Here is a 106,465-nt window from a genome sequence, read left to right as displayed (position 1 = left end):
CCCCCTTCTTCAGGACCAACCAACTCATATTGTTTCATAAGTCCAAAATTTCATTGCCTCTGTTGCCAGCTTGTATCCCTTTCTCTCGTTAAAGATATACTCAATAAATTTTCCCATATTTTCCAAAAATCTATTTGTTTTATATTCCCTTTTTAATTTTAATATTCCAAGTCAGCTTGTCATTAATAGCTATGCTAAATTGCCCTGTACCATTCTTCTAATCGAATTTCCTTTTTTTCTTTCCAGTTTTTTGCTATTAGCAATTTTGCTGCTGTTATCAAGTTAGAAACCAATTCTTTCTCCTCTTATGAGGGAATTGTATTGTCATGCATAAGTAATAATGCAGATTTAGGTGTATTTCTATTTTTATTATTGCTCTTATTTCTTTAAATATCATTTCTCTCCCCCATCACCCCAAAAAACCTTCAATAATTAGACTACTGTGTCCAGCAATTTCTTTCCTTTATTACAGGTCCTAATGATAGGGGTATGAAGACAATTATCCCCCTTTTCACTTGTAGCTTAATGCACACAACTTCTGCTTTGTTCCAGAGGTTCCCCAACCTTACGGAGGATATGTATATAAGTGGTTGGGATTGACAGATAAAACCAGACATAAGAGGAATCAAAGAAAATAATCTTTCTGCCTTCTTCCAATAAAGTTCTGCACTCTAAACCACATGTGCCAAACTCAAGGCCTGCAGGCCAAAATCAGCCCACCATGCCACTTTATGTGGTCCTCGAGATGCTAGACTGCAACTCCTGTGTTCCTCATCATTAGACAACATGGCTACAGCAGATAGGGGTTGTGATATAGTAACATCTGGAAGCCTGGAGTTTGTTCCGTTTAGTCAGGATAGTGGGGTTTGAATTTCAATACAAGGGTTGTGGAGATGCCGTCTATGTTTAAAGTGTCCTTTAACCCTTTAACCTTTCCCCAACTTCTGAGCTACAAATGCTAGTGAATTATAATTCCTATTATCTCCAGTCTGCATGGTAAGAGTTTTTTTCAATAACATCTGGAGACCCAAACTAGGTAAAAACTAAAGAGCACTGACCACTATGTCAAAGTATATGTTTAGTTAGCCATCTGTATCCACAGATTCTCTGTCCATGGATTCAACAGCCCTTTGAAGGCAACCATAAGGCTGATGTGGCCCTCATGAAAATGAGTTTGACACCTCAGCTCTAAGTTACACACCGGAGTTATTTTAAATTCCATGTTTTGGACGTAAAGTGTTTAGCTACACAAATGATGTCTCACTATTAGGCACTGAACTGAAAAAATAATAATCGCTTGCTAGGTTAATACAATCACTACATAGCCTTCCATTCTAATGGCATCTAAGCAGCAAAGCAACAGTATATACATTTCATGTTAGAGCTAGAAACAACATTAATAATTGCGTCCTGCACAAATTCATCTTGAAGTTGGTTTTAGTAAACTCAACTGGATTACCCTCTGAACAGGCCCATGAATGCATTGTAAATATGTTCCATTGCTAAAAGTTTATAGAACTTGGGAAATACAGATTACATAATGAACATGTATATTTTATGCAGGATCTGTTTATACAATTCTGGACAAAGAGGAATGATTCATCAGACTTTTTTGTATTATTTGTCAAGTTTGTCATAGACTTTTGTATCTTTTAGACAGCTTTTTGGGTTCGAAAATGTAAAATTAATCAACTTTCATTAAAATTCAAACAGAATGAACTTTTTATCAATCCCTTTGAGAAGATGGTTTTCAACGTCAAAGAGAAGAAAGGTCCTCTTGTGGTTGGTGGCTTCATGTTCCTGGAGTAGTGAAGTGGTGAATGCAGTTCCACAAAGCAGCATTTGAAACATTTGATCTACCTACACAGACTCAGAAAGTTGAAGGTCTTTTGCAAATGTCACCTAACTACTTTACAAATTCAGAAGAGATGCTCCCTCATTGAAAGATGTCTCTTTTCCTCACATATGAATCTTGTATTTAGTGTGTTTTGTTTTATGACTCCTCAATGAAAGGAAAACATTGGTTTAATGTAAAAAAAAACATCTGATTTCTGAAATGTATGTGATAAAATCCCATTGTATCCACAAATTGTAGTCCATTCACAGGGAGTTGAACAGAGACAATAGTGTCTTGGCACACTACACATATAATAACTATAGTTAATACCCAGCTTCAGGAGGACTTATTCCATTGTTTGAAATCGGAGCCCCCAGATGGCGTAGTGGACTGACTTGAAGGTTGGGTTGCTGACCTGAAAGCTGCCAGGTTCGAATCCCACCTGGGGAGAGTGCGGTTGAGCTCCCTCTATCAGCTCCAGCTCCATGCGGGGACATGAGAGAAGCCTCCCACAAGGATGGTAAAAACATCAAAAACATCTGGGCGTCCCCTGGGCAACGTCCTTGCAGACGGCCAATTCTCTCACTCCAGAAGCGACTCAAGTTGCTCCTGACACGGAAAAAAAAAATTGTTTGAAATATTTTTATATTTTAATCTATTGTATTTTAACTTCATGTTGAGCCTTGGGTAGAGGTGGGTAAGAAATAAAATGTGCTAGCATTATTATATCAGCAGCAGCAGCACATCAGCCAGAATCCCAATCTCTGGCAAAAACTCCCTCTACCATTCATATGGTTAACATCTACCCATCTTGGCTTCAGGTAACATCTCTACTTTGTTCACCAGCCTCAGCTCATTACCATACCCACAGGGTTTGCATTACTATGGGTATCCACACACTAATTCTGCCTATAAAGGTCCTAAGCACTACACCTATTACCAGATCCAGGCTGAGGGGAAACAGCAGGCCACATCACCTGCACAATGGTGTTATGGTAAAATAAATTTATTTTTTCACCTGCACTCCAATATTCACTTGCTTGACATTGGAAAATCATGATCTTCTTTCTGCGTTCAGCCAAATGATCTGATCTCCTCTGATCTCCTCCATAGACATGGAGGTAATGTGTACAGAGTTTGAGTGTTGGCCTAGGATACTGACAGACAAGGGTTCAAATTCCTGCACGGCCATGGAAACCCACCTGATGGCTTTGGGCAAGTCACATTCTCCCAGCTTCAGAAAGCAAGAGTGCAAATATCCACATACATACAAATTCTGACTTGATGTTTCCTGAGACCGACAGTTTTGGGATCCTTTCTCCCTCCCCTCCCCCATACACTCATATCTACATCCAACCCAAATGTAATAAAATCCCTCCCACATTTCTGAATTCCCTTCCAATTAATTGTCTCTTCAACTCCTTGTTTTGCTGTTCCACTTAAATACCCTGAAACTAATGAACCGAGAAGTCTTTTTAAAAGTGTATTTTGATGTAGTGCTCATCAAAACAATCATTCTCAGCTTTAGGATACAGTAGGCACATCCAACAGGCTAAAATCCAAAGTGCTTCCCTTATTTTTGCCAACACCTGCAATGTGCTTTATTGGAAACTGTAAAGCTACAAGAAATAGCAATTAGTGCTTCATCCTTCCAACGCAATAATCACCCTAGTCTCACAAAGGACCCTTGATGATCCCACATTTTTGAAACAAAAGCAACAGCTTTTGTGAAGGGAAAGAATAATTTAGTGATTTATGAGCATTGAGAAGACAAAATGATACAAATTCATCTTCCAGGCAGTTATCACAGTATGTATCTCTATTGAACTACAGGCACTTTCATGTTTTAGATACATTTTATAAAACACTAGCTGTGCCCGGCCACGCGTTGCTGTGGCGAAGTATGGTGGTATGGGAAATAAAGTATTGAAGAATTGGTGGTAGTTAAGGTAAAGGGTCCCCTGGGCTGAGTGGGTTGCTAGGAGACCAAGTGAGCGGAGCTTAGCCTTCTAACTGGTAGCAATTGGATAAAAACAATTATTCCTCTTCCCCTAATTAGGACTTTATTTTTCTTTTATTTTTGTTGTATCAACCTAGAGGCATAGATGAGGGGTTGTGATGCCAATTTTCGAGGTTGTGGGGTGTTTACTTTTGTTGTTTTGTCCGCTGCCGTGATGCCATCACTCTTTTATATATATAGATTTCTATAGATAAAAACAGGGGATGTAGTCCACCCATGTAATAATATGTCCCTATGAGTGTTCCAAAAAGGATATTCAAATTAGGGCTAGTCACAGAAGCAAACATTTTCTTAAAGAGTCAAGTATTTAACATATTAACTTATCACAATATACATGACATACTTTTTGTTTTATTATCCACTGAAAATTGAAGTTGATTGACTTTTAAGATGAAATCAATGAAACTGAACTCAAAATTGTCATTAGCAACCCCAAACTACAATTCCCAAGATTCAATAGCATTGAGCCATGGCAGTGAAAGTGGTATCAAACTGCATTGCCTCTAGATGCACTCTTAGTTCCTCCCTCAGTAGAGAAGGAAAAGGGGAGGAGGCGGAAGATCCAGAGAGAACTTCTTAATCCTAAATTAGACACACATGGACTCTTATATGGAAAGAGAGACAAGAAGTTCTCATTCCAGCTTTTGCCACCAGATATAATTGTGCAATAAAAATAAACGCTGCCACCTCCACAATGGCATTCATGGTTTCCTCAAATAATTGACAATGTACGACTGTAGAATAATTGGCAATTCCTGACAGTAGTTGAACAGCAAACTAAAAATAGACATTTATTATTCAGAAGTGTATACACCTGATGACGATGATGGGGGGCAAAAAGCAGAGGGCAGCTTTCAAGAAAAGAAAAGAAAAGTTCCATGTCTACTCCAACTGCGATGATGTTCAGCCCAACATAACCCTTGACATAACACTATTAAAATATCTCTGTCCTTGCAAGCTAATGGTGTGAACCACATCGGATAAACCGACCTGGCATTATCCATCAGCTTGCGAAGAAGTGGTAGGAAACTTGGTTTGTTCCTTCTCAGGAGCAATCGTTCTAAAACTGATGGGGTAAAGCCAGCACAGTCTAGCTTTTCCATCAACCAGAAGGTGATAGGATCTCAAGACAGCTCCATAAGGACTAAGCTTGTTCAGTGGATGTGAAATGCTGATTTGTTGGGAAGGAAAAGATGGAATATTTTGGAAAAGAGTATCACTAGCCAGCAAGAAAAAGCTCACCTGAACAAATACATTATACATTACAACACAGGTGCCAACTGTATATGTAATGCTAATTAAAAAGTAATTATGAGTCCAGACAACAGCACTTGCTATTACACACACATGGAGGCATAAGTGGATAAAAAGACTATCACCAGTCAATACCAATGGCCAATTACTATTCTGCTATTACTACTGCCTATGTGATTATGTAATTAAGTTAATTAAGACTTTGTAATTAAGTTAATTAAGCCCCAGTGGCAAAGTGTGTTAAAGCACTGAGCTGCTGAACTTGCAGACCGAAAGGTCCCAGGTTCAAACCCCAGGAGCGGCGTGAGCAGCCGCTGTTAGCTCCAGCTTCTGCCAACCTAGCAGTTCGAAAACATGCCAAGGTGAGTAGATCAATAGGTACTGCTCCGGCGGGAAGGTAGCGGCACTCCATTCAGTCATGCCGGCCACATGACCTTGGAAGTGTCTACAGACAACGCCGGCTCTTCGGCTTAGAAATGGAGATGAGCACCAACCCCCAGAGTCAGACATGACTGGACTTAACATCAGGGGAAACCTTTATCTTAATATTTAGCCACAAATGTTTTACATAGAAATGAAAATGACAGCAAGATATTTGGAAAATCAGAACTCCGAGATGTAAGACATTAAAAATGTCCATTCTATATCCGATCATGTACCCTTCCCTATTCCTCATATCTCTGCAATAAAAATTATATGGAGAAAAATCAGGACTTTATGGTCAAGTTGGGAGTTGTTACTGACATGAAATGTGTATTGTTGAGCTCAAGAGAAGTAATAATACCATTCTATCCTGCTTTGGTGAGTCCTTATCTGGAACACTGTGTCCAGTTCTGGGCAGCACATTTCAAGAAGGAGATGGACAAGCTGGAACGTGTCCAGAGAGAGGCAACCAAAATGGTCAAAGGTCTAGAAGCCAAGCCTAATGGGAGCAGCTGAGGGAGCTGGGCATGTCTAGCTTGGAGAAGAAAAGGCTTAGAGGGGACATGACAGTCATGTTTAAATATCTGAAAAATAGTTGTATTGGGGACAAGGCAAGCTTTTTTCCTGCTGCTCTAACCCACAGCTTCTTGAACTTTGTCAACTTGTGATTCCTGGTCTCCCAATAAATATTTATGTGACCCCGGATACATAGATATATAAAATAGGAATACAAATCCAACTTTTCCAAAAATATCGGCTGGTTAAATTCATGGATATGGAGGGCCAACTTTACCACAGCAATAAAAGTTAGTACACGTCCTAAGTACATAAAAACCAAACCTCGTAAGTTAAATACAGTGGGCCCTCAATACGCACTGGGGTTTGCTTCCAGAACCCTCTGTGGATACCAAAACCCATGGATACTTAAATCCCATGGTATATAAGGTTGTAGTAAAATGGTGTTGCTTATATACAATGGCAAAGTCAAAGTATATTAATATTTCAACCTGTAGATTTTGGAATTTAAACATTTGGAAGAACTTTCCGATGGTCAGAGCTGTTCAACAGTAGAACATGCTACCTGGGAGTGTTGTAGAGTCTCCTTTCCTGGAGGTTTTAAAACAGAGGCTGATGGCCATCTGTCAGGAGTGATTTGATTGGGTGTTCCTGCATAGCAGAATGAAGCTGGACAGGATGGCCCTTGTGGTCTCTTCCAAATCTATGATTCTATATTTTAGAGCATGAAACAGGTCGCAGATGGTCTGAGATGGATATTGCAATATGCTTTAGAAGAAGTAATGCACAGAACCTATGTCATCAAAGTCAAGCAATAAACTTAAATATTTCTCTGAAACAGACATATACAATATAGCCCGTTTCAGCTAAGAGCGTTTCTACTGTCATGCCACAAGTAAGCTTTAGCTATTGTTTGGTGCTCATGTCATGGATAGCAGTATGACTTGCTGACTCTGGCTTTTCCCACTGGAAAGAAGACAAAGGCCCCATCTAAACTGTCTGATTTGATAACCTGGATTATATGGCAATGTAGACCCAGCCAAATTGGAAAATATATAACTTTTTCAGCCCAGAAGTACACCAAGGCAAAGCAAAGAGAGGAGCAGAAGTGAGAATCCATCTTTGTCAGGAATTATTCCACCCCTGAAGTCAGAGGCCCTGCTGCGGTTGTTGTTGTCATAGAATCATAAAGTTGGAAGAGACTACTGCTACTTGTAATGTATCATGTACATTGATGGTATGTTCAGAGAGAGATGGAAGATCCTATGTGGAGGCTTTTAAACAAGCTGGATGGCCATCTGTCAGGGAGTACGGTACTTTGTGCTTTTTCTGCATGGCAGGGGTTGGACTGGATGGCCCATGAGGTCTCTTCTGACTCTATGATTCTACACAGCCACATAATCCAAATTGCCTGATTCGAACTGGGTTATTATGAAGGCCCTTCCACTCAGCCAGAATAACAAGGCAGAAAATCTCACAATATCTGCTTTGAACTGGGTTATCTGAGTCCACACTGCCATATATTCCAGTTCAAAGCAGATACTGTGAGATTTTATTCAGCTGTATGGAAGGGGTCTCAGTCTAATGTAAAGGTTTAAGTCGAGTCATGTTCGACTCTGGGCCAACCAAGGGCAAGATGGATGCATGGTATCCTTGAAGTGACTAGCTTGAACTTGTAAAGTGAAGGTAAAGGTTTCCAGTCATGTCTGACTCTAGGGGTTGGTGCTCATCTCCATTTCTAAGACGAAGAGCCGGCGTTGTCCGTAGACACCTCCAAGGTCATGTGGCCGGCAAGACTCCATGGAACGCCGTTACCTCCCCGCTGGAGCGGTACCTATTGATCTACTCACATTTGCATGATTTCGAACTGCTAGGTTGGCAGAAGCTGGAGCTGACAGTGGGAGCTCACTCTGCTCCTCGGATTCAAACCGTTGTCCGTAGACACCTCCAAGGTCATGTGGCCGGCAAGACTGCATGGGGCGCCGTTACTTTCCCACTGGAGCGGTACCTATTGATCTACTCACATTTGCATGTTTTCGAACTGCTAGGTTGGCAGAAGCTGGAGCTGGCAGTGGGAGCTCGCTCCGCTCCTCGGATTCAAACCTCCGAACTTTTGGTCAGCAAATTCAGCAGCTCAGCGGTTTAACCCACTGCACCACCTGTAGTCTTAGTCTACACTGGCATATAATCCAGTGGAATGCAGAACATCTGCATTCAGAAATTGGATTATATGGCAGTGGAGACGGGGCCTGAGACGCTTCACTTCATTGTATGGACAGAGGTGCATCTCCAATGCAGAATGAATGCAGTTTGATCCCGCTTGGAATGCTGGGAGGAGTAGTTTGGCAGAGAGGGCGAAAGGCCTTGTGAAACTGCAAATCCCAGGACTCCAGAGGATTGAGCCACGGCGGGGGCCAAGCCGCATGTAGACGCGACCTCGAAGTAAGCAACAGGCAGCGCAAGGCCAGCCACATCCTCTCCCACTGCTGCCGCCGCCGCCGCCTCCTCTCTGCGGGCGAAAAGGAGGTGGTGGGTAAAGAGGAGCAGCCCCCTCCGCCCAGCCCAGAACGGAGCGCTTTCCGAGGCCGTTTGGCTCCAATCTCTTCCCGTTCCTTACTGCCACACTGCCATTCTCCAGCCTTTGCCTTCTGGCGCTGTGGAAGTCGACGCCCGACGCCGGAGCTGGGCAGGGCAGGGCAGGGCAGGGACGGCGCGAGGCCCAGAGAGGTAAACGGTCCGGCGCGCGCGAGGCAGAAGGGGAGGGAGGGGGGGAAGGAGCGCCCGCATCCAACGGGCCCGGCAGTCCTTGGCGCGGAGGCCTAGTCGGGGAGCTGCCGCCTCTTCCGCCCTAGCTGAGCGGGGAGCCAGCCAGCCACACACAGCGGCCTGGATGAGAAAGAGGAGCCTAAGCGGGAGCCAACGTCGCTGCCTCTCAGAAGGAAGGCGGAGGAAAGGAGGGGGCAGGTTTTTCGGGGCCTTCCCCGCGAACCGCATCCGAAAGAGGCAGTGCTGCTCTTCTGCGGCCCCGTCTACACATCTATCAATTTCTATCAATCTACTTCCCTCCCTGTCTATTTCTATCAATCCATTTCTCTCTACCAATCTACCTACCTATCTATCTGTATTTATTATTTATTTTATTTATTACATCATTTCTACCCCACCCTTCTCACCCCGAAGGGGACTCAGGGCGGCTTACAACATCAACATATTTATTTATTTATTTATTTAATAATAATAATAATAAACTTTATTTATACCCCGTCACCATCTCCCCAACGGGGACTCGGGGCGGCTTACATGGGGCCATGCCCAGAACAATACAATATAACAGACTATAAAAAAAAAACAACAAATCATAACACATTGAACAATACAATAAATGATAATATACATTACAACGCAAAATCAGAAGAACAATAAAAACAAGGGCGGGCCACATGAACACTAAGTTAAAATTCGGGGTGAGAAAAGAAATAAGAATAAAAACCACAAAGAACAGGGTCATAAAATAGTGGTGCAATCTGGAGGATAGATATTGGAAGAGAGCAACAGAGAAGATGTATGTAGTAATTACTCTCCAAAAGCACAATGGAAGAGCCATGTTTTCAGGTCTTTCTTAAAGGCTACTAACAGTATTTGTATTCCGCCCTTCTCACCCCGAAGGGGACTCAGGGCGGATCACATTATGTACATATAGGGCAAACATTCAATGCCCATAAACACATCGAACCGAGACAGACAGACAGACACAGAGTCAATTTAACCTTCTGAGGGGATGTTCGATTCTGGCCACAGGGGGGAGCAGCTGCTTCATCATCCACTCTGATGGCACTTCCTCATTCCAATGTTGTAAATTAGTTAAACTTGCCTCCCCACTTTTATAAGTGGTACCTTATTTCCTACTTGATAGATGCAACTATCTTTTGGGTTGCTAGGTCAGCAACAAGCAGGGGCTATATTTTATTTTTTAATTGACGGGTGCTCACCCCGCCACTGGCTGGCCTCGAACTCATGACCTCATGATCAGAGTGATTTATTGCAGCAGCTGTTTACCAGCCTACGCCACATTAAAACAATTATATATCACATTTAAAAATCCATTTAGATTAAAAATTACATTAAAATTGAGAGCTTACAGTAAAAAACCTACATAGTTATACATATATTTATCTATTTCTATTGATCTACCTACATATCGATCTACCTATCTATATATCTATTTTTATCTATCTTCCTACCTACCTACCCACCTACCTATTGGTCTATCTATTTATTTCTGTCTATCAGTTTTTTAACACACTGTGCCCTGGTGGCACAGTGTGTTAAAGCGCTGAGCTGCTGAATTTGCTGACCAAAAGGTTTCAGGTTCAAATCCCAGGAGCGGAATGAGTGCCCGCTGTTAGCCCCAGCTCCTGCCAACCTAGCAGTTCGAAAACATGCAAATGTGAGTAGACCAATAGGTACCTCTCCGGTGGGAAGGTAACGGCGTTCCATGCAGTCATGCCGTCCACATGACGTTGGAGGTGTCTATGAACAACGCTGGCTCTTCAGCTTTGAAATGGAGATGAGCACCAACCCCCCAGAGTCGGTCACAACTGGACTTAACCTCAGGGGAAACCTTTACCTTTACCTATCAGTTTCTATCTACCAATTTATTTCTGTCTATCTGTTTCTATCTATCTATTTCTATCTACCTACTCATTTATTTCTATCAATCTATCTACCGGTCAGCCTACCTACTTATCTACCTATTTATATTTATTTATTTATCTATCTATCTATTTATTTATCTATTTATTTATTTATTAGTAACATTTATATCCCACTCTTCTCACCCCGAAGGGGACTCAGGGTGGCTTACAAGCCATATGTATATACAATATATTATATTATTCACTAGCTGTGCCCGGCCACGCGTTGCTGTGGCTTATCTGGTGGTGTTGGTGAGAAATTGTTGAGGTAGTGGTGGTATTGAATGTCTGTTGCATGGTTGCCTTTATGTTTAGTATGCACACTGAAGTGGATTATATGGCAGTGTGGAGTCAAGATAATCCAGTTCAAAGCAGATAATATAAGATTCTAAATAGGTTATATAACTGTGTGGAAGGGCCTTGAGTCTACACTGCCATATAATCCAGTTAAAATCTGATAATCTGTGGAAGAGGCCTAAGTGAGGCCTAACTGTGCCTGTCCCCTGGGCTGAGTAGGTTGCTAGGAGACCAAGTGGGCCTTCAAACTGGCAGCAATTGGATAAAAACTATTATTCCTCTCCCTGTAATTAGGACTTTATTTTTCTTTTCTTTTTGTTGTATCAACCTAGAGCCATGAATGATGGGTTGTGTTACCAAATTTCGAGGTTGGGGGGCCTGTAGTTTTGTTGTTTTGTCCGCTGCCCTGATGCCATCACTCTTTTATATATATAGATATAGCACAATATAAGCATTATATATTACTATATTGTACTATAAAACTATATTGTAATGTTATTGGTAATGTTACGTATAATATAAATATACCATTATAATAGTGTATTATTATTATATTGTATTACATTATAATATTATTAATATTATATGCATATACAATATATTATATTATTAGTATAGCATAATATGATGATTATATATTATTATATTGTTATAGTGACATTGTATGGAATCTATCTATATCTGTTTCTGTCTATCGATCTACCTGTTGATTTACCAACCTATTGATATGCCTATTTATCTATTTCTGTCGATCTACCTACCTATATATTTACATATCGATCTACCTATCTATATCTATTTTTGTCCATCTTCCTATCTACTTATCTACCTATCTACCTACCAATATACCGTATCTATTTCTATATATCAATTTCTGTCTACCTATCTATTTCTATCTATATTTCTGTCTATCTATTTTTATCTATTTCTATCTATATTTCTGTCTATCTATTTTTATCTATTTCTATCTGTCTACCTACCTATCTACCTATTTATTTACCAACCTATCAATCTACCTGTTTATCTATTTCTATCTATTTCTATTGATCTTTTTACCAATCTACCAACATACCTATATGCCTATATATCAGTCTATCTTTGTATATATATATTTCTACCTACCTATTGATCTACTTACCTATTTCTATCAGTTTCTGTCTACCTATATTTCAGTCTACCTATCTATTTCTATCTATCTATTTCTACCTACTTACCTATCTATTTCTACCTACCTAACAACCTGCTTTTTTCCTCTTCAGAAAAGTCATATAATTCAGTGTCTGAATGCAGATTAATTGCAGTCATATGACAGTGTGGACTCATATACAGTAGAGTCTCACTTATCCAAGATATACGGGCCGGCCGAACATTGGATAAACGAAAATCTTGGATAATAAGGAGGGATTAAGAAAAAAAACCTATTAAACATAAAATTACATTATGATTTTTCAAATTAAGCACCAAAATATCATGTTTTACAAGAAATTGACAGAAAAAGCAGTTCAATACACAGTAATGTTATGTAGTAATTACTGTATTTACGAATTTAGCACCAAAACATTGCAACATTTACTACAAAAACAATGACTACTAAAAGGCAGACTGCCTTGGATAATACAGAACCTTGGATAAGTGAAGCTTGGATAAGTGAGACTACTGTAATCTAGTTCAAAGCTGTGTTCTGAAACTGGATTACCTGTATATGGCAGTATAGATCCAGTCAGAGTCTCAAATCATCTTAACAGTGTTAAAAAAATGAAATGAGATGAAATGAAATGTAAATAAAATGTACAATTGAAAACTCAAAATATATAAACATTAAAATAGAATTTTAATAGGATTATTAAAATCAATAGTTCACTATTTTAATATATTAATATATATATATATATATATATATATATATATATATTCCAATCAGCACCCACTGCCCAAGGCCACCTCTACACTGCCATATAATCCAATTTCCGAATCCAGATTATCTGCTTTGAAGTTGATTATGTGGCAGTGTAAACCTATATAATCCAGTTCAATGCAGTTCAACTGCCTTCTGGAACTGCATAACATGGCTGTGTGGATCCAGCCTGAGTGACCTGAGGCATTTCACATGTTCTCAGGTCCCTTCTACACTACCCTATTGTCCAATCTTTTGGATCTTTTTATGCCCATATGAATGAATTGTTTATTGTACTAGCCATAGGCCATGACATCAATAATATACAACCTTTATGGGGTGAGCAGAGTGGATCCCAAAAAGGGCTGCTCAGTTGTGGATACAGCTGCCAAACTACTCAACTGCCTCAGACTTTGAGAAAGAATGACTGAATCCATATCTACTGCCCATGTACCAGTCTGTGACTAGGGGCTTCCAGATTCCATGGTCCTATTCCCGTTGCCACTCACTGATCGCCATGGGACTTTTGTTGGTTTTGTTTTATTTTTCTTGGAAAACACCTGTGCATGAATTTGATTTATGTATGGAGATCAGTGCACAGCCAATCAACACACAGTCTTCACAGAAGGAAGTGCACATCTACTGGTATGATTAACTTGACAACAATAATAATAATCAAGTGCCTGGATATAAAATGGCAAAATCAAGATTTGCTTTGAGGGCAAGGTGTTGTGTGTGTCTGTTTATGCATGCATGTGTGCTGTGAATGGTTGAATCCATGTATCTAAAATCCACAATTACAGAGAGCTGACTCTATTCTTTATAGAACTATTCTTAACTCCAGTGCAAACATGCAGTACAGGCAGTCCCTGATTTACAGACACCTGACTTACAAATGACTCATAGTTAAGAACGGGGGTGAGACCACAGAAAGTGAGAGAAATCTACCCCTAGGAAGGGAAATTCACTCCTGAAAAAGTTATGGGGAAAAGGCGTCTCCATTGAAGGTTTATCACCAGACCTTGTTTCCACAACAAGCCAAATTTTTCAAAATTCAATTATTATAGGGACCGAAAGTAAGGTGAAATCTTCTGAACGTGGGAACAGACAGTAAAACAAACACCACAGGGTTGTTAACCCTTCCCTATGCTACCTAAAGCTTGGCTGCATGCATGTTGCTCCACATTTGTGGTTGGACTTTTGCAGATTTGATTATTCATAGATTTGATTTACATGTTATTTTCTAGGAATCTCTAGATCCCCCAGTGTGATTCTATGGTCAATTTTTCTATAGTCATGCTGGAGGACCTCGAGATTTCTAGAGAGAACATCTCTCCTAAGAATTTCAAGTTCCTCCAAGGTATTCTCTCGGATAAAAAAATAGTAATTTCTTCATTCATGATTTTTCACCTTCACATTGGTTCTATGTTCTTAACCCCAGTAAAGGGCTGACTGTAGATCTGTTGGCCACAGCTAATACACACGTTCAGCAAATTTCAGTCAGTCTTTTCTAGATAGTCTTAAGATTAATGGGAATATCATCTGCATTTGAGATAACCTTGGGATTCTTTCTTTCTCAGTGACAGAAGAGATGAAAAATACAATATAGAAGGAAAATAACTGCTGTTTTTTGTTTCTGACAGATACATAGCCCAAGAAACCAGAATTAAGATGAACAGTCAAGGACAGGTTGCCATGCTTCGTTGCTGGAAATGTCAAAAATATATTGCTAATTTTGAAAGTCTTATGAAGGAACAGACAACACATTTATTTGAAGTAAGTAAAACAATAAATAAAGAGGAGGTCTTCTAGGCTATTACAGGCAGTCCCCAAGTTACGAACAAGATAGGCTCTGTCGGTTTGTTTTTAAGTTGCATTTGTTTGTAAGTCGGAACAGGTACATTTTTAAATGTGCCTCCACCAACCCTCTCCCTCTCCCTCCCTCTCTCTCTCTCTCTGTGTTCCCTCACTACTTCGCGGTTTGCTTTTTGCGGATTCGCTGTTACGCAGTTTTTCAATAAATTCTAAAAGAATATTATAAATGATAAAAAAATTACAATTTACAGCCTAAGGAAGAGAGGAAGAAAAAGCCAAAGGGAGAGAATAGGAGCCCAAGTGGCAACGGAAGGAGAAAGGGGGAGATTTATCAACACAGGATTGGTTGATAAAGACTTAAAATAGCGTATAACTACTAAAATAATGTATAAATATATAGCGTCCCTGCTTTGTGGATTTTCACTTGTTGTGGGCGGTCCTGGAACCAATAATAATAATAATAATAATAATAATAATATTTATTTATTTATTTGACCAGTCATATGACCATTTCAAAATACAACATAAATAAACACAAGGCAAAAAGGAGGAGAGGGCAGCAACTGGCCTTCTGTGTAGAGTCTGGGAATTTGGTCTGGGAGTTGCTTGAGCCAGGCATAGACCTACAAAATTTGATTTCTGATCCTTTGATTGTCGCATAAGGAGGGGTAGATCAAAATCAGGCTTGGGAGAGAGAGACTTATGGCGTCTATAAAGCGAGATTTGGTCCTATTATAACGTTAAAGTCTCCTCCCAAAATGACAGAAGCATTTGGGTTCTGCATTATGAGATCACCAACATACATTTCCAAATCGGATCACTGGGCTCTGATCTGTGGTTTCCTCTTCAGTGGGGGCGTATATACATTAACTACCAGCAGCATGTGATGTTGGAATTGGGTCAACTCTGCCATTGCACTCTTTTTGGATGGAGGTAGGGGCCTAGTGCACACAAGTGATGAAGTGGAAACCAGGATCCCTATTCCTCTTTAGCTCTCCCGCACTTTGCCCCTGGCTCAGCCTTCACCATATATGAATGGAATCCACTTAATGTCAGTTCATCCACGGTCCATGTTTCCTGGATTAGTAAAATGTGGTGACGAGCGAGATAGTCTGTGAAACAGGAGTCTCTAATAGAAGCATGCCAACCAGCTACATTCCTTAATAGAATCGTGATGTTGTGCTTTGAACTTGATTGTCATTCCTCGAAAGGAGTATGGACTTTGACTTTGGCTTCAGTTACCCTTCATCTCTCCATCAGACACCTATCTCTATATAAGGATGACGGGGCTTGTGCTTCTAATCTGGGTCGTTGGGGAATAGAAGCTCCCGGAGTGGCAAGTTGTGAGTTACTGATAGGAATGTGTCCCATTTCTTTTGTAGGGGTTGCTGCGCCACTCTTGTCAAGTGAGAAGGGAGGTGAGGAGAACTGATTTCTCTGTGAAATGAACTCTTTCAGCATTGGGGAAGATTCAGTCAGGGTTATTGTATTGCTTTGATGTGACTTGTATTGTTCCTTAGTGTCTGGGATTCTGAGGATCTCTGCAAGGGCACTGTCATCGCTGTTGAAGATACTCTTGTTACGATTTCCTGTTGTCTTTCTGCAGCTATTTTCTATGAGTGAGGGGCTCAACAAGGCAGCCATAGGGTTCTCCTGTTGGGTCTCCATTTCGTCATCTACTGTAAATGATTGAGTGATCATATTTTGGAACTGGCCTATTTTGTTTTCCAGTTTATTGTTATTGTTATTCTGTTTGAGTATTAGAATTAGGTGTCTTGTTAGAGTTAATTGAGTTGTGAACTTGAAATTGGTGTTGTCTAGATGGAGGATCATACACTCTACCAGATATAAGTTCTCGAATCCATGGGTCACGAAAGACTCTAGTAATAGCAATGGAGTGTCTGTTCCAAAGGAAGTCCTTCAGGTGTAAGAGGTGGCTGGGGATTGAGGAATTACCAAAAATGAGAAGAACCTGTTTCTCATTAGGGCAGTTTGGTAAAAAAAATGATGGTCTTGGACGTCGATTGCTCCATGCTGGAGCTATAATGAATGGAACAGAGACATTTTTATGGTCTTTTTGTTTCTCCATCTGCTGTGGTCCCGGTGTTGAAATTGAAGCACAATCTGGTTTTTTTGGAGGACCCGCCTACATCTTTTCTCAGCTAATGGATCACAGTGATTAACAGCTGCTGCTAAGGAGGGTTCAGCGTGTCTCGGCAAGCTTTTGTTAACCCCTTGTTTGCCCTGAGAGGGAGGCTGCCAAAGGGATTCTTGAGTATCCCTTTTCCAAAATATGTGGGACCAGAAGTGTTTGGGATCTGGGGTTGCAGTTTGGGGCTTTTTTTTCCAGATTTGCATAAAAGTACATAATGAGATAACTTAGAGATGGGGCCCAAGTCTAAACTTACTGTGTTTCATATACTGTGTTTCTGGTGCTTCCCTGCCACAGTAGAAATAACCCTGAGAGGATGGTAATATTCCAGCCGTGAAAATGGCCAGAAGTGAATGATTAAACAGCCTGGTCTTCTGATTTCCCAATCAAAACCAATTGCGGGTTTTTGAACCAAACCTCATTTTCCTGCTCTTGAGGAAGCCCTACTTTTGAGGAGCTGAGGAGCCTATGACTGCTACCTAGTGGGTTATTGTAGTTCTGCAGGCCACATTCAGATCTTAAAATTAATCTACTTTTAAAATAAAATAACTACGCAATACACTTTAGTATCTATTCTATGTTTCAGGTGTCTAGCTTTCAGACAGACCTATGCTTAAGGAGCCAACATTTATTTTCTTTGTATTATTTTTCACCTGATGACTTGAAGAGAAACAGCTGGCCTTTTAAAACTTGTTAATAAGTTTTAAAATTTGGAATTTAATTTTGAACAGTATGTGTATATGTAATAACCTTGATGGTGAAACAGATGTACATGATCAAGATGTGAGAATTTAATTGTGTTGCATATCCAGGAGAGTCTCACTTATCCAACATAAATGGGCCGGCAGAATGCTGGATAAGTGAATATGTTGGATAATAAGGAGGGATTAAGGAAAAGCCTATTAAATATCAAATTAGGTTAAGCACCAAAACATCATGCTTAACAACAAATTTGACAGAAAAAGTAGTTCAATACGCAGTAATGCTACATAGTAATTACTGTGTTTACGAATTTAGTACCAAAACATCACAATGTATTGAAAACATTGACTACAAAAACATTGACTACTAAAAGACAGACTGCATTGGATAATCCAGAATGCTGGATAGCGAATGGTGGATAAGTGAGACTCTACTGTATATGAAAATGTTTTTATATATATATTTCTAAGTATAACTTACCAGTAGCTGCATTGTAAAATATTGTTTTCTTGATCTGCATGGATTTTGGCTTTGTTTAAAACTTGAGATTTCAAGTTGAAACATAAAATTTTCATTAGAGTGCATTTTGTAAAGCAAAGACTATTTCAAAGTTGTGTTGTGGTATAGAAATTTTATAAATTAAATATGGATTTCTTATTTTGTTTACTTTCTTTTGTTAGGTGCATAATAAAAAGGCAAAACATAATTAAAATATGTCAGAATAAAATTAACATGTTTGGATTTTAATTGAACAGCAACCTTGTTCTTCAGCTACCTCTCAGGACACCTGCAATGTTTGGCACATGAACGTAGACGCTCTTCCAGACTGGATGACTTGCATAATAGAAAAGGTAGGTTGTTTAGTACAGTTTTTTAATTAAAAACAAAGTCACTGTAATGTCCAACAAGATTTGGGTGCTTACGTTTTAGAAATAAAGTCAACATGCCTTTGGAATAACCATGTAGAATATGTGCTTATGTGGTTAGAATTGAGTGATGGCAAATGGGTTCTTCTTATCTTTTGATTTTTTTATTAATATTTTTCCAGGCAGGAACATAGGAAGGGATAGGAATGTTAAGATTAGTGTTAGTCTGTAGTAAAAAGTCAATGTATCTTCTATATAAAAGAGGGGTCTTATTGTCCTTTTATTTTTAAACCTAATAATCCTGTCTTCGTTTACCATCGTCTTGTATTTGATCATGTTTCAAGTTACTTATCTTCTTTTTCACCTTAAAAGTTCTTCTTGATTGTTCCTGCTAAATTGTATCTTTTTAAACTCTTATTTAGCTGTGTTTATTGTCAAACTAATCTTAGAAAATCATTAGTTAGTAAATTAGGGAGGTTTTTTGAGATTTTTAAAATTATTTTCAAAATTATTGTAAATAGTGCTACATAAAATTATGCAAACATTCAAAACATTTTCCATTGGTAACACATGTTTACATTATTGCCCCTCTTTCTTTCTGTTATGTATCCAGGATTTACTATATATCATTATCATTCATCTCCTTTTTTTTCACTGCACAGCCTTTCTGTTAACCAATATCTCTTATATGAGGGCTTTGTCCATATTATTTTAAATATATATATAACAATAATCATGTTCTAAATCAAAAAGTTTTAAAATCTCAGTCTTCTTGATCTCTTATTGAGCTTTTCTTTTCCTTTTCTCTTCCAACCGATCCCAAAGTTTTTAGTTCAGTTACTCGTAGTCTTTAGGAATTCTCCTTTCTTTAACATCTGCTTTTGGAAATTCCTGTGCTAGCCATTCAAGAATATGATCTCTCTTGTTCTTCTTTAAAGTCACTTTAAAGTTTCTTGAGCTTTTTATTTCCTGTGTTGCATTCAGCATTTACTTCAGAGGTCTGAACCACCTGTGCCCCCTTGCCTGATTCGTATATTTCAACTCCTTTCATAGAGATTCGATCTGGCATCTTTTGGCTCCAAATCTCTTCTGTAGTATATCGCAACTTAATTTGAAGCTTCTCTACTTTAAAAGCGGGTGTTAAGGAAAGGAGAATTCCTAAAGACGTCTTCTTGTTCCAGCGGTATGTATTGTCGCTTGATTTCTGTCTGGGCTTAGTATTGCAGAATCAAAGTTGAAAGGGACCAAAAGCACCATCTAGTCCAGCCTGCCTGCACCATGCAAGAATACATATACAACTGAAGCTCTGCTGAAAAAATGGCCATTAAACTGCTGCTTTAAAACTTTCAAAGGAGAGTCCACCATCCTTCAAAGAAGTCTGTTTTGCTGTCAAACAGTTCTTACAACAGTCAAGAAATTCTATTCAAGTTTAGGTGGAATCCCTTTTCTTGTAATTTGAACCTATTGGTTCTTGTTCTAGTCTTCTCTTCTTCTGGGAATAGGCAGGGGCTGTTCCATCCTGTTGTCCTCCTGTCTTCACTTTTTCTTTGCCAAAATGTATAGTACAAAGAAATACTAAATTGGCAAAAATCAGGAATTATTGAAACAGTTTTTGTCCCAGGTGTTTTTTGTTTCTATGTGTTGAGGGAGTTAACTGTTCATGGTAAATTACTGAAATTTGGGGATATTCTTCTAAACTGTGCAGGTGTCAATGCTCTAAATGCATACATGTGTAAGTTTTGTTTTGTATCAATCCTATAACCAAACATGTCTCCAGGAGATAAATATATCCCATCCTAGTTCATGGGGTTTAAAGCATTTTGAATTGTTTATAATAAATCTATTATTTTGAAATATATTGTGACAGCTAGTCTTCTAGGGGAGTTCATTCCTCATAGATTGTAGAATACAAAATTGTTTGAAGGCTGCTCCAAATGCCCTATTAGAGCATGTAGTAGTTAATGTAAATCTACAGTTAGAGTACTTACAATGTAAAGGAACATTTTGAAGTACTTAGGCTAAATGGCTATTAACAGATAGTTTTCAAATATTCGTATTCTCCAGCAATTTTAAAAATTACTAAATTTAATTTTTTTAGTCATAAAATGCTTTAATGTTTTCCTGTTATGTGGTAAAATAACATTTCTATTATGAATTCTTATTTCCTGCATTACAAAGAAGGCTTTTTTTCCTCCTCATTATCCATAGGCACAATGGACAACAGGAAAACTGAACTGCCCATTCTGTGGGGACCGTCTGGGGAGCTTCAACTTCGTCAATAATATGAAATGCTCCTGTGGCCAGTTTACAAATATCCATCTTTGCAAGAAGCGAACTGATTTCCAGATAATTTCTTCAGTTTTATCACCAATATCACAACTGAAGCACTTGTCACTTTGTACAGTTCAGTGTGATTTTAACATGGAAATGCAACAGATTATGAAAGGTGGAACTTTTAGAGCTAAAAATCAAGGACATTCATATAGGGTGAAAACTAATGATAACATGGGAAGATTAATGGAAGCACTTTGCCTAGAAGCGAAAGCAACTAACATTGAGATGAATAGCAAAAAAATACACTTCAAAGTGTCTCATCCGAAAACAAATCATTCAGTTTCACTGGCTGTGAATGACAGATACCCTGTAAAAGCTTTTCATAGAAAATCAAAAAGTTTGGACTTGAACTTCAGAGGGAGGCTTGTCTTGCTCCCTGCTTTATGTGGGACGTCTGCAACCAAGAAATCTCTATTTTCCAGGCAACACGAAAGTCAGCCTTCTAACTCAAAGGATTGTTCACAATTAATGTCCCACAGAACACATAATTATTTTCCTTTCTCACTTAAATCAAATACTGGTGAACATACTTTTTCAGTTACTTCCTACAGTGTATTAGCACAAGAGGAGACTGGATTCAATCCTCATTTAGCAGTTTCCAAAAACCACATTGAGAACTCTGCCAGTGATCAGCAGCTGTTCTTGTCTTCATCAGAAACGGAGAGGACTACAGAAGAAGATTCTGTGGAGGGGTACATCACATCTCTTGGTCTTTTTCAGCCCTTGAAAACTATTGAACAAAAGTTGAACAAGAGAAAAAGAAATCGATTAAACAGTTTGAGGAAAAAACAAAGGAGGCAAGAAGGGTGGTTGCAAAAGCAGGTACATATTTTGAAATTGTATTACATAAAGACATGTTGCTATTAGCAAAGCAACTTTTGAATGCATCCTATGATACTTGATAATTTCTGAAGATGCTGTTAAGGCTTCTAAACAAAGACAAAGTGTGGTGCCCGAGTTGCTGGTCTGCTTTGGTTTTCCATATGTTCAACACTTCTGTTTCTGTAGTACAGCAGACTCTAAGGTGACACTGTTACTGTAACAATGGTACATTCATTCCAATATTGCATTAAGCATGAGCCATGATTTTCAAACTTGAGCTATGGTGTTTATATTAAAATTTCTTGATTGACTGAAAACCATGGTTTGCCAGTTTGGACATCATGACAGTCCACAACTAGGCAAGCTTGGATGCAATGCCTCAATGAAATCATTAGCTCAAAGATTGCAGTCTTCCCTAGCTGTGAAGAATGCTAGACATTTTAATCAGAAATCGTACAAGGAATGTTCGTATGCATCTTTTAAAAAAATATTGTGTTTCTCCTGAGAAACAGAGCAGTGTTTTGCAACCTTCAGATATTTTCACCAAAGCTATAGTCAGCATGATTCTGGATTGGTCATGGTCATGGATTCTGGGTGTTGGTTGAAATCATTCATATAAAGCATGCATAAAACACTTCAGTCCAAAGTTTTAGTAGCAGTTCATTCTTTTTTCTTTCTATAAAGCAAGCAGGAAAGACTTGCTCTTTTCTTCAGTTTGCATTATGTAGTCTTAAGAATAATTTTATTCTTTTATATGAAATCACAGCTTCCTGTAGCATACTCTTCCATAAACAAATACTGTGTGCTCTTGTGCTGTCCTCCAATCTTGTAGTTACATTAAAGTAGACATGTAACACCCAACCAATTCCTTTAAACTTTTTTGTTTTAAAATCCTATTAGAGTAATAAGATTTTTGCCTGCCAACAAAAGGACAGCAAAGCAGGGGTCATCTGAATCTCTCTGGAAAGCGAGTTCCTAGGGGCAGCCAACATGAAGACTTTCTCTTCTCCACCAACTGTACTTGAGACTGATTGAAAGGCTCTCCTGATGCTCTCATGGCCCACAGGGTCATACAGGGAGATATGATCTGCCAGATAGCATGGACTTTTAAAGATCATAGCCAGCACTGTTTCTGTTTCACAGATGTATAGGTGCTTTTTTTGTCCTGACCCATCATACATTCTTAAAGTATATTTCAGCCTTTTGTACGACAGAAAAATAATATCTGCTGTTTAGGGAACGATAACAGTACCAAGGTGGCTACACTTTGTATTCAGGCCCTTTTTTCTTATTCTACCTGATAGTCATGTGTGTGCTGCAAGTTAGAACTTGAAGTTTGCTTTTCAAATTCTTTTTCTGCTCACTTAACACAAACAAGCCAGATGGATAAGCTGATGCTATCCCAGGGGAAACAAAAAAGGGGGTGGGGTGTCATAATGATTCAGGGATGCCTCTGTCTTTCAGTTCCTCCCAGGTATTCCATTTTATTAGTTCTTGTTGAGCTTCACATTCTAAAATATGTTTCAGTTGCTAGTGTGTATGTTGTTTTCATTCCCTTTAAATATAAAAAGGAAGTTTCTAAACTGTATTTTCGTATTATTTAAAGTAAATGCAATGTTATAATACTCTTCTCTCAAACAAAAGGATGTATTACCAAGTATTAACACAGAATGCCCCTGTGAATATTGTGTGACATACTAAAACACTAGAATTCAAATTGGCTGCAATTTCTGAACTGCGGTTATAGTTTTGCTACTAATATTAAAAGGAGATGCCCCAGTAAGCATGTAATATAAAAGTGTGATTCTTTTTTAACAGAAGGGGGCACCAGATTTCCTCTAGCTACACAATAATGCAGCACTGTAAACATTTTTATGAATGAACATGGCATGGCACAGTGTGTTTTATTATTCCCTTTTATATTTATACTCAAAGTGGTTCTCAGTTACATAAGTAATTTTCCAGTATAACTAAGGCAGGAAAATACAAATACAAAAGGAGGGAAAATAATAGTCATTGCTATAATCATAAGTTCCTATAAAGGTTGATCAATGTCCAAGTCTAAGTTTCCTTGCAAGTATTGTCTATATAACATTCCTTCTAATGTTGCAAACACTTTTAGATTTTTTATCCATTGTACCACAGGTAGAGGAAAATTGTCTCTCCAGCAATAAAAGATAAATCTTTTAGCAGTTAAAAGTGTCTAAAATCAACGTCCAATGTCCATGTATTAATTTCCAAGAACTAGATAATAGAATAACTTCATTGTAATTGTATACTGTACAACAAAATTAAATGCTATCACCAATCACCCATCCTTCCACATTCTAATCGCTATTTCATAACCCCTAATGCCAAATCAGTGTAAAACTACAGAGTTCAGTATTGTCATAGCTCTAGGATAAAAGCTATCTCTCAGCCTATTTGTCCTTGTTTTTATCATCCTACACCATCTACCAAATAGTAACAAAAAGAATGTCTGGGGTAAGATGGATCCTTAAGAATATTTTGAGCTTTCTTAAGGCAGCAGGAATTATACAGTTCTTCCTAAGAGGGGAGAGGACAACCAGAAATTCTCTGGGCAGTAGTGGTAATCCTCTGGAACACCTTCCTATCTGCTACTGTGCAATTAGCAAACCATATGCAGTTACCATAGGTTAGAATACTCTCTATAGCACAGTGGTAGAAAGTCACCAGTGGTTTTTCATTCAATTGTTGGTTCCTTAAAAGTCTCAAATAATACAATCTCTGCTGGGCCCTCTTAACCAGAGCCAAAGTATTAATGCCTCAGGGCAGATCTTCCTTAACAGTGACACCCAGGAACTTAAAACTGGCCACCCACTCCACTTGGTCTCCATTTATAACCAAAGGCTGAATTTCTGATCTAATCTTTCTGTTATCTATATATATAAAAGAGTGATGGAATCCTGGCGACCGCCAAAACAACAAAACTAAACACTCCACAACCTCGAAAATTGACAACACAACCCATCATCTACGCCTCTAGGTCGATACAACAAAAAGAAAAGAAAAATAAAGTCTTAATTAGAGGGAGAGGAATAATTGTTTTTATCCAATTGCTGCCAGTTAGAAGGCTAAGCTCCACCCACTTGGTCTCCTAGCAACCCACTCAGCCCAGGGGACAGGCAGACTTAGGCCTCACTTAGGCCTCTTCCACACTGCCTATAAAATACAGATTATCAGATTTTAACTGGATTAGATGGCAGTGTAGACACCCTGACCAAACTGTTTTAATACTATCAGTTGAGGTCCTTGGGAAAAGTACATGAAATTCACAGAAGATAAGAACTAGATGTCTCAAAATTCTTCCTGTTTTCCATTATTTTTTAGATATCATATGTATTTTTCAGATTTTCTGAACAACTGAACACCTTTTAATGAAAATATGCATTCAGTACAGAATGCTACAGAATTATGGATTAACATCTAAGGCCGATTTGTAAAATATTACTTATAACCATGCAGATTCCTCAGTAATCCAAGATAAGATGTCATTGTGCTTACTACAGCCTGCAAATGTCAAAAAGAACATTTGGCAGTCTTCTCCACTGTGGGAAGATTCACTTTTATTGGCTGAAGTGCCCAAGACTGTGTATATATTCTGTTTCAAGTAGTTTCTGAATGTAATCTAAACCAAAAATATAAGGATGCAGCCCAGAATCAATAGTTATAAGTGGAAAATGGACTTGGTAAACCAGCTTAATTAATGTAAGGAACAAAAGACCATGGAGTCAAGAGTACGTGGGAAGAACAGCGAGTGCCAAGCTCAGTACTTTTTCACTTGAAGGACAACACTCTCCTCTCCCTTGAGTGTGAAGAAGTAAGTAAAGAGATGGCCCAGGATTGGCTGCAAGAAACAAGCCTGAAGATTCACTTCCATGTGCACTGGCAATCATAGAAACTGATGAGTTTCAGCCAGTAAGCACTGGCTCTAGTACAAGGTCACCAAGAGAAGCAGCTGCAGAATGTTTCTGAGCCATTGTGACATTTCAGGGGATCCTGGGATTCAAGCCTTTGCTCCTAGGAATGAAAATAGATAATTGTTATATAACAAATGTTTACAAAATATTTATAGCCCTAATATAAAACCATGAGAAATTTAAAAAGAGTTTCTTATGTATCATTTAAGAAAGTATTTGAAGGAGTGTTTGTTCAAGCAGCAAGACAAGTCAGACTACCAGTTAATCCCTCAATGTAGACTAGAGTCCTTTCATTTTGCAAGTGCCGTCATCTATAGCAGTGGTTCTTAACCTGTGGGTCCCCAGGTGTTTTGGCCTACCATTCCCAGAAATCCCAACCAGCTTACCAGCTGTTAGGATTTCTGGGAGTTGAAGACCAAAACATCTACAGTTTGAGAACCACTGTTCTGTAGTTTTATATACAGTAGCCTCATTCTTGTATGCTCTTGATGGGAATTGGCAGATGCTGGATAATTGTAGTTTCTGGTTGCTTGAAAGTTGCTATTAAAATAGGCGTAATACTATACCTCATACTATACCATACCATAAACTCTATTGGCTTGATAATAATATTGAAATACAGTAATTAAAAGGAAATAAAACTTAAATTAATATGACATAGCTTTACTGTATTATAAAAACAGCTTTATATTTTTAAAAAATTATTCCTTATGCTTTTTTGTCTTTTTTGTAAGTTTGGGGAAAGATTCCAGTGAAACATACATGTGTTATGGAGGGGGGTTGTAGTTGAGGAATGACTGGTAGTGTGCGTGTGTGATAATGATGTGTCTATAAATGAGTGGAGAATATTGGGTGCATGATGTGCAAAAAGAGGGCTTAGTTATGATGTGTTTTGCATGTGTAATTTGGGAGGGCATCTGAGAGGAGGAGGGAGGGAAAGAATGGGTCGCCCATGGTTCAGGCAGTGATAATAAAGCAAAGACAGAGAGGTGAGGTAAATTGTTATTTAACGGCTTTCTATTCTGATTTGGGAACAGGTTACTTGTCTTTAAGTCTTCTGAGAAATAGGTGCTTTCTAACTACATGGTAGTCATCACACAAAACAGCTTGTTGGCTTCACTTGTTCGCCGGGGACTGGGGCTGTAGCTATAGAGAGAGCTAGTAGCTGCTAGCTCCACTCCCAACCAAGTCTTTGATTCAGGCCCCATCTACACTGCTATATAATCGAGTATCTGAATCCAGATTATCTGCTTTGAACTGGATTATATGATAGTGTAGATTCATAATCCAGTTCAAATCAGATAATCTGGATTCAGATACTCAATTATATAGCAGTGTAGATTCAGCCTCACTTCCTTTCTGTAGATGCCCCACTTTCCTAAAACCAGTGGCTCAGGCAAAGGACCTGGGACTATGTACACCAAAACAATACACAACCCTAAGAAGTAAGTAAACAAGCTTCCACTCAACTCACATAAACAGCTTTCTAACAGTCACAACCACCTCAATAGGAGACAATGCAATCAGTAGGTTTTTTCATTTCAAGGTTTCCAGGAACCATTTTCTAAAGGGCTAAGCAAAAGAGAGAGAGATAATAGAACAATTGATAGAAAATAACAAACAACAGAGTGAAACAATTGAGAACAATACAGAATAAATATAAATATTGTAAGAGAGACGCATCCACAACATTACTTGAAAATTTTACTGCATTACTGCATTTTAAATAGCATTGTGAATGGCAAATCACTACTGTTCCTGTTGAGTGTATATTGTATGGATGTCATTTTTTTTTAGGTGAGAGTGCTATGATGCTCTGTGGAGAGATGTTCTAAAGGTCTGTCAGTTGTTTTAAGAAATAAAAGCCTTTATGGAAGCTAAAAGGGAACAGGGAATGGAAAGCTAGATGAAATGGCTGTGCATGCCCCTCTCATTTCCCCACAAGCAATAATAGTATTATTCTCTTTGTTCTATGTAGTATTAATCTTTGTTCTGTATATTTTAATGTATGCATTTTAATAGTATTATGTTTTATCTGTTCTTTTAACTATGTTGTACCCTGCCTCAAGCCATGAGGAGAGGCGGGTAACAATTCATTATTATTATTATCAACACAACGATGTTGTATGGCACAGCAAACAAGATAGATATGCTGGATTTTGTTTAGCAAAACCACAAGTCGAACACTTCCCAAGTATCTAGGACTGTGTGATGTATTTTCTGATGATGTGTGCAGATCCCAGTAGGGTGGCCTTTTGCAGTTGGCAGATGGTGATTTTGTCAATGTCTATTGTTTCCAAATGCCGGCTGAGATCTTTTGGCACGACACCCAGTGTGCCCATCACCACCGGGACCACCTGCACTGGTTTCTGCCAGAGTCTTTGAAGTTCAATCTTGAGGTCCTGATAGCGGCTGAGTTTTTCCTGTTGTTTTTCATCTATGCGACTGTCACCTGGGATGGCAACATCAATGATCCAAACCTTTTTCTTTTCCACAACTGTGATGTCTGGTGTGTTGTGTTCCAGAACTTTGTCAGTCTGGATTCGGAAGTCCCACAGTATCTTTGCGTGCTCATTTTCCAATACTTTTGCAGGTTTGTGATCCCACCAGTTCTTTGCTGCTGGCAGGTGGTACTTGAGGCATAAGTTCCAATGAATCATTTGGGCCACATAGTTGTGCCTCTGTTTGTAGTCTGTCTGTGCAATTTTCTTACAGCAGCTGAGGATATGATCAATGGTTTCGTCAGTTTCCTTGCACAGTCTGCATTTTGGGTCATCAGCTGATTTTTCAATCTTGGCCTTAATTGCATTTGTTCTGATGGCTTACTCCTGGGCTGCAAGGATCAGGCCTTCTGTCTCCTTCTTCAGGGTCCCATTCGTGAGCCAGAGCCAGGTCTTCTCCTTATCAGCTTTTCCTTCAATTTTGTCAAGGAACTTTCCATGCAGTGTTTTGTTGTGCAGTGTGTTGTTGTTATTATTATTATCATTAATAATCCTTATGTTTTAGAGTTTGATAAATCTATGGTGCATCTGTTATCTGAATATTTTTTTAGAAAAGATCATTTAAATATCTCTGAGATTTTTACAGAAACGTAGTTTTCTGTATTGATCACAGCACTGTTGCACTTCTAACTGTAACTATCGCCACTGTAATGTTGACTGAAAGATAATCCCTAGTTTGTTAAATATGCACAGGGCACTCTTTTTAATTGTAACATTTTAGCAACCTTCTGAGATTCTCTAGAGACAGTATCTTAATGGATTTTAGAGGGTTTGTACTAGTAGTGTACAGGCTTACCATGCCATTGTCTCTGAAGTCCCTTGGAAGCAGTATGTAATCCGGTTTGATAGTCACAGCAGTGAAGTCAGGTGTGCTAGTGTTCGCCTGTGTGCAGTATAGTTCTTCCAGATCAGTATTTGTGAAAGGTAGTGTCCTTAACATGAAGGCAAGAACATAACAGTGCACTAGATTTATCTGATGCAGTTGCTTCTACCCTATAAAACCTCGTCACATTGTTGGTTTTACTGAAATGGATTTTACTTTTTAGTATGACATAATCTCTATACATACACGGAGGGAGGGAGAGAGTTCCAGGAAAGTCAGTCAGTATCTGAAATATGATATAACGCAATGACCAACAGATTATTTGTATTCATCTATGTTCTCCAAATGTTCTCTCTTAAGTTCTCCCTCCTTCGTTGTGTTCAAAGTCATGAGAGTATAAGTCAAAATAAAGGAAGACGTTTTAATTACTCCTCGCTTCCAGAGCACTAGTCAGGATGAAAATGAATGAGTCCGGCAAACTTCCCTGCAGTAGATTGTAGATGGATGGAGAATGTTTGTGTGAACTAATTGGAAAAGCACAATCAACAGATGGCCATCTAGCCTTTGTAATAAAAATAATAACAACAATAATAGAAACCCCAGGGCCATAACGTTCAACTCCCTTCTGCCATGCAGGAAAAGCACAATCAAAGGACCCACTGAGTGGTAGGAGGGAAATAGGTTTTGGAAGCAAGCAAGGTTAGAGGGAAAGGATCTGGGTGGCAGGCAAGGGAGACGTGGGAAAAAGTCTTGACAGCGCGCGGGGGGGGGGGGGGGGGGGGGAGATCAGGAAAGAGGATGGAAAGCTTGGAGGGGGAGGGGGAGGGAAGCTCAGAGCCCCTCAGTATACTTAGCAGAGCTCCAGCCACTGGTCTATTTGATTATCATTGAAAGTTGAGATGTGAATTCAATTCTTCATTTTTTTCATTCTGTATTTTTTATTTTCTAATATTATAATATCTCAATAGGTGACCCCTTTATCCTTAAATATTCTCCTCTTCTGTATAGATTCCCATCAGATGACACCAATAAAGGAATCTTATTATATAATGTATTCTATCCATGTTTTAATGTAATTATTCAGAAAGAGTTTTCTGCAATCGTAACATCCAAGTATTTTACCTTCTTGTCTATTCTTTTTTTGTGAAATCATTGTATATGTTTTACAGTACATTACACAGTAAACAAATTTATGTGTAAACAGTCAACAATCCATACGCTACCTTTAAAGCAGAGGTACCCAAACTTTTTAAACAGGGGGCCAGTTCACCGTCCATCAGACCGTTGGAGGGCTGGAATAGTTTTTTAAAAAAACTATGAACAAATTCCTATGCGATGCACACTGCACACATCTTATTTTGAAGTAAAAAAACAAAACAAGAATAAATACAGCCTCAATGTTAATCATAATCATAATAAAAACAATAAAGAGGGTTGGAAGAGACCTCTTGGGCCATTTAGTCCAACCTCCTGCTGCCTTTGTGCACCAAAAGCACTAGCAAAGCACCCCTTAATAATTAATTATTAATTAAATAATAATTAAAATACCATTATAAACAAGCAAAGCTTTGGAAGGCACGCACCAGGCAAGGGAGAAGACGGGAAAGTGTCAAAGTATTGCAGCGCAGCGGTAGTAGTATGAAAAGCAATGAAAAGCAGACATTCTCACCTTCCGGAGACCCTCGCACTCGAGTTTAACCCCAGCCGCTGATGGTTACACACACTTTCAGTGGCGTCCGGCAGTCCCCCTCAGCTTACAGATTTATGGCTTTACAGCTTCTCCTTCACACTTCTGGCCATCAATTAGTCAGGCTCCAGCACGCCCCGCTATTATTTATTTATTTATTTACAGCATTTATATTCCGCCCTTCTCACCCCGAAGGGGTCTCAGGGCAGATCACATTACACATACAGGCAAACATTCAATGCCTTTTAACATAGAACAAAGACAAACAAACATAGGCTCAGAGCGGCCTCGAACTCATGACCTCCTGGTCAGAGTGATTCATTGCAGTTAATTGCAGCTGGCTTGCTCTCCCGCCTGCGCCACAGCCCAGGCTAGCAGCTCTGCTTCTCCAGGAATCAGTCTTTCACCGAAGACACACAGATTCTCAGCATAAGCAGGCTCACCAGAATAGCAGGCTCCCGTCTCTGGCCCGACGTGCAGCTCCAGCTTTCTTTTCAGCTCCAAACCTGGATCAGCATCAGGATCTGGATCAGTACGGGCCTGGGCCCATAACCCAATGTCAGAGTATTGCAGCGCAGCGGTAGTAGTATGAAAAGCAATGGAGCGCAGAATGAAGTGACACTTCGAGACGTCAGTAAAAGCAATATACAAAGCTTTACTGAATGGAGCAGTAAACAGCACAGACTCTTGCAGACGACAAACAAACACAGGACTGATCTGTTCTCCAACAGATCTCAAACTCGACTCGAACTCAAGACAGACTGAACTGATGCAATAGATATGCACATACTCTTGTATCTGGATCCTCCCTAATTCCAGCCACACACCAAGGTCATCATAGCTCATTAGTGATTAACTCTTTACAGACTATCACACACTCTGGATGATGCAATCTGACTGCAATACAAGCATGGCACAAATTACATTTAAACACTCTCATTACACAAATCTCACATTGACAGAAATGTGTTCGCCTTTCCCTCCTACCCGTGCCACACGGACCTTCCTCGGCAGAGGAGGAAGGAGCTGCCGCCACAGGGACTTTGATGGGCCGCATGTGGCCCCCGGGCCTTAGTTTGGGGACCCCTGCTTTAAAGCTATTCTAGTAAAGAGGCATTTTGTAAATACTCCTACCAACATGTAGGTTTTTTATCATCAGGAATTTGGATATCAATTAGAAAAGACTAAAATCTATACTGTTATTTAAAGTGTTCACTTTAAGCTGCACAAATGCAAAATGCTAGATCACAGTCACCAAATTTATTATATGAAAAATGAAATAAGAAAAGGGCACCTTGGTGACTGATTTAAGTTGGCATGTGTTTTTCAAAAGCTGCAAAATTGTATTATCTAAAAGTGTCTAAAAGAAAGACCACAGTAAAACTTTGAACTCAGCCTCTCAGCATCTTTATTCACCTCCTAACATTCAGCTTTGAATTTTTACCAAAATTGATGTTTTTGCTAAGCTTGAGATTGACAAATCACACATTTTTATGCATATTCGGGACTGAGGGGTGATCTTCAGATGGGAGGAGCAAAGGGATTTACTGGTATGAGTCCATTTTACATTTAAGCTGATACCAGTCAGGCTTCATTTCAGTCATCAATGTCAATCCAAGCAATTGTAGCATGGATCTCAATAATTATGGCTGATCTTTTTAGACTACAGAAGAAAATCGTTGCTTTTTTCACTATATTTTAGATTGGCTCCTCCAGATACTTTATACAACCCTACTTCAGAATATCTTGAAGTATGTGAGTTTTCAAGCATGATAGTGCATCTTGTAGATCACAAACTAACACAAGGAGAGTCTCTAGAGTGCAATTAGTGAAACCATTATCTTACATGGATAAATTTACATGGCAGCCTGTAATAACCGTTTCTGGTTGATCCAGGGTCACTAGAAATGTGTGCATAGATTCTCTTTGTGAAACACAGTAATCCCAGACAGCTATTTTTAACTCAAAAAGGATTTCTGGTTCCTGTGAAATTTATTTAATAATATATGTAGGATTGAAACATTCAGTAATGATGTTGCCTCCCAGCATAAGTCTGGGTCTTTATAAAGAAGCATCCTTTAAACTTGGTTTAGTTCTCAGTTTGGAAACAACCAACTTCCTGCGTCACATTCAGCAAGTTGGTTTTTTCCCCATTTTTGATATATATTTTAATTTGATAAGAGACATGGTTTGATTTATCATTAAAAAAGGAAAACATGAAAGGCACTACAGACTAATTCAGCCAGAGAAGTCAGCCATAGCAGAGCACTAGATGAACACAATATTATTTGAGAATACAGAAATTCTAGACCACTCTGAACAAAATCTGGTTTACCAGTATTTAAAAAACATCAGAATCAAGACAGTAAATAAAGAGCACCACACAGAAACAGCAATCCTAAACTCAAAATGAACTCTCTACAACAATCAAGTTCTAGTTAACACCTCCCAAACAGAGGATGCCTCCGAGCAACAAAACCCAGACTACCTCTATGCAGATACCCTCACCAATTGACTTTACAGTTTCATGGCTATTCAATGCTATTCAAGCTCGCTAATTGCAACATTCACACTTGCTTCAACAGACAAGAGTTCTTCCTCCCTCCCTAGACACCCCACAGATATATATACACTCCACTTGCTTCATTGCCAACAGAACATCTGAAGATGCCAGCCACAAATACAGGCAAAACGCCAGGAGAGAATGCTACTGGAATATGGCCATACAGCCCATAAAGCTCACAGAAACCTAGTGATTCTGGCCTTGAAAGCCTTCAACAACATAATATCTGGAGAGCCACATCTGCTCAGCCCTTCACCATAGCTTCAGGCTCCATAACTTAAAGCTGGAATGTGTCCAGAGGAGGGCGACTAAAATGATCAACAGTCTGGAGAACAAGCTGTATGAGGAGCAGCTTAAAGAGCTGGACATGTTTAGCCTGCAGAAGAGAAGGCTGAGAGGAGACATGATGGCCATGTATCATGATGTGAGGGAAAGTCATAGGGAGGAGGGAGCAAGCTTGTTTTCTGCTGCCCTGGAAACTAGGACGCGGAACAATGGCTTCAAACTACAGGAAAGGAGATTCCTAACTGTGAGAGCTGTTTGGCAGTGGAACTCTCTGCCCCAGAGTGTGGTGGAAGTTCCTTCTTTGGAGGCTTTTAAGCAGAGGCTGGATGGCCATGTGTTGGGATGCTCTGAATGCGGTTTTCCTGTTTCTTGGCAGTGGGTCTGACTGGATGGCCCACGGGGTCTCCTCCAACTCTATGATTCTATGATTTCACTTGCCCTAGAATCACAGAATCATAGAGTTGGAAGAGACCTCATGGGCCATCCAGTTGTTGTCTGGCTAACAAAAAACATGAAAAATTTCATGCCATTGGCTGCAATGGGAGGGAATCCGAGGCTCATCCCCCCCCCTTGGTTTTTGGGCTAGAGGGGTAAAAATCACCACACACGGAGGGCAATTCGATCCCTTTTGGCCCACCAACTTTTAAAACATTTGGGTCTTCTCCAGGGTACTATTGTTATTAATAATAATATTATTATTAACACCCATTGACACATATCAGATGTAATGCATAGACATTCCTCACCCAGGCTCAGATTAGATTCCCAGAGTAGCTATGGTTCTTAATATATATATATATATATATATATATATATATATATATATATATACATTATATATATACACATACATATATATATATACATACATATATACATACATACACATACACCCATTTCCACGCATCAGATATAATGCGGAGGCGTTCCTCTCCCAGGCTCAGCTTAGATTCCCAGAGTAGCTATGGATATATATATATATATATATATATATATATACACACACACACACACACACACACACACACACACACACACACAGTATTCCCTCACGTATTGCGGGGGTTACGTTCCAGGACCACCTGCAATAAGTGAAAATCCACAAAGTAGGGACACTATATTTATTCTATGTGTGGAGGAGAGCAAACCACAGACTACTCACTACAGTGTAGTCTGTACTTTATTTTAGCAGTTACAATATACAGTACACCGGCAGAGAAGAAGAATAGAAGCTAAATAATCCTTTTTATTTCCAACCCTTCTCTACCCTCCCCCCTCCCTTTATTTCTGCCTTTCCCCCCCCTTCCAAAACCCTTTGCACACCGCAAAAACCCGCTAAACAGCGAGAATAGCACAATAAATGTGTACATTAATATTAATTGAAAACCCGCGAAACAGCGAGGGAGTGAAAAGTGAACCGCAAAGTAGCGAGGGAACACTGTAGATATATATTATTAACACCCATTGGCACACATCGGATGTAATGCATAGGCATTCCTCTCCCAGGCTCAGCTTATATTGCCAGAGTAGCTATCATTCTTTATATCTATCTATCTATCTATCTATCTATCTATCTATCTATCTATCTATTTATTAACACCCATTGATACACATCAGCTGTAATGGGAAAGCAGCCTTCTGTCAGTACCTGCTTATTGTTACGGGGCAGAAACAAAAGGAAAACTAAAGCAAGCACGATGACTATGTGGATTTTATTTTCATGTCTCCTCTCCTTTCCTATGAAAATCATTTGTTTTGTGTCGGCGAACAGTCGAAACAAAATGATAGCATGAAAGAAATGATAGAAAAATTTTCGCGCACATCTCTACTGTTTAATGCACCTTCAAACTGATTCCAAACTGCGGCCCCTAGAAAACGCATTCCACCAAAGTGCGCTGCAGCACAAATTAAAGTTTTAAAGTGCATTAAGTCAAGTCGGGGAAGTCAGCGAGTCCCAATGCATGGTAAAATTGGCCCAGCAGAGTGCAAAGCACATTGTACAACCCTGTCCAGGTCTAAAATTAGAGGGGGGGGGGGGGGGTTGGACAGCAGGGGGTTAATCCCCATTGGACAGTTGGTCACCTCCATTGCTATCACTTTCCATTTTTTGGTGTTATGTCTCTGGGGTGCTGGTGTGTATCTTGCTGGGAAATGGAGGAAAATGCATTAGCTGGCAGCTGTCAAGCAGCAGTTACTGTGGATTCCAGATCCAGTTTGAGGCCAGCTTCCATCATTAATGTAATCAACAACCTGGCCTCAAACCTGTTCTAGACATTCTAATCATGTTCTAGACAGTCTAATCATTTACACAGCAAAACTGTCTGACTGTCTTCCTCCTCTCCTCTTCTTTTTGACTCTCATCTCATTCTTGTGTTTTACTCCCTTTCTCTCTTACTCCTTCACACTTTAGGTCTTTCTTCCTGCATCTGTTGTAACATGAGGTAACATTTCAGCCATGTAGGCTTATTGTTTCTTCTCTCCCTGTCTACCTTCTCTGATTGTTACTGCTATTGCTACCCATCATGGTGTGAAAATCTATAATGTGAACATGGCCAGGGAGATGACAAGGAAAGGAACGACATAGTAAATAAAAATGGTACTCCCCATATTGTTTACAGTAACATGTTTTGAAATTTGGGGGCGGAAGTGGTAGTTTATGTTCTAAACAACTTTTTTTCTTTTTTTGACATAGTTCCCAAAACAGTTATTGACAGACTTCAATTATTCTGCTATCTGCCAGGGGACTAATTCTGCTAAGCATAGGCTTTTCAACAAATTCCTGATGTGCTTTGCACATTTGCTCATTCAGAAGGTAAAGACATCCAGAATGGATGGGATTTCATGAAAAAGGAGTTGCTGAAAGCAACCACACAGTTCTGTAGAAGAAGAAGAAATGGAAACTAAGGAGTCTTAAAAAACCATAAACTGAGCATGAGTTAACAGTGTGATGTGCAACAAAAATGCAATATGTTTCTAGGCTGCATCAATTTGAATGTAGTGTCTAGATCAAGGGAAGTAATAGACCCACTCTATTACGCTTTGGTCAGACCTCACCTAGCTCTAGTTCTGAACATCACAATTCAAGAAGGATGTTAACAAACAGAGAAAGACAACTAAAATGGTCAAAGTCTGAAAATCAGTCTCTGCGAGGAGCAGCTTAGCAAGCTGGGTATGTGTGACTTGTAGAAAAAATGTTGAAAGAGGGCATGATAGACATTTTTAAATAATTGAAAGGATGTCATATTGCAGCTTGTTTTTTGCTGCTCTAGAAACTAGGAGTGGATCAACACATTGTATCTCAGAATGGATTAGACAGCAACTCTCTTAGCCACATGGTTCAACACCTCTAGATGACCATCCTTAGCATCCCCTCATGTCCTGCATGACACAGCGGCATGGAGGATACAACATGGGTGCTATTTATCAGCTGTCTCCTGCAGTGATGTCAGACAGGGTAACTGGGGTTGGGGCACCCGAGCCCAGGAAACAAGGAATGGCAGCGAGAACAGTTGTATCCAGTTCTGCTCAAGATTTAGCACAACTGCTCAAATGAGCCCAAAGTTTAAGGATATTCCAAATCCTTTTAGTTCACACATCTTGCCCCACATTAACTCCAGATTAGCTCTGTTTGGCATTTGTCTGCCATTGCGCTGATCTGGGCCCATTTCCACTTTAGTAGTCAGTGTAGATGTTCCCTAGAACATGGTGCAATGGATTCAAATTGCAGGAGAAAAGTTACTGTCTAAACATTTGAAAGAACCTTCTGATAGAGCTGTTTCACTGTTCCGTCGCGCCTGTCAATTGGGGTTCTAAATTTGCAACCCCCTTTTTTTCCGAAGCTTTGCCCTCTGGTTAAGGAGAATACCCAAAACAAACTGTCTCTTTAACAAAGAAAAGGTTTATATAAAGGTATTTACAAATACAGCAGAGTCCTTGGATTATTCAGCTGCTTCCACACAATGATTTGTAAACAATAAAGTCCTTATCTTCAGCAAGATGCCACAGTCTTGTTCTTCAGACGTTGCAGCAACAATACACCTCCGGCAACTCCAACTTGGACAAAACAGCTCTAGCAACTCCAGCTCAGCATTCAACCTCAGGTTCCAGCCTCCAACCTCGAGCTCCAAACTCTCTCCAACCTCTTTCCAACCTCAAAACTCAAGCACCAACCTCAAACCTTTTTACAACCTTGAGTAACATAATGTACTTAGTCTCTATTAGTAGTACTCCATCTCTAGCAGGTGGCTTGATTGTTGCTGGCCATACAGTGATTGGTCATGATCCTTACAATCACCCATTTTCACTTAAGAAATGATATAAAACTCTGACATGTTCGAGAGTGAAATATGCTGTTTCAGAGTGTGGTGGAGTCCCCTTCTCTAGAGGCTTTTAAGCAGAGACTGGATGGCCATCTGTCAGAAATGCTTTGACTGTGTACTCCTACAAAGCTGGACTGGATGGCCCTTGTAGTCTCTTTTAACTCTGTGGTTCTATCTGAAAAATCCAGTTTGGTTTCACAGTAGAAAAGTGATTGGACAAGTTGAAATGGGAGATTATGTGTATGAATGTAAGTAAAAAACATGGGGCAAGGAACAGAGATGAAGGCACTGAGAGAAAGGGAAATAAGCAATTAACTCGAGGATGGATAGCTAAATCTCATAAGCATTTAGAAATAGAAAAAAAGATATAAGGTTATTAGTAATGATGATGATGGTGGTGGTAAAACATGTGGTAGGAATTATTTAATGAAGAAAATTATTGTTCTTATCTGAGACAAAACTAAACAGATTGAAGTGGAGAAAAATAAGTGAGCATGAAGATGGTATGCCCTATCTAGAATATATATATATATATATATTCTTTCTGAGCTCATGTTTCGTGGTTGAAATTCAGTGTAAATTTGGAGCTAAAATATGATTGTTATATATAGATTCTGAATTGAATTCAGGTGCAGTATTAACAGAATTCACTAAAATCAATGAGATTTAAATTACTCATTGGTAATTTATGAAGCATTGATTTTGATGAGTCTTCTCCAATATGATTTGGCCTGTATTCGAAATTTTTCAAAAGACGATAAAATGCTTTTCTAAATATATCCTTGTATCATTCTCCTATTCATCTCTTCTGGTGAGCTGTCTTGAAATACAACAAAAGAAGCTTTCTTTCTTGAAGTAATAGTTGTAGCTAGTATAAAATTAGTAGCTGTCCAAAAATTCAAAATCATTGCTTTAGGCCCATGCAATGGGCCAAAGCTGTAAAGCTATAGCCAAAAAAGATCTGCCATTCCCAATCCAAGAACATGCTATCTGTGCTCATTCATGCTAAATGCCAGGCCCCATGCTTGCTGCTGGATTTCAGATTAGTCACTTGGTAGTGTAATAACAGTAATACGTGCTTGTTGTATGGTTTACTCAGTGGTCACTTCATTCTGGCTGGATTTCTTATAATTTATTATTTTTGAATTTGAAAACGTTTATAGGCATATGTGCTTTCAGTCTGCATTCTGGTCACTAGCAAGTTGGAACTTAACATAGATTCTGTAGATAAATGGCTTTTTAAAGTTCTAGAACTACCAAGTTGTTCCTTTCTTTCTCCCTCTGAATACGAGATAAATTGAAAGTCTTGGTTCTCTCTCGTTTGGTCCAAATCTGCATTTTAAAATTTTGTCTTTGCATAGTCATTCCTTTTTTGCTCTCTTGGCACATTATCCAATAATACGATAACCGGGTTGTTGTGTGTCTTTCGGGCTGTGTGGCCATGTTCCAGAAGCATTCTCTCCTGACGTTTCGCCCACATCTATGGCAGGCATCCTCAGAGGTTGTGAGGATGCCTGCCATAGATGTGGGCGAAACGTCAGGAGAGAATGCTTCTGGAACATGGCCACACAGCCCGAAAGACACACAACAACCCTGTGATCCTGGCCATGAAAGCCTTCGACAACACAATACGATAACCACTTACAATATCCTCTTGCAACACACTCCTACTGTGGTGCTTTCTTACCTAGCACTTGGGAATTGCTGAACACACATATATTGGAAAGACTATTTAGTGGGGCCACTGTAGAATTTATTGTGGTGATTTGCATCCTTTTGTGGAAATAAAAAGGCTACATCATAGGATAGCTTCATTGAGAGCAGCATTCCCAAAGGGTCTTAGTCTGAAAAATGTAATCTTTTCAGTAGTATTTTTCGGGAAATGAATAATGTCATTTTATGCACTTTAGATATATATTCTAATAAATGGGAACCACATTAAGCCATGAAATGATCTGGAGGGATTATTCAAGCAGCATTGAAAGGATGTTGAAAAGATTTGGTATTAAACAATGTTGATGATTCTGAATGCCATCAAAAATTTTGCTAAATGTTTAAACAACTGTGTTATCAAACTGCTTATGCTGGCTTTGTTCCCATTCATTACAATGAGTAGTGTGAAGAGTACAAACTCATATATATATATATATGTGTGTGTGTGTGTGTGTGTGTGTGTGTGTGTGTGTGTGTGTATGTATATATAAGCCTCTGCCAGTGGTTTGTGGAAACTGATTTTAGAACATTAAGTAGAAAGAAATTCAATTTTTGTTTTAATGAACCTTAGTCAAGTAAGTTAGTTAAAATCCCCATAAATGAAAGATTGACAGTGTGGGAGTCTCAGCCAAAATTTTACTATGCTGTATATCCAGAATATTGTAATGGAAGGAGGGGTTACAGTTGCACTTTTGATTATATCCTATTATGTTTCCCTTATACATTGATGATTGATTGTACCAAACAAGGTCATATCATTGTGCATAGAATACTTTGGTAGTGTACACTCACAACGTAAGAATTTTGTACAGTAGAGTCTCACTTATCCAAAATAAACGGGCCAGCAGAAAGTTGGATAAGCAAAAATGTTGGATAAGAAGGAGGGATTAAGGAAAAGCCTATTAAACGTCAAATTACATTATAATTTTACAAATTAAGCACCAAGACATCATGTTTTACACAGATTGACAGAAAAAGCAGTTCAATACACGGTAATGTTATGTAGTAATTACTGTATTTACGAATTTAGCACCAAAAAAATCGCAATGTATTGAAAACACTGACTACTAAAAGGCAGACTGCGTTGGATAATACAGAATGTTGGATAAGCGAAGGTTGGATAAGCGAAACCCTGCTGTACTTCATTTTTTTTTCTACAAAATATATGCTAAATTGTTTCTCTAACCCCCATGTGAAATATTAGATTTTGTAATCTATTCCTTTTCCAAGTATATTATTGGGTATCTTCCAGGAAAAAAACCTTCCCAGTTCCCCTGTGATCTCACCCACTGAGCCCAGCCTCACCATCCACTTAGCCTAGCAATAGCAATCAAAAGGCTTTCATTCCTTCCCAGTACATAGAAACCTCAAATTGCACTGGCTGCATTGCTAATTGAATACCATTTCCCCATGGAAATTGTTTCCCGCTCCAAATGTGAAACATCATCTCTGCAGTTCAATAAGCACTCCTGGGTCAGGCAATTTTCCAGGCCATCGAGAAGGACGTTAGTTTTACTTGAAAGTTCAGGGTTTAAGGCAGGATTAGGCAATTTCTAGAGATCCAGCAGCCATGCACTCCATCACAGTTGACCTTAGTAGATTTCTTTTAAAATTTCAAAACGACCACTCACACTCTTTGGGGATGTATTAACAGTTTTGCTGTTTTTGAGGCTCAGCTGTTTCATTCCCACTACATCCCTGCAAGTCTTAAAAGGGACTACTACACTCTCCAGCCACTGACAATTTTCCACCTACCATATGTTTGAGAGCATTCAGGATATTTCTGATAACCTCTTCTCAGTCTTATAATCATGAAGTTTGCTAAATACCATCTTTTCAAAATGAGAGCTTGCCAACAGTCATATTTCGAGTTGATGGCCAAGGTCAGATTTTTAGTGCTTTTTAAACTTTTAGTCTCCAGTAGCTGCTTTTATACTTCTGTAGTATTCTATCTCTTTATCTTCCCAAAATCTATGCCTTGTTCATTCTGGCTACCATAAATACACAGTGCCGCTTTAAATGTAAATGTTGTACTGAAAATATTTTTCTCACATCTCTATGAGCAATTTATCCCTCCCAAGTTGAAGCCAAAAAACAAAAGCCTATGGGGGCCATGGGACTTTTTACAAGTCATAACTCAAAAGAGCTCTTAGCCCATTTTTGTTCTCCTTGAAGGTTTTTTTTCCTTTTACTTCTGTTTTATATTTTGAGTTAAAAGTTCAATATGGAGGAAGTGTGAGTAAATATTAACTAAATATAGTATAGAAGCATTTAATTCTTAGTTTGGCTGTGCAACATAAAATGGAATATACATTTTCTGAAACCTAAAAACAAAGCACTGTACCAAATCATAAACCTTCCTAAGGTGGTATAGAACCCAGAATGCCCAATTAAGAAGAAATTCCTCCTTTTTGTCTTGTTGAAGGTTTTAATGCTATATTTCTCTAGTACTCTTTAGTCTCAAACTAATTTACCCAAATTACTTCATATCTTTTGATGTACACTTAAAATATGTAAATTTATTGAAAGAAACCGCATTTCACTGAAGGTTCCTTCTCTCCCCAATCATTAGATACACTGCCATTTGACTTTGCTTGCCTTTTTAAATTTCCATCTTTGTCATTCTTCTGTACTAAGCTAGCTCATAAGCTTGTGAGTTTTGACAAACACAATGAATACATCTTTTACCTACAGCCAGTTTTGAGTTACAGAGTGGAAAGTAATACTTCCTACTTTTTATTAAGACTTTTCCATCACTATTTTGACCATACAGAAATAATAGCCACTGCAATTTGCCAGATTTTGCACTTTTTCTTTTTTGCCATCCACTAAATGGGGAAAAGTATAGCAATCATTTATGTGCACCCTAAAGACCATTTTGTGGACCCCAAACCCCCCTAGCATTGTTTCAGCTTTTTCTGCCTGATGAAGAGTTCTGGAAACACTGGTGACTTTTATTGATCTAATAAAAGTATTGCATAATTCTTAATTTTGTGTCACCAGTTTAAGCAAAGAAAAGTAAAAGAGAAATGACAGTCACAAGAAATGTTGTATGAGAGGCTGAAGAAGAGAGCATTTATCAAACTTGTGGGATGGTATGTTCTGAAGGTTCAAGAAAGAAATCCAATTATTAACCATTTCAAACTTCTACTTCTTTCAGAGCCTTTAGCAATTTCTCCAAAACCAAAGTTAGAATTGCCCTATTCAGTGTTTAGAATTCTATGTCCTTGATTTGTGCCATTGTGCTATGAGTCAGGACTAGATGCAGATAGATAGGGATTGCTTTGACAACTTGACCTTTTTCATCCTCATTATCATATACCATAAGCAATCACTCGTGACCAAGTATGATTGTCTTCCAAGGGTAGAGTCTTTGCAGTGGGTCTATAAGTGACTGTAGAGACCTATTCTGGATCCGTGTGGTCTTTCACAATGAGAACATAGATTTCCAGATGGAAGGCAGTCACAAGAGTTTGCTTAACACACTTTCCTCTTGGCACGTTTTTTCCTGTCATCCTATTTTTGTGCCTCTTCAAATTCCACAGCACTGTTAGTAACAGCTGACCCCCAGTTAGAATGCTCAAGGGCCAGGTTTTCCAATTCTTGGTGTCGCCACAGTTTTTAAGGTTAGCTTTAAGCCCATCTTTAAATCTTTTTTCCTGTCCACCAACATTCCGTTTTCCATTCTTGAATTGAGGGTATAGTGACTGCTTTGGGAGATGGTCATCGGACATTCGGACAACGTGGCCAGTCAAGTGAAGTTGATGAGGAAAATCATCACTTTAATGCTGGTGGTTTTTGCTTTTTCCAGAATGCTGACGTTTGTCCACCTGTCTTCCCAAGAGATTTGCAGAATTTTTCGAAACCAATGCTGATAGAATCTTTCCAGAAATCAAGAATGACGTTTGTAGATGGTCTGTGTTTTGCAGATATACAATAGAGTTGGAAAAAACAATAGCTTTATAAACAAGCATCTTAGTATCCCTGTGAATGTCCCAATCCTCAAACACCCGCTATTGCACTCAGAGCTCAGACAGTGTTGTATTTCAGCATCTATGTCAACTTTTGTGGAAAGATGGTTGCAAATAGTGGAAATGGTCAGCATTTTCTAGCGTTACACCCTAAGCTTTATTTCTGCCATTGCAGAAATTCATCATAACTGGCCTACTATTACTGTCATGTCTTAGTTTCCCTACTGGGAGCTGTCTGTCAGATCAGGCGTCAAGGTTTCCTTAAGAACAAAATATACATCCATTCATTATCCATAGGTGGTTGAGTTCTATGATCAGTAGCATCAGTAGTGACTATGTACAATTGAGGTATAAGTTGTCATTGCTGCTGGGTTTCTCTCTAGAACATCAGCAGAACTTGATCCAGAGCAGTTGCAAGTTTGGACTCTGACCTCCCAAACAGAACTCGAGGCAGGGTGGGGATGGGGGTTGTATTGTAAAACAGGTAGTGCACTTTATAGTCTCAGCCTCTGTTCTGAATCACCATTGACTTTACTAATGGCAAGGGTCTCAAACCTTTTAAGTGGGTGCCCACTGCCACATGCATGCACTTACCTTGGCTATGTGTGTGTGTGTGGGGGGGGGGGGGGGCGGTCGCAGCAGAAGCCGGGAAAACAACTTTGACAGGCGAGTTTTGCCCCAGGGGCCATAGTCTGGGGACCCCTGGCTTATGAGGTCCTGAGGTTGATTTTTGGAATATCTTAATCAAGGAGAAAAAACTAGTTGGAATATTTTTGGTCACTTCAATCTGTTGCACTCCTGAGTGGGATACTTTTCTCATTGGTAATCTCACAGGATTTGTTCATCTCCGCAGACCTCTCTTAAAGACCAAAAGAAATTTTGAACTAATTCCCTTTGCTTTTCTTCACAAAATAATAACAAATATCTCCCAACTTTAAGCCATATATATATATATATTTTAAAAATCTATTACATGCCAATTTATACTGTAAGATAGTACTTCATTAGGGCATGTTGTAACTTGTGAACAAATTGAAGATAACGTATGAACAAAAGTCATTCTCTCTGCTTATCATTAATCTCGGGCATACAAAATGCCACTTGCTTTGCTTTAATAGCTTTCATCTGATAACATTAGATATCTGGTTTATTGGCTTTATCAAAGTTTGTTCCTAACTTCTGCCCTCACGTGACTAATATGACATTTTGCTCACTATTGTAAAGTCGCCTTTGCTCACTTCTTGATAAGCTGAAAGAATTCAAAGTTACATCACTTTATCCTTTCTGCCAGCTTGTGCTCTACCATCACACAGAGCAGATCTTTGGTGAAATTATTCTAATATTGTAGCAGGCATTTCTTTCTGAGAAGATAATTCTGCACAAGAAAACAGCACAAGAGAGCGAAGTGCATTTACTTGCACATTCAGAGGATTTATACTGATTTCTAGGCCCAGATTATTTGAATAATTTTCATAATATGCCCTGTAAAGAATAAAATGGGATAATAAAGCTTGCCCTCAACAAAATATGGGTAAATCTAATTATTCTCTAGTTGTTGAAGTGAAATCTTTTTTTTAATTCTAGACCCCCTAGAACTTTTCACAACTTCAAAATACTAATTTGATTTTAAGATTATCCTGTAGAAAGAATTACATATTAAACCTATAGCACAATGTCTTTATTCATTTTGATGTATTGCATCTCTTATTTGACTGACTGAAATTATAATTGGTACAGCATTGTTTTTTCCTCCTCTTGTAGACACTGAGTACAGAAGAAGAACATGAACACAGGCTAGATAAAGAAAGCTACCTCTGTGCAGTGTGCCTGGATGTCTACTTTAACCCTTACATGTGCTATCCCTGCCAACATATCTTCTGTGAACCCTGCCTGCGCACACTTGCCAAAGATAACCCAATCAACACTCCATGTCCTCTGTGCCGCACTGCAATTACCCAAGTTTTTTTCCAATCAGGTATAAAGGTTTTAAAAGATAAACTTTATCAGTTATTATTGATCTTGCCTCATATGCACTAGTAAACAACTGTTTGCCCTTTTTAAAGTACGTGTTCCGAATTAATCAATGTTTAGAGCTAATTAAAACATGGACGCCAACCATTTTAATTGGTAATGGTCATACCCAAAGAAGCCTGGGTCAAAATAGATATAATAATAGACTTATCTATCCCAATTATGCAGAAAGAAAGCTGGAATAAATATTTCAGTACCAAAACTAGAATGCTGATAGAAGATACTCTATCTTCCCTTCAAACATGGTTTGTCTCCTCACAGCCTGTGTTCCCTCTTAACTTTTCTATTCATCTGGGCATGGATTCCAGAAATGAGTTGTGCTAGGAGAAAACCACTTCATGAACTGGAGTAGAAAACATTTCTCACATAAAAATACACCCACCTTCTTCAGTTCACACTACTGGAATACATATGGGCCTAAGCAACACACGGTGAACGTGTTGCTCTCTAAATGTTGTAAATCCCCCCATCCATCAAGATTATGCTTTTTAGAAGTAAAACTCAGCAAGTTTGTACCTTTTGATTCAGCACATGGGTGTGTTTTGTTCTAGTCAAGCCTGAGCCTTTGTGATTAGTAGTTTTATACTGGTTTCCTTCAAATCCATCGAGAACAACATTCTTGTCATATTATTAAATGTTTTTGTAGCAAAAACCTAAAAAGAAAGAGTTAAGTAGAATTTACTATACATTCTCATGCAGTTGTTTTATTTGTTCAGCACAGTGATAGGTAGTATTCCAAGTTTCTCTGATGGAGCAATTCCATCTATATATAGAAAAGGGTAATGAAATTTCTGCCTAGGACAAAACAACAAAACTAAACACCCCACAACCTTGAAAATTGACCGCACAACCCCTCATCCATGCCTCTACGTTCATACAACAAAAAATAAAAATAAAATCCTAATTAGAGGGAGAGGAATAATTGTTTTTATCCAATTGCTAACAGTTAGAAGGCTAAGCTCTGCCCACTTGGTCTCCTAGCAACCCACTCAGCCCAGGGGACAGGCAGAGTTAGGCCTCACTTAGGCCACTTCCACAGATTATCTAATTGGCACTGGATTATATGGCAGTGTAGACTCAAGGCCCTTCCACACAGCTATATAACCCATTTATAATCTTACATTATCTGCTTTGCACTGGATTATCTTCACTCCACACTACCATATAATCCACTTCAGTGTGCATTTTATCCACCTGTGTAGAAGGGGCCTCATATAATCCAGTTCTAAGCAGATAATGTAAGATTATAAATATACAGTACAGTCTCAGTTATCCAACATTAGCAGGCCGGCAGAATGTTGGATAAGTGAATATGTTGGATAATAAGAAGGGATTCAGGAAAAGCCTATTAAACATCAAATTAGGTAATCTATATATATAAAAGGAGAATGGCATCGCTCCACCGGGCAAAACAACAAAACTAAAGGCCCCTCAACCTAGAAAATTGACAACACAACCCCTCATCCATGTCTCTACATTCTTACAAACAAACTACACATCCCTAACCTCCATGGGGCCAAAAAAACCCCAAAAACCGGAATGCTCCATCTGCGCCTGCGCTAAAGGCCAGTCCAAGCACAGACACCACAACCCCCACCCCTCCCTTCAACAGCCCCTCTCCTGCGCAATCCTTTTTGTGCCACAAACATCGCTGCCATTTCCCACACCGTCCACACCATCCCGGAGACAAGAACATGCCAGCCGCCCAGCTCCCTTTCTCTTAAACCCCCCCCCAACACTTCCCCCCCCCAGCCACCAGAGCCACCATCACTCACCTTCCCTGCGACGTTTTCCACCTCCAAACCGCCCCCCCTCCCAGCCACATCACTCACCTTCCCTTTCCCACTTCTGCCATCCACAGCTCTCACCTCCCCCCACCGCTGACAAAAGCAGGCAAGAACAAAAAAACTAGTCTCTCCACAGCCAACAACACACTACAACAACAAGGTATGTTCCAAAATGCAGCCATCAGGGACATCCCCAAGGGGAAAGACACACCATGGGACAGAAAGATCCCCACAAAAACTACAGAACTTAAAAAACTTCAGGGGAAGGAAGGGAAAAGGAGAGGGAGACAACACCATACCACACAAACAAACAAAAACACTGCCATCAGACAGAGAGGAAAAAGGGAAAGCCCCATACTAAAAATACAACACTACAACCATTACACTTAAAAAATACCTCAAATACACAACCGGACATACCAGACAGGAAACAATCACAGCCAGCTAACACCTTTCAGTAAAGGATTCTTCCATGTACTAACCAGGCAGACCTTAAGGGTGCATACCTATTCAATGCTAATCAAGGACATCCATGGCAACATCCACACCTCCCTCAACCAGACAACAGTTCTTTCTACCACACCGGACGTTATTCCATACATAGATCAACCCCTTTGTGACCCACCTTGATTAACACTAAACAGCCTTGCAGTTTCAAAGCCAGGCTGCCTCCTAGGCCACAGCAAAACAAAAACACCACTTCACTGTGGATTTTAAACCATTGTGTAGAAGGGGCCTCATATAATCCTGTTCCAGGCAAATCATATAACATTATCAATATAATGTATAATAATTACTGTGCTCTAATAACAATACACAACAATATAATCTCTAAAATCAGGACACTAAATAAACAACAACACTCAGAACACAGGGGAATTCCACAAAAGAAACAATCAGGGCCAGCTAACACCTCCCAAGAAAGGATTCTTCCAGAAAGAAAGCTGAGAAGGGAGAGAAGCAGTGTGTATTACCAAAGTCATTATTATTACTATCATTACTATTATTATTATTATTATTATTATTATTATTATTATTATTACTTTTACGTTGCTGTGAACCATGAAAATGAATACAATCTGGCTCCAAGTATTCAAAAACTCTAAAATCAGAATATATAAAAATTACTGTGGTATAATAAAACAGAACAATACAATCTCTAAAATCAGAACACTAAATAAAGAACAACACTCTGGAAACAGGGGAATTCCACACAGGAAACAATCAGGGCCAGCTAACACCTCCCAACAAAGTATTCCCATCACCAAAGTCTGGCAAATCCTGTTTTCTGAAGGCCACAAACAGTAGAAGCACATAAAATATCGCAAAGAACACCACTCTGAAAACAAGGGAATTCCAGACAGGAAACAATCAGGGCCAGCTAACACCTCCCAACAAAATATTCACTCAGGGAGGAAGCAGCCAGGCTTTAAAGCTGCAAGGCCATTACATGCTAATCGTTTTGCCTAATTGCAGCATTCATACTTGCCTCCAACAGACAAAAAAAAAAAACAATCAGAAATATTGTATATTCACAAGCTTTAGCAAATAATATCCCCTGTTGGCGCAGCGTGTTAAACCGCTGAGCTGCTGAACTTCTGGACCGAAAGGTCGCCGGTTTGAATTGGGGGAGTGGAGAGAGCCCCCACTGTTAGCCCCAGCTTCTGCCAACCCTAAAGTTCAAAAACATGCAAATGAGAATAGATGAATATGTACCTCTATGGCGGGAAGGTAACGGCCCTCCATGCAGTCATGCCACATGACCTTGGAGGAGTCTACGGACAACGCCAGCTCTTCGGCTTAGAAATGGAGATAAGCACCAACCCCCAGAGTCAGACACGACTGGACTTAATGTCAGGGGAAAACCTTTACCCTTTACCTTAACTACCACCAATTCCTCAATACTTTATTTCCCATACCACCATACTTCACCACAATGTGTGGCCGGGCACACCTAGTCATGTTATAAAATGTTTTGTGGTTACAACAAGTTGACCAGTTATTCTACAACTTAAGTGGTGGTGAAGAGTTAAATAGCATCCTCTTTCAGTCTTACATTTATAGCAATACAGATCAATGCTCATTTGAGATATGGTTCCATGGACTACTCAAAAGACAGTTGAATGGATACCAGAATAAGTTATGCTGAAGTTTCCCCAAAAGCCAAGATGACTAAACAGAAACTGTCATGATTTGGATGTGTCATGACAAGACAGGACTCAATAGAAAAGATTATAAAGCTTGTTAAGGTAGAATATACAGTCGAGTCTCATATATCCAACATAAACGGGCCGGCAGTACGTTGGATAAGCGAATATGTTGGATAATAAGGAGAGATTAAGGAGAAGCCTATTAAACACCAAATTAGGTTATGATTTTACAAATTAAACACCAAAACATCATGTTATACAACAAATTTGACAGAAAAAGTAGTTCAATACGCAGTAATGTTATGTTGTAATTACTGTATTTACGAATTTAGCACCAAAATATCACGATGTATTGAAAACATTGACTACAAAAATGCGTTGGATAATCCAGAACGTTGGATAAGCGAATGTTGGATAAGTGAGACTCTACTGTAGTAGGAAAAGCAGAAGACCACATTCCAGTTGGATAGACTTAATCAAGAAAACCACAACCCGGAGTCTGCAAGACCTGAGCAGGGCTTTTGAAGATATAGCAGCTTGGAGGTCTCCCTTTCATAGGGTTGCCACAGGTTGAAACAACTTAAAGGCAGTTAACAATAGAAATATGAATCAGTCTAACTGCATTCAATTCCTTGTACTTTTTCTTTAGATGTGCTTTTTATTTTAACTATCAACATTATCTAGTTGCATATAGAGATCCTGCAACCCAGAGAGCTTTTTTTTCTTACACAGTTTTGAGCTTCAAAGTCTGTAGCTACAGAGGAAATAGTAATCAGAATCCCTAAATGACCAGATGATATGACCTTGTGATTCAATACAACTTTAAAACCTAACTCATTTTTCATTGTATTATCCATTATATACACATTCACGGATATTTTCTTGAGTACTTTTCTAAAGACTAATATTTCACACAATTCCTGAATAAATATTTTTCTGGATATGGTATAATTTATATAATTATGTTGGTGAACCAGACTTTTTTTTTTGCTGTGTACCTTCAAATTATTTGTTTCACTGTTCAAATGATTACGTAGCAAATTTTGGAGCCAGTTTGAGGCCCAGATAGTAACACAAACGACAGAGCACTGACACACATTAAGGGCTTTCTTTTGCGCACTTTTGTGAGAGTTCATTGTGTAGCCACCACAGTTTGAAGCTAGCTTCAAACTGTATTAAATGGTCACTGTAGTTGGTGCCCCAGTCCAACACAACACAAAAACGCTGGCTTTCTCACTGCAAAGTTTATGAAATTCCATAGTTCTCTCATGTGGTCTCTGTGAAAACCGCACATGTGGTAGTTAGTTGCACGTGTGCAGCTAAGCCGGAACCTTTAACAGCTGTTTCAAATGAGTAGGGCTATGGCCCCGCCCCTCCTCCCCAGAGGGTATATATATGGCTTGCGTGGCCATAGCCGCAGTTCCTTTTTTTTCCGCCGTGTAAAGCAGCAGTCTTTCGGAACCTCCTTTAGCTTATATTTTTGTTTTTCTCCACTTACCTTTTTATTTCTACTTTTGCCAAATATGGCGACTCCAGTCTTCAAGAAGTGCCTGTCGTGTGGGGGGAAGCTCCCGGACACAGACAGGCACGACAAGTGTCTTCTCTGCCTCGGAGAGGCTCACTCCATGGCCTCATGTTCCTCTTGCCGAGCATTCACGCCTCAGGCGAGGAAAAACAGGGAGACCAGACTTAAAGCGCTACTGTATGAGCGCGCACTTCTCCCTCCTCAGGCGGCTCAGCAGAACGCCTCGGCTCCACCAAAGCCAGGCCGCTCTCTCTGCCTCCCGCCCCCCTCTCTCCCCCGACTCCTTCGGCGAAAACCAAACGTCGCCCCTCCTCTTCCCCCGCCCGGGAGCATGCTGGGGAAGAAAAGGAAAAGAAAAAGAAGCGGAAGAAGCACCGCTCTGTCTCTTCTGACCCGTCCCAGCCTAAGCCGTCCTTCACTGTTGCAGGGACGGCCCCCTCACCAACTCCGCCCACACCAGGGCTCCATGTTGGGCAGGAGGCGGGGCAACCCAAGCCTCCACAGGCAACGACGTCTCGGGGAGAGGAAACGGCCTTGCTCCAGCCGGAGGCAGCCAATCCCCCCGCACCGTTGATTCAAGGCACTCTCTCGACCCCGACGAGACTGCATGCACGGTCCCGTGCCCTTGGGACCGAGGCACCAGGGCCGCAGACCGTTCCACAAGGTCAGGCTACACCTTCCCTCCCGACAATCCCGTCGCCTGAGCGCATTACCCCTGCTCAGCGCTTCTTGTCTCCGAGGCCTGCCTCTTACTCACATGAGTTTTTTCAATCTCCTCCTCGACAACAACCATGGAGTGCGGCGCCCATTCAAAGTGCGCTCCCCCCTCTCCATGAAGACCTTATTCATCGCTCTCCTGGTGGCAGAGAATATTTCTTTGGCCCGGTTGCGGCCTTTAACCGCACCCAACCACCTGTACTCTCTCCACAGGATCCTCCACCCCCAGTTCACCAGGAGGAACAATCTCAATACCTTTCTGCCACTGACTCAGACTCTTACATGTCTGACACTGAGCATGTGGGCCCAGCACCTCTAGATCATACACCACCTGAAGAGATGCTAACATTCTCAGCCCTGATGACTAGACTTTCACGAGCTTTGACCTTACCAGTGCCTGCTCCTCAAAAACCAATACAGGATCCCTTATTTCCCTCAGAACAACAACAAACCCCAACACCATCTATGGTTCTCCCTCCATTGCCATATCTCTTGCAATTGGCAAGAACCCCAGATACCCCTCCATTCGCTGTCCCACCTGTCTCCAGGAGATTTGATAGCCTCTATAGAGTTGACCTAACCTCTGCCCCATGGGCATCACGACCACCTAAGCCCAACTCCTTGGCAATTAAAGTCACTCAAGGCAGACGGTCATCAAAGTCATGCCCTACTCCGGCTGATAAAGAAGGGAGGAAACTGGAGGGGCTGGGCAAAAAGGCCCACCTTACTGCAGGTTTTGTTACTAGACTCGCTCACTATGGAGCCTATATGGCATCCTATCAAGACTATCTGTGGAGGAAAGTCCATCCTTACCTTGACATGATACCTCATCAACATCGCTCCTTCGTCACAGCATGCCACCATGAAGCTATCGCCCTTGCCAGAGCTCAAAAGGAAATGGCGAAACATACAGCGGACTCCGCAGGGCGAATGTTCGCAACAGCAACAGCAATTAGAAGACACGCATGGCTTCGGGCCTCCACGCTGTCTGAGGAGGGCAGGGATACTGCAGAAAATTTACCGGTCCATGATGATGCTTTGTTTCACCCAGACACCGGTGGGCAATTAAAAAGCACACAGGAAATGAAAAAGACAACGCATAGTTATGGTTTTTCCTCCTCTGGTAACTATCCTCCCAGGGCCAGATGGACACCATATCCCTCCTACCAACGAAGGCCATATACTGCCAATACCAGGCAGCTACCCCAGCCATCCCAACCGCCCACCTCAAGGCAACCAGTGGCTAACCGCCTACGCCAGCAGGGCAGGGGACAATACCAGCCTAGATCACGAGGTCGTTTTTAGCGTCCCCTCCCCCAGCCTTCCTACAACCCCTCTAACCCCCACTATGGTGACGGCTCACACCCTCGACACCACTATCCTTTCCACCACTAACGACCAAGTTCCTGTTTATTTTGGTTCACGTTTAGCACACTTTGAACGTCAGTGGCACCATATAACCACGGATAAGTGGGTGCTTAATGTAGTTTCACACGGTTATGTTATTGACTTTCACACACAGCCAAAAACAGGTTACATCAGGGCTACAACCCCATCCCCTGTTCTATGCCAAGAGATTGCCACCCTGCTTAAAAAAGGAGCAATCGTACCTTTACACCCTTCTTTTTTTCCGGTCTCCTTTTTTTCCCGTTATTTCTTGGTTCCAAAAAAAGATGGAGGCCAACGCCCCATTCTTGATTTACGACCCCTTAATTTTTATATACGTTCCCGAAAATTTAGGATGGTGACAATAACCACAATTTTGCCCCTGCTACCGGAAGGGGCCTGGTTTGCGACCCTGGATCTCAGGGACGCGTATTTTCATATAGCTATAGCCCCAGAACATCACAGGTATCTTGCTTTCATGGTCGGTGACCAAGCTTTTTGTTTCCGAGTTTTGCCATTCGGCATTTCTACTGCACCACGTGTTTTTACTAAATGCATGGCTGCGGTAGTAGCCCACCTCCGCCTCCAAGGGGTCACACTTTACCCGTATCTTGATGATTGGCTTCTGGTAGGAAAATCTCAACAGTCTCTGCTTCATAGCATTAACATAACCCTCTCCCTTCTTAAGAACCTAGGGCTCGTAGTAAATTACAAGAAATCCAACCTCCAGCCTACTCAACACATCCGTTTCATCGGCACAATGCTAAATTCCACCACTTCCACAGCTCAACTTCCGGAAGATCGCTTCCGGACCCTCCGCTCATCAATACTCCACGTTCTTCACCGCCCTTACTCATCAGCGAAGGACATACAAACGATCCTAGGCCACATGGCCTCCACGACAGCGGTCACTCCGTATGCCCGCCTACGAATGAGACCACTACAGGCTTGGTTCATCAGAGCCTTCAACCCCATAAAGCAGTCGGCTCACACCAAACTCTTGATTCCATTTCACGTTCATCGCTCCCTTCACTGGTGGACAAATCGCAACAACATTTGCATAGGAGTTCCATTCCGGCCGGCAGGCCCATCCACCACCATTACAACAGACGCCTCCCTCACTGGGTGGGGAGCATTCTCCGGCAATCTCGCAGTCCACGGCCGCTGGTCCGCCACGGAAGCAACCTTGCATATCAATGTCCTAGAACTCTTAGCTCTGTTCAACGGCTTACGAGTGTTCAAAGACATATTATCCAACACCACAGTCCAAGTCTGCACCGACAACACAACAGTGATGTGGTACATCAACAAACAGGGGGGAACCCGATCCAAGACCCTCCTAGCCATCACAATGGAAATCTGGGATTGGTGCATCCTTCACAAAATTTCTCCCATAGCAATTCACCTGCCGGGCCAACAAAACATCTTGGCCGATCAACTAAGCATAGCTACACTATCCACCCACGAGTGGTCACTTCATCCAACCACCACTCTGCAAATATTCAGGGAGTGGGGCCAACCCCAGATCGACCTCTTCGCGACATCAATCAACACCAAATGTCATCTCTTCTGTGCCCGAGCGTCTTCCCCAGACACACGGGGTTGCCTAGGGGATGCCTTCCTCTTCACCTGGAACGGCCCCTTCCTTTACATCTTCCCACCGATACCTCTTCTCACCAAGGTAATCGCCAAAATATACAACGACGGGACCAATTGCATTCTACTAGCACCATGGTGGCCACGCCAACCTTGGTTCCCACTCCTCTCCATGATGGCAAAGGGCCAATACATCACTCTACCACGATGGCCAGACCTCCTCACAGCCAATCAAGGCCGTCTCCGCCACCCCGACATAGAACGTCTCCGCCTCACAGCCTGGAGAATACACGGGAACCGCTCTCTCAGGCAGTAATGGACATCATACATGCCACCCACAGGCCGTCTACCCGACGTTCCTACGACTCTAAGTGGCTCAAGTTCTCTTCTTTCACTCACCTTCATCAAACAAACCCGTTACAAGCACCTACCTCAATCCTCTTAGAATTCCTCGCCTCCCTCGCAGCTGCTGGTCTCTCTCTCTCTTCCATTCGATGCTACCTCGCTGCAATCACCGCTTACAGACGTCGACATGGCTACCCATCTTGCTTCAAAGACCCCATGATCCAGCTTTTCCTGCAAGGTTTCAAGAACATCAACCCTCCGCATGCCCCTCCACCTCCAGCATGGCAACTTGACCTCGTACTCTCTGCACTCACAAGACCACCTTTCGAGCCAATGGCGACGGCTGACCTCTCATACATTACATGGAAAACTGTTTTTCTCATAGCCGTCACTTCGGGACGTAGGGCCAGTGAACTCTGTGCCCTCCGCTCCGATGAACCCTACATTCGTTTTCACCCGGATAAGGTGGTCATGAGGCTTGATTTATCCTTCCTTCCTAAGAGGGCATCCCTCTTTCAAGTTTCACAAGACATTATATTGCCTGCCTTCTTTCAAAAGCCAACCACACCATTAGAACGCTCCCTCCATCTCCTCGACGTCCGGAGGGCACTCTCCTTCTACCTAAACAGAACTAAATCCTTTCGTTCTTCACCCAAGTTATTTCTCAAGTACCGAATGGACGCTAGAGGCTCTCCAGTGTCTCCTCAACGACTTTCAGGTTGGGTCGTCGCTACCATCCGTCTAGCCTACCAAATGGCCGGCAAAGATCCCCCCATGCACATCAAGGGCCACTCCACAAGGGCAGTAGCAACTTCAATAGCATTCAACCATGGAGTTCCCTTAGAGGACATATGCAAGGCAGCGATATGGGCCACACCACTCACCTTTGTCAAACACTATAAACTGGACATTCTCTCCAAGCGCCATGCAGCCTTTGGACGGGCAGTCCTTTTTTCATCGGTGGCATGACACCCACCTACCTCGGTAAGTAGCTTGTTAATCTACCACATGTGCGGTTTTCACAGAGACCACGTGAGAGAACAAATAGTTGCTTACCTGTAACTGTGGTTCTCTGAGTGGTCATCTGTGAAATCCGCACATCCCCACCCTTCCTCCCCGCTGTTTGTCATGCCTGGGGACTCTGCCGTTACACGGCGGAGGAACTGCGGCTATGGCCACGCAAGCCATATATATACCCTCTGGGGAGGAGGGGCGGGGCCATAGCCCTACTCATTTGAAACAGCTGTTAAAGGTTCCGGCTTAGCTGCACACGTGCAACTAACTACCACATGTGCGGATTTCACAGATGACCACTCAGAGAACCACAGTTACAGGTAAGCAACTATTTGTTACATGGTTTGTTTTTTCAGGTTTGGGGTAACTTTTCGCTGCACTAGGAGTAGACTGGATGATACTTTGTCCATCTTCATTGGAAGAAATATGACAGAACTGTTTGATATCCATAAGTGGCTGTAATATTTGAACACAAATGAGTCAAGACAGACCTACAATGGAGTCCTGGGTAGAGCACTTCCATCTAGCTCATATGCCAATGTTTCCAGGGGCTAAATAGTTAGGTTGCAAAGAATATTGACAGATTTTTCTGATCTTTGGTGATATTTTTCTCATCATTTCAACATGTTTCTATATTTTATTACCAGTATTTGTACTTCTGCTGCAAACATTTCATTACAGAAATGAAATCTATGTTGTTCAAGATAGATGCTTCTATTTAAAATTATATTTTCTTTCTGCACAATACTATGTTTTTGTGTGAAACAGTTTATAATATATATTTTTCTTAAGTATTGCCACAATTTGCCATTGTTCAAGAGTTATCTGCACCCAGATGCTTTGCTTGGCCACTTGACTTTCAGACAAAACTCTTTTTGGCATTCCTCTGCTGTACTTGAATATTCTCTTTGGCTAGAAATACATTGAGTTACCATTTATGTTTTCAGAATTATTTCCTCATATATTATACCTCGAACTTTGCCTTCCAACCCCTACTGCTTTTCCATGCAGCTGCAAAGGGGAGCAGAAAAAAACAGAAACTGCTTTAGCATTGAGCACAGAGGGAGAGAAGACAGGCAAGACAGTGTCAAAAATTGAACAGGTGAAGTGGAAAAGAGGACAGCACCAAAAACAACCTTAATTAATCTGTGGTAAACTGATGAGGACAGAGCTTGGCAAGTAAGATAGAAACCAGGAATAAGAAATTTGGTGGTGGAAACCAGTATCAAAAAAAGATCAAGGGCCAGAGAAAGCTAGACAATGGGTGAAGGTTAAGCAAGGATGTGGATAGAAGGTCAAACAAATATAAAGAATGCATGGAGGAATTAAAATGGGCTCACAGAGTGAGTCAGAGCGGAGCAAAGGAAACCACAGAGGAGTGTGAAAAAGAATATTTAGATGTGAGAGTGACTGGTGGGGAAAGGAAAGAAGAACAGCAGAGGAAAATAGAGATTGATTCCAAATGCTTTTGAAAATCAGATTGTTCTAAAGAGCAGGCTCTTACATAAGCAATTGGGTAGCTTAGTGAATGTATTTGTAAGTGCTTTGGCATGCCCAAAGGCTAATACACAGGTGAATTGATGGGTGGGGAGAGGATAAGTAAAAACTGCAGTAATAAGCAAGTTGCTGACCTTTTCTAACACTCACAGCCAGTTGCCTGAGGCAGTTGTCTTCAGTTGTCTAGTGGTAGGGTCACCCACAACATTGAATAGTGAAAGACACACAAAAATGTATCTGTTGGCCTCTAAGCAGCAACCCAGTGACTTGTCTGTTCACTGGTGTTCTCATCTTTTTAATTCTAATTTTTAAAAACCTAGTAATCTGACTCTCTGAACCCTGTTTTGTTTTGTTTTTGTTTTTTTTTTGTTTTTTTTTGGGGGGGGGAATACAAAAAACTACACAGTTAAAAATATGGACAGAAAGGTTCATGGGAATTTTTTCAGAGACCAATTTGGAACAGCAAACTGAGGAAGAAGCCAGAAACAAAGTCAGTGGAAATTGAATATGCCTTTCCTATGACAAGAACCACAGCAGATCATTAAGTCCATGTTGCATGGAAAAGATTCAAACTATCTATCTTTCTAGACCTACTTAATAGTGGGAAGAGTTTTTATTATTTAATCCTTATATGTTGTTCACTCTGTCTGATAATTACTTTGAACTACAGAAGGTAATAAACCTTAGACCGCAGCTATATAAAGTTTACAAACAAACTCCTGTACTAAACTTCTTTCTCTATTAATAAGACACTGCAATTTTTAAAGTGTTGCTTATACTTTCTTCACAGGCTGTAATCAAATGTATAGCTAAGAATGCTAAGGCGTCAGTGTTAAAATATTCATAAATCCATAAATGTAGTAAATTGCAGAAAATTTAAAAAAAAAACAAATTTTGGTTTGTCCAAATGCTAAAAATGCAATCAACATGACTTTTGTTGTAGTCTGAGCCTATACATATTTAACTCCAGGTTTAATGAGCATAGGATCCTATTTGGTATAGGATTGCCGCATGAATCTTGCAATTGTAGGAGTACATGCTATACACAGAACTGTCTTTGGCAATCTTCCATATTTCAGATCTGGTTTCTCAAGAGCAAGGAAGGCTCTGCTCAAAAATCACAAATCCAAATTGTGTGTTAGGTGGCATAGTGACATGCTTTCTCTAGTCTTTGATCTTTAGGACATATACTTAAATGTTTCTTAAAAGTAATAGATGTATCTTTAGGAGCCAATTTCTTTCAGATTCATAAATTAGAGACATTCCTGTAAAGTATGTTTAGATGTTTTTCTCTACCCATTGCAGAACTAAACAATTTCACAAAAACTCACTTTCCTGTGGAATATTCAAAACTTAAGGAAAATTTTCAAGAATCAAGTTTGACGAAGTGGCCTCTCCCCAACTGCAAGAAAGCATTCAGAGTTATTGAAGGTAATTACTTTATTTTATTTTCTCCAATACAGGACCCTAATCATTGACCCCTTTCTTTTTCCCATTGGCCTTTGCTATTTTAGTATTCCTCATTTTTCCAAGATTTAGGATCTTTGTATGGGTTAATTCACCACATGCATCTGTTGTAAAAAAAAAAAAAAAAAGGCTGTGCTGATTTAGAAAAAAATGCATCATTCCTTTACTGAAAATAATTTCAAGGTTAGGTCAGACAATACATTTATTCAATCAGTTTCTACTGTTTTGCAACTAATATATCAGTTGACATTCTTACATGTTGCCAGTTTTATGTAATTTGTTGCTGGCTCATGGGCTCCTTCATTACTTGTTCCTAGATAAAGAATGCATATCAGAATAGCTTTAGGGCACTGCTTTGAGAGACAGCTATTTAAAAACCTGTTTAATACTCAAGAATACTTAACGCACTGCGTACTGAGTCCAAACTATGTAGCACATTTTAATTCCATACATTTTGATGTTTCCTTACATTAAATTAATTCAGTATAGACAGTATATTCTTCTTAGAGACATGAAAGGCCTAAGGTTTATTTTTATTTTTGTTTATCTGCATATATTGTTTTATGTTAAGTTTTATTTTATAACAGTAAAACCAAAACAGCTATTTCACCAACAGCCCTCCCAACAAACTATGAAGAACATCTTTCACTAATTTAGTGCTGTGTTGCTTCATGACTTTTAGGCATGTAAAAATGTGAAGCTGAGATCCTTTTTGCCTCATGACTGATGAGAAGTAGGACAGAAAAAGAACAATGAATGTCTTTGCTCATTCTAGTTCAGAATTCCATAGAATTGAGCCATGGTACTTTAAGTGGTGACAAACTGCATAAATTTTACAATGTAGATGTACCCTTTGTGACCAATTATAAGTATCAGAGTCTGGTACTGAGTATTTGAAACTATTCTAAGACACCAAGACTTTTGGTCCCGATTGGAGCCCCGTATTTAGGATTAGTAAACCATTGTGACAGAAAGGAATCTCCCTTAATGACTTTAACTTTCATTCAGGATCCGTCTTCATAATGGAAAATATTTCTATGACCTGTGTTCTGTGTATAAATCTGCTTCCGGGCAATTTTTACCACAAGCAAAGGCCATGCTCTTCTCCTCTTTCACTCAATACTGTTGATTTACTGTACTTGTGCTGAGCAAGTATTTTTGTTGTTATACAATTCACTTAACTTCAGCAGAGGACGTACATTGTTCCTAGCATTCATGTATCCTGAGTGTCACTTTGAAAAGAATAGTTATGTAATATAAAGTGACAAATCCTATGAATGTAACTTTCAAGAATTGATCTAGCGAAATGTCCAATAAAAGGAAGTTACCTGAAGAAATACTGTGGGATCTCATATAAGATTACAATAATATTATAAAATTATTAGGAAACCAGAAGGTTTTTATCCCGTTTCTTAACTTTATACAAGTACATCCCATTGCTGAAGGTCTCTTTCTGTTTGTCTTTTTATGAGAGCCTACAAGGAAAAAGAAATATGTAACTTCTCAAAATGTTATATTGAAATACTAAAGCTGCTTAAAATGTTGAAAGATCTAAGCCACGCCCCCTTTCCAGGGGGTGCTGAGTAATATTGTTTCTGGAAATAGGGTGGTAGGCCAAATAAGTTTGGGAACCACTGCTCTAAATCATCCTCTAAGATATATTTGTATAATCCAGAGATTAAACCCTTATCCCAACTAGTTTATTTTAACAAACCCCTCCGTAGCACACCTCCATGGTTCTGTTTCCATGTCTTGAGATTGCTTGCTATCTTTTTTTTTCACCTTAATTGTATCTCTTTGGACTAGTAAAATATTTATATTACCTCTAAAACCTTTTAGGTCACTACTCCCAAAGGCCATATTTTAAACATGATGCATTCTTTTTCTTTTCTCACCTTTCTCGACTTCCTTTACCCAAGATTGCTTCAGAGCGTTTACAAATATTTTGAAGTGAAACTGTTAATTATGAAGAAAATAGATTTATTTTAATCTTCATGGTCTTATCAGTGAAAACACAACATTCAAAACACAGCTAGACATACAGCTGGAGGTCCCACTCCTAGAAAAGGTATGAGGAGGCCATCAGAGCTTCACATAATAAGCCTAGTCCCTGCATAAAGCAAGCAGCATTTTTGGCTCTCTGAAAGCCCATGTGACCTTAATACTTCCTGATATGCAGAATTCAAGTTGCTCCCAGTAAGCTTGTTTTAAAGTAGTGTTCTATGTTCCAAATGCCTATATTTTATGCCTGTTGTGGTTCAGCCTTTGATTGTGCCTGCACCTGATGGCACTGAAGAAGTAGATCATGGGGATTCTGGGCCTGCAAGTCAGGAGGAGGTTCTTAGTCCTGAAACTGAGCTGTCTTTGTCTCCAGTAGTTAGTAAAGACCACATTCTAGAATGGCGGCCAGATGTTGTAGAGAAGCCGTTCACTTGAGAAGCAAGGTCAGAGGATGAGATGAGCTCAGAGGAGGAAATTCCAGGTGGACAGACTAATGAGCCGATAGATAGGAGATTTATGTTTTGTGAACACAGAGCTACCCAGCAGAGTTTGCGAAAGCCAAAAACACTTGTGAGCCAAAAAGTCCTTATCAGTTTCTCAGGGGAGACAGTATGGTTTTGTGTCTATATTAGAAAGACCGGAGGGATTTTTTAGTAGTCTGGTCACCTTTGGAGTTTGAGAAGCAATCCCCATGGCCAAGTCTTAGCTAAGCTTGCTAAGGGATTTCTAAGTTCATGTATCATTCCTTTCAAGTTTAAGTGATTATTCCTGGATTTCTATACTGGATTTTTATGCTGCCTTTTTGTATTCTATACTGGATATCTGGTTGTCTTGGATCTTGAAACAACTCTTGTTGTTGTGACTGCGCCTTCGGGGATTATGGTTGATGGGGATGGAATTCGAAGAGGAAGAAAAAACCCTCGTGATGAGGGTTCACTGGAGGAGTTGTGCAGGAAGCGACTTAGAGAGCTATATGGGGGATCTTCTGAGGAAGATTCAGATGGGGAGATGGATGCTGAGGAACAGGTGGTGGCTGGGGAAGCGGGCACTGAATGGGCACAGCCACCGGAGATGTCTGGGGATTTGGGGTCTATGGATACTTCTGAACCTGGGGTTTATGCAGGAGCTGATCCCAATTGGGATGCTTGGAGAAGGGAGGATGGTTCTTTAAGTGTTCATGGGGCTAAGTGTGGGCAGGATGATTGGGACTCCGACGAATTGCTAGGTACTCCAGATCCACGAGCTCTAGCTGTGTGGAGCTCAGACTTGGGACACCTGGTGTTTGGGTGTGAGTGTTTGGTCACCCAGGAGGAAGGGGAATAAAATGGGAATGTTTGGCCACTGCACTTTGCGTGTGGCAAGGTGTTGCTGAGGCGCCATTGGGATCTCTGTGTTTCCATGAAGACTGGACTTGGACTATGATTTGAATCTGCTGTTATCACCTAGCTTGGCTTTCGCTGTGTCTTATCGTGGACCTGTTTTGGATGACTGCACCCTCTTCAGACCTTGGACCGGAATTTGACCTTGCTACTGCCTTCGCCCTGTGATTGATGACTACTATCGGCTTTTGACTCCTGGCTTGCTCTTTGGACACCGCTGTTATCTCCTGACCTGACCTTGGAATCCCGGACGACGTCTTTTCACCATCCTTTTGGAGCCTTCGGCTTTATCCACATTGTGGAAGCAGTCTACTGCATTCTTAGTTTGTTTGTTTGTTTCCTGACCAATTTGGTGTTTTCTTTTGGGAACTGTTCCTTTGAAAACTACAGAGCCGGCTGGCAGGGCTTGGACTCAGAAAGTGCAGTTTGCACTAAGTTTGTTTAGCTTTGTTTTTACCTGCTTGTGTTGCTGAATTATATTTTTGTTTGAACTGCTCTTGAAGCACTGATAGTGAAGTGTTTCAAGGTTTTTTCTGTGTTAACATTACTTTTTGTCTTATCTGCTGAATAAACTCTATTTTTGTTCGCTAATTGGCGTCTGACTCTTGACACTTGTACCTTAAATTTTATGGACTTTCCTGTACATTTAGACTTTAACGTTTCTACTATTTTTCTAAACAACTTTTTATATAATCTTCAATAAACTGCTAACTTGGACTAGAGTGTGGTGGTTAAGTACAGAGGTTTTTAAATTTAAATTCCAAATAGTTATTTGATGATTGACAGTCAAGTCTCAGCAGAAAATTTTCAAGTTGTTTAAAAAAGGAAAATGTCTTTCTCACGTAGAAACCTATACTGTATTTGTTATCTTCATTAGCAGCAGATGCTAGCCACCTGCTGTGAGGCCTAAAAGGAAATTGACTGTTTTCCACATGATTTTCTCAACATCACAGAGTGCTAACATCTATATATAAATTGTTATGCACAATCATTATACAAGGATAAATCTCAGTTGGCAAATATTCCCTGAGCTGTGAGAAATGCTTTTACTTTCTCAACTTTAAATGTGCTAAAATGTTAACTATCTTTTGATTTAGCTGCTTCTCTTAGTATGCTTCTTAGATAAAAAGTGTATTTTATATGGTTTGCACCATTTTACTCTTTGCCATCTTTCTGTTCATAATAAAATGAAAATGATGCTTTTTGCATCATTTCACATACTACTACATAATGGGTTTTTGCCAATTGTTTTTCTTTCAGTTTAGAAATGTGGTTCTTCTTGAATGGTACAAAAATCAATCCAAGAGAACAAAAAAAGCTGAAAGAAGAAAGATGAGAGCAGACCGTTAATCGAATCACAGAAAATTCGTTTCTCAAAGCAAAGTCTGACTGCCTGTTTAGCCTTTTTGTTCTGAGAGCATTATACCTAAGCAAGCAGCTTATACGTATAAAAAATTCTGTATTTGTTTTTTAGGCCCCTAATGCTAATACCGCTGGTAATATTTTACAAAATTAGTCAAAATGTTAATTGATTATTGTATGCAACAGTTTCTTGATATTTTTATTCTCCCACATTCTAGACTTGTTTTACAGAAATTATTACTTCCACAAGCACAACATAACCCTCTCCTACCCTCTTTTCTGCTTTCCTGCGACATCTGAGGATGTGGCCCATTACTAAATCTATGAGGGTGGTTTTATTTCTGCAGAGTGTCTTTTGTGAAGAAGGCCCAGAAAAAGTGATTGACGAGAGAAGCTTTTATCTTGTGAAATACCCCAAGTGTTATTGAGAGAAGGTCTTAACAAGCCATGTGATGAAAACCTGCATATTTGTTTGTTATTGAAAATCTCTGTTGCCGTCAGATAGTATTATTATAACAGTATAAAAATTGAAAGAACAAAAATAATGTATTGGAAGCTGGGTGGCATGCAATCATTTGCATTATATTATTAGACATGCAAGAGCTAGAGTTCCTGGGCATCATTATTAAGAATGCCTCAGACTTTCAAATTGAACTTTTCTCTCTTGCTCTGAATTTCTATTACAAGTCTGCCCAAAATGTATTAGGTTGTTTATACAACTGATGCCCTTTTTTGTTTAAAGTTAGTCAACAGAATTGTCAATGTAGTTTTAAAATGTCACATTTTTCAGTCTACCAGAAATTTGTTTGGAGAAGAGTGGACAAAATGTGTGATCCTTCTAATGGGAGTGGGGAGATTGTTGTCATATATTCCATCTTTTATTAAAACTGGATTTTAGTACAGAACCATTTAAATTCAAATAACTGGGAGAGTATAGAATGTCTTTATTGCATACATATAATATAAGCAGTCCTTGTGCCGACAGGATTGCTGTTCAACAGGTTGGAGGTTCGAATCCAGGAAGAGCAGGTGAGCTCCCTTTGTCAGCTCCAGCTCCATGCAGGGACATGAAAGAAGCCTCCCACAGGATGGTAAAACATCAAACATCCGGGCGTCCCCTGGGCAGCGTCCTTGTAGATGGCCAATTCTCTCACACTAAAAGCGACTTGCAGTTTCTCAAGTCTCTCCTTACACGGGGAAAAAAAAAGCTAGGATCTTATTATTATCATCATCATAGTTTTGGTGCAACTGTGAATTAATAAGAGGTTTGCTATTTAAACTTTAAAAATAATAATGTTTAAACCATAAGATATGCATTGGAATTGTGGTTGTTTTACTTTCCGCTATAGAAGTCAAAGGGTTTTTTATCTATATGTTTCAAGTGGGAAAATTGGGTCAGAAATTTACCTAATGTAGTCTGAGACGTATTTCTGTGGATTTCCACAGCAAGAACAGTTACAGTAATAAAACCATGATTCGTGAATGAAGAATGATTACATTATAAAGTCTAATCTAGAGTAAAATGCTATGCAGGTTTCCATAATGTAAATCACAGAGATATAAATGAACGATTATATCTGTTCATCTAAATCTTCACAACTAGAGCAATATAACTAGTCATAGCTAATATCAGCAAATGTTTGCATAATTATCCGTTAGTTATTACAAAATGATTCACAGTTCTTGGTGCAATAATTGGCATATTTGCCTTATGTTTGCCATAAGAATGGAAATAAATAAAAAGCATCACATTAAAACTACCTATTTAGAATGCCCTGGAAAATGTACTACATAAAAAGGATTTATATGAAGGAAGCAAAAAATTCATCTCAGTGACAATTCTTTACCAGTTACAAATTCATCATATGTATGGGATTCAAAAATATAAAATACAGTTACACATATTGTAATTTAGTTCATGTTAAATTATTTGTTGTTTTTATTTATCTCTTTGTGGTCTTTGCTCAGGTCTTTGACACCCAGGGTTTACCCCTTTATTGAGTCTATCCCTCTGAAATGTAGCCTTGCTCTCTTCCTGTTTCCCTACTACTTTCAACTTTACAAAGCATTTTTGTCTTTTCCCATGAGTTACATAGCCTTATGATATGTCCAAAGTAGAACAACCCCAGGTTAGTCATTCAGGTGCTAAGGAGAATGCAGCCTTTATTTGTTCTTGGACTCGTGTGTATGTCTTTTTGGCAGTTTGCTATATTCATAGATTTTTTTTTCGCAGCACATTTTAAATGACTTGATTTTCTTCCTGTCAGTTTTCTTGGTTGTCTAGCCTTTGCAGTCATAGATAGTAATCTAAGAAATCAGAAATACTAGGGCATGGATAATTCTAACTTTATAATTCTAACTCGCTCCCCAGGGAGATCAGGCAGGCCCCTACCCTCCTCTCCTTCTGGAAGAGCCTAAAAACCTGGCTCTTCCAAAAGGCCTTTGACGATTAATTATTAGGTTGAACTATCTGCCCATCCAACTACAGGTTTTTCTGCCACTACTATTTTGCACTTTACTGAGAAACTACCTCTCCCATTTTGATATATTTTGCACTTTGGCCCAGATCCTTGTTTTACTCTCCTGCTTTTAATATTTTATGCTATATGTTGATTACTATGATGGTTTTATTGATATTGATGTTTTACTGTTGGAATAATTGTTTTACCATTTTATTGTTGTATGTTTTCGGGCTTGGTCCCCATGTAAGCCGCTCCGAGTCCCCATTGGGGAGATGGGGCGGGGTATAAAAATAAAGTTATTATTATTATTATTATTATCGATATATCTTTGCTCTTGACTGAGGAACTTATCTGGTTCCTTCATAGTTGATGGTTTCTTGACTACAGTTTTGATTAATAATTGAACCAAGGTATTTAAAAAACTGTATTTATGTGTCTTCATCACCCAGTTATGTAAATAGTCTATGTTAATTTTTTGTTTTCTTAAGGTTAATTTGTAACGTTACGTTTATATTTTCTTAACTTTCCTCAGTTGGCATTCCAAGTCCTTTAAAAAATTTTAAAATAATTGTCATTTTCATTTCCTAAATTATTTATGTTCCTTCCTTCAATATTCACAATTCCTTCTTCGGACATTGTTTTCTGTACAATATGTTCTGCATGTAAATTACACAGATAGGGTAACAAAATACAGTTTTGCCTAATCTCTAGACTCTAGGAAGTCTTGGTCAATTTTCTTCTGAAATTATTTGGTGAAATTATTTGCCAGCCTAGGGAACTTGGAGAGTGAGCCAGACCACCCACAAAACCTCACCTTGCTCTTAAGTAATGCCAGGTCAGATAAAAATAAAACACTAATAATCTACCATCTCCTCCATGATGAGGGGGCTGACCCGGCATGCTTCACTGAAATTTGACTCAGGCCCTCTCAGCCAGGTACTGTGTCAATGAGCAGGGGAGGGAAAGTGGGGAGGGGAGGGTTAGGGTTGGGGGGTAGGGTAGCTGTGGTCTATAAAGACCACCTTAAACTTGACTAGATTGACTACTAGGGTATTGAATCACATTGAGTGTGTGTGTACCTGAGTCAGACTGGGGATTCTGTTAGTGTACTGTTCATTCCGCTGTCTAACAGACTCCCTAACTGAACTCATGGAATTATCTCGGAGATGTTATTGGAGTCACCCAGACTTTTGCTTCTGGATGACTTTAACATACCACTGGAGGGTGGTTGTAAGTGCAGTTTGGGAGTTCATAGTATCCATGATGAACATGGGCCTATCCTAATTGGTTTCTGGACCTAAGCATTCAGCAGGTCATATACTTGATGCGGTTTTCAGCTCAGAACATATGGATCTGTGGGCAGAGGTTACCAATACCTCCAAGTTGTTGTGGAAGTATCGATTGTCATTCTTTCACAATGGTAGGCAAAGTGCGACCCATTGGGGGAATATCTCTATTTGCATCTGCATAGGCCTCTCAAGCCATTTTAAGATGGAAAATAGTCTTGTAAATAACATGGAAGTGACCAAGTGATCACTTTGTGTTTCTATTAAAAAAAATGCTTGACGCCTATACTATAAGGTTATGGGGGACCAAAATAGACTATATAGTGTTCCCTCGCTACTTTGCGGTTCACTTTTTGCTCCCTCGCTGTTCTGCGGGAAAATTATTTATTTATTTATTTATTTATTTATTTGCCCCGTTGCTGCTTCTCCTCCTCAGGGCTGCCCTCTTGCATCGTGCCTGCCATGTTGTTCTGGCTGCCTCTGCTCCTACAGCCAGAAAAGAAGGAACACCTCTCTGCCCGGTGAGTGAGCGAGCAAGGAGGGAGGGTAGGTGAGAGAGTGAGAGAGAAAGTGAGGGCGGGCGGCAGCAGAGGCAGGAGCCTAGAAGAGGCAGAAGCAAGAGCCTGGCTGCCTCTTCCAGGCTTCTGCTGCCGCTGCCGCCGCCGCCCACCCTCACTCTCTTACCCAACCTCCCTCGCTTGCTCGCTCGCTCACTGGGTGGAGCGGCGTTCCTTCTTCCCTGGCTGAGGGGCAGAGGCAGCCAAAGCAACATGGCAGGCACGGAGCAAGGGGCCCACCAGTTCTGGTAGGGAAGACTTCACTGGCTCCCCAGAGCTTGCAAGGGGAAGAAAGGCCACCTAACTATTAAAATAATGTATAAATATTAAAATAAAAATAGTGTCCCTACTTCATGGATTTTCACTTTTTGCGTGTGGTCCTGCAACGTAATCCCTGCGATAAATGAGGGAACACTGTACATGACCTTTTCCTCAGAGTTCTGAGGTTGTAATTGCGCATGCAATGCCTTTTTTGACAGTGGAGGGGCATGGTGCAATGTAACCATAATCCACTGGCCATCAAACCAAGTAAAAATGTCCAACTCTATTACTTCTCACAAAAGTACACTACACTCTGTTTATGTCCATCACTCTGTGTGTAATCTTATCTCCTGCACTATTTATGTGTTTAAAGCATTTTCCCTGTCTTAATCAAAAGCAGTTTCCATGCAATCAATAATAAATAAAGCAAGGCCTACGATTTCAAAAGGTGTGATAGGTGAGAAAATTGTTGGGGAAGAAAGAAGAAAACAAACCAGATTTTAAAGTTACAAAGTTTTTATACTGACTAACCTGAATCTATAAAGATTGGAGGAATCCTATCCAAATGAATGCAGTCTTTCAGCAGAATCTAAAGAGCGGTCTCTGCTTCACCATCCTTCACTCTTCTGGAACCAGATGAAAAAGCAGGAAGCATCAAATAAATATGATAGGCTAGGATACACATTGCCATACACCTCCCATTTTTCTCTTCTGTGTAAAGGGGGATTACAAAAGGTTATATAACAACATTGTCTCCTACTCACTGCTTTTTAAAAAGTTTGTGACTGATATGCTTATTCTTCTTGGCCTGCAGGTTTTCAGAGCACAGATTCCTTTACAAGAAGGCATTTCCCTCATGCTGCTCACAGGTTGGATTATATGGACTTTGAGGATGATAGCCGGGGATGGCGATTTGATATGGACATGGTGATAATCTACATTTATTCCATCAATTGGGTCATTGGATTTGTTATCTTTTGTTTTCTCTGCTACTTTTTCTTTCCTTTTTAAGAACTTGTATCCACAAAGGTTTGATTCAGCTGAGAGACATACTCTGACTCAATGTATCAGATTGTACGGGGAACTACAGTTTACAATTCAAAGCCTGAGAAAGCTATAGTAACAAAAATGTAAAGCTTTCTAATGATCTGATTGTTCTGTTGCGCTTTAAAATGAAGGAACATTTGTATATAGAAAGGAAACTGTCAGATTATTTATTATAATGCTCAGTAAAATAGCACATGGACTAGCATCCTGTTTTATAATAATGATGTCATAAGTCTGCCGTAGACCGTCGCAGTTCACTTTTATGGTTATTTTGTACAGTGTCCAAAGATTCCCCACAATCTTTTCAGCAGCACAGTTTCCTCCCTCAAAAAAGGTAGTGATAGAGCAGGGGAGGATGAGTGGAGACACATACAGCTTTCTTCCTGTAGAAGGAAACGTTGCAACAGGTATCAACAGGGCTAGAAAGATTGCTAGTTGCATTTCAACTCATTGTTCCACTCTCTACCACATGGCTCTGTCCACACTAGGAGAGCTGTGCTGCTGAAAATGTCGGTTTGGGGGTTAGCCTCAAGAGACATAGCTACAGAGATGAGGTTACATCTCACATGGCACAATCTCTGCCAGGGTTTTTTGACCCTGTCTTCCATTTTGGTGCTATACTGACATTTTATAAGCAGATTAGAGCAGATTCATTGAACAGTGCTTCAGTATCCATTGATGGCTGCTATATATGAAACACACATCATGAAGACTTGTTTTTTTTATAGAACCTGTTAACACATCAAACCATTAGGCTAGGGTGTGATGTTTTGAATTCATATGTGAATACAATTTTGGCAGATTTTATCACATTTAATTAGTATGTTAAACTTTCAGCTTTTCACCCCAGAAAACAATGTCAGTAATTCTGTGAGAGCATGATATGTTATCCTGCCTGCTTGGTAAATATATGGGATAGAGTAGGGAAATGTATTTGTCAAGGCAGTTAGTATGTTGTCTGGAATTTCCAGTCTTGCAGAGACAATCTATTCCTCTTTTTCTCTTTGGTTGTATGTATGAAAAGAGCCATTAGTCTGCCCAAGCACAGTGACTGTGTGAGTTAAGGGAAAACACTATAGAAGCAAAATATATTATCTTCCATTTCAATTCTACCTGTGTTTACTGGGACATGTTTCCACAATACAGTTTTTCTAAGCTCTCTCCCCCATCCCACTCACACATACATCCACTAAATTACTGGTTCTCAACCTGTTGGCCGTGGCTCAGCAGTGAGCTGCGAGAATGAAAATCCGGTCTGCGAACCTCCTTTCTCTTTATTTATTTATTTATTTTATTTCTGCTCCTTTCCGCAGAGCTGAGCATTGCACGGGATAGACCACATCAGCTGTAGATTATTAAATATGATTTTCTGTGGGAGAGGGTATGCGGACTACTTGATGGCTTATATTCTGTATCAGAAACTAGAGCTGATGTGGTCTATCAACTGCAATTGTCTGAATCATCACCCCAAATAATCTAACCAAATCTAAAGTTGACCAAAATCTTATTCGTAACCCTTTTGGTACTAATGTGGCCCCTGGTCAAAGTGGTCCCCAGTCAAATAGTTCCTTGTCAAAGTAGTCCCTGGTCAAGTGGGCCCTGGTCAACAAAAGGTTGGGATCAAATTCATGTTTGATCACTGGGAGATAGAGGTAAGTGGTCCAAACTTCACAGAAAGTTCTCTAGAAAAGGCAGCATGCATGGTAGCATTATACCTTATTTTTCATGGAAAGTTTTGACTAGGAAGATTTTTTACCAGTTGATGACACACAGCTGAACAGGTGAGTCAGTGCCACTGAAAATCACAGCATTAAATGGAAAGTTTAAATTCATCAATTAAAATGCAAACTACTGGGTGATATTAACATAGGAATGAGTCTTTTGTCCCTTTCTTAATACCCTGATGGTGGTGCCAGAGTGCCAATCTTAAGAAATGGGGCCACAAAGTGGAGTCCACGACATGTGAGTGTGGAGAAAAATAAAGCACAGACCACGTATTACAATGCAGTCTAAGCCCTGCCACATGCACAATGGAAGACCTTCTTATAGCAACACCAGAGGCACTCAAGTGGCCAGCTACTGGTCAAGGGACATTTAGTATAATGCCAAGTTTTTTTACTCTGTGTTTTTAAATACATTACAACTGTACCCTCGGTTTGCTTCTGACACGATACATTTTAAAAAAATACCCTGGTCATTTTCACACTACACAGAAATAACAGTTTTATATCAGTGTAAATGCCATAGCTGCATGCTATGGAAACCTTTGATTTATAGTTTGGTAAAGCACTAATATTCTCTGTCTGAATTATAAATACAGTACCTCAAAAAAGTACATATCTCAAAACACCATTGGTCTCTAAACCATGACAGTTAAAGTGCTATTAAAGTGATATAATTTTGGAAAGAGACTTATGTCACAGCAGTATTATTTGCCCATTTTGCAAAGTACATTTCTCATACTTGTTTACTTATGCATGCAGCATTAATTTGTTCTATAACCACACCATCATACATCAGCATCAGTTAGAAATTTCATATCACTGCACATTACCTTAAATGGAATGGTCTAAATCCCATTGGAAGAAAGTTCCCTGAATCAATTTAACTTTCGTAACTTTGATTTACCAAGTTCCCACAGATTCAGTGGGGGAATTGTAATTAAGACTAACAATTGGATTTTATGCTTTGATTTTCAGTGACCTGTTCAGCTGTGACCTGTTCAGCTGTGTATTATCAACTGGTAAAAAAAAATAGTCTATGTATGGACTGTGCTTCAATGTACAAGACTGAAAGTGTTGCAGAGATACCTATATCAGTTTCTTATTACATAACAAATCAGTTGAATAGCTACCTGAAAGTACTATAAGACAGATAGATTGCCAGGATCCTAATGCAAAAGGTCTTATAATGGGAATATTTAAAATTAATGGTAGAGGCTTTTGGATCTCTTTCACTTTTGAATTGTTTCCAAGTATAGAGGATTGTATGAGAAGATTTTAGCAAACAATAATAGTAATAACATCACTATGTTTATTCTTTCTCAAGTGCCTAAAAACATGGTGCTGTACATTATTAAACAGAGTTAACAACTACTAAATGCTGCCCACTGACTGCAGTCTATATAAGCAAATGAGGAAAAGCAAGAAGGAACAAAAGTGGAGGAAATGAGAGGCGTGTTCACGTAAATCTAACTGAATGCAGTAGGTCTTCTTCCCTAGTCACTTTACTTAAGATCGCAGCCTAGACCAGAGGTTTCAGATGTTTGGGCCTCCAACTCCCAGAAGCCCTAACCAGCTTGTACAGTGACCAGGAATTTTGGGAGCTGAGGCTCAAAATACCTGGAGGGCCACAAGTTTGACACCACTGACCTAGACGTAGATCTGTGTTAATCAGTGGTATATGAAAATGATTGACGGCAGTGGTGCAGCAGGATTTGATCTCAGAGTCATTCTTCAAATAGCACCTGGGTCAGCATGAACATGCCACAGCCTACCAAAGCTGACATCATTAATTAACATCAATATTCATTCTTCTTATTTTTAAATATATATATATAGCTGATATTGACTGGATTAGCATGTACATTATTACAGATGGTTGTTCTACTGTTTTTACTTTTAAAAGATATATCATGTTCCTACAACAACATAATGCCTCTTTCCACCAGTGTCAGGGAAGCAGAATGAAATTCCATTTATCCCTAGAATTATGATGTTGTTTAGATTTAAATGGGTTTAAAATGCAAAAGTGATCTTCTCAGAGAATTTCCTTTTTATTGGTGTTGGCAAACAGTACTTGTTTTTTTCTTTAAGACTTTAAGAATGGAAAACATTGAATGTTCTGAGAGGAAGGAAAGAAATGTAAAGTATGTACTTCACCACTGAAATAATATCCTTGGCAAATTAAAGGGGAAGAGACTTACATCTAGTTCCTAAAATTATCTGACAGTGCCACTGGATCAGACTCTTCTTAAAAGGTTGCAATGGCTAAATCCCTTGAATATCTAAAGCAATACTTTACAAAGAAAAAGTGAAGAAAACCATTGTGAGATAAAAACTGTAATCTTTCATCTGACTAAGCCATTGCTACCAGCGGAATAGAGTTCAAGGATGATACATATTGGAAGGAAGCAGTCAAAGGAGAAATGTAAACAGGAGTAACAAAAGGCAATATTGTTAGCACCCAATAAATTGCATTCCTCACTATAGCATTATACAAAGAATGCAGTGAAATGTTCAATACCATGACTACAGTTTGAAAGTTCCGCAACTCAAATTTTGTGTAGCAGGAAAAGAAACTTGGATCAACTGAAGCTTCAGTCATATGGCTTTCTTCTACGGCATTGCTGGATTTTGCACAATATTTTTCTTGTGCAGCCCAGCTGTTTTTATGTAGAAAACGCCATAATAGTGTCACCATAACTCAGAAATGACTTGAAGGCACATAACAAGAAAGCCAAAGTGAAAGTAAGATTCTTATCAGAGTAGCTCTATTGGAATCATCATGTAGATGGAAATTAACTGCACTCTTGGCAGCTAATTACTGTTTTTTATAGCCGAATCAGAAGTGCTACAGAGAAGCCCCAAGAGACCTTCTGATAGAACATTTTAGCACCGATTAGCAGCAATTCCCCCAGCCACAGCTGTCCATTTTACAGATGTTTGCCCTTTCTTCACTCTGTGCCTGAGTATTTTCCTGTGTACTACATCAGATGTGCTGCTTTTATGAAACACTTCCTACAGTTATTCTGTTTGTCCAGATTTCCATTTATATAACGTTAAGCTTTTATGCTCTTTTCCTTGTATTTAGCTTTGTCTAAACTGGTTTAACTCAGATTATCTCAAAAGCAAAGCAGAGGCCTACTGAACGCCTTATGCTGCAGCATTTTACTAAAGCTGAGCAACTATGGCTATGTTCAGGCCCTTCAAAAAGGCAATACTGGGAATCAAATGTAAAAATGAAACAAGTATATATGTATTATATTTATAATATAAAACAGGAAGCCATTTAGGCAGTACCAACACATGGCACATTTTCCCATCCATTCTGTATCTGAAATGAAGGTTAGGTTTTAGTTTCTTTCTTTCTTGCCATACATTCAATACTGCTACTTAGAACATTATGTTTCCTGGTGGGAAAAGGAAAACGGTGTGAGTAAAGTTAATAATAATTAAGATAAGAACATAAAGATTTTCTTTGTAGATAAAAAAAATATTGTGTTCTTGCCTAAGTTTGCTTTAGTTTGTTTTCTTTGTTTGTTTTAAATACATGGATTTGTTCAAGATAAAAAAGAATAAAGTGTCATTTCAACAAAAAAATACTTGCACTTAGAATTTTTTAAAATGTGGAAAACTATAAAGAAATAACGCCAAGAAAGGGCTTTTCTTGATCATACTGATATTTGAAGATCACTCTCCAAAACATACAGTATTTTACATTGTAAACCAATTATAAGAATGCTATTGTGGTTCTTTCAGAATTAATGTAATTAAATAACAAATTAAACATAGATCCAGATCTATTCAAAATCATAAAAAAATGATCCAGCATAACTGACATTAATATTCTGGTACACTAGCTCCAAAGGGAATGTGATACAAATCACTCCATGAACTAACTACAAGTTTTGAGTTCAAGATCAATAAATCTCCCAGGCAACAAAATATCTTTGAGATGGCAAGTCACTCGTTTCCAATCGTCTTGTTAGCCTCTACTCTGCCTCCCAATTTCTTTGTGTGATGTTACTGTAATTTCACAACTTTTAATGACAAATAATAACCCATTCTTTATGGCAACATGGAGCCCCTGGTGGTGCAGTGGATTAAACCGCTGAGCTGCTGAATTTGCTGACCGAAAGGTCTGTAGTTCGAATCCGAGGAGAGGAGCGAGGTCCCACTGTCAGCTCCAGCTTCTGCCAACCTAGCAGTTCGAAAACATGCAAATGTGAGTAGATGAATAGGTGCCGCTCCGGCGGGAAGGTAACGGCGCTCCATGCAGTCTTGCCAGCCACATGACCTTGGAAGTGTCCACAGACAACACTTGCTCTTTGGCCTAGAAATGGAGATGAGCACCAACCCCCAGAGTCAGACACAACTAGACTTAACGTCAGGGGAAAATCCTTACCTTTACCTATAGTAACATAGGATGGTGCTTGTTATTTACCTTCAAAATCAACTCTGACTTACAGTGACCTTATCAGAAAGTTTTCTTTGTGCCTATTTGGAGAGAGAGCACACTTAAGGAACAGAAATTGGTAGTAGGGTAAAGCAGTGCTACTCATGCACAATGATCTCTTTTTAAAAGAAAAGAAGACTAGACTGCATGCTACCTAATTAATTTCTGAGGCAATGTCTGGTTGCAAATCTGGCAGATGAACCAGAAATAAGTAAAGTCAATCGAAATTAAGTAAACAATGGCTGTCAGGAATCTTATAAGGCACAAAGACACCGTAAGGCAGGCTCTCCCAAGGCTAGTCGAAGTTTAAGGATCTCAGAGAGCTCCAAGTAAACAAAATTCCCCAGCAAAGGCTGGAGCTTGGAAATAGGGAGACCAGGGTTCAAACCCCAACTTGATCATGCTAGCCCACTGGGTGACCTTGCACATGTCACACTCTCTTTGCAGTTGGGGTATAAATTAAGAGAGAGGAGGCATATCTGTTCAACAATGGACCCTAATGGCTAGAAAACCTAAAGGAAAGTCCATAGACATCTTTGTACCTATATATCTCCAGGAGCATTAGAATATATCACATGGAAATGGTCTTGAATGTCTAAACCAGCCCTAAGGGTTGGACCTGCCAACTGTCAGCTGATAGTGAATTGGGCTGTCATTCTTTGCAGCTGCTTCTCATTTACAAAGATCCTTTTTCTGAAAGCTCCAGCCAATACACATGTCAAAGGTACTGTGCAACCTTTCTCTCTGAATAGGCCCCTGGCGATGCCGTTACGCAAATGGGGCTTAACTTTCATTTTCCTTATGAGTTCCAACCAACAGAATGTGATTGGCTCCAGACTCAGATAAATAAATTGTGACTGTTTTGCTGGTTCAGAAAGCTGTAGGATTGCATCTGTAATCATAATAGTTGAAATGACTTCATTAGTTAATGGAAACGATGGACTCAGAGTGATGTGAGTGAATAGGTGATTGGAGATGTTAGATCCAATTTGGAAAGAAAAAAAACCAAAGGTTTGGCAGCAGGGATGGAAATTAATGTTGAAATCTCTTTATTCAGTATCTCTGCAGTAAAATACTGAAATATTAAACTCAAATTTTCTGATTCTGACTTCCTTATGACAATCTGTTCTATGACTTGTTTTATTTCTGTGAACGATTTCTTTCTGAAATATATATTTCTGCCTGCAATTTCTTGTGGCTTACAGTAACATCCAAGCTATGTTTTGACATCAATTTTTATTCAATTTGGGCTTTTTTTACTATCCGTTTCACACTGATCTTTCTATTCCCTATGAATGTGTATGTAGTAAATGCCTTCTTTATTCACAGAAATAGATATTTGTGCATATATTCTTCACAAAAAGTAAAATAAAATTTATGCTAAAACCGTTTTGCCATACTTGACTGCATTATTGCTCAAATGACAGCATAATTCATGAAATACTTATGTTTCAAAGGGCAAGGACAGTGATTTTAGAGGACTAGCAAAAGGAAAATGGTGTGTATAACACACCTAGGGAGGCGGCAGTTCACAGATGCATGAAAGGTCAGAGAGAAACGTGTATGTCTCTCAAAGGAAACTGATACTTGCTGTAAAAGGGAGAAGTAGATAGAGATGGAATCAATTTTAATGGATCCTTTAAAGCTGATGAATTCATGATTATTAAACCTGGTAACAGACTGCACATTGATAGTTATAAATACAAAGTGATATATTTCAATGGTAGAATTGTGAAACTGTAATTTCAATGGACTTTGCATGGACTCTGAGCAACCATTAAAACCAGTCTAATTATAAAGGGGTGAGTAATTCATGAGCTATATTGTGATGAGTTTGGACTAGATAGCTCTTGCAGGTCCTTCCAACTTTTTCTAATTTTTGCATTTTCACATTATCAAAAGGCCATTCCAGCACAGAGTGATCTGAGCAATCCGAAAATCACTGTCACACAGAAGTAATATGTGACCTGCCATCTCCAGAGACATGACACAATTCCCCCATGGCAATTTGTGTGAAATGCACATTTTCATTCCCCACACTCACATGGATTTTCGGTATGCTTCAGTAACTGTATCCACAGAAGTACCAGATCCTACATTACTTTTCCATATGGCTGTATTCTGTGGGTCATTTGAGTGCTAACCTAGCCCAAATATGGAGCAGAAAAAAAATGACTAATATCTTCCTGAACCCAATGATTTCAATGTTGTATGAAAATTCTGTTTACATCCATGCATATGTTAATCATGAATAGTGTGGGCATTTCCATAACATAGTAATGTATTCTCCAAATTGTAAGAGTGACTTTAAACATTGGAATTACAGTGATAATAGCAAGACTGCATTATGAATATGGCTTTGATTTAATTGTGGCTGTTAATCTGTACCATCACATATGATTTATTTTTGGGATGTGTTAAAGAATAATTAAAGTAAAATGCTTGTTAAAGAAATACCTCTGGTAGCAATCTTGTTCCATTAATACAGCAGGGAATGTTACCACTGGACTACACACCAAATCTTTATTTTTTGTATGCTATTTCAAACATTTTTATATTCTCACACGATTTTGAGGTATTTAATTAGTGTTTTAAAAATGTTTTATGACCTCTTCACACGGCCTTTTCGTGTCACCCTGTGCGCCCTCCCTCCTTCCCCAATCATATGGTGGGAACGGGACAGGGTGCGTTGGCACCCTATTCCTGTCCCCATTAGGTGGGAGAAAGGGCTGCCACCCTTTTCCCCAACATATGGGGAAAAAGAGGAAACACATTTTCCTCTCCATAGTGGTGGAGGAAGCGCCTTTCAGCGTTTCTCCTCCATTTTGGGAGGAATGTGGGCAAGGCATGCCATGTGTAGTGTGATGACGCACAGCAGGCCCCATCCAAGCCACAAAGCAAAGCGGCAAAACAGAGCTAAAATGTGCCGTGCGAAGAGGTCCTTAATGCTTTTATCTGTTTCAGTAACGTTTTTAAACAGTATTGTTGCTTAATTCATTTTATACTTTTGTAAATTAATGTCTACAAAGCCACAACAGCAGATAAGATCAGTAAAAAATGTTTCTGCCTGGCGTTTCAGGCATAATGTTCACACCAGGTAAGCTTTATTTAGAGGCCTTTCAAACTGTGGAGTGAAATATTTCTGTTTTCTCTATATGGATGTAAAAGCTGGACAGCGGGAAAAGCTGACAGGAGCACAATTTGTAATATTGTGCTGAAGGAGAGTTTCATGAATGCCATGGACTTCAAAAAGACAAACAAATGGAACCTAGAGCAAATCAAGCCAAGATGACAAAATGAGCCTATTGTAATTTGCACATCTAAAATGATGTGACTCATTGGAAAAGGTAATAATGTTTGGTAAGATGAAAGCAAGTAGGAAAAGAAGGAGTTTGCACTTCAGGGGGATTGACTCAGTCAAGGAAGTTGTATAGCCCTGAATTTGCAAAAGCAGTTGTTGACCAGGGATCTTGGAAGGCTCTCATTCATAGTGTTGTCATAAGTCAAAGTTGACTCAACAGCAAATTAAAAAATCTAGATTTGTTTGCCACTGTTTTTCTGCTTCCATTATTAAAATCAATAACTCGTGTTGGTGCAAAGATACACATTCCGCTTCATATGACTTGTTCCCTTTGCCTGAAGACCCCATGTTCAGCAGTAGTATGGGGCAGCAAAGGCTGGAGTTTCTCTCTCATCTTTCTCCCTCCTCCCTCCTTCTGTTTCCACGTAAACTTTGTTAATGAGCAATATCACTGGTGTGACTACCATGTTTTACTTCCCCAACTGTCCCTTTAATTAGTGTTTCTTTTATCTTCTTGCATTGAGAAGAATGCCTATCACTGATTCATATAGTAAAATAACAGCAACAAAGTATTATAGTTTAGAGTGCATAGTTCTCACCCACCTTTCTCTTCTCCAGAGAGTAATACCCCATATCTAAAATGATCAAGGGCCTGGAGAACAAGCCCTATGAGGAGCGGCTGAAAGAGCTGGGCATGTTTAGCCTGCAGAAGAAAAGGCTGAGAGGACACATGATAGCCATGGATAAATATGTGAGGGGAAGTCATAGGGAGGAGGGAGCATGCTTGTTTTCTGCTGCCTGGAGACTAGGATGCAGAACAACGGCTTTAAACTACAGAAAAAGAGATTCCACCTGAACATTAGGAAGAACTTCCTAACTGTGAGAGCTGTTCAGCAGTGGAACTCTGCCTCGGATTGTGGTGGAGGCTCCTTCTTTGGAAACTTTTAAGCAGAAGCTGGATTGCTATCTGTCAGGGGTGCTTTAAATGTGATTTTCCTGCTTCTTGGCAGGGAGTTAGACTGGATGGCCCATGAGGTTTCTTCCAACTCTATGATTCTATTATTCTATAATCTGCATGAAAGAAATCCCCACTCCAACTCATAAATACCTGAAACTGTGAATAATAATGTCCACCCTATATTTCAACTATATTTGGCCCAGAAGTATACAATACAATCACACTGGAGGATATAGAGAGACCCAAAAAAAACTTTGGAGGTGTATTTTGAGGGGAATGGATAAGTGAAACCATGGATCTTGAATTTGGGCAAGGGGTTCCATTCAGCTATACCATTCAACAGACTGTAAGTCTTCTGTGGCCACTGAGTATGTCCAATCTTTATTAGTCTGAGAGCAGTTGGACTCATGTGGGCATAAACAACTGTCAGATTTTGTCTGCATTCCCTTACATTCCTTCACAATTCTGGGAGAAGTACAATCACAATGCACCAATATTGCATTGGCCTTAGATTGTCTTGTCTGTGGCTTCAGTGTGCTTTTCTCAGTAGGTTTGTCCAGACTGATTGAAATAAATGCGTAATCTTCCAGAATTCCAAAATATTGTATGTGTAGGAAGGATCATTTGAGATATTTGGACAAGCTTAAAGGATATTTAATTTGTAGTCAAAGGCTTTCGTGGCTGGAATCACTGGGTTGCTGTGAGTTTTCCGGGCTGTATGACCATGTTCCAGAAGCATTTTCTCCCAACGTTTTGCCCACATCTATGGCAGGCATTCTTAGAGGTTGTGAGGTATATTTGAAAGTTTCCAATATACCTCACAACCTCTAAGGATGCCTGCCATAGATGTGGGCAAAACGTTGGGAGAGAATGCTTCTGGAACATGGCCATACAGCCCAGAAAATTAATACAATTTTACACCACTTTAACTGCTATGGCTTTATGCTATGAAATCATGGGAGTTGTAGTTTGGCAGTGAAGGCTAAAGATATTGTAAAGATACAACTCCTAGGATTCCATAGCATTGAGCCTTGGCCATTAATGTGGCATCACACTGCATGAATTCTACGGTGTAGATACACCGTATTTCCACCAAATTCCAAGGAAGCCCCCCAGATACTGGACCAGTGCTTGGCAGCTGTGATGGGCTGGATGAGGGTGAATAAGCTGAAGCTTAATCCTGACAAGACAGAGGTCCTCCAGGTCAGTCGTATGTCTGATCGGGGTATTGGGTGGCAACCTGTGCTTGACGGGGTCGCACTCCCCCTGAAGGCGCAGGTCCGTAGCTTGGGGGTCCTCCTGGACTCATCGCTGACACTTGATGCTCAGGTGTCGGCAGTGGCCGGGAGGGCCTTTGCACAACTAAAACTTGTGTGCCAGCTGCGACCATACCTCGTGAAGTCTGACTTGGCCATGGTGGTCCACGCCTTAGTTATCTCTAGATTGGATTATTGCAATGCACTCTATGTGGGGCTGCCTTTGAAGACGGCCCGGAAACTTCAATTAGTTCAACGCTCGGCAGCCTTGGTTCTGACGGGAGCCCAATACAGAGAGCGGTCAACCCTCCTGTTTAAGGAGCTCCACTGGCTGCCGTTCATTTTCCGGACCCAGTTCAAAGTGCTGGTGATTACCTATAAAGCTCTGAACAGTTTGGGACCCATCTACCATCGGGATCGTCTCTCCCCCTACGAACCTGTACGGTCTCTTCAGTCATCGGGGGAGGCCCTCCTCTCGCTTCCGCCAGCGTCACAAGCGCGGTTGGTGGGGACGAGGGAGAGGGCCTTCTCTGTAGTAGCCCCCCGGCTCTGGAACTCATTGCCTAGGGAGATCAGGCAAGCCCCCACCTTGATGGTGTTTCGGAAGAGCCTGAAAACCTGGCTTTTCACCCAGGCTTTTGGTTAAGATCGCCTATTCCCATCATAATTACAACTATACTCCTCGACCTTTTGTACTGGTCGCTCTTTTCCTGATTACTTGATATTAATTCAGGGCTCCTCCCTACCCAATGTGACCTTGAATGAACCTATTGCACTTTATTTAAAAAATCTGTAACTTATAATGTGCACCTTGCTTATCCAGTATTGCAACCTCATTGTTTTTATTGCGATGTTTTAATACTGTGTTGTGTGTGTGTGTGTGTGCGTGCGTGTGTTTTTTGTTTTGTTTTTTTCTTCCCGGTTGCTGTGTATATATTATTATTGGTTTTGTTCTCTGATGTTTCATATTTTATTTTGTATTGTTTTGTATCTGATTTTGCTGTAAGCTGCCCCGAGTCCCCTTCGGGGGAGATGGAGGCGGGATATAACTAAACTTTTATTATTATTATTATTATTATTATTATTATTATTATTATTATTATTATTATTATTATTATTATTAGATACAACCTAAGACAACTGAGACATTCAATGTGTTGTTGAAGTCTTTCATGGCCAAAATCACTGGGTTGCTGTGAGTTTTCCTGGCTGTATGGCCATGTTCCAGAAGCATTCTCTCCTGATGTTTCACCTACATTTATGAGAGGCATCCTCAGAGGTTGTGAGGTCTGTTGGAAACTAGGCAAGTGAAGTTTCTATATCTGTGTAATGTTTAGGATGGGAGAAAGAATTCTTGTCTGCCTGAGGCAAGTGTGAATTTTGCAAATTGGTGACCTTGATTAGCATTGAATGGCTTTTCAGCTTCAAAGTCTGGCTGCTTACTGCCTGGGGGAATCTTTTGTTTTTTCTCCCACCCTAGACATTACACAGATATATAAACCTTACTTGCCTACTTTCCAACAGACCTCACAACCTCTGAGCATGCCTGCCATAGATGTGGGTGAAACGTCAGGAGAAAATGCTTTTGGAACATGGCATACAGCCCGGCAAACTCACAGCAAGCCAACTGAGATGTTGTTTGTACATTTTATTTAAACCCTGGAGAACTACGGAAACCTCCCAACACATTTGTCCCCACCTGGAGTAAACCAGGGTTTGGAGTACAAATGTAGGCCCCTTCTACACTGCCAGATAATCCAGGTTATTAAAGAGAAAATCCACATTATTACATTTGAACTGCATTATCTTAGTCTACACTGCTATATAATCCAGTTCAACACAGATAATGTGGATTTTATACAGTGGTGTAGAAGGGGCCTTACAGTCCTTAGCTAAATTCACTATTAGAAATGCTGCTATCACAGCGTTGGGAACTTGGCTACCAGTACATCTGATACTGTTAAGAAAATGTGACTTTTCCCTTTAGTATGCAACCCTGTTTTTGTCATATAGGAGTTTTGAAAAATACAGTCCTAAAAGACCAGTGAACAATCAAGCTGGAAGTTAAATTAGTCAAATGGTCCTGTCTATGTACAATGCTATAAAAACTTGCTTGTTGTGTAATAAAAACATAACCACACACAACGTTTAATGTCAGATTATGACTAAGAATTAATGGAACCTAATCATTGATATAGTTATATTTAGCATGTATTGACTCTCAAAAGGATTTATGGTTTTCTGACACAACCACCTATTACATTACAGTGTTGATCCATCCAATAAAGACATGAGAAGAACAGACCTTTAAAAATATTTTTTTAATAATCTCACTATACCTATAATAATAATATTATGGGAATCCCAGCTCTTTATATAATTGAACTACCATTAAAATCTCACCATCTATATATGAAAAGGAATGGAAAATCTAATTTTTCATCTGTCTACACAATCTTGTGACTCAGGCAACCTGTGCAAATCTGTAAAAGAGGTATTTACATATTGGATTTTTTAAAACTAAGTTCCATCAATGAAGCTCCCACAGCTCACAGTTAATGCAAACAGTTTTGATCTTTGCACATTTTGTCGACAATATATTTATTACATACTCTGCAGATGATGATCTCTGAGTTTTGCAGGCTATACTTTTCTGCTATATATTAGATAAAGATTTCTCAGAGGACAAAATGGTCAACTAGATCTAACATGGCAAATGCCAAACTTCAGAGGATTCCAGTCTCCAACTGCAATCCCAGCATGATTTTGTCTGTTATTAAGTTTAAGTTACGTTGTTTTCATATTGCTGGATGTGATCTGCCCAGATGTAATTTGTTTGTATGTCTTCCCTTTTGGCATTGAATGTTTGCCGTACATGTTAGAAAACACCCTGAGCCCCTTCGAGGAGATAGGGCGGTCTACAAATTATTATTATTATTATTATTATTATTATTATTATTATTATTATTATTATTATTATTATTATTATTAGGTGAGGAATATATGCAACCCCTCAAGCTGTTTGAGAGACCATCCACAATGCAAAATTATAGCTGTTTGATACCACTTTAACTGACATGGCCCCATCCTATGGAATCCTGGGGTTAGTAGCTTGTTGTGGAACCAGAAGGAAGGGCAAATGTTTAAGAAAAGAACAACAAATCCCAGATTTCAAGAGCATTGAACTGTGACTGTTAATGTGGTTTCAAACTGCTATAATTCTGCAGTGTGACTACTGCCAAAAATAGCTTGAATAAATACTATCACTTGAAAATAAATACATTCTTTAAAAAAAACACATACACACAGAGGAAGTGAATAAATCTAAGTTACAATGGTTTCTTGGTTTCTCTTGTTGGCAGGTGCCATCTTTACTTTTGGATAGCTAGACAGAGGAACCAGGACATTTTGCCTATATAGTAGGTATGCATACAGAAGTATCTAGAGATCAGAATAGCATTGCTGGACATTGTATATCCTCGCTCCCAGTGATTGGAAAGTAAGAAATGGGATCCACACTATGTCCAATCAGAGGTACCTACCACTCCCAGCCAGTGCTATCTGAACCTCTTGGAAGGGCTAGCATAGAGGATGGTTCAGTATAAAATATTAATCTGTACAAATACTTCTTAAGAATAGAGTTGTCAGTTTGGGATTATCCCAAGCCCCAGATGTTTTTGGGGTAAACCCTGAGTCTCAGGGATGACCCCTGAGGATGTCGTTAAATGTTTTGTATCAACTATAGTTCCCCATAATGTGAGGTTAAAAAATATACACAGTGGTGTCATTAGAGTTTTTGTCACTCAGTGCAGTAATTCATGCTGTCAGCCCTATGGACTTCTTTCCATACCTGACCATATCACAATATTGTAACTAAAATACCAGAAACACCAAGTATCCATAAATCCTACCCCTCCTGCACCCTGAGATTATGTAGTTGTGTATATATGTGCATGCACACATACACACAAACAGTACCTGATTTTGTGCGTGTGTGTGTGTGACAGGAGCAACTTGAGAAACTACAAGTCGTTTCTAGTGTGAGAGAAATGGCCATCTACAAAGACGTTTCCCAAGAGATGCCCGTCCTGTGGGAGGCTTATCCCATGTCCCCACATGGGGAGCTGGAGCTGACAGAGGGAGCTCACCCGCTCTCCCTGGATTTGAATTGCTGACCTGTCAGTCAGCAGTCCTGCCGGCACAAAGGTTTAACCCATTGCACCATCAGGGGCTCCTATTCCTCCTGACGACTCCCAGAGAATCATAGCAGCAGCAGCAGCAGCAAAAGGTAGCCAGCCTGCAAGGGAGCAACGAAAGACCAGGGAAATACCCAGATATTCAATTTTTGTGGTTAACCTATTTAGCAGGAAGAAATGTGTCTCTCAGCAATCAGAATTACAAATTAAATTTATATATATACCTTCACAAATCAAACCGCACTACACAAAAACATGTGCTTTGGCATACAAAGGGAAAATCACAAGCTGCTGTTGCTAAAGTCAAAAGTTTAGCTGCTGGGGGAGCTGGAGGTGCAGCCTTCAGTGATCCAAGGAAGCAAAGAGGCATTCAGTATTACTTGACTATCTTTCTTATTGCTTGTCCACTTCTCCCCTAACTTCACAGTTGGTGTCACCCCCTCTGATGCTCGCACCCCACTAGTGACACCACTGCATGCTCAGAGCATATTTTCCTGTTTGGCAGTGAAGACAGGAAGCAGAACAGAGGGTGGGTCCTGGGACCAATGGTTCCTCTTTTCCTCACAACAGTTGGGAATGAAGGAGGAAGCTAAATAAGCAAATGCATCAATCACCATGAAACTCTTTGGAAACTACAGTATTTGATTAATAAAGCCTTGCAAATTTGAGCAAGTCTGGTGCTCAAGCTGAATATTTGCACACAGCTTTTCGCTCTTACCTGGAGCTGAGCCCACTAAAACAGGCCTCCTACCGGCAGATGACCCACAAAAACTGGAGAACCTTAGGCCAGGACATGAGGTCTAAAAAACTTAACACATTGGAATGAAAGGTTCTAGTCTGGCTGCTCCCAATTGTGATCATTTTTCTGTTTGCAGGAAGATTTCCCATGTGGATGAGTGTTAGAAAATGTGCTTGATGAAATGAGCTAAATCTATTTTATCCCTTCAGGTCTCTACTACTTCATTCATTAACTGTTATTGTACTATCCGTGCAAATCCAGTATGTGGTTAATGTCTTCTAAGTTTATATGACTTTAAAATTAAAATTGGGGCAATAAAAATCTAGAAAAACAGGAGATAAACCGCCTTCCCTTTTTTGCAGAGTATTCTCAGATCTTGAGATGAAAGAGTTCTTTTCGGATTGCACTGTATTTCACATCGATTGGTGTATTAATTCGCATAGCAAGCAATTATTTTGCCAAGTATAACTGAGCTGCCATTACAAAATGAAAAGTTATAGCCATCCAGCAATGCACTCAAAATGTTGCTGTGATTTAGGAGCACAAAAGCCAGTATGATACATAGCTCAGATTTCCAGAGATTGTAGTTTTGGATGCAACTTCATGGCTGTTTTGAGGCCAACAGAAATTAGACAAACATCTTGTTCTTTTTGCTTACTAAAGATGATGTCTGTATCCCGCCTCACACCCTTCTTTTAAACTCATTTTAAAAGATGGTTAATTTAAAAATAAAATAAAACACCCTTTATAAAAAAAATTAAAAACCAGAAATATGTGAAAATTATTGAAACTGTCTTTTCATCCCCACTAACCAAAACAAGGAAAGCTCTATGGCAATGGTTCTAAGCTATCAGATGTGAGGAATCAGCAGGGTTTTTTCCTCAATGTGCCAGGGATTGTCACCATATTTGTGCCCATCGACTACAATTTTTTGTTTCTTCACTGGACATTTGCTCAGGACTGGTTGCCAATAGGCTAGCCCATGGATTGATTCTGTTTTTTCCCCCTCATTATGTGCCATCAAGCAGGGCCATAGCTAGGGGAAAAAATGGGGGGGGGGGGTGAAACTTTTTTTTAGCAAATCATGAAGAGCAGTTCCATAATACAAAATAATTTCAAAATCAGGTTCCATCGGTAAGCTTCAGTGGACACTCAAGACAGATAAACTTCAGTGGATACTCATGGGGATTTGGTTAATCAGTTAAAATTCATGAGTAAACCAGTTTTTTAAAAAAATCTGAACAATTTCAGGGGGTTGAACCCCTAAACCCTCCCCCTTGACTACAGCCCTGCCATCAAGTCATTTTTGACTTAGGGTGATTCTAAAGAGCTTGACTTTGTCTCCTTCTGAAGCTGAGAGACTAGCTGAATATGTTAAGAAAGAGTTTGTATTTGCCTCTCTTTGAGGTGAAGAGATTTGCCCAAGATCACCCAGTGAATTTCCATAACAGAGAACCTCATCAGATGGGGAGAATTTAGCAGCCTTGGAGGCTTTCACCCCATCTAATGAACGGAGCACCACACAGGCCATTGCATGATATTGTATGACTTCCAGTGGAGGCCCCGTCCTCAGCCAGGGTGAAAGCGACACTGGACACTTTCCCTACAACACAGGAGGCTTCCTGTGTTGTACTGGCTCCAATGGAGCCGGCATGGGCCTCGCTGGGAGTGCTACGCTTCCCCCATGTGATGGGGAAAGCATTGCCAAGAGGGAGCTGCGTGTGGGGTGAGGGATTTGCTCCACTGTCACTCTACGTTCTCAGCATAACAGGATGCTTTGTTCTGGGCTTTGTAGTGAGCCCCTTGAGTAGGGATTCAAACTCTGATCTCCCAGTATCCTAGGACATCTTCATACAGCCCAAATTCAGTGTTGGTAATGGTTTTTTTCTACTTCAGCCGTGGGGCCCACCGGCTCCCATCACACACTGGAAAAGTACCCATCACATACTGGCTGAACTGCCGCAAAAGCCCTGCCAATGCCTAAAAATTGCCGGTGGTGCACATTGGGAGGCTCCCTATCGTTCCATAAGGAAAGATGGGTTGAGCTGGCTTAAAGAGGCTTCCCCACGTGTTATGAGGTAGAGGGAAGTCAGGACGATGTGAGGCGACAGATCCAAACGTCCCCCGGATGGGCGCCGCCAACATTGCCACAATCCACTTTGATTCCAGCAGCGCATGTGACAAATTCCAAAGTCTAACTTTAAACCATTATACCACTTTATCTCCCTATCACTTTGGGTAGCACTGTTCTAAAGCACTCTTCAATGAGGTGCACAAAACTCTTCTTAAAATACTGTACTCTAAGACTATGGTATGTCCAGGTTCAATCTGGAGCAGAAATGTGAATTACAACTCTTATCAGTCATTGCTAAAATAAAACATATGTAAATTCTTCATTCTCTGCTCCTTGGAACTGTCACCAGTGTTCCTTCATGTCCTGTAAAACATGATGTACTTTTTTCTCTCCACTCCAGCCACTGCATAATCAATTCTTCTTCATCTTTGTCTGTTTTTTCAAAGGCTCAAAAGGGAACAATGAAAAGTTAATGCAAAACAGAGAAATATTTAATGTATAAAATACCCCTAATGAGCATTTGATCTTATCCAAGTCTTTTACCTGTTGTAATGACACCTTCCAGATTACATCATTTGTGCTCTACAAACAAATCAAAGATAAAAGCTTTCTTCCCAAAATCTACCTCAAGATAAAATCTGCTGAATTTCTGAATGCCATGGTAGATTTTCCAATAGATATGAGATATAATCCTCTTGGTCCCATGTTCTCACTATAGATTTAGTGAGATTAGAATAACCATTGTGGATACTGTTAATCCCAAGAGCCCTTTCTAGCATAACAGCATACCTGGAGTGTCCCTGGTTTATCAGAAAGGTGGAGACAATTAAATAAGTAGAGTTATAAGACAAACAAGACAAGTTTCATTCATTCAAAAGCACATTTCCTCCTTTGTGGTTGAGTGTAATGAAATTACTTTAGTGGTATCATAATTGTTGAACGAATTGTGATCTCATTGACCAGCCCACACCAGAGCTCCCAGTTGGTTGTCACCACCCCCTTCAAGGTCAAGCCAGTCACTTCAAGAATACCATCCATCCATCTTTCCCTTAGTCAGCCCCTCTTCCTTTTTCCTTCCATTTCCCCCAGCATCATTCTCTTCTACAAGCTTTCCTGTCTTCTCATTATGTGGCCATAGTACTTCATCTTTGCCTCTAATATCCTTCCCTCCAGTGAGCAGTCAAGCATTATTTCCTGGAGTATGGACTGGTTGGATCTTCTAGCGGTGCAAGGCACTCTCAGGATTTTCCTCCAACACCACAATTCACATGTGTCTATCTTCCTTTGCTCAGTCTTCCTTATGGTCCAGCTCTTGCATCCATAGGTTACTACGGGGAATGCCATTGCTTAACTATGCAGACCTTCATTGCGAGTGTGATGTCTCTACTCTTCACTTTTTTTATTGTGATTGGTCATTGCTCTCCTCCCAAGAAGCAAACTTCTGATTTCCTGGCTGCAATCTGTGTCTGCAGTAATCTTCACACCTAGAAATACGAAGTCTGTCACTGCCTCCACATTTTCTACAATTAGATCTTTAGAAGGGAACCTATGGATGTCTTTTGTTAATTGCTATTGTCAGCTTTCACTTATGGATGAGAGGGCTCTAAGATTACCTGTCATCAACGGCCCTACTTAAATATTGAACACTCAGGGCAGACATGACTTTCTTGAATCAGATGCAGCCCTTCTCTGTGTCTTCTCTCCATGTTCAGGCGCTGGCAAAACAGAGTCCCACAGAGGCCATCCCATGACACACAGCCACTTCCGGAGGCTGCTGATGGGAATCTATGTTGCCAGCACCTGAAAACAGAGAGAAGACTTGCCAAAATAGGGAAGAAGTGGGGAAAGCATGAGAAACAATGGGAAATGAAGCTTGGAGGAGGAGGAAAGGGGGAGGTGCTGAACCCCTCAATATGCTTTGCTGAGCCCCAAGGGCTCTGCGGAACACACTTTAAGAACCACTGGTGTATGGTATCTGTAGAGCTCCCCTTCAGTTCCCCATTTCATACAAATTGATCCTGTGGAGACTTAATGTAATAAAATTTGCTCAGATTCCTGTTTTATTGCTTTGACTTGGACACTCTGTAAGAAATTACTTTGAGTTGATATGACCTGAGGATGTAGAGAAGGCAACCAGCTGTATACTTGACTCTTGCCTATCCTGGAAATTTAAGCCAAAAGGGATTGGCAGGTGGGTCTAGCAACTTATTAATACATTGTTGATCTGGCTACTTTTCCAGAAACCATTATTATTTGTCCTGAATAAGCAGATTAAATTCACTAATATAATGAGTGTGTACCTAAAATGTACTGTAGTAAGGAAAAAGAAGATGGCAATAGGTACCCGCAAAGAAATATAGAGTAATTCTTGTTTTATGTCAAAATAAAGTTCATGGGCCATTTATATAAACCACCAGCATTTCCTTTCTACTTATTTGTGCCCTTTGCTCAGTCCTGCAGTTTGAAGATAGCTTCTTGAATTATTTGGTTGATCATAGGTCTAGTTTACAAAAGTCAGTGTTATCCACACAAATCTCTCATATCTGCGTAACAGTCTTTTGAAGGAAGAAAAGTGTGAACTGAGCAATTTACAACTATAACGTGAAGCTGTTTTTCAACATGGTAATGAGGTTTCCTAATGGAAAATTGGTAATACTGAGAAGATACATTGTGAATGAGCTGGCTCTCAGTAGTACTGGTTTCAAAGGATTCGTTCAGATCCTTTCTACCCCATATAACTGATTTGGGAATGGAAGATTTTGAAGTGTATTTGTTTTTTAAAGGAGGCTGAGCCTTTAGAGAAAAGAATTGTAAAAGAGAGAAAACATTGGCAAGAATCCCAGATGTATCAATAATGCTTGCAGGAGGATGAGATGCCAAATAACAAGAAGCTGAGGTTTGAAACATGCATTTATATTTCATAGTGATAGAGAACAATAATTCATATTCCATTAGTTCCAGCAATTATATTAGTCCTGGTACAGAGAACCAACGATAAATTCTACGAAGACTCAGCCTAACATCAGTGGATTCAATTCACCAAGCTAGAACAATCATAGTCTTGATGATGATAAAGAAATCCTATATCCTATTGAGATTAACTGAGACTATCAGCTTTCATGGGTTTCAGCACATTTCACTAGAAACAGGAGTTCTAAAAAAAACATTCACCAGCATGGCTGATGATGAGGGATTCTGAAAGTTGAAGTCCAGAACATCTGGCAACCCAAAGATTTAGAATTAAAGAGTTGGAAGACACCACAAGGGCCATTCAGTCTTAATCCATACAAAACTTCATAGAAAGAGACTCCAACACACTCCTAAATAGCTTTGCTCCAGATTAAACTTTGGTCCTCCAGAAATTTTAAACTTTAATTCCCAAAATTCTTCAAATTCAGCACCAACCAAGAATCCAAACATAATAGTAAAACAGTTTATTGGTAAAAACACATTTAAAAGGGGAAATTACCATAAGAAATTGGAAAGGCAAAATCCAAAATATAATAAGGAAAAAGGGTCATACAAGCAATAAACCAGACTAAAAAGGTAATAGGTAAACAATCCAAAGGTAATAATCCAAACAGTTTGAAGCTGTTTCAGAGACAAAGTACAGAAATCCCAAAATCCAACATGAGAGTAAATCCAGGAAATAAGGATCAACACATGAACATGAATTCCAAAGTAAATCCATAAAACAAGGATCAAAACATGACCATGGATCCAAAAGTAAATCCATAAAACAAGAATCAAAAGATGGACATTACTCCAAAAGCCAGACTATCAAAACCTCTTATGCTAAGCATCTATCATCTTGAGACTTGAAATAGGGCCTAAACTGGAAACAAGACTTGAGATCCTCACTTGTAAAGTGATGTTGCCTGATCTAAAACCCCAAAGGGGCACTCTCTGATTTAAGGGCTGCAAAACATGAAACCATTTCTTTGACCTTGAGATGCCTTCCTCTGTGCCTCTTTAGCACTGATTCTTTCAGATTTCCTACACCTGAATCTTTCCCTCCTCAGAAGCAGCCTGTTATGTCTGTCTAAGCCAGCTAGTCCCTCAACTGAGCTATCTCTCAAGTCGATATCATGGGTTGCTAAGCTCCTTGTGGGTGAAAGGTTTTCTCCCTGTCTGTTGGATTCCAAAACAGTTGCACTTTCAAACTCCGTCTCAGAGATAGCATCCTGCTCCAAAACCTACTCCTTTTCCTCATCTACAGATGCATCTATCACTCTCTCAGGCCCTGAAACCTCAATCACCTCTTATTCATCAGGCTGGAACCTGTTTGTATAGGGTAACAGTATGGAATATTGGCACTAATTGGTGATTGGCTGGATGTTTGGGAGGGTTTTTTTTAGAAAAGCCAGCACCTACAGCAGTTAGAGTTTGGTCTGTCAAGGTTAGGATTGGAAATCTGTCAGAATTAGGGTTATTTTGAGATGTTAGAGGAGTTAGAGTCAACATAAGTAAGAAAGTGAAATCTGTAAGAGCTCGTGCCAGAGAGGGGATGCTTCCATAGATTTAATTGATGTTGTGCTCAGTTTAAGTATTATATACTTGTGCTTCCAAGAATAATACATAAGGGATATTAGAAAGTTTGAGTTCAGATATACAAAATCTGATAGAAGCAGTTCAGAGGTGGTAGTACCCATTGAAGAAAATAGATGAATGTAGTCTGACACAAGAACCACAAGGGGATGTCGGAATTCCCAACATTTGATGCCATAGGATGGAACAGAAGGAAGTCCTCATATTAGTGACAGAATGAAAGACACCCACACTGCTATTGTATCTTTTCTCCTTAACACTTTTTTCTTTTTTTGTGTGGACAAAAAGACAAAAAAAAGCATAAGGACACAGAAAAGATTAGAAAATGAAGACATCTATAAACATGGATTCAAACTACAGGAAAGAAGATTGCACCTGAATATTAGGAAGAACTTCCTAACTGCGAGAGCTGTTCAGCAGTGGAATTCTCTGTGCCAGACTGTGGTAGAAGCTCTTTCTTTGGAGGCTTTTAAGCAGAGGCTGGATGGACATCTATCGGGGGTGCTTCGAATGCAGTTTTTCTGCTTCTTGGCAGGGGGTTGGACTGGATGGCCCACGAGATCTCTTCCAACTCTATGATTCCATGATTCTATGATACTAAGGCCTTACATTGTCAAATAATGTAATTTCATAATGAGGTTTAACTATATTGAGCTGCATTATATGGCAGTGTAGATTCATATAATGCAGTTCAATGCAGTTAAACTGGAGTATGAAACTGCATTACATGGCAATGTATTTGGGGCCTAAATGCCATGAATTGCACAGTATAGATTGGGTATCTCTTATCCGAAATTTTTGGGACCAGAAATGTTCTGGAGTTTGGAATTTGGTATATATGTACATAATGAGAAAAGGCGATATAACCCAAATCTAAATACAACATTAATGTATGTTTCATATGTTATTTATAGACATAGGTAATTTTATAAAATATTTTAATAAGAAAGTTTGTGTACACTGAACCATCTGAAAACAAGGTATCATTATCTCAGCTACCCGTGTGTGTAGTTTTGGATTTTGAGATATTTCATATCTTGAAATTCCAGACAAAAGATGCTCAACCTGTACAACTGCACAGTAAAAGTGTAGTTCAAAAGCACCAAATGTTTACAGCTCAAAAGGAACAAACAAAAAGTGAGCTTTTATTTCTTATTTGTCACCTCTTAACCCAGCAGACCCCCAAGGTGATGTACAATGAAGAAAAATATTAAATATGCGTGTGAATAAAAACTTTTTTGAAATAAGCTAAAATAATCTTCAGAAATCATTTTAAACCAAAGTTAGTTTAAAAGAAACAGTCAGAGTAGCCACACCTGTTTTTAAGAACCACAGGCTGTGCAAAATAAGACAGCCTTCACTGTCTGCCAAAAATCAAAACAGATGGAGCCTGTCTGACTTCCCTTAAAAGTTTCTACTCACTTTTCTACAGATATTGCTTATATATCAAGAGGCTTTTAAACTAAATCCTTAGGGAGGTTGGAGATGATACCTCAAACACTTGCCCAAAAGCAAACTCTAAATACAAGATGTGAATTCTAGAGGCGAATTTGAGGGAAAGGATGAGAGCTACAATAAAATAGAAGACGTGCCCAAACAAGACTTTAGATGTTTATATGCACAGAGTTTGGGAAATAAATAAAACAAACTTGAAGTGCAGGATGGTGAATATCACTTTATAGCAGTGGTTCCCAACCTGTGGTCTGTGGACCACCAGTGGTCCCAAGAAATAAATTATGGTCCGTGGCGTCACCGTTAATACATCGTTGCAACGAGAGCAACTGGTCTTGTGAAACCTTCTTATAGTGCCGAGGCAATGGGGATGTCGGGAGGGAAAAGGCTGACTATCCACGAAGCCTCCTGACTGCCGCTTCTCCTCCTCCCTCCCTCCCTCCCTCCCTCCCCCTGAGTGGAGCCATTCCATGTGCCGCCTGGAAGTGGGGGAGTCTTGGTGTCTTCGGTTTTAGGCCTGCTCCTAGGGTTATTTTGGGTGCTGATTCAGAAAATTGCATTGGATAGACCACATCAGCACTAGATTATTAAATATGGTTTTCTGTGGGTGAGCAGATGGTGACTACTGGATGGCCTGTGTTCTGTATCAGAAACTAGAGCTGATGTGGTCTATCCAATGCAATTTTCTGAATCAGCACCCCAGATAACCAAACTGAATCTAAAGTTGCCCAAAAACTGATTTGTAACCTTTTTGGTACTAATATTGGAGATTAGTCCTGTCAAAGTGGTCCCTCGTCAAAAAAAGTTAGGGAACCACTGTTTTATAGGTATAACAGAGACTTGATGGGAGGACTTCTATGATTGGAGTATCACGAGTGAAAGATATAAGATGAAAAGGAGGGGGGGGCTATAATATGCCAAAGACAAATTCATTTGTACTGGAATTCACATGAGATATGAGACTAGACCAGCTGAGATCATTTGAGAGAAAATGGAAAAAGAAGTAAAAACAACACCGTCGTAGCAGCTTACCAAGTCGAGGTGGTGGATTGTGCTTTTTGGGGGGGGGGGGGGGGGACAATTAAGTACCAAATAATTTTTAAATATCATGTAACTATTCTTTCCCTAGTATACTACATAAATTAGACTTGCCCAAAAACACTCAGAATCTACAAACATCAGCATCTAAATACAGTATATATTTAAAATGTAACATTTGATTAGGTACAGGGCACCTATAATTTGGGATAATAATGTTATGATTTGCTGGCAGACGAAGAACTATAGACACTAAACACTCAAATATGTCCAGTGCAAACATTAGGATCACATTAGTCATACAGTAAAGCTCTCTGACTCTTTGTCATTAAATCTGAATATTCACATGTGACATTTACCATGATCCTTTCATTTATTTTAATTTGTCTGATCTCACCTTTAGTTCTGTGTCTAAACTGTCCATTAAGATAAATCATTAAAGGAAAAAAAACATTGGAAGCATTGTAAAGCAGTGACACAATTAGATTAAAAGGTATTTTTCAAGGAAATCATTAATTGCTCTGATGCCTAATAACGTAAGGTAGGCATTGGTTTCAAGAGCTCTCAGTTCCACATCTTTGCTTCCAAAAACAGAGAATTATAATATTGATGCAATGTGCTCAACTAACAATGTCCTCTCTATGGTTCATAGAAGTTGGAGATCCTTTTGGTCCTACACAGGAACTACATTATGATTGTTGTTATTTGTTGCCACATCAGCTTTGTCTAGTGGTGACTCAATGCATGTGAAACCTCCAAATCACCCTGGTATCAACAGTCCTGCTAAGCATTTGCACATTTAGGATTATACTTTCCTGACTGAACCTGCCCACTGGTGATGCAGTTTCCTTCTGCCTTGGTAAGCATTACCGTCTGTTCTAATAGTCCTCTTTGTCTCATATAATGTGTCCAAAGTATGACAGTCTCACATATCTTCTTGGCAACTAGTGAGAGTTCAGGCTTGATGCACCCTAATTATGGAAGTCAACTATTTTGAGCCTTTCAAAACTAGGAAATAAACCCAGAAGTGCAGTATAATCTAAGTCATGTTTTCGTAGGGTTGTTCACATATTATGCGCACTATTCACACATTATCTGTATAGGTGTTTACAAACACACATACATAGGTATTTGTGTGAGATACTAATCATATATTAATTTTTTTATTCCATGTAGGACTTGCACTTCACCAAATGTAAAATACAGATTGCATGTACTTGTATTGAATGATGTTCTGTGGTGAAGCAATGTATGCTTTATTGAAGTAAGCAGATCCCCCCCCCCCTATTTGTCCTTTCGGGAACAGCATATGGGGAATAAAAACAATGCTAAAATACTTCCATTTGTTAATACTTAGTAAAGCTGAACATTACACGTGCAAAACCAGAATGCTGGATGCAAAATTACTCATCTTCTTGCAATGGTTATAGGATAATCCAGTGCCAACCATCCACATATTATAACTAGCACAACTGCTGATTTTAACCCATCTCCTATTCATTCCATTCATACATTCAGCTGTATTAAAACCTTCTTCAAAATATTGGGGTTTGTTTTTCTAATTTTTAGTTAAAATCTATACTGTGTTCTCCAAATGGAATCAATTAAGCTGTATTCAAAATACTTGGGACCAGAAGAGTTTTGTGTCTTGGGTTTGTCTGTATTTGTAAATAACTGCATTTGTATATATGAGACATCTTGGAGATAGGACATAAGTCTAAATACAGAAATAATTTATGTTTTATATACATATTTATACATACAGCTTGAAGGCAATTTTATACAACATTTTTAAATAATTTTGTGCATGAAGCAATGTTTGTGTACTACAAACCATCAGAAAGAAAAAGTGTTATTATCTCAGCCACCCATTTCAGAATTTGGAGTATTTTGAGTTTTGGAATTCTGAATAAGGGAAGCTCAGCCTGTACTAATATAAATAATTAAAATGTATTGTGATCTTTTCCATATATGCTTCTATCAATTTACCAGCCAAACGAAACCATTGTAGTGTAGTGGTTTGAGCATTATATTTGGACTCTGGGAGACCAGGGCTAAATCCCTTCTCGTCCATAGAAATCGAGCGACATTGAGCAAGTGTTGTCGACCGCGTTTTAGGGGATCGGGCCCTTAAAGAGAGACCCGACCCGGTCCTGAGGGAACGGACCTTGGCGAAGCCAAAAGGAGAATATAAGCCGCAATACAACCTGAAGCCTGAAATGAAGAAGGTCCGCCAAGGGTGAAGGAAAATCCGCCAAGGAGTCTTTATTGAGCAATTCAGCTGAAAAGGACGCTAATAGCGATCATTCAATCTACTAGCGTAACATATGTTTCAAATAAAGCCATATTTATACAATGTTTCGGTCTGACAGCCCTTTGAATTTCCCGCCCCGCTTCCCCGCCCATCTGATCGCGGATAGGCTGGGAGGTTGAACGAGGCGGGCTTTCGTTTCCCGCCTTGCCTTGCTGGCCCAATGGGGAGCCGCTTTTTGTCCCCACCCAGGCCAATCAGAGAGGAGGAGGCGGGAGCTATTAAAACAATGAAGTGACCGGACAGGAAATATCAGATTAATCCTGGCCCGGCCGATTTCTAAAGGAATTAATGGCACCCATCAAGGATGTCCGGGGTCCTGTCACGTTCACAGATTTTAGATATGTCTTTGGGGTGTCAGACGGGAAGTAAAGAAGGGTGGTGATGAGCCGTCATTGACGGGCTCCACAGGGGTGCCTTCCTGAGGCGTCCTGGCCTGGGATATGACAATGTTTGCCTTGGGGGTGAGTCACCTTTAGGAATTTGGTGACTCAAGCCCTATATTGTCCATGCGATCGGAATGAGATTGGATTAAACGGTGGCAGATTATCCTTTTGTTTTTGGGAAGGGAGGTCTGGGTCATAGGGCTAGAGTTCACGTTGGGGTCATAATATTTCCCATTTGATTTCATGATTTGACAATTATATGGGATAGAATGAAAATTAAAATAAAGTTGGAACATAAACCCTGCTGGGAAAAAATACATATTTTCCGGGGATCCCAAAGAGTACAAATACATATAGGCAGATAGATAGATTTCAAGGAAATAAAGGAGAATCCATAAAGGTGGGTGACATTGCATAAAGGGGAATCATGAATGATATAAACAATAGAAAACATTTGATAAGAACGAAGTTTACAACATCTGGGGAACCCAATATAGAAGTGGAGTTCTAGCAGCATGATTTCACAATTCATGAAGTTAGCCCAACGATTAGAAGTTCATACAACAGTGAGTCATGAGAGTGTCCAAGTACATAGAATATGAAAATTCACAAATACATGAGGAAAAAGAGTTCATAAGGAATTCATAGAGATGGCATGGGGAAGGGGCACATGTGGGTTGTAGTCTTTGGAAGTATAAGATTTCATAAGTCCAGGCATAGGTCTGGGGAAGAGTGTTCTTCTCCTTCATAAAATTATGAAAGTATGAATGAAACGTGGAGGGCACCCGTCCGGGCACCCCCTGGCAGCTGTAGAGAGGGTAAGGGTTCTTGGAGAACTATGTTTCCCCAGCGAGAGAGCGATCCCCCCATCCCCAGTTCACAGAAAGGGGCTAGGGATCTCTTAAAACCATTCCGCGGGCCGCAGGGAGAGGAAAGTCCGGGATAAGGCAGCAGTTTGGCTTGGAAGGAGCAGTCGGTCCCGTTTGACAGTCAGCTGTTGAGGTGCCGAAAACTGGACCGATTCCGGTTCCGCTGGTTGTCTTCGAGTCAGGAGCCTTAGAAAGGGTTAGGACTAAAAGAGGAGCGTTCTAGGGGTAATTTTGATAGAGATATGAGCCAATTTATATCGTCCGCCATGTTAATCTATGGCGGAGAAACCTCAGCCGGAGTTAAAGGGACGAGAGAGAGAGAGAAATTGCATGCAAAGGAAGGAGTCAGAGAAAGATACAAAATAATAATAATAATAATATAATAATAATAATAAAACTTTATTTATACCCCGCCACCATCTCCCCAACGGGGACTCGGGGCGGCTTACATGGGGCCATGCCCAAGACAATACAATAAACCATAACATAATACAATTAAATAATACATTACATAAAATAAACAGTACAACATAAGATCAAAACAGCAATATAACACGAGCGGGCTGCATGAATACTACATTTAAAAACTAGATTAAAAATTAAAACTCTGGGTGAGAAAGGGATCAGAATAAAACAAAATAACCAGATAGAGAGTGTTCTTGTTAAAATAAATGCTACTTTTATTGGGGGATTTTGTTACATAGTTCAGGGAAGGGGAAAGTGAAATAAAAAAGATCTCTTAATAATAGTCTGCTGCGGTCCCGTTCCGTTCCTTTGGTGAGCGATCCACGGAACTCTCCGCTGCATTTTCAAATCAATTTGAAAGCTGGGGTGACGGTCATCACAAGTAATATTCTCTCAACCTTAGAGGAAGGTGACGACAAACCTCTTCTGAAGAAATCTCATAATGAAAACCATTTGATAGGGTGACTGTAAGTTGGAGTCAACCTGAAGGAACATAACAACAATGAAGGTGGAATTAGACTGAAGTGCAGATAACAAAGTTATTGGATTCTTCATGGTAGTTGATTGCTTGCATAAAATAGAAAGTTAATAAAGAAAGAAACTATACACCTCTTTTAGGTCAGGTAGCAAAGAGTGACTAGCTGAAGATCACTCAGTGAGTTTCAAGGCTGTATAAAGTCTAGATACTGGATATCCCAAGTTTTATGTCTGATAATCTGTGTTGGTTCTTGATGTTCTTTACTTGTAGCATTGTCCTAATATCTATTAAGAGTACTACAAGTGCATTAAATGTCAATGGAAATGGATGAATATTGACCCTTGCAACATTAAAAATCCATTTTAACAAGAGTTCATGGGGGAGATATAAGTGCCTTGTTAAAAATACATTCCATACTTTGCATCAAGAGCTGCATATCTACAAATGCCATTTTAAGAGTTCCCATCAGTTGTTTGCCTGTAACTTTCTCTGCCAGAAGGGCATCATGATGGGAAGTAATGTATAGTCAAAAGGTCATACATTGTAAAACCTCCTGCTGGGTGTACTCAATTTGAATGTGTTCCTATAACAATCAGTGTGAAATCAACCATTAAAATTACAGCATAGCTTTCTGAAACCGAACTGATAAGCAATTAATGTAATTGTCTTTTTTTAATGACAAGTACATTCTGATACTTTTGAGGACTTTGGAATTGCAAATTTCTACATCCAAATGTTTATAGATTTCTTATTTCCCTACCCCAACAGACGGATGAGTTTTAGAGTCCTTATTAGCATCTGTTAAAGAAGAGTAGATAGTAAGTATAGCTCAGCAAAGGACGCCAATTGCCTTAATAAGTAGTTAGGCCCTCTTCTCTGGATAACTTCAAAAAAGAGGCTGGACTTACTGGGAATGCTCTAGCTGGAATTCCTGCATTGAACATAGAGCTCCTTCCAACTCAATGGTTACGTGGCTCTATAGCCAAATAGCTATTTCGTCTACAGAAAGAGTCATTTTAGTGACTTTAATAAATACTTTTTGCATTGGCTTGGCAGTTAGCAGTTGGGGAAAATATGAAGGCTGGAAACAGATTGGGAGAGTGAATTTTCTTTTCCTACAAAACTGCTTGCAAAATTTTCACAGCTATGGTGTGGCAAAAAATAGGTTGTGCTTGTACACTTTGATTCCTTTTATGTGTTTCTGCACCATCTTCCCTCAGTTTATGAGCTATGGAGACTGAGACAGATTAATTGCTGAGGATAGTTTGAGCAAAATTTGTTGTTTCTACCATTGTCCTCCTAAACAGTTATGTTGGACCCCATCAACTAAAGACCTGGAATGCTTTTCTGCTGTGTACCATCTGCTGCACCATTTACTACAAATAAAACTTGGTTTTTAACAGTACAGTTAAGAATAATTGTAATGTGTAATCAAATGTAATGCGCATCTCCATTTTGGCTAAGCAATTAAGATAAAAAAGATACACATTACATTCGAGTAAATATGGTAATCTGTGCCAGTGTTTACCATTGAAAAGACTCTGGAACGCCTGGATCTGGAACAGAATTGCTGTTTTTCTTTAAATAAGGAATGGACAACTGGAGGTTGCATATAATCACTTCTAGTTGCGAAGTTTCCGCTGTTTGGAGGCTTTATGTTTGTTTTTGGTGTCCTTTGATTTTCTTTCGGGTACTTGTGAGGTAGGGACAAACATATTGTATTTTGCAATGGTTTTGAGCTGTTTGTAGAGCATAGCAAGCATATCAGCCAGATTTTTTTAAAAAAATGGAACTTCATGGGCCACATTTTGGAGACAAAAGGACTGATTTCACCTGTTGGCCACACTTTGCCTAACAACGCTCCAAAGAGCTCACAGGTACACTGCAAAGTGCCACCAGGGCACAAAGGCATTTTGGGAAATGAATGAAGGTGGCGGCCAAGGTGTGTCTGGAGTTACAGCTGGCATCACATCTGCCCTAGTCAACATTTTAAAGTCAACAACTAAAACTACACTGAGCATGTTGCGGGGTGTCCTCCAGTGGCCTATGATGTAATCTCAGTGCACAAGACTATAACAGGGCAGAGAGAGCCATGGCAGCCAGGAACTCTTTTCAATACGTTTTAGGGGGTAAATCAGGGGCTTTGGAGTGACTTCATGTTCTCCCGATTTCAATTGGGATAGCATGTAGCCACCCTGGGAGGGAAATCCCAGGGTTGTGGGAGGGGGTGGGAACTAGAACCCACACTGAAGTGGGTTACTTTAACCCGTTTCAGCATGAGTTTTAGTGATGTGTGGAAGTGCCCTCAGTTTGGCAGGAATAGTCCCAATTCATCCGCTGTATCCTGATTTTTCAGTTTTTTAAATATATATATTCCAGTTTCTGCCTCCTTTTCTTTTCCTTCCTTTTCCTTCCATTGGTGCAAACTGAATTCAAAGTACAAAAGTAGTTTACCCTCAACTCAGCAGGAGGAAAAGGTAGGAGTAGGCAAAATCTTGTCCTCTCAGGAGGACTGGGCAAAAATAACTGCTGAAGCCTCTCCCAGCTTGTGCCTTCTGCCTCAATAACTTTTGCCATCTTGACAACACTGCAATGGTTCTTAGCCACCCGCATCCAGATTTTTATCTGTGAAATGTTGGAGGGTATGTTAATTCATTTCATGATAACAAGTCTGGCTACAAGTTTTTTGAATTGTAATAGCAATATGAAAAGGCCACCTAAGATAAGCAATGCCATGTCAGTGTGTGATAGCATTGATGGCCATATTTCCCAAATTGCTTTCCTTTTTATTTCAGTGTTGTGACACACCCATGTAAATCAATATCAGTGGGGCAGACAACTTCTTTAAAAAGTTTCTACTACAGAAGGGTGCTCTTTACTAGAAGCTAATTGTCCACCCTGCTCTTTGGTACCAGCTGCTAGAAAATATGAATGAGAAGCTGTCATTGTACTTATACTCTGCTTGTGATCTTTCCATAAATTGGCCAGTGCAGAGACAGAATATTTGAGTAGACAGAGTTCGATGAAATCCAGCAGTGGTTCTCTTAAGTTATTCTCACCTCCTCAAACAACTGAGCTTGAATGGTCACTGGAGATGCATCAGACCTCCATAAAAACCTTTATTTTAACACTACTTTCCATTAGTAGAATGTCTAGCCAACGTAAGCAATCATCATTAAATTTTATTAACCTTTCTTTCCTGATGGAAAAAAGATAACGGAAAGAGAAATGAATGTATTTGCAAATATTGAGCTCTGTGATTGACTAGGAAACTTCTTTCCAGAGCTAAAAATGTGTACTGATGCTGGATGGTCATTAGTCGGGGGTACCTTGATTGTGCTTTTCCTGCACGGCAGAGGGTTGGACTAGATGGCCCATTTGGCCTCTTCCAACTCTATTATTCTATGATTCTATTAATCCAATTTGTCTTTTCCTTTTCCTAGTGGATTTGTATGAGTTTGTGTGAGTTTGTAGTGTAAAATATCTAAAATAAGATCCAGATTTTGGCAGTCTTCATACCATTAACATTTTAAAGCCTGTGGTTATCTTCATGTCCTTCTAGAACAATGGCAGGCATTCTTTATTGTGCTTATAGATTCATGATATCAAGTTACTCTCAGGTTGCATCTACACTTGGCAGATTAGGCAGATGTAAATCTGCCCTAAGAGTAGCACTGGACTCAGTACTTATGTGCTGAATTATGTGCTGTTGTCCAGACGACCCAGGACCAAATCTGCCACTTTGGACTGTGACATCCTACATGCCACCAGAGCCCTTTGCCAACCATGGAGCTCCAGCCACACTTCTGGATATTATGGATGCCTCTACTGAGGTCAAAATGGTACACCTGGATGATCAATGCAGGACAATGATGATGTTGGCATCAAATCGGGCCAAATTGGACTAGATCCAGCTGGCCAGATTGCCCTGAAGTCCTGGGATACTCAAGAGTTTCGAGCAAACTCCAAAGTATCCCCTGACTTTGCCAAAGACCCAATACCCGGGAATACACATTAGAAGCCACTGTACGTCATGAAGACAGCCTGCATTTCATTCACATTAAATATAGGGTTTGGGATCAATGTAGATAAACCCTAGGTTATGAATTCATAACTGTCCCATGTTCAGTAAGACTACATAGGCATGAGCATTGCACTGCTGCCACAACAAAAAATGCCTCCCAAGCCCATCTTAACAGCCAGAAGCCACATCAAGCAAATATCTGTTGAGCTTCACAATGAAGATGACAATTCCAGCCAGCTCCATCAGCCAGCAAGACTGCAACAAGGAATTCTGACAGGAGTTCCACTTATGATTGTCATAACTTCACTTGCAAATTAGAGGAGGCTAGAAACTTCATCCTCCTTAATTCCTAGGGTGCATTTAAACTGAAAAATTAATGCAGCCTGACACCACTCAGTTGAACCATGGCAGTTAAAATGGTGTCAGACTGCATTCATTCTAAGTTTAAATGCACCCTAGGCAGCAGCTGAACAGACATTCCTTTTTAATTGCAACAGTTGGCTCTTAAGATGGACTTGGGGGATCAGGCCAGGAGATGCTATGCACTCATAACTTCGTAACTGATAGAGTTTTTTCTTTCCATATTTGGTACAAGTTACACATCATGAATTCATTTCATGTGGCTCATTGTAATTACAGATGGCTCAATGACGATTTTAACACAACATAGGTCTGTTTATTGTAGTTAATGAATCCATATCTCACAATCCAATTTTCACACCATCCAAGGTAAATTTATCTTTTACACTACTTAGGAATCACAGAAACTGCAATTGTCTTCTACAGGTTTATAAAAAGAGATATCGTCCTGCAGATTTATTTATTTATTTATTTCAATTATTTATACCCCACCCTTCTCACCCGAGGGGACTCAGGGCGGCTTACAAGTGGCAATTGATGCCGTTACACTGATATACAATAAACTAAAATGATTAAAACAGTTAAAACAATCATAAAATAGTCATAAAATACAATATACAAAGTTTAAAACAATGCAAAGTGCTTATGCCATTCATCCACCAGACGTTATACAAGAGCCGTAATTCAGACCGAGTCGAAGCCAACACATGCTTATTCTTCAAATGCCTGCGTACATAGCCAGGTCTTCAGTTTTTTTCTGAACCCCAAAAGGGATGGGGCCTGCCGAATGTCACTGGGGAGGGAGTTCCACAGCCGGGGAGCCACCACCGAGAAGGCCCTGTCTCTCATCCCCACCCGCCGTGCCTGTGAGGCGGGTGGGACCGAGAGCAGGGCCTCTCCAGAAGATCTTAAGGTTCTTGTGGGCTCATAGGGGAAGATACGTTTGGACAGGTAAATTGGACCAGAACCGTTTAGGGCTTTGTAGGCCAAGACCAGCACTTTGAATTGGGCTCGGTAGCATATCGGCAACCAGTGGAGCTGGCTTAACAAGGGAGTAGTATGCTCCCTGTAAGCCACCCCAGTTAACAATCCAGATGACCTGGATTCAATATGTATAGGACTTTGTAGGTCAAACTCAGCACTTTCAATCGAGCTGTTGCAACAGAGGGGTTGTCTGCTCCCTGTAGTCAGCCCCAGTTAGTAATCCGGATGCTGCTCTTTGGACCAACTGAAGTTTTTCAGCACTTCTCAAAAGCAGCCCCATGAAGAGCACATTACAGTAATCCAACCGGGATATAACCAAGGCATTTACGTAAGAAGCATTATTTCCCATATAGGTACATTGTATTTATAGTTCAAATGGTCTGAATTAATAGGGATGGGGGTTGGAATTGTGTGTGTGTGTGTGTGTGTGTGTGTGTGTGTGTGTACGCGCGCTAAGCTACTCACATCAAGGTTTTTGCTGCTTCTGCTTGAAGGAAAAGTGCATGAACTAACATGTCTGAATAAAAGACAGCAGACTTTTAGAAATACTGATCAAAACATTGTAAAGGATACTCTGGGTGTACCTAAAATTAGAACCATAGGCTTTTCTTTTGTTAGCACACTTAATGGTGGATTTACAGTGTCTGCTAAAGATTATAAAGGGATTCAATATGCTGACATATGCTGTAGAAAATATATGACAAAAATGTCAGCCTCATCTTAGTTACCACACTGTAGTTAACAATCTGAAATGAGGACAACCCACTGGGAAAGCCTGGGTCTTTTGGGCATCTGTGGGGACTTAAACCCACAACTAAGCGGGTTTCTTTAACTCACTTCATCATGGATTAAACTCTGTCTGAAAGCACCCTAAGTGATACAAACTGGTTTGGTTCATTCTAGCATAGTTTGCAAATTATCCCTGAGAATGGGAGTATTTTAAAAATTCACCTGGGCAACTTTACAGGAAAACCACGATCATTTTGAACTTACTGACCTTCTTATCTTTGAACTTATTGACCTTTACATACTGTTGAACCTATTATTTTATGAGATTTGTAATACATCCAACACAAACAACATGGGCATATATTTACTAGCTTTGCCTGGCCACATGTTGCTGTGGCTTATGGGAATATTTTGTTGGCCAGGTGGAATAGCAGTGAATAACCTTGCAGCCTCAAAGCCTGACCGTTTTCTTCTTAAAGAAAACCTTTGGTGAGCTGGAATACAATGGAATAGACTTGCTGCTTGGAAGGCTGGGTTTTTGCGTTCTGGGGGAATGGTTTTTTGGCCAGCTTGAATTGCACTGAATAGCCTCGCTGCTTTAAAGCCTGGCCGCTTTCTATATAGGGGCATCCTTCCTTGGGCAGGTTGAATGGGACAGAGTAGCCTCATGACTTCAAAATCTGAGGGTTTTCTATCTAGGGGAAATCTTGGTTGGCCAGGTTGAACAGCACTGAATAGCCTTGCTGCTTGCAAGCCTGGCCGCTTTCTACCTTGTGGAATTCTTGGTTGGCCAGGTTGAATAGCAATTAATAGTCTCAGTG

At 39.9% G+C, this 106,465-nt stretch overlaps 1 protein-coding gene and 1 non-coding gene across 4 annotated transcripts; both read left to right on the top strand.

Annotated features, from left to right (window-relative positions):
• Positions 1-8,378: 8,378 nt before the first annotated feature.
• rnf180 (ring finger protein 180) lies at positions 8,379-76,864 on the top strand. Of its 3 annotated transcripts, none has more exons than XM_008124875.3 (7): positions 8,379-8,777; positions 14,579-14,711; positions 18,360-18,455; positions 20,679-21,626; positions 45,191-45,404; positions 58,783-58,908; positions 69,067-76,864. In XM_008124875.3, the coding sequence occupies exons 2-7, from the start codon at positions 14,607-14,609 to the stop codon at positions 69,261-69,263; spliced, it is 1,686 nt and encodes a 561-aa protein (XP_008123082.2). In that variant the 5' UTR covers positions 8,379-8,777; positions 14,579-14,606; the 3' UTR covers positions 69,264-76,864. The 3 variants fall into 3 exon arrangements, with proteins under 3 accessions (XP_008123082.2, XP_008123093.2, XP_008123098.2); XM_008124891.3 differs by lacking the exon at positions 8,379-8,777 and adding an exon at positions 19,524-19,653 and having other exon boundaries at positions 14,680-14,711; XM_008124886.3 differs by lacking the exon at positions 8,379-8,777 and having other exon boundaries at positions 14,583-14,711; positions 18,376-18,455.
• mir5429 (microRNA mir-5429) lies at positions 14,167-14,266 on the top strand. The gene has a single exon (NR_130029.1). It is a non-coding gene; the product is annotated as a microRNA mir-5429 (primary transcript).
• Positions 76,865-106,465: the final 29,601 nt, after the last annotated feature.

The sequence above is a fragment of the Anolis carolinensis genome, chromosome 2 (genome assembly GCF_035594765.1).
Source record: "Anolis carolinensis isolate JA03-04 chromosome 2, rAnoCar3.1.pri, whole genome shotgun sequence".
Lineage (NCBI taxonomy): Eukaryota > Metazoa > Chordata > Lepidosauria > Squamata > Dactyloidae > Anolis > Anolis carolinensis.
This window is presented reverse-complemented; position numbering and strand designations above follow the sequence as displayed.

What these genes read in the sequence shown, in the direction of transcription:
- rnf180 (XM_008124875.3), top strand. Translation starts at nt 14,607, where the DNA reads ATGAACAGTCAAGGACAGGTTGCCATGCTTCGTTGCTGGAAATGTCAA. An exon ending in CCAAGTTTTTTTCCAATCAG is followed by an intron (nt 45,405 to 58,782) that starts GTATAAAGGTTT and finishes TACCCATTGCAG; the next exon opens with AACTAAACAATTTCACAAAA. An exon ending in AGCATTCAGAGTTATTGAAG is followed by an intron (nt 58,909 to 69,066) that starts GTAATTACTTTA and finishes CTTGGCCTGCAG; the next exon opens with GTTTTCAGAGCACAGATTCC.